The sequence below is a fragment of the Piliocolobus tephrosceles genome, chromosome 8 (assembly GCF_002776525.5).
Source record: "Piliocolobus tephrosceles isolate RC106 chromosome 8, ASM277652v3, whole genome shotgun sequence".
Taxonomy (NCBI): Eukaryota; Metazoa; Chordata; class Mammalia; order Primates; family Cercopithecidae; genus Piliocolobus; species Piliocolobus tephrosceles.
Genome location: NC_045441.1, coordinates 94,886,254 through 95,030,432, shown reverse-complemented (window position 1 = coordinate 95,030,432; position 144,179 = coordinate 94,886,254). Strand labels below are relative to the sequence as shown.

Below are 144,179 nucleotides of genomic sequence, written 5' to 3'. Positions count from 1 at the left end.
CCTATATTATGTTAGTAGATTCCTACCAATTTTTCAAAGCACAGCTAAGATAATATCTCCCCTGTGAGACTGGCACCAACATTTCTTCCATTTCCCAGAAAGAACCAGTCCCTCCCTCCATTTTTGCTTAAATGGTAACTCAGAATTAGCAGTGTTTATTTATACAGCACTTAACACCAACAATCATTTCCTTGTTTGTTTTCTCCTGTTGGGATGGAGCATACAAAGGTCTTATTCTGCAGCATATTCTTTGTGTTTAGTTTTGGCCCAACTAATTTCTGTTTTGTGCTTGGCCTGACCTCCTTTGTAGAGTCTATGCTTTTCTCATTTGGGACATCTTTCCCTTTTTTGAAAGAGATTGAACCTACAATTTGGCTTCTTGACTCTGTCAATTACATGGCTAATTTATTCATTTTCCACTCTTGTTGCTCTTCTTGCTTCTTAGCACACATTTATTTTAGATGGTAACTTTTTTTTTGAGACAGGGTCTTGTTGTGTTGCCCAAGCTGGAGTGCACTGGTGTTGCAGCTCACTGCAGCCCCGGCCTTCTGGGCTTAAGCAGTCTTCCCACCTCAGCCTCCTTGAGTAGCTAGGACTACAGGCATATGCCACCATGCCTGGCTAATTTTTTTATTTTTTATTTTTTTGTAGAGATGGGTTTCATTTTGTTGCCCAGGCTGTTCTCAAATTCCTGGGCTCAGGCAACCCACCCACTTCAGCCTCCCAAAGTGCTGGGATTACAAGTGTGAGCCACCACGCCTGGCCTGATGGTGGTGCCTCTTGGCTTTCTTTAGTTTGGAAGTTGAGGAAGAGATGGTTAGTTGACTCTTACACTCCCTCCTTTGTATGACAATAGAAACCCCAATTTTCAGTGAGCACATGATGACCCAAGGAAAAGACTGCTTTTCTCAGCAACTCCTCCAAATGAGTATGACCCTATAACCAATTTATTGCCAATGATAGATGTGTGTCAATGCCCTCCACCCAAAAACCACAGGACTATGCTAGTGGTTGAATAAGGTGGGTTTACTGCTTGTTGTTATAAGAGAGAACACACACCATGGGGAAGTATGGGTGTCTCAGTAAAGAGGGTATTAGAAAGGCTTTAAATAAGATTTGCCTTGCTTTAGATTTTAGGAAGGGCTGAAGGAACCAGAGCTTTACTCTGGATTGGATGCCATCAGGAAGCAAAGGCAATTCTATGATTGGGTATGTTAAAACATTTGATATGAAATGAAACATAGTTAGAGCTATAATTGGCAACAAACCATATTAGGCAAAACAGGGAGATATTTGGTCACTTTGCAGTTTGGACAATGTTCATGTTTGTGTCTGTATTCAGGTATAATTATGGTATAGTTTTGTGTTTATATTGATCCATCATGATCACAGAATGGCTTTGTCAAATGTTGGTATTCTTTGCAGTTGCATATATTTAATAGCAAAACACCAAGTTTTATTGTGACTGCTCGGGCAGCTCTTAGATGTCAGGTGCTGTTTTTCGCATTCGTTTTTTGAGACAGGGTCTCGCTCTGTCACCCAGGCTGGAGTGCAGTGGCATACTCACAGCTCACTGCAGCCTCGACCTCCTGGGCTCAGGTGATCCTCATACTTCAGCCTCCCCAGTAGCTGGGACTACAGGTATGTGCCACTATACCCAGCTAATTTTTGTATTTTTTGTAGAGACAAGGTTTCCCTATGTTACCCAGGCTGGCCTTGAACTCCTGGGTTCAAGTGATCTGCTCACCTTGGCCTCCCAAAGTGCTGGGGTGAGCATGGTGAGCCACCGTGCCTGGCCATGCTTTTCTCTTTCTTACAGGTAAGCAAAGTATGGCAGTTCATGGAAACCTTCTTTATAAGACAGCTGATGGGTCCTTTGCCCCGATTATTCTTTTTTTCCTTCAGACAGACTGGAATGTGGTTGTGATGACTGGAGTAGTCCAGTTGAAACATGACGTGACCTTGGGAATGGAAGCTACAAGAGTCCTGGGCCACCTCAGCTCTAGACTAAGCCATTGTTATTTCGGCTTTTTTACTCACAGCTGAAGCTATTCCTGACTGATACAAGGATCTAGTGGTAAGTTCTTTTTTCAGTTGGTTTAAGGTTGGTTTCATATCTTTAAGCTGGATAGATTGTCAGATAACTGACTTAAGTGTCAGAACTAATTACCTTTGTACAAATGGAAGGACATCATAAATCTGTATCATTGTAAGTTAAAATACTATGACTTGATGATGACTATTTGCTGAGATACTGTGACTTTTCTAATATGTAATGATAATAACAGTAATGCCACTTATATTCTCCATGGCTGTTGAGATTAACACTTTTGGCCCTAGTACATTGATTTAGGTTTTAAAACATGACACTAAAAAGACTAAAAAAATTAATTTAATTAATAAGTTTAAACATGAGAAAAAACAAACTAGTTAAATTTACTCAATTTGATCAAAATGTCCGTTTTAAATCTGCTATATCCCTTGATAGTTTTCTGTTACCTGAAGATATTTTCAAATTGTCTATTTTTTTAATTACAGACATACATAGTTGTTTCATAGTCTGTGGATCTGTTTCTAATATCTGCTATTTCCTTTGAATCTTGCTTACAGGACCAGATTTCCTTACGTGCCTCAATATCTTTGTGCATTGCTCATTGTACTTGAAAATTTGTTTTATTTTTATTTTGTGGGGGTTAGGCTCCATTCTACAAAACAGAATGAAAAGGCCAAGAGGGGCAAACTACCTGAGGTCAGAAGTTTGAGACTAGCCTGGCCAACATGGTGAAACCCCATCTCTACTAAAAGTACAAAAATTAGCCAGGCATGGTGGCGGGTGCCTGTAATCCCAGCTACTCGGGAGGCTGAGGCAGGAGAATCACTTGAACCCAGGAGGCGGAGGTTGCAGTGAACAGAGATCACACCACTGCACTCCAGCCTGGGCGACAAAAGCAAGACTCCATCTCAAACAAAAAACCAAAAACAAAAAACCAACCCCTGCCGGGCACAGTGGCTCACACCTGTAATCCCAGCACTTTGGGGGACTGAGGCGGGCAGACCACGAGGTCAGAAGATCGAGACCATCCTGGCTAACATGGTGAAACCCCATCACTACTAAAAATACAAAAAATTAGCCGGGTGTGGTGGCACCTGCCAGCTACTCAGCAGGCTGAGGCAGAATTGCTTGAACACCGGAGTTGGAGGTTACAGTGAGCTGGATCACACCACTGCACTCTAGTCTGGGTGACAGCGCAAGACTCCATCTAAAAACAAAGCAAAACAAAAGAAAAACCAGAATGAACGCTCCCTAAAAAAATTATTTAAAGTAATAATTTGAGGCCAAGGATAAAGGTATCTTCCTCTAGAGAGGATTTCTGTTTATCTCTGGTAGGGCCTAAGGCTACTGCCAATTGGAGATCATCTTAATTCAAGTTCAAGGCCTGAGATTCCACAAAATTATCCATTTGATGTAAACCTAACTGGTGTACTGAGCAGTGGTTTATCTCTGGTTTACTTTGCCCAAAAAGGGTATTTTTTTGAATCTCAGTTTACTGTGTGAGTCTAAATTGCCGATTAAAGTGCCTGCTCTGTTCGCCAGGCACTTTGATTTCTCTGTCCCTGGTCCCACAAGGCTATCAAAATGATAGTTCAAATTTTACTAGGGATCAGCACATGCCTTTAGCAAATGGCTTCTGTCCTCACCAACTTCTCTAAGTTCCAGTTTTCCCAGGTCTTCAATGTTTTTAAACTACTTCTTTATATTTTTTCCAGCATTTCTAATTACTTTTAGTAGGAAGATTGGTTCAGATAACTTGGCCTACCATTATCAGTCAAAATATTTACTTTATGATACTAAACCTCACTATTTTTTTTTGCTTATTTGTTTTTTCTAAATTTTCTGCAAGTACATACATGTATTACTTTTTGAATAAGAAAATAATCAAGTTATTATAAAAGCTATAATGCTAGCAGGGTGTGGTGGGGCATGCTTACAGTCCTACCTATTGGGGAGAATGGCTTGAGCCAGGAGGTTGAGACTGCAGTGAGGCCATGATCAGGCCACTGAATTCCAGGCTTCCTGCCACACAGTGAGACCCTGTATCAAAAAAAAAAAAAAAAAAAAAGGAGCAAAAATACTGTAAATACTCTTAGTCCATTTTATTAACAAATGCCGTTTTGACCCCATTGATGGAAAAAATATTACTTCCTTATCATTGGTACTGTTTGTCATACTATGTGTATAAGTATATACTTATCATTAGAACTATTTGCCAGTGTGAACAGACAACCTACAAAATGGTAGAAAATATTTACAAACTATGCATCCAACAAAGGCCTGATATCCAGAATCTACAAGGAACTTAAATCAACAAGCAAAAACCAAACAACCCCAGCCAGGAGCAGTGGCTCAGGGCTGTAATCCTAGCACTTTGGGAGGCGGAGGCGGGCGAATCACGAGGTCAGGAGATTGAGACCCCTGGCTAACATGGTGAAACCCGGACTCTACTAAAAATACAAAAAATTATCCGGGCGTGGTGGCAGGCTCCTATAGTCGCAGTTACTCGGGAGGCTGAGGCAGAAAGGCGTGAACCTGGGAGGCGGAGCTTGCAATTAGCCGAGATTGCGCCACTGCACTCCAGCCTGGGAGACAGAGCTAGACTCCGTTTCAAAAAAAAAAAAAAAAAAAACCTGTTGATGGGTGCAGCACACCAACATGGCACAGATATACGTATGTAACAAACCTGCATGTTATGCACATGTACCCTAGAACTTAAAGTATAATAAAAAAAAAAAGAAAAGAAAACCTGACTTATTATAGATTCTGCAAAAGTAGCAGCATTGTGCAGACCAAGAGTTGGAAAACGTTTTCTGTAAAAAGCAAGATAGTAAATAAACATTCTAGGCTTTGTGGACCAAAAAAAAAAAAAAAAAAAAAAAACCTTTAAAAAATGATCAAAGGACATGAACAGAGACTTCTCAAAAGAATACACACATGTGGCCAACAAGCATATGAAAAACACTCAGTATCACTAGTTAATAGAGAAATGCAAATCAAAATCAAAACCATGGTGAGATATCATCTCGCACCAGTCAAAATGGCTATTTTTAAAAAGTAAAAAAATAACATGTTGGTGAGGTTGTTAAGAAAAGAGAATGCTTATACACTGCTAGTGGGAATGTAAATTAGTTCTGCCACTGTGGAAAATAGTTTGGAGATTTCTCAAAGAACTTAAAACAGAACCACCATTCAAACCAGCAATCTCATTACTGGGTATATACCCAAAGGAATATAAATTATTCTACCATAAAGACACATTCCCTATCTCAAAAAACAAACAAACAAAAAAGACACTCACATATACTTTGCAGCAATTTTCACAATAGCAAAGACATGGAATCAACCTATGTCCATCAACAGTGGACTGGATTTAAAAAATGTGGTACATATACACCAAGGAATACTACGGAGCCATAAAAAAAATGAAATCATGTTCTTTGCCGCATGGATGCAATTGGAGGCCATTGTCCTAAACAAATAAATGCAGGAACAGAAAACCAACCCCAAATGTTCTAACTTTTAAGTGGGAGTTAACAATGAGTACACATGGCCACAAAGAGGGGAAAAACAAGGCACTGGGTTTTACTTGAGGGTGAAGGATGGGAGGAGGGTGAGAAGTGAAAAACTATCAGGTACTATGCTCACCACGTGGGTTATGAAATCATTTGTACCCTAAACCCCAGTGACACACAATTTACCCATGTAACAAACCTGCATGTGTACCCCCTGCATCTGAAAGAAAAGTTTGAAGAAAAAAAATTTACTCTTACATTGTAAGTCTTGGAATATTTCATTTACTTATATTTATTGCTTTCTGTGCTTGTATTTTAGAGGTAAAGCTTCTTTCGTTATATAGAAAATGCCCATTTTTTTGTGAAATTTTTTTCTTGTCTCTAATGAATTCATAGATATGAAAAAAAGAACTATTGTTTGACATCACATAGTAGCTTATGTTATTATCTTTTTCATGAATGTGCCTTATTTCCTCTATTCAGTATTAAATGCCTGAAGGAAATCATGTCTTATACATCTTTGCATTCTCCATAGTATCCCACTCAATATTGTTAGGTTAATCGTGTTTTCAAAGTTTTGTGAAACTTTTTGACAATTATTTGAAGCATAAAACCAGTTTAGCAAGCATTGTAAAAAATAGAACACACTAATATGTATGGAATAACAGGAAGACATTGCCAACCTGTATGTACAAACCATGTACATATAGGTTTTCCTTCCTATATGTACTCTACGTTTTGAGTGTGCTAGATACTTTACAGATTGCAGAGCTGATTTTCGGGAAGTTAAGATTATTCAATGCCTGAGTATTCAATTTGAAGACTACGTATGTCTTTTAGACATTATATTTCCCATTCATACCTCCAGTGAATGTCAACTGGGAAAATGAGAGGAAACTCAAGTCAGCTGATGGAGGCTTCCTATTAATAGCTCTGTAGAAAAGTATGGTAGGGAGTTTGAAATTATTATTGAAGATGAAAATGAGGAAATACCCATAGATTGATTAGCTGTACCTGAGACGTGTTTATTTAAACATGTACATTCTAATGATAGTATTTTTATTCAGAGAGACCTTTGATAAAAGAGAGCCTAGATGAGACAACAAAGTAATTTTTATATCCGGTGACCATACACTCCTGATTTTTCATAACAGTTCCCATTTTAAATATTATGTCTGTTATTAATGCCCAACATGTCCTACCATGTATCCTGATTTATGACATAAATATGTCACAATATTTATAGGAACATTTAAGACACTTTTGAAAAGTCTCCTGGTGAACTTCATCCAGGTACTTCCAAGAGACATTAAGTGGACTTCAGCAATTGATCCACAATCCTTCCTAAGAAATTTTGCAACTTCATGTCAATGTATAGAATAAAACCTCCTGTGCTCTCTATTTGGGGTTAATGGAACCACCATTCATTCAGTAGGAAACTGAGAATCATGAGTCCTCCCTCTCAGCCTCTTCACCCAGTAAGTCGCTTATTATGGATTGAATGTATTCCCCTCAAAATTCATATGCTGAAGCTCCAACCCCCATTGTGATGGTATTAGGAGGTGGGGCCTTTCGCAAGAAATTAGGTTTAGATGAAGTCATGAGGGTGGAGGCCCCATGATAGGATTAGTGCCCTTATAGGAAGAGGAAGGGAAACCAGAGCTCCGTCTCTCTCGTTAAGGATACAGTAAGAAGGTGGCCATCTACAAGCCAGGAAGAAAGTCCTCACCAAGAATTGAATCTTCTTGTACCTTGATCTTGGACTTTCCAGCCTCCAGAATAATGAGAAATAAATATCTGTGTTTAAGCCACCCAGTCTATGGTATTTTGTTATAGCAGCCCGAGCTAAGACATTTCTATATCTTGTATCATCCCTTCCCAATTGGCCTCACCATTTATCCTCCACAGTAAGCCAGAATGGTCTCTGAAAGAGCAAATACATTCGTGTTATCTCTGCCTTAAGATGGTCTTCCGTGACTTCCCATTGCTGCAGCAGCGGGAGTAAGCTCAAATGTCTGCAGGGATAGCTAGGTAATCTAAATATGGAGGGGTGAGCCTGAGGAGACAGAAGACTAGAGAATGTATGTCTTTTTAAAGACATTCAAATTCAAGAAAAAAAACCGACACCAAACAAAAAATATTTGTGGGCAAGATTCCTCCTGTGGGGTGACAGTTTCAGTTATTTTAACTTGTTAGCATGGTAGAACAAGTATCTTCATTATCTGGCTCCTATAAACATACTTCATCCCCTCCAATTATTCTCAACTGTGTGCTGCTCTCCGAAATTGCCAAGCATTTTTGCCCATGCCACTTCGTCTGTCCAGAATGTCCTACTGGTGAATTTCTACTCATCCTTGAAGGCTTCTTACTTCTGAGAAGTTTTCTTTGATATACCTAAGCTGAGATTAGTATTTGTCTTCTGCATTCCAGAACACATATTCATATGCTGTTTAGATATACAACTTATGTCACTGCTGTAATTAGCTTTTATGTCTGTTTCATCTAAACACCACATGCATAGCTCATGGTGAGTGTTGCATTCATCTTGGTGTCCCCAGCATTTTACATAGTACCTACGCACAGGCACTTGGAAAACGTGCTGGATAGACAGATGGCCTGCTTAACTAAATGAAATGATTGATCCAAACAGTATTTTAGAAGAAGTGCAGTTCTCAACATTTCAAGTATATGGAGTAGGTCCACCCGCCAACAAAGTGTTGCCAAGTGGAAGCCACTGTCAGAAATGTATTAATGACAGACAAGTCTTAGGTACGATTGGCGTACTCATTTATGTGAACAAATGAAGCCAAAGGAAAGCACCCTTAGACCAACCTTCTTCCCTCCCCAGCCACATGGAAAGAACTTGCATGCTAATGGTCAAAAGTTGGAGCTGGGAGTCAGAGATTCCCAGTAGAATTTCAGCATTACCATCTAAAAACAGTGAAATTTCAGGCACGTTACTTAATCTCTCTAAATCTGATCATCTTGTTTATAAAATAAGCATGATAATAGTACTTACTTCACAGGTTATTATAAGGATTAAATAAGAGAAAATATGTAAAGCATTTGGTATAGTATCTGGCACACAGTAAGCAGTCAACACATATTGATAATTCTGGTAGGATAGTATTTTGAGATATTCACATTTTTTTCTCCCTTCATTTTCCCCTTTCTTTCTACGTCTCACAAAATTCAAAGAGCTAGCCATTTGTTCACTGTCTCAGGGGAGACATTACAATATGGTAGAAAGAAGACAGGCTTGTAAGTTTTCTGCCTTTTATTTCTGAAAGTCCTGGAGAGGTTGAGAAGATTCAAGTACAAAGCATCATGGCCAAAAATGAGGAGAATTTCCCCAAGACAAAAACAAAATATCCACAGGCTAAAGATGAAGAACAGGAGGTCGACAAATAGGTCCGTATTTCTAGGAAAAGAGGAAAGTTAGGCTTTGCTTCCTGAGCAGAGACTGGTGGAAAGGTGCAAGCCCAGTGAAGGAATAGCTACATGGTATGTTGGAGCAAACAGGGACAGAAGCAACCTCACAAGAATTTCCATACTCAAGTGCCTCATGAAACAGCAGGATTCCTGTTCTTCTGGGGTACTATGTAAGCAAAAGACAATGTTTAGACCTAATGGAGCCATGCTTTATTAGTTATATATTCTGTATAACAAATTATCACTTGGAAACTTAGTTAAAACAACAAACATCTCACATACTTTCTGTGGGTAGGGAATTCAGGAGCTTCTTAGCTAGGTTGTTCTGGCTCAGAGTCTCTCATGAGGTTGTAGTCAAAATATCAGCCCCGGCTGCAGTCATATGAAGGCTTGACTGGGGCTCGGGAACCCACTTCTAAGATGGCGCATTCACGTGGCTGGCAAGTTGGTGCCGGCTCTTGGTAAGAGGCTTCATTTTCTCATAGGAATCCTTGAGTATCCTCATGAAAGGTAGCTAGGTTCACCCACTGAGAGATATCCAAGAGAACAAGTCAGCCATCACCATGTCTTTTCGGATCTAGTGTCACAAGTCACACACCATCACTTCCCTGAATTTTTTTTTTTTTTTTGAGACGGAGTCTCCCTCTGTCGCCCAGGCCGGAGTGCAGTGGCCGGATCTCAGCTCACTGCAAGCTCCGCCTCCCGGGTTTAGGCCATTCTCCTGCCTCAGCCTCCTGAGTAGCTGGGACTACAGGCGCCCACCACCTCGCCCGGCTAGTTTTTTGTATTTTTTAGTAGAGACGGGATTTCACCTGTTAGCCAGGATGGTCTCGATCTCCTGACCTCGTGATCCGCCCGTCTCGGCCTCACAAAGTGCTGGGATTACAGGCTTGAGCCACCACGCCCAGCCACTTCCCTGAATTTTATCACAAAGACCAACATTGGTATGACATGGCAGGAGACAACACAAGGGCGTGAATATCAGGAGGTAAGAATCATTGGGGGCTATCTTGGAAGACACCACACATGACAAATGGGGTGGCAATTGTCTCAGTTGTACTGCTTAATTAGCTGAACAAGATGCCATAATAATACCTGACAACTTGGCCATGTGTAAGGGACCAGAACCTAGAATAACTAGAGGAGGAGAGAAGGCATAAAGGATTGCTCTTTTTTTGTCAGTCTGGTGGGATTATAGGCACAAAACAGAATCTAAACAATTAGAGAAAGTAATGTATTGTTTATTGCACATTTCAGTTTATGAATAATGGTAGCAATTATCATTATTTTAATAAATGAAGGAGTAACTGTATTTTTGCATCATTTTTCCCAAGTGGTTCAGGGTGACTCCAGTTCCACTAGGTCAGTAATTCTCAATCTTGCAAATATAGTAGAATCAACTGAGAATAGCTTCTGATTTAATTGATTTGGAGCAGGGCCATGGAGCTTCCGATTTAACTAATTTGGAGCAGGGCCTGGGCATCAGTATTTTTTTAAGCCCCATGGGTGATTCTAATATGTAACCAAGATTGAGATCCAATGCCTTATACAAATTCAAGACCTTCTTGCTACTTCAAATATCTATGATTCTATCAGGAGCTCGCCATATAGGAAGCTAGCTAATTCTCCCTACAACTGCCTGGGATTGTTTTCTTCATAAACACTAGAAACACTTGTCAGTAACATTCTACTTGAGAGAGCGGAGCAAAAGCTAAACTTTGCGAAAAACAGACAAATAAAACAGAACCAAGGGCATCTCAGTTGGCATTGTATTCTCTAACATAAAGCAACTCTGCCTTTTGTCCCTATCATGTTCAGCAACTAGTCAACACTTAAGCCTTGTGCATCAACTATAATCTCATAATCTCTCTCTCTTTCTGTCTCATACAGACACACCTCCATGCCTCCCCCTCTTTTATTGTATTCTTACTTGACTTCTCTAAGGTATCTGACACTTAAAATATATTTATTTCCCTGGACTTACAAGACCTATCTCTAGTTCTTTCCCTACTTGTCTGACAACTTCTTATTGTCTTTTGCTAGCTTCTCTTTCTCTGCCTGCCTCTTACATGATTGTGTTCCCTAAGATTCTGTTCCTTATTCTCTTTTGATCCCATTCTATATTGTTTTCCATGGGCAAAACTCACTCCCAGCAGTTCCATCTACTATCTATTTACTGAAACTCCCAGATCTTTATTTTCCAGTCCATACTTTTCTTGTGTTCCAGACCTGCATTTGTAGCTTCCCGTTAATTAAGTTACCTCAAACCCTGAATGCTCCTTCAGGTTCTCCACGCCACCTCTTGACCTGTTTCTCCTCCTCTAATTCATATCTTATTGAATAGCACAATACTTCTTATTTTTTAACCTGATGGTTTTATCTGCTTTGTTTTCCCCCCAGCTTTATAGAGATATAATTGACAAAAATTGTATATATTCAAAGTGTACAATGTGATGTTTTGATGTATGTATACATTGTGAAATGATTTCCACAATCAAGCTAATTAACATATCCACATAAATATATGGAGAGATCTACTCTCTTAGCAGGCACCATGCTTCTAATCATTTAAGGTAGAAACCAGGAATCACCCAGAACAGAGGCTGCAATGTCTGCTTATTGACTAAACTTGTTTTTATTTGGTCCAGGAAGTGCTTTAAAAAACTTCAGGCCAACATTTAAGATTTGGAAGATTTCACAGAAGAATACAGATTTAGGCTTCTCTTTAAAAAACAGAAGATGATGAGGCAACACTACACTACACCCTGCCTGCATGGAACAACTGGCTAGAGATGAGTAGCAGATGAGCTCCTGGTTCATGTAGTCTTCATAGTGACCACAAAGGATGCTGAAGCTCCTTTCATTCATTTGTATACGTTTGCCTGGCTCTTGAATATATCTGAGAATGTGACTTCTCTCCTTACTCATACCTCTCACCATACCTCCCTCTACAATTGGTTAGGAAGCCCTACAGATTCTAGCACTTCTCTAATCTGTCTTCCTCCTCTTCATCTTGATTGCAACATTCTTAGTTCAGGATCTTGACTTTGCTTATATGCAGTATGTAACAGTCTACCTCTAGCTCCATCACTAATCCGTTGCTGATAAACCAGTAAAATGAAGTGATGTTATTATCCTGCCTGAAGGCCTTCACTGGTTCTTTACTACCTACACGATAAAGTTCAAATTCCTCTAGTACATGGTACCAGGCCATCCATGCCCTGACCCCTGCCCACCACTCCAGCCTTATCTCACTTCACTCCCACAGTAGGTAGTCTATACTTTACCCCTGCCAAACAATCCTGCTAACCAGGTGGATTATTTCAAACCTCCGAATCATGTTGCTCTATATGCCTTAAAAAAATATCTTAATGCTACCTACCACCCACTTGGCCCACACAACCACCATCTTAACTTCAGATATTCGGTTCAAGTGGTACTTTCTCTTTAAAGACTTTTCTACCTCATTCCCAATCCCATAGGTAAAATGACCATTACACTCCCACATCCATTCCCCCACCACCCTCGTCCCCTGTAAGACTGCTATCCTGGCGACTATAACATATTATTGTATCTACTTGTTACTTGTTTGTATTCCTATTAGAATGCAAATTCCTTAAAAGCAGTGGCTATCCCTTATATATCCTTATATTTCTAGATCCATGTTTAGTGCATAAAGCTGCTTAATAAATATTGCCTGAATGAATTAAGGATTACTTCAAATGATTACTTGCAAGTCATTTGTTGTCTTAAGTAGGTTGATCATTTTTCTGTAATCATGTTTATACTATATCACTGATCTGCTTTTACTCAGGGATTACACAAGGGTAAATATTTTAGCTCAGTTCAAGCAAATTAACTCAATTTTTGAAACGGTAGGAGTTCAAATCAGTGACATATATTTGTATTAACAATGTTTCCCCAGTTTTATTCTTAAGAAAGATATTATATATTGCCCCTAATACCTGGGGGTAATATGATTGATAAATAATGTTATAATTTAGGCTATTATACCATTTGTAGGAGACATATCAGTGTGACTTATGGGTATGGCTTATAAATAACACTGGGTTAGAGCTATCAATTCTCTTAATGAAGAAAAGAATACAACAGAAATTGGCCAGGTACAATGGCTCATGCCTGTAATCCCAGCACTTTGGGAGGCTGAGGCGGGTGAACTGCCTGAGGTCAGGAGTTTGAGACCAGCCTGGCCAACATGCTGAAACCCCGTCTCTAGTAAAAATACAAAACTTAGCAGGGCATGGTAGCAGGTGCCTGTAATCCTAGCTAATCAAGAGGCTGAAGCAGGAGAATCGCTAACCTGGGAAGCAGAAGTTGCAGTGAGCCAAGATCGTGCCATTGCACTCCAGCCTGGGCGACAGAACGAGACTTCTTCGTAAAAAAAAGAAAAAAGAAAAAAGAAAAAAAAATATATATATATATAGAAAGAGAGAGAGAGAAAGAGAAAAAATATATAGAGAGAGAGAGAAAGAGAAAAAAATATATATATATATAGAGAGAGAGAACCTAATATGTACTGTTTTAAACTCTGGGGATGCTGCTGCCTTTCTAAACAGACTGAAGGGATGAGGGAAGTCAGTACAATATAGCAGGCTGGAAAACATGAAAGGGAGCCCAGGGCCGATTATGTAGCATGTCAAAACAAATGTCATTTTGCTGAGGAATTAGACAATTTTTTTTTCACCAGTACCAACCCATATGTGGCGGCCCTGCCCATAAAGTTTAAATTTTAGTGTTTCTGTAGGGGTGAGGTAAAGGGCAGGTCAGCAGGCAACCAAAAAATAAGTAGTTGTCCAGGGATCAGTGAGTCCCCTAAGAAAAATAAGACAGGGAAGAGATATGAGGAGTACTGGGGGACAGAGGTACAATTTTAAATTGGGTGATAAGGTAAAGCCTCACTGAGCAGGTGGCATTTAAGCAAAAAGCCAAAGGAGGGGAGGAAATGAGCATGTGGATACCTAATGGAAGAGCATTCCACAGAGAAAACAAACAGCAAATGCAGACAGAGGTCCGGGGTGAGCATATGCATGGAAAAGCAGGCAAGCCAGTGGTTAGTGGGCAGAGCAAGGGAGTGGAGAGCAGAATAGCAAACAGTAGATTCAATTACAGAGGAAATCTAGGGAAAGAAAGGGGCTGGGTCAGAACATGTAGGGCAGTGTTTCTCTAGTCTAACAGATTCAGTGCTCCTTTTATATAATAAATATTTTATACTTTTCCTTTCATATGCTAAAATTAAATTTATGGATATTATAACTATGTACAAAACTAACTTCAAAATAACTAATATAATGCCAAACCTGTAATATAAATGAGAAATGCATGAAAGCAACTTATAATAATATATATTTTAATATGCAAATGTGCAGACATGAACACCATAAAAGATATAATGAAATAGGTGTTTACACCTTTATGTAGAATCACATAAATGTGCTAGCTACAAATGCAGACTGATAGAGGAATGTTAACTTCTTGTCTTGAATGCCATGAATAGTGAAGCTGATGCTGTCTCTGACATGTTTTTCCAGAATAGCAAACCTCTGATAAAATTCTGAACAAAGGACCATTTTCCCTCAACTTACATCACAGTAACATTTCTGGAAAATCAAGTGTACATTAAAACTATGCTAAAAATATTTTTTGTTTTTATATATATGGAATTAGTTTCTAGGCTCTGATATTTATAAACAGATTTTTCACCTTCAAGAATATCCAAAGGGCTATTCAAAAGCCATGCAGAAGGCACATGAGAGAACTTTTTGTGGTGATGGGAATGTTTTATGCCTCGATTATTGTGGTGGTTACACCGATATATAAATGTGTCAGACATCAAATTGTACACTTAAAATGGGTACATTTTGCTGTATATAAAGCATACCTCAAAAATGGATTTTTTTTTTTTTTTTTTTGAGACAGTTTCACTCTTGTTGCCCAGGTTGGAATGCAATGGTGCAATCTCGACTCGCTGCAACCTCCACCTCTCGGGTTTAAGTGATTCTCCTGCCTCAGCCTCCCCGAGTAGCTGGGACTACAGGCACGTGCCACCATGCCCGTTTAATTTTTTTTTTGTATTTTTAGTAGGGGCGAGGTTTCGCCATGTTGGCCAGGCTTGTCTCGAACTCTTGACCTCAGGTGATCCGCCCGCCTTGGCCTCCCAAAGTACTGGGATTACAGGCATGAGCCACCACGCCTGGCCAAAAATGGATTTTTAAAAAACTCATACAGGAGGATGAGGGACAATTCTTCACAGTGAGGGAATATGTATAATGGTCTAGCAGCCCAGACCCCCACATACTCAATGCTACCACTTAATTATGGTACAACCAAAAATACTTCCACAAATTTCCAAAACATACCCTAGCAATACCACTTCTACTGAGAATATTGCATGCCATCTCTTAGTGAGATGGGAAGCCAACTGGAGGGTTCTGAGCTTAAAAGGAGTGCTTTAGCCCTTTAAGGCAGAGGCAGGCAAGGGCTGATGCAGAGACCAATCAGAAGGCTATCATGAAAGGCAGGTGAGAGATGATATTGGCTTGGACAAAGGCAGTTGCAGTAGTCATCATGAGACATATCAGAAAAGAACTTCAGAGGTTTCAAGTCCCAAAAGACATGTTGGAAACAGAAAGAGTTCAAAAAATGTTTATTAGATTACAAGAAGTAAATAGCAGTAATTTTCAAAATTCTCAACAATCCTCACATAACACTACTTCATTATTCAATGAAATTAAAAAAACACTTTGGGATTCTAGCTGTGTCATTTTACATCTAAATATAATGAAGCATTATTTTCCAGCAAAATGAGATTCAACAAAAATATCCTTTTGAAAAATATTACCAGGCCAGGCGCGGTGGCTCAAGCCTGTAATCCCAGCACTTTGGGAGGCCGAGACGGGCGGATCACGAGGTCAGGAGATCGAGACCATCCTGACTAACACGGTGAAACCCCGTCTCTACTAAAAATACAAAAAAATTAGCCGGGCGAGGTGGCCGGCGCCTGTGGTCCCAGCTACTCGGGAGGCTGAGGCAGGAGAATGGCTGAACCCGGGAGGCGGAGGTTACAGTGAGCTGAGATCCAGCCACTGCACTCCAGCCTGGGCGACAGAGCAAGACTCCGTCTCAAAAAAAAAAAAAAAGAAAAAAGAAAAAAAAATTACCATAGGCTGGGCGTGGTGGCTCACGCCTGTAATCCGAGCACTTTGGGAGGCCAAGGTGGGTGGATCACCTGAGGTCAGGAGTTCAAGACCAGCCTGGCCAACATGGTGAAACCCCATCTCTACTGAAAATACAAGAATTAGCCAAGCATGGTGGTGAGTGCTTGTAATCCCAGCTACTTGGGAGGCTGAGGCAGGAGAATCACTTTAACCCTGGAGGTGGAGGTTGCAGTGAGCTGAGATCGCGCCACTGCACTTCAGCTTGGGTGACAATAGTGAAATTCCGTCTCAAAAAATAAAATAAAATAAAAATTAAAATTAAAAGTTACCATGGAAAAATATACTTTCCACACTAAAATTCAAACTTAATAAGCAGGGCTGCAACGTAGGAAGGTTCTGGTGAAATACTTTATCTTGGCTATTTCTGTGATAATTTAGCTCTTGCAATACCTTGAGTTCAGTGTAATGATATCAGTTCATCATTTGAGTTTTTCAAAATGTAGACGTTCAGAAAATTATGTTGGATTTGTTTTAAGACTAGAACCTTTTACGTTGAATATTTTTAAGCTCTGAGATGGCAGATAATCTCTTCCAATTTGTCCTGTTCTCTTAAAATTGGAGGATAGTTAATTGAGGGTTCCAGTTAGTTAACCTCAGGTGAACTAAAGTTCTATGTTTCGTGCTTCAAATCTTTCCTTTAAAAATGTCTAAAGTATTTATGTATGAATAAAATGATTTCTGAGGTTTGCTTTAAAATAATCCAGCTGGGAGAAAGTGGAAAGGATTTAGATGAAACCAGACTGACACTGTATCGATAATTATCAAAGGGTGTTAATTTTACGATTCTCTTTACTTTTACACATTTGATATTTTCCACAATAAAAAGTGTTGTTTTGTTGTTGTTATTGTTGTTGTTGTTGAGACAGGGTCTCACTCTGTTGCCCAGGCTGGTGTGCAGTGGCGTGATCAAGGCTCACCACAGCCTCAACCTCCCCAGGCTCACGCGATCCTCCTACCTCAGCCTCCCAAGTAGCTGGGCTATGGGCGCATGCCACCAAGCCCAGCTAATTTTTTGTAGAGATGGGGTTTCACCATGTTGCCCAGGCTGGTCTCAAACTCCTAGACTCAAGCGATCCGCATACCTCAGACTCCCAAAGTGCTGAAATTACAGGCATGAGCCACCATGCCTGGTCTTCACATTCTTTAAAAGTTTTTTGTTTTGTTTTGTTTTATAGTTAGTGTATTTTACTTTAGTTATTTTGTTCACCACAAATATATGTAGAAATTGTGGCCAGGCACAGTGGCTCACACTTATAATCCCAGCACTTTGGGAGGCCGAGGCAGTTGGATTGCTTGAGTCTAGGAGTTCGAGGCCAGCCTGGGCAACATGATGAAACCCTGTCTCTACAAAAATACACAAAAAATTAGCTGGGCTTGGTGGCATGTGCCTATAGTCTCAACTACTTGGGAGGCTGAGACTGGAGGATAGCCTGAGTTTGGGAGGTTGAGGCTGAAGTGAGCCAAGATCGCATTACTGCACTCCAGCCTGGGTGGCAGAGTGTGACCCTGTCTCAAAAAAAAAAAAAAAAAGTAAATGCAAAGTCTGAGATTTAGTATTTTTTTGAGTAACTACTATGTACCAGACTTTTACTATGAACTTGGGAGAGATTTATTAGCTACAAGGATAGATCTCTACATTAAGGAGCTCACAACCTAGATATATAAACAAACCATTATAAGGCAATGTAAGGGCTAAAATATTGTGTTAAATATATGAAGTGTTACAGGAGCAAAGAAAGACAGAAATAGGCAAAGGGCTGTGTAGACATTCCTCCAAAGATATACAAATAGCCAAGAAGCACATCAAAAGATGTTCAATATCATTAATCATTAGGAAAATGCATATCAAAATCATAATGAGGTACCACTTCGCATCCAGTAGGATGGCTAAAAAATTTTTAAAGGAAAATAACAAGTGTTGGCAAGGATGAGAATAAATTAGAACCCTTGTACAATTTCTGGTGAGAATGTAAAATGCAGCTTCTGTAGAAAACAGTTTGGTTCTCTACAGAAAACCATGATCATAGGAACACTATTCACAACTCCCCAAAAGTGAACAGTGCCCAAAAGTCCATTGATGGATGAAAGGATAAACAAAATGTAGTATATACATATAATGCAATATTATTCAGCTTTAAAAAGGCAGAAAATCCTTTCATAAGCTATAACATGGATGAAACTTCAAGACATTACACTAAATGAAATTAGTCACAAAAAGACAAATAAGTGTGAGTCCACCTATATGAGGTATCTAAAATAGTTATATTTATAGAAACAAAGTAGAATGGTAGTTACTGGGAGCTAAAAGGAGAGGGAAATCGAAGAACATTGTTTAATGAGTATAAATGTTCAGTTTTGCAAGATGAAAAGGTTCCAGAGATCTGTTGCACAACAATGCAAATATATTTAACCCTAATGAACACTTAGAAATGGTTAAGATAGTAAATTTTGTCATGTGATTTTACCAGAATTTTTTAAAGGCAAGATACTACTTAACATAAGGTTATACATGCACTGGAACAATAAAAATTCTAAATACAAGATAATGGTTATTTCTGGGGAGAGAAGGGAAGAACTCTATAGGCATCTCAACTCTATCCATACTGTTTTCTTACTGAACATCTGAGGCAAATATGCAAATATTAAGATTTGAAACAAAACATTATGCAAGTGAAAGAAGCCAGACACAAGAGGTCACATACTATTATATATGATTCCATTTATATGAAATATACAGAAAAGGTAAATGCATATAGACAGAATGCAGATTGGTGATTGCCAGGATGTTAGGCGGAGGGAGTAGGGAGTAACTGTTTACTGGGAATAACGCTTTCTTTTGGGGACATGAAAATGTCTTAGAACTAGATAGATGTGGTAGTTGTACAATATTGTGAATGTACTAAATGGCACTAAATTGTTAACTTTAAAATGGTTAATTACATCTTATATAAATTTCACTTCAATTAAAAAAAAGTAAGGAAAGCGAGAATTTCAAGGAGGAATGGTATTCACTGAAAAGGGTCAAATGCTGCACAAGGGTTAAGAAGGATGTACACTAAGAGGTCATGAGATTTGGCAAGTAGGAGGTCCTTTAGGAGAAATGTGCCAGTAGTCAGACTGTTGTGGATTGCATGAGATGGGCAGCAGTTTGTGGGAGTCCTCAGCATTTTGTAGGATAAGGAGAGTCACTGAAGGGAAAAAGACTGACGATAAAGGAGAGGACATATTTGTACAGCAAGAGTAGGAAGAGACATAAAAGGGTAGAGAGGGTCAACAGAATCCTAATAGTGGAGAGAAACGAGTAAGTTATAGGGATAAATTTGTGATTTTCCAATTTCACTTGGAAAGGAGAAAATGAGTTAAAACTTGATAACTCTTATTTTTTCTAAGAATGAAGAAGCAGGGTGTAGGGCTTGAAGAGAGTGATAAAGCCATGGGAGCTGACCAAAAATGGATAAAAGGGCTGTCTGAGCAGCTTTGAGGGCTTTAGTGGAAATCATAAATATCTCCCTCACACACACAAACCCACAATTAAAAAGTTCAACTGTTAAAGGCATGGCATGATTAATAGTATGTCTCACAAATTGCTCATTAAAAATAAAACCATTGCTTAGACTCAGCTGTATGACACATGATACTGGATTTGTGAAATATTATGAATATACTTAAAAATAGTATTCATGTAACACATAACAGAAAGATCACTCAGTGAGAACTATGGAAAGAGAGCAAATTGGAATCTACTGAAGAAATATTAAATACCAAACATTCAGCTAGAAAAAGAAATGAAAAATCTCTAGGAGACAACTTACTACTGAAGAAAAATATAAGTAAATATTTCACCAGAATTTTGAAATAATTGAATTATTTAAAAATTGACAAGGAAAGGTCAGTTAATGATTGCCTTGATAAATTACACAGCTAATTTCTTTTTTTTTTTTTTTTGAGATGGAGTCTCGCTCCGTCACCCAGGCTGGAGTGCAGTGGCCGATCTCGGCTCACTGCAAGCTCCGCCTCCCAGGTTCACACCATTCTCCTGCCTCAGCCTCCCGAGTAGCTGGGACTACAGGCGCCCACCACTACGCCAGACTAATTTTTTTTTGTATTTTTAGTAGAGACGGGGTTTCACCGTATTAGCCAGGATGGTCTCGATCTCCTGACCTCATGATCCGCCCGTCTCAGCTTCCCAAAGTGCTGGGATTACTGGCGTGAGCCACTGCGCCCGGCCTACATAGTTAATTTCTTTGGGAAAAGAAAAAAGGATATACCCTAAAGTTTAAAATAAACTATTTTAAAAGTATACTTTTAAAAAGCAACTGGTAGAGCATATTAAATGGATATTTAAAATAATTTTAAAACCATAAAATGCTTTGCTAATTGAAAACTGAGATTAATCACAACTAGCTATTAACAGTGAATACCTTTTAACAAATTTTCAACTACTGAGCCAGGTGCAGTGGCTCATGCCTGTAATCCCAGCACTTTGGGAGGCCAAGGCAGACAGATTGCTTGAGCTCAGGAGTTTGAAACCAGCCTGGGCAACATGGTGAAACTCTCTACAAAAAATACAAAAATTAGCTGGGTGTGGTGGCGTGCACCTTTGGTCTTGGCTACTTGGGAGGCTGAGGTAGGTGGATCAGTTGAGTCCCAGAAGTCAAGGTTGCAGTGAGCCATGACTGTGCCACTGCATTTCAACCTGGGTGACAGAGTGAGAGACCCTGTCTTAAAACAAAAAAAAACTAGGCCGGGCCCGGTGGCTCAAGCCTGTAATCCCAGCACTTTGGGAGGCCGAGATGGGCGGATCACGAGGTCAAGAGATCGAGACCATCCTGGCTAACACGATGAAACCCCGTCTCTACTAAAAAATACAAAAAACTAGCCAGGCGAGGTGGCGGGCACCTGTAGTCCCAGCTACTTGGGAGGCTGAGGCAGGAGAATGGCGTAAACCCGGGAGGCGGAGCTTGCAGTGAGCTGAGAGCAGGCCACTGCGCTCCAGCCTGGGTGACAGAGTGAGACTCCGTCTCAAAAAAAAACAAAAACAAACAAACAAACAAAAAAAAACAAAGTTTCAACTACTGAATGAACGTGAATATGACTAAAAAATGGGCCTCTTGAAATATGATATTCACTGACACGGTAAGGTAACCATCAAATGATGAAATATAATATGCACATTAGGTGCCTTGTAGAATTCTATGCGCATTAGAAGATTTTTGCATAATATTGTAGTGAATCTTGGAAATGAAATTTCCCTCTATAGATTTTAGTTTAGACTTGTATAGCTGCTAACAACACCAATTATTTGTTTGACTATAGGCTAAGTAACAGAGTTGAAAGAAATCTCTTCTTTCTAGCTGGCAACACAGAAACATGAAGTGCAAGATTTTCACAGAATAGTATATATGATAAAAATATAAAATCATATTGGAACTTTAAATACAATTTTTTAACTGCAGTACAATGTATCTAACATAAAATTTATCATTTTAACCATTTTTAAGTGTATAGCTCAGTAACATTAAGTACATTCACATTGTTGTGCAACTATCACCACTAACCATTTTTTTTATCATCTCAAACTATATATTTTATTTATTTATATTGTGGTGAAAAACACTTAGATTTGCCATCTTAACCATTTTTACGTGTATAGTTTACTAGTGTTAAGTATACCTGTATTCAGATTGTTGTGAACAGATCTCCAGAACGTTTTTATCTTGCAAATCTGAAAATCTATACCCATTAAACTCCCCTTTTCCCTTCTGCCCCCAACGCCTGGTAACTGCCATTCTATTTTGTTTCTATGAATTTAACTACTTTAGATACCTCAAATAAGTGGAAGCACATTTTTTTAATCTAAAATATTAGCGGTCACTGAAGAAAAGGGATTTTTGCTTGTTTTGTTTTGCTGGCAGTTTGGCTTCACCCCAATCAATAAAGTGAATGAATTTTATATGGCACAATTATATTTCATAAGCCTTGTTAATGATCCATTCCTGAATACAGAAACCAAATGTCATCATGTTGAAAAACCACTAATTAGATGGTCAGATAGTATTTGACTTTGAAGTTATTTATAAAATTTTAATTTTTCTTTGAATGTTAAATGAAACAGCACAAGAAGTATGAGATAGAAAGGTTAGAGAACAGGGTGGATTTAATGACTGTATTCTCTTGCAGTTAGCATTAATTATTACTGTATGTAGCCTTTGTTGTGTAACACTCTTAAGTTTTCATTGAGTGGAGAATTACCTGGGTTTTAGTTCTAGTTCTGCCATCTATGTGATCTTGGGCAAATAATTTAATTTTTTAAAGTTATGCATTATTATCCTTACTAGTTTTCTAATGCATAAAGAATATAGGGTCGGGTGCAGTGACTCATGCCTGTAATCCCAACACTTTGGGAGGCTGAGGTGGGTGGATCACCTAAGGTCAGGAGTTAGAGACCAGCCTGGCCAACATGCTGAAACCCCATCTCTACAAAAAAAAAAAAAAAAAAATTAGCCAGGCGTGGCGGTGCACACCTGTAATCCCAGCTACTCAGGAGGCTGAGGCTGGAGAATCACTTGAACCCCAGAGGTGGAGGTTGCAGTAAGCCAAGATTGTATCACTGCACTCCAGCCTGGGGACAAAGACAGACTCCTTCTCAAACAAAAAAAGAAGAATACAATAATACCTGACCTACCCACTTAAGGGTAGAATCATAAGGATAAACAGGATGTGATATATGAAAAAGCTCTGAAATATTAAGCTTTGAAATATATATTAAATATTAGAGAAATTTCATCCCTTCCAAACTTCTCTCCATTTTTATGTGTCTTTCTTCTGAAAATTTTATGTTAACGTAGGAAACTAAAAAGTTATGCTCCCTTACTGCCAGTTTCCTATTTATTAGATGACACATTTCAACAAAAAACTTAGATTAAAAAATGGTCAACATTTGCTGGGACTATGGCTAGGAAGAAGGAATAAAAAGGATACCAGGATAAACAAGAATTTCCCTAGCTTCTCATTCACTCTTTCATAACCTCCCACCCAAAAGTCCATCTTAAATACAGTTTCAGAGTATGGAGAGGACTGAAGAATGTAGAATGAAATGACAGGTTAATATTAGAAGTGCCACTGTGGGAGACTCTCAGGAATGGTTTCAACCTTCACCTGCAGTTTCACTTAAATCACACCAGGTATAGAATCATTGTGACTCAGGGGTTTATGCAACAATCAGGAAACTCAGGACCTGTAAGCTTTGGCTATGTGTCTGACATTTGTTTTCCACAAGTGAGCTAATCATGTTCACTCACTGTGCTTCATTTAGCTATAAAATGCTGTGAAAGCCAGAACAAAGGTAGCTTTTATGAGTATAGATGTGAAAACACCCCAAAAATTAAAATTTCCACACATTTAAAGCATTAATTTTACCTGAGCTAAGGGGAAAAAAAGGTACTATGAACATTAGACAAGTAGATCATCCTGAAACCTCTTTTGGATTATTAGTTTTAAATTCCTTCCCACTCAGACCTTCACAAAAGTAGTAAGAAGAGAGATTTTTTTAAAAAAATGAAATTTAGCTTTCTTCTCATTCCTCCTGTATTTACCCAGAGTGATGTAGCTGGTGAGTAGGAAAAGGGCCTAAAGAGATGAGGTAGGAGGTAAAAAAGCACAAAACCCAGAAATCATTAACTGTCTTTAACCAGTTCTTATTTTGAGTTTTGTTTTTCTTTTCTTTTTGAGACAGTCTTGCTTTGTTGCCCAGGGTGGAATGCAGTGGCATCAGAGCTCACTGCAGCCTCAACCTCCCAGGTTCAAGCAATCCTCCCACCTCAGCCTCCTGAGTAGCTGGGACTACAGGTATGCACCACCATGCCTGGGTAATTTTTAAATTTTTTTTGTAGAGATTGGGTCTCACTGTGTTGCCCAGGTTGTTCTCAAACTCCTGGGCTCAAGCAATTCTCCTGTCTTAGCCTCCCACAGTGCTGGGATTGCAAGTGTGAGCCATCGCGCCTGGCCTATTTTGTGTTTTCTATGAGTAAGTATATAGTACACCACTGCGGAAACATTATCTCATTAAGCCAGCACCAAGTGGCTTTCCTAGAAGAGGAAACTGATGCTTAGACAGGTTAAGCGACTTACCCTGAACAAGAAATGCAACAGGTTTTTAACCTTCATTTCTCTGACCTCAGAACTCATGCTCTTTATTACGGCCCTATTGTGTTTCAAGAAAAGCAAAATTTACTTATGGAATAAATGTCAACTGAACTTCTCCTGAAAGTTTATCGGAAGTCGGATTACTCTGGAGATTCTCCCCAACTCCCCCATGGCCATATGGGTTATGTTGTGACATACTGACATATTGCTGCATGTCTGCTTAATGTTCTTTTCTTTCCTTTAATTTTTCTTTTTTTAATTTTACAGATATGGGGTTTCGCCATGTTGGCCAGGCTGGTCTCGAACTCCCGGCCTCAAGTGATCCGCCTGCCTCGGCCTCCGGAAGTGTTGGGCTTACAGGTGTCAGCCACTAAGTGCGTCCCAATGTTCTTGTCTTAATCAGATTCTTTATACTTTCTACTCTCTCTCAAAGCTTCAGATCACTAATTCTACTCCATGGCATACATTCGTCTTCTGCCCTTGCTGCATAATGACTGACACTAGGTTTCCAAATTCAGATTCCTAAGAGTGAGATCTGATTGGCCCAGACCATCTTCTTATACCAGGACATAGGTTGCTGGCCAGTCTCTATGGACTGATTAACTTCTCAAGTGCCCAAACACTTAGCTGTGACGGAGAATAGACAGAGCAGTAAATTTCCCTGAGACTATAGTGTAGGTGGGTGAGCTTTCTAAAGCTGGACCTACCATGTGCCATTTTAAATAATCTCCCAAACAAGATCTGCCTCCTTCCACCCAGCTTTTTTTCCTAAGATAGGGTCTTGCTCTGTTGCCCAAGCTAGAGTGCAGTGGTACAATCATGGCTCACTGCAGCTTGGAACTCCTGGGCTTAAGCAATCCTCCTGCCTCAGCCTCCTGAATAGCTGGGACTATAGGTGCATCCCATCACATCTGGCTAATTATTTTATTTTGTAGTGACAGGGTCTCCCTATGTTGCCCAGTCTGGTCTTGAACTCCCAGGCTCAAGTAATCCTCCAGCCTTGGCCTCTTGAAAGTGCTGGGATTACAGGTGAGAGCCACTGCACCCAGTCTCCTTTTCCTTTGACTTGCCTGTTTCTATTAAAGATATTGCCATTCTTCCCACAATCTGGGGTTGAAATTCTAAAAGAATTTTAAAATTCAATAGACTTAATTTTGTTAGAAAAGTAATGCATGCACATGGTAAAATATTCATAATATAAATCAGTATACAGGTTGGAAATTGTCTCCTTTCTACCAAAGATTCTCAAGATCCTCCTAGAGGCAACCATAGCTAACAATTTTTAAAGTATTCTTCAGAAAAAGTCTATATATGTTCAATTTAAATTATTCTCATTTAAATATTATATAACTGGAAGAATACTATAAACACAATGTGTGCCTTGCTTTTCTCATTTACAATAAGCATATCTTTGGTCCTAGTCCATGTTAGCATATATAGATTTTTCCTTCTTTTTTTTAATGGCTTCATAGAACTTCATTGCATGTATGTAATTTTGTTTTTTAATCTCCCTCTGTCACCCAGGCTGAAATGTAGTGGTGCGATCATGGGTCACTGCAGCCTTGACCTCCTGGGCTCAAGTGATCCTCCCACCCCAACCTCCCAAGCAGCTGGGACTACAGGCACATGCCACCATGGCTGGCTAATTTTTCATTTTTGTAGAGATGAGGTCTCACTATGTTGCCCAGGCTGGTCTTAAACTCCTGGGCTCAAGGTGGTCCTCCTGCCTCAACCTCCCAAAGTGTTGAGTTTACAGGTGTGAGCCACAGTGTTGGGACTTCAACCTTCTTTCCTGTTCTGTAAATCAGTCACCCCCCAGTTCTATGAGTTCTTTAAAGTCTCTCTCACCTCCATCTGTGTCTTTGTATTTTGCACTTGTTACTTTTTTTTTTTTTGACATAGTGTCTCGCTCTGATGCCCAGGCTGGAGTGCAGTGGCACAATCTATGCTCACTGCAACCTCTGCCTCCTAGGTTCAAGTGATTCTCCTGCCTCAGCCTCCCAAGGAGCTGGGATTACAAGCACCCGTCACCATACCCGGGTAATTTTCGTATTTTTAGTAGAGACGAGGTTTCACCATGTTGACCAGGCTGGTCTCGAACTCCTGACCTCAAGTGATCTGCCTGCCTCGGCCTCCCAAAGTGTTGGGATTGCAGGCGTGAACCAGGGCACCCAGCCTGCACGTCTTACTTTTTTTTTTTTTTTTTTTTTGAGACGGAGTCTTGCTCTGTCACCCAGGCTGGAGTGCAGTGGCACCATCGGCTCACTGCAAGCTCCACCTCCTGGGTTCACACCATTCTCCTGCCTCAGCCTTGTGAGTAGCTGGGACTACAGACACCGGCCACCAAGCCTGGCTTTTTTTTTTGCTTTTTTTTTTTTTTTAAGCAGAGACGGGGTTCCACCGTGTTAGCCAGGATGGTTTCGATCTCCTGACCTCGTGATCTGCCCGCCTTGGCCTCCCAAAGTGCTGGGATTACAGGCGTGAGCCACCACACCTGGCCACTGCTTACTTTTATTTTTGTTGCTTCATGTATTGGCTCCTAATATCTCTCATTCCCTTCTCTCTCATTCACAATTTATCAAAACAAGTACCAGATTACTATTTTCCTCATTTCCATAATTTTGCTTCTATCCTCAGAAACCTCTTGTGGCTCCCATGCCTACAGTATCAACATTCTCCAGAGCCTAGTCTACTTTGGAGCTTTCACATCTATACAAACGTTCTACTTCAAACTTCTGCTTTGCCATCTTCATGCATATCACTTCTCTTGCCTGGGCGTGCTACTTCCTGTTCAAACCTAATTTAACTTACCCTTCAAGGTCTACCTCTGTGACCACCTCATGCTGACAGCCGGGTCCACAATTCTCTCTCCTGGGAACTGTTAAACCACTCATTATCTGTATCACTCTTTCACATTTATTAACTTAAAGTAACGAAGAGTTTATTGTTTTTCCTGTCTCCTGAACTAAGATGTTCATTCCTTAGGAGTAGGAGCCGTCTCTGAGACATTTTTGTATCTGACACACACAGCATAAACCCTCATATGTTGATATGTTAAAGAGCCATATGTAGATTGAAACAAGACCTAAATGTATTAAAAAGAAAAAAAGCCACTTTGAGAAGCCGGGGCGGGTGGATCACGAGGTCAGGAGATAGAGATCATCCTGGCTAACACGGTGAAACCCTGTCTCTTGTAAAAATACAAAAAAATTAGTCGAGCATAGTGGCGGGCGCCTGTAGTGCCAGCTATTCGGGAGGCTGAGGCAGGAGAATGGCGCGGAACCCGGGAGGCGGAGCTTGCAGTGAGCTGAGATTGCGCCACTGCACTCCAGCCTGGGCGACAGAGCGAGACTGCTAAGCCTTTCCAAAGAACTGAAATCCTGGCTGGGCTTGGTGGCTCACGCCTGTAATCCCAGCACTTCGGGAGGCCGAGGCGGGTTAATCATTTGAGGTCAGGGGTTCAAGACCAGCCTGGCCAACGTGGTGAAATCCCATCTCTACTAAAAATTCAAAAAAATTACCCGGGCGTGGTGGCAGGCGACTGTAATCCCAGCTACTGGGAGGCTGAGGCAGGAGAATCGCTTGAACCCAGGAGGCGGAGGTTGCAGTGAGCCGAGATCGCACCTCTACACTCCAGCCTGGGCGACTAAGTGAGACTCCTCCCAAAAAAAAAAAAAAAAGAATTGAAATCCTTGGAATCCTTGGAGATAGTTTATACAAATTTTCCCAAACGTAGCAGTAGATGCCAAAGGTAGCCGCTGAGAACTGAATAAACTCTCAAGTGTTGCAAGAAAGAGAGAGAAGCTTGCCAGTAAGAGGAAACATGTTTAAAAAGACTAAAAACACCAGCCAAAATGGGACTCAATACCTTAAACAAGTAACACTTCTTACCCAACACTATACCACACGGTAGTAGACTGTTACACAATTTGTCCAGCATATTATCTTTACCGATCACTGTCTGGTTGGTACATTGTTTTGAATCATCAAAAGCGGAGGCACTCCTGATCATCTTTCCATTTCTCTGCCTATAGTCGAATTTCTCTCCCATTTCTGAGGGGAAACGGCCATCTACAGTGAGCATGATCAAGCCCTGATTCTGGCATTTCCTCACACCCCGTGAAACTGAGTCTCAGTATCTGGTTAAAGTAAAATACTGCAGGCCCTTTTTCAAATAAAGTTTACCTTAGAAATTAAACTATTCCTCTAAGTGAATTTTTGAAATACAGAGCACAACTGTATCTCTTTGCATGCACACACGTACATAAATGCATAGAAAAAATTTGGAAGGGCATAACTTGAAGTGCATTTTTTTTCCTTTTCTTTTTTTTTTGGAGACGGAGTTTCGCTCTTGTTGGCCAAGCTGGAGTGCAATGGTGCGATCTCGTTCAATGCAACCTCCCCCTCCCGGGTTCAAGCGATTCTCCTGCCTCAGCCTCCCGACTAGCTGGGATTACAGGCATGCGTCACCACACCCGGCTAATTTTTTGTATTTTTAGTAAAAACGGGGTTTCAGCATGTTGGCCAGGCTGGTCTGAAACTCTTGACCTCAGGTGATCCGCCCGCCTCGGCCTCCCAGTGTTGGGATTACAGGCGTGAGCCATCGCGCCTCGCTTTCCCCTCCCCTCTCTCCCCGAGACGGAGTCTCGCTCTTTCACCCAGGCTACAGTGTGGTGGCACGATCTCGGCTCACTGCAACTTCCACCTCCCAGGTTCAAGCGATTCTCCTGCCTCAGCCTCTGGAGTACCTAGGACTGCAAGCGTGCACCACCACACCCGGCTTTGTATTTTTAGTAGAGACAGAGTTTCACCATATCCGCCAGGCTGGTCTGGAGCTCCTGACCTCAAGTGATCCGCCCACCTCGGCCTCCCAAAGTGCTAGGATTACAGGCGTGAGCCACTGCGCCCTGTCTGACGTGCATATTTCTGGGGTGGATATATTAGTTGGATTATTTTAAGAGAAATATTTTCCTTTTTTTGAAGAAGTAAATAAACTGTATCCTGTTACACCTATTTTCTTTCTTTCTTTTTTTTTTTTTTTTTGAGACAGGGCCTCACTCCCGTCGCCCAGGCTGGTGTGCAGTGGTGTGATCACAGCACACTGTAACCTCCGCCTTCCGGGTTCAGGTGATCTTCCCATCTCGGCCTCCCAAAGTGATGGAATTACATGCATGAGCCACCGCGCACGGCCTACACCTGTTTTCTTCTATGAGTTTTTCACTAAATTCCATAGTGCTCCTAACTTTCATCTAAGAAAGTATTCTACCACTGATATTTCCTATTATAACCAAATTCCCTGCTCTGTACAAAAACGTCTGTGGGTATAAATGACCAAAGTCAGTTCACGGATCAAATCCTTCAGTTCTGTCACACTGTGAGAGGCCACTGTTGCGAAAGTAAAATAACTTGTGTTCCAGTTAGGGCTCTGCTAAGAATACTCTGGGGGATGTCAGGAAGTCGCTTTATTTGTAAAATGATGAGTTAGACCAGAATAAATTCTCTGATAGAAGTTTACAAAGATGAGTAAAGATTTATAGGCCAGGTGCGGTAGCTCACGCCTAAAATCCCAACACTTTCGGAAGTTGAGGGGGTGAGGATCCCTACTGCACAGGAATTTGAGATCAGCCTGGGCAACCTAGTGAGACCCCTTCTCTACCAAAACTAAACAAATAAATAATAAATTTTTAAAATGTATTAGCTGGGCTTGGTGACGTACTGAGGTAGGAGGATCCCTTGAGCCCAGGTGTTCAAGGCTGCAGCGAGCCGTGATCATAGCACTGCACTATGGGCGATAGAGCAAGACCTTAGCTCTGGAAAAAAAAAAAAAAAAAAGATTTATAAAGTCCATTCCATTGAGGAAAGTCTTTTATTCAGTTGTGAACTGCTGCGAACCTAAAGACAGGAAGGCAAATTTCCTTCAGTTCGGCAAACACGAAGATCCCACATCCGCGTCGTCTGGGAAGAAGGCACTCCGAACCTCAGGCGCTCACTCGCCAGGTTTAAGAGGATGCGCAAATAATAAAAGTCCTCTCACCCAGGAAGCGTTTCGCTTCCCTTAGCTGAGCCACGATCCAAGGTGCCAAAGCCTAATTGCTATCCACTCTCACCAATCCGTTACCAAAATGAGCATCTACCTGCTGCGAACGTGGCGGTGACACTACTACAGTTCCCAGCCTGCCTCCAGCCCGCCCTCGCCCTCCCCCCACTCCTGGACTCCACAGGCCGTGACCTGTAGGCCCAGTCCACGGCTGGCGGCTGTGCGGGACTCCTGAAAACTGCTTCTCTTCCCTAGTAGGCAGTGAGACCGCAAATTCCAGCAGAATCCTACTCGGACACACTACGGCTTGCCCCGCTCAGAGTCGCATTCCCTCCTTCGCAGGAACCAACTCTCCTCCCAACGCTACTCCGACCTCTGAGCTCCCTGAACGGGACCACGCCCCGGAAGTGGAGTCAGTCCTCCAGGCAGCCCGCTGAAGTGCCTTCCAGCCACTCCAAGCGGGGCTAGGGCCGGCAGGGCGGGCTTGGGGGCGTGGTCGGGAGGCGGGCGGGGACGGATCAGCAGGCGCGGCCCTTGGGGCGGAGCCGCGGCGCGAGGCCGCGCATCTGGGTGGCGGCGGGGACGCGCCCGTGGGGAGAGGCGGCTGCGGCTGCTGGCGGGGGGTGGGGGGGAAGGAAGAACCGGGAAGGGGGGTAGGGCGAGCGGAGAGCTAGCTGTGTTCCTGAGGCGGCGGCGGCGGCGGCGGCGTCTCCGACGGAGGAGGAGGGCGGGGAAGGAGGATGGAGCAAGCTGGGGGTTGGGGTTGGCGCTAGCCGCAGCGGCTCGCCTGGTACTGTGGGAGAGCGGCGGCTGCTCCTGGAAGTTGTGGTGTCGGGAGCCCAGCCGGTGCCGCCGCAGCCGCCGCCTAGGGCGGTGGGGAGGAGGAGGGAGCCGCGGGGCTTGGCGGGGGTCGGGAGGGAGGGACGTGCTGGGGAAACGAGCTGGGGAAGACGGAGCGGGCTCTGCGCCGGGCGGGCGGGGGGGGGGGGGGCCAGCGACCGCAGCCGGGGGGACGCGGGAGGATGGAGCAAGTGGAGATCCTGAGGAAATTCATCCAGAGGGTCCAGGCCATGAAGAGTCCTGACCACAATGGGGAGGACAACTTCGCTCGGGACTTCATGGTGAGTCTCTCCCCTCGCTGTCGCCTTGTCTCGCCGGCGCCGGAGCCCATCGCCGCCTCTCCGGGCCGGGCCGCCAGTGCTTTGTGTACCTCTGTGAGGAAGGGGCGGAGGGGGCGCGCACCAGCCCGGTGGGCCGGGTGATCTTGGAAGCCGGCGGGAATCGAGAGCGCCTCCCGCTGTGGCCTCCTTTCTTCTCCCGTGTTCGCGACCCCCGCGCGGGCGCCCGGGACGCGAAGGGAGCGGCCGAGCCTGCAGCCTGCACCGCGGCTCGCGACCACCTATTGTTTACCCGGCCGGGATCCGGAGGCTAGTGAGGTGCAGGCCGGGGGGTGCTCGCGTTTCCACATCTCCCCGCCCAGTCCGCTCCTCCCAGGAGGGTCGAGGCAGAGTATCTGGCTGTGGCCGGGAGGAGTGCAGATCGTGGCTGACAGAGGAACGGGGGGATTGAGGTTGGCACTAACTCCTGGGATCCCTTTGCTTTAGCTGGTCTCAAAGCGGGCAAGGTAGGACTTCTGCCGTTTCTGGGGTCGCAATCATGATCTCCAACGCTTGGGAAGGGATTGTCCATAAGGAATCTCATGGGTTTACCTAATTTCCATTTACCCGCGTCCCGCTTCTCCTCTCCTGAGACCCAGGTTTAAGGTGATCTTGGGGTCCGGTTCAGGGGATAAGTGTGGGTGGGGGGATTATCCTGAAGGAAACCGACTTCGGACTCCCCAGGGGATATTGCCGAAGGCGGAGGGGATGTGACTATCACTTCCTATCCGGGGGGGGGGGGGGGAACTTGGGAACAATAGTCCTGGTGGGGCGGAGGCGTCGCTACGGACCGAAGCCCTGAACTGGGAGATAACCTTCCCAGCGCCCCCCCCCCCCCCCCCCCCCCCCCCCCCGCCCCCGCCACCCCCCACTTTCCGCCTTCTGCTTGTGCAAGCAGGCTTGAGAGGAGGTGAAGGTTAAAAGTCTTGTTCATGAAACTGCTCTAGATACACTATTGCTCTAGTTCACTATGAGGGGGTCAGATCCGAAGGCGTGGGACCAGAAGTCGACTTCCTACGTTACCCACCCCCCCCAACCCCCGCCCCTTTTATTTTTTTGCTGGACAATGTTCCCTCTAGGGTTGTTTCCCGGCTTAGGAGGCGGTGGTTGCGGCTGCGGCTCCTACGGATATTGCGCAAGACTGGGGCGTTGGAAACCCTGTAGGTCTGGGGAATGGAAAAGGAAGTGGGACTTTGGGAAGTGGTTGCTCCTTAGTCTTGGCGGGGGTTGGGAAGGGGAAATCAGCTAGGGAAAATTTTTATCCTGGGTAAGGTACACCTCCAAGAATAATCACCTAACTCTGAAACCTGATTATGAAAAGGATACACAGTTAATATCTGTAAAATGAATGGGCAGCAGACATTGGCTAGTTTTTATTTTTTATTTAAAAAGTACAGTAGTTTTTATGGTGGAGGTGATATGACTTAGTATTGAATACTTTTTCACGTTTTAAAGAGACCGGTCCAGTAAAACTTTAGCGTTAAATTTTTAACAGCTTATAAAATAGGTCTTTGACCTTACACAATATTATACTAGTATCGTTGAACTTTGTGATTCCCGCCTCCCCAGACCAATAATAGAGGATGGAAGTAAAGTTTTCTCAGTATCTTTTGAAGATTGAAAATATAAGTTAAATAATCTAACTTATTCCTTATTAAAAATAAAAGTATTGCTTATATTTAAACATTTGCTCTTGATATTTAGCCTATGTATTTTTGAAAAATTACTTTTTGATCTGAAAGAGTTAAGGAAAAGAGGGCATTTTCCCTTTTTACTATTGAACTTTTATTGTCTTAGTATCTTTTGAGCAATTTACAGCAATTGGATGCAGTCCCCTTTTTACTGCTTTCTAGCAAAAATAGAAGAAAATACTTTGAATATTTAAGGCGTTTAAAACTAGCTTTTTTTTTTTTTTTTTTGAGACGAGTCTTGCTCTGCGCTCTGTAGCCCAGGCTGGAGTGCAGTGGTGCAGTCTCAGCTCACTGCAACCTCTGCCTCCCAGAGTCAAAGATTCTCCTGCTTCAGCCTCCCAAGTAGCTGGGACTACAGGCGCAAGCTACCGCACCCAGCTAATTTTTGTATTTTTAGTAGAGATGTGGTTTTGCCATATTTGCAGGCTGGTCTTGAACTCCTCATCTCAAATGATTCACTTGCCTTGGCCTCCCAAAGTGCTGGGATTACAGGCGTGAGCCACTATGCCGGGCCTAAAACTAGTTTTTTATCATCTTATTTTGGTTATGGAAGAAGAGATGGTGTGGTCCCTGGTCATTTCTTGTTTGCATGCTAGTCACCTTGTGGTCCCTAGGCGTATACTGGCAGGAAGGAGCATTTTGTTTGGTGATGCGGGCCATCAGGACAGGTGCCCAGCCTCTGAACTCCTGTACTGGAGAAGTAGCCTTAGGGTTCATGCTTTGGGGATGAGTCAGGGATTCCTATTGGAGAGTTCATTTTTCTTTCTTTTTTTTTTTTTTTCCAGATGGAGTCTTGCTTTGTCGCCCAGGTTGGAGTGCAGTGGTGCAATCTCCGCTCACTGCAACCTCCACCTCCCGGGTTCAAGCGATTCTCCTGCCTCAGCCTCCTGAGTAGCTGGGATTACAGGCGCATGCCACCACGCCTGGCTAATTTTTGTATTTTTAGTAGAAATGGGGTTTCATGGTATTGGCCAGACTGGTCTTGAACTTTGATCTGACTGACTTTGTGATCTGCCCGCCTCAGTCTCCCAAAGTGCTAGGATTACAGGCGTGCGCCACCAAGAGTTCATTTCTCAAAGACTAAGTGAGTTTCCTTTTTCTTCCATGATACCTAGGTATAGCTAGGTGATTCTACACTGGAGATTTGATGACTAAGGCTATTCTTTTATAGGGCTTGGTTTTTTTTTTTTTTTTTTATTTCCTGACTTGATAAGCAATAGCTATAATTAAGGCAGCCGGTAGTTGCTGTTGCTTTTTCCCCTGACTGGAAGGCTGGAGAGGAACTATGTTCCCCTGGCATGGAAAGAGAAAAAAAAGATTAGCTTATAGATTCTAATTATTATTCTTAAATTCTGATGTTGATTAAAAATGCATTTTAAAATCTTAACATTTTATGACTAAGCCTTAGAGTTAATGTAGCTGATATAACTCTGTTCCATTATAAAATAATGTTTATTACAAATTTGGAAATTAATAGAATAATAATAATTCCTTACACTTAGACCACAGTTCAAATGAATACTCCACTTGCCTGACTCTGGTGACATTGCTCTTTTTGCTCTATCCAGCTGTCCTATAGTCCTATCATTTAAAGGCTACGTCTGTTAATGTTTTGTTTTGTTTTGTTGTTTTGTTCTGTTTTTGAGATGGGGTCTCACTCTGTCACCCAGGCTGAAGTGTATGGTTGCGATCCTGGCTCACTGCAGCGTCAGCCTCCCTGGGATCCCACCTCAACCTCCAGAATAGCTGGGACTACAGGCCTGCCCCACCAAGCCCTGCTGATTTTTGTATTTTTTGTAGAGACAGGATTTCCTCATGTTGCCCAGGCTGGTTTCTAATTCCTGCCTCAGCCTCAAAGTGCTGGGGTTACAGGTGTGAGCCACCGTAGCTGGCCTACTACTTGGTGACTATTTTATATCTTAATTCCGTTTCTTTGTGGTTGAGTATTTAGGTCATTCTACTTTCTGCTGTTACATATAATAATTCTGTGATTAAAATTTTTGCTGAAACTTTTACATTTTTCACTGTTGCATAAGATAGCTTCCCGGGAGTACTAGGTAGAAGTATACAAACATTTAATACATGTTCATAAACTTGAAAAAGTTTTGTCAGTTTATACAACTGTCAGTAATGTATGAGTGTTCATATTATAATTTTCTTGATCTTTATTTGATGGTTGAAAACTGGTCTTGTTTTAACTTGAATTTCTTGATTACTATTAAGGATAGAAATTTTCCACCTGTCATTAACTATTCTATGAGTGTCTGTTACTGGCCTTGGTTGTGCCCCATACTGTTAAAGAGGAGACAACTAAGGTACCCAGACTGTATACAACTTTGTTTCCTAGATGGTTATTTGCATGTTGAAAACATGCTAATTTGCTAATAAATTAGCAAATAGCTAATTTGTGGCTGATCCAGAATTTGATCTCAATTATCTCTACTTTTAGTATTTACAAACTGAGAGATAAATGTATAAAGTAGAGTGGTGCACATTCATGTTTCACAGGCCTAGGTTTTACTCCACGCAGACTCCATCTGATGACTGGGGGTTGGGGAGGTGGTCCTGGACCATACTTTGAGAACCAGTGAGCTAATACATGGTAAATGATAAAGGTGATGCTAGGAAAGTTACATAGAGGTCTTTTTGTGAAGGATCTTATATCTATGCTATACTTAGATTTTATTCTACAGACCAATAATAGCAATTCTGGACAGTCTGCATTGTAACTCCTAGAATCATGCAGAAAGTAGGGAGGTGTTAAGAAAATAGACATGCTGGCCCACTCCAGTGTCATTCCCCCACCCTCACCTTCTCCAGCCTGCTCCTTGAGTTGTACTCTGAACCTTCACTTACTCAGATAGGTTCTGGTAGAAAAGGTGAGAATCATTAGTCTGGACTTCTGGAGCACTGCTGAGTCTTTTAAGAAAGGTGAACAATCATTTGTGTTTTACAAAGTTGAGTCTGATGGCAGTATGAAGAGTGGCATTTTGGAAGCTGTCGAAATATAAGAAGTGAGATGTGAGGGCCTGAAGTGAACTGAGATGGGGAAATAGAGTATACAACACATCTGATAAGAATTAAGAAAGGAGTTTCAATGATTCATTAGATGGGGGTATAAAGAAGAAAAGAGTATAGTATTATGACTCGCAAAATGTCTAGCTTGGTATCTGTCACCCAAGGTAGAGAATACCATTTGGTAGAATAAGGAGTGAGGGAGGAGAAACAAGTAGAGGAAACCAAACAACATTGTAGGAGGAAGTTTCAGGGGAGAAGAGGATACATTTAATTTTCAACATGTGAAAACTGCGTGTTGCCTCTGAGACATCCAGTAGAAATGTAGAGCTTAAGATTTCTGACAGGATGGAGTTAAAGATGTAGGCATCATCATATAAGCATGTAGGAGATAGTTGACATCATGGGAGTGAATGAGCTTATTCCAGCAAACTTATAGAGTGACCACCTTTAGGTTGAAGAACATCAGTCTTAAAAGAACAGCCAAAAGAAGGATATACTAGCGATTGTTCCTGAAAAGGAGTGTTCAAGGAGGAGGGAGGAGAACCAGAGATGTCAGAAAAGCCAGGGAGAGTTTCAAGAAAGGAGTTATTACCGGAGTCAAATAATGCTGGGAGGACCGGTAAGGTGAGGTTAAGAAAGTACCCATTCCATTTGGCACGTAGGAGTGCTTTGGTGACTAGAAAAAGCAGTTTGGGATGGGGTACGGGAAGAAGCCAGATAATAGGGTGAAGGGTGGATTTAGCGTCTTTCCATTTTTTTTTTAACATTTTGAAAGTAGAGGGTAGGAGCTAGAGGAAGACTGGTTGAAGGAGAGTGTGCCCCTCCCACTGCCTTTTTTTTTTAAGAGAGAACTAGAGAATATTTTTCATACTGTTTCTTGTCTATGTGTATATCCTCTTTTGCCTGGAAAGATATTATGTTGCAGTCTTGATAAATATAAAAATTTTCATTGTTTGTTTATTCAGTGTTGTGGCTTGCAGGTTTAAAAAAATTAATAACAGCTTTATTGAGATATAAGTACCTACCATAAGATTTACTCATTTAAAGTATATGATTCACTAGTTTTTTATTACATTGATGAAATTATGCAACAGTCACCACAATCAATTTTAGGACATTTTCTTCGCTTTCTGTACCCATTAGCAGTCACTCCCTGCTTTCCCACAAGCCCCAAGCAATCACAAATCTACCTTCTGTTTCCATAGATTTAAGTATTCTGGACATTTTATATAAATGGAATCATACAATATGTGGTGTTTCGTGACTGACTCCACCTAACATTATTTCAGGTTTCATCCACGTTATAGTATTGATCAGTAGTACTTTTGGCCTTTTTATGGCTGAATAATATTCTATTGTATAGATACCACATTTTGTTTATCCATTCATCGTATTGATGGGTATTTGAATTCTTTCCACTTTTTGACTAATGTGAATAATGCTACTGTGAACATTTGTGTACAAGTTTCTGTATGGACACATTTTCAGTTCTCTTGGGTATATATCTAAGTGTGGAATTGCTCAGTCATGTGATAACACTATGTTTAACATTTTGAGGAACTGCCAGACTGTTATCCAAAGCTGCTGCACATTTTACATTCAGTTAGGAGTATACGAAGGTTCCAGTTTCTCTACATCTTCACCGATATTGCTGCTGTCTTTCTGATTATAGGTATCCTACTGGGTGTGAACTGGTATCTTCTTGTGGTTAGCTTGTAAGATTTTGTGTGTCGTAATTTGTCTTTCAAAACTAGAGTGAAATATTTTCCAGTCCTTGCATTTGAGCTAATCTTAGTGCTTACCCAGTGCCACTGGTTTAGTAATATGGTTTTCTTATCCATCCTTCGATGAGTATTCATCTAAACATATTTATATCTTAACTAACTTCAGAAGTGGAAGTGAACTTTTAAGTAACTCTCCAGACATGGTTCACTGAGACAGTAAACTAAAAATTTAAGCGTTCTCAAGAATTTTACTGTATTTACTTTCAATATTTGACATTTAACTTGGAAAAAGGATTTTTAAAGGATGAAATTGAAAGTAAGACATTAACATTTAGATGGATGTAGGTTTTTTGTTCATATGTTAAATACTTCTGTGTTTCTATAGCACTCAGTTTGTTAGATTCATAAACATTTACATTTCTGTCTTCCCCAGACTGAAAACCTCCCAGGCTAGAGAATGGGACTTAATTATCCCCGTATCCCCATTGCTTAATATAGTGCTTGGCATTTAATAGGCACTAATGTCCATTGCGTGTGCAGACATTGTAGACAAGCTTAATGCTGTAAGACAGATTTATTCTTCAGGTGAATTCTTCAGTGGTCCAAAGGTTTGTCTTTTAGATGGCCATGAGAACTGCTTCTTCCCCTCCTACACAGATATATTCACGTAACTCTAGTTGTATTTTCAGTATCCACTGAAAAAGAAAATACAACAGCTACCTTGAATTCAAATATTTTAAATAAATACGATTTTATTAGCTGCACTTTCTTAAGGTAACTTCTGTACTTGTGCATCCCACACCCCATGGATAATATTTTGTTGATATTGTCTTAGAGTATTAATAAAATGTCTTCTTTTAAACTTTTGGCTTTGGACTTAATAAAATCAAGATATCATGTCATCAGTATCTCTTCAAAAATAGTGAATTTGTGGACATTTAGAGAGTGATTACAAGTGATATCTATTGTTCTCTACTTGCCTCTAGTTTCTTTCCTCATCCAGTTCATTCAATATATCATATTCACTTTCCTAAAATACCACTTTCAAGTGGCGGCATCTGTAGGCTAATGAAAACCATACTGGTTGTACAATCAAGAGATGTGGGCTGCACTGGAAGCATGGTTTAATTTTTATTATAAAAAATATAAGTTAAAAAACTTATTGCTCTCTTTTATGACCATTACAATTATTGGAAATTTTAAATGTGTATTTTGAAAGTCAATTCAAAACATCTGATCCAAGTGCTGCTTCTACATCACCTGGAAGCTTCACCCAATTTTGTAACTTTAGTCCTAGTTGAGAATCACAGGTCTATAGGATAAAGTCTGTACTTCTTAGCCTGGCATTCCAGAACCTTCTTAATATAATGTCACATTACCTTTCCAGTGTTAAACTCCTATACTCTGTGGTATGTATCCTCTCTTCCCTTTGAAGTAAGCTCTTCCTGGTCCTTGAATGTAGGACCAGCTTCATTTCATTCCTGGTCCTTGAATGTAGGTCCATTTAGTAGGACCAGCTCTTCCTGGTCCTACTAAATGAATGAAATCTTGCTTATCTATGGTTGTACTGTTGAGCATACTTTTTCCCTCAGAAAGCTTCCCTTTTATTTATTTATTTTATGTATTTTTTTTGAGACAAAGTCTTGCTCTGTTGCCAGGCTAGAGTGCAGTGGCACGATCTCAGCTCACTGCAACCTCCGCCTCCTGGGTTCAAGCAGTTCTCCTGCCTCAGTCTCCATGTAACTGGCATTACAGGCGCCTGCCACCACACCCAGCTAATTTTTGTTTTTTTTAGTAGACATGGGGTTTCACCATGTTGGCCAGGATGGTCTCCCCTTTTATTTTATAAACCAGTACTTGGAAGATGAAAAAGCTAAAAATTTTAAATGACTTCACCATGTTCACCAAAAACTTGGAAGCAAAAATGTGATTAATTCTCACTTTCTAGAATAAAAATTTAGTACAATTTATCTTAAAGCACCTTTTCTCCTTTGTAAAATTTGATCTTTAATACCATAAGAAAAAAAGCCTTTCATTAGAGTTGAAAACTTGATAAGGTAAATCGGGCGATATGCAATTTCTAAACCCCTAGTCTTTTCCAAATATGAGTTGAACTCCTCTTCCAGCATTTTATATTTCTTGTAGTATTTAAGTTTTTTTAGATTCATGCAATCAGACCTTGACAATTATCTCTTTCCTTCTGAAATCACACAAAAATCTTCTTTCCATTTGTACAATATTGTAGGGTCTGTGGCTGGCGTATGGCAGATAGAAGAAGCAAACAGTAGTTGCTTCCTAAAAGTTTTTTTCGGAGAAAGTGGAATGTGGACTGTATTAGTCCATTTTCACACTGCTATGAAGACCTGCCCAAGACTGGGTAATTTATAAAGGAAAGAGGTTTAATTGACTCACAGTTGAGCATGGCTGGGGAGGCCTAAGGAAACTTACAATTGTGGTGGAAGGCGAAGGGGAAGCAAGGCACCTTCTTCACGAGATGACAGGAAGGAGAATGAACGTGGGAGGAACTACCAAACATTTATAAAACCATCAGATCTCGTGAGAACTCACTATCAGGAGAACAGCATGGGGGATTATAATTACACAGGAATTATAATTCAAGATGACATTTGGTGGGTACACAAAGGCTAGTCATATTGTGGACCACATTAATCTCAGAGGCTTTGGGAAGTGTACTAACATCTACATTTCCTGTAATAATTTTTTTTATATCTAATCGGCATTTAAAAAGCGATTCTAATAACATTTGAGTGACTGCCCTGATAGGCTCTGAAGGAACACAAAGACTTGTCTCTGTCATCCATCCATGGTCTCTATCATTTATCCATTCATACAGAGGGTATTTATGGAGATACCAGAGTGCCCACTATGCCCTAGGTACTGTGTTTTTGAATTGGCAGTTGAAAATATGGCAGTCAGTCTCTTCAGGAAGTTTACTAACTGAAGAGACTTGTGAGAAGCAGCAGGACTTTTCCTGGGGGCAGTGGATGGGCTTCAGGGGAATCTTTGAACCCTTTTAAATTATATGTAATACTTTTTGTGTGTAAGCCCATTTTAGGGGGAAGAAAGTTCATAGCTCTTAGTTTCTCAAGGGGTTTGGGTCCCAAAAGCCTTAGAACCTATAGACTAGTGGGAAGATAAGGAGTTTAGGAGCTATACAGTCAGTAATTTCTATCCTGGCCCTGCTGTGATTCTGAGCAGATTATCTAGAGAAGTTGGGGCTGTAATACATACCTGGAAAGAACAAGATAATATATGTAAAGTTTCTAACGTAGTACATAGAAGGTAGTTGAAGGAATTTGAGATGACATATTGCTCCAATGGAAGTATATTCGGAATTTAAACTAGAGAGACAGGAAAGCCTAAATTTGCCTGAATAGATCATGGACAATTTCCACAAAGATGAGCTGGTTTTTGAAGGAATAGTTTGTCAGGTGAACTAGGTGAATAAAAGGTAATAACACTTTCACAGACTTGGAGATTAACAGAGATAGAACTGTGAGTTTTAGATGGGAAGAATAGGGTCAGTGTGTCTAAAATAAGCAAATCTAATGTACCCAAATAATAGGATTTCCAAAGGAATATCAGCTTAAATGCTATTATGAAATTGGCCTGTGTTTCTGAGTGTTTTGATGAGGAGTGTTTTGATGTTCCATTATTATGGCATAGTTGTTTGCTCTTATAGTAGGACCTTTTAAAAATCGAGTCCCTGTCACATGGTAAATGTTCTTAAATCTAGTAATTTTACTTTATCTCAGGTATATAAAGTAGTACTCTCTCTGTTTACACAGTTCTTAGATGACTAGATTAGTGTTTTTCATTGACATCTATCAGATATGTTAAAAGTGCCCTGTAGAAAGAAATTACGTTTAAAAAGCCTTCAGGACTAAGGCAGCTTTTTTATAATGGTGGGTCTCTTGCTTAGTTTGGATTCCTCAGCGAATTGAGCTTTCTGTAAGATGACTCTGAAGAGATTTTGAGACTATGCATCTGTGACCAGAACCAACGTGAGAAAGGAAAAGAGTTCTAGGTCACATGCTACAAAACCATGAAGAATAGCTTTTCTAGACACCTTCTTCCCCATTGTGTATGTTGGTTTTACTCCTGAAGTCATAAACTCTTTAGTGTTATAAGGAACATAAAAACTGTTTAGAAATTAAGGAGCTTATTACAGGTCTTGCCATAGAAAGGTGGCAGAACTGGGTTAGACCCAAGTTAGGAAAGCAGATACTTTTTCTATGATATGATGCTGCTTAGGCCAACATTTTCAGTCTTACGGAAGAAGTCAATAAAGCCCTGCCCCCCAAAGGAGAGCATAAATATCCTCAAAATTACCACAAAAGTTTTCTGTTAGTATAGATTTTTGGTTGCAGCCTACTCTCAAAGTAGCTTAAGTGAAGAAAGAATTTATTGCAATGGAATACTGCCCTTGAGCAGGTTGAAGCATCAGAACCAAGAAATAGAGAGCCTGGGTGACTCCTCTCTCCATGCCAGCTGCTGTGTCTTTCTATGGTTTTCTAGTTTCTATGTCTCTGGGGCTGCTTGGATACTTCTCTTTGCTTCTCTGTACACCTGTTTTACTCTTCTCTTACCTCTCTCTGCATTTTGACTTTCACTGTTTTGGCCTGCATGTGCTGAATAAAGGCATCCCTTATGGTAATCTAACCTGTCTCATTCACTTTTATCTCAGATTATGGGAAGAGCTCAGAATGACTAGAGTTGCTACATCTTGTTTTCAATTTCCGGAAGAAAATAACCAGCTTGCCAGTGAGATGGGTGTTGTATGAGGTGGTGCGCTTATTCATATGTGTATGGAAGGAAGGAACTTTTTTTAGAGAAGGGAAGGGATGGCTTGATAACTAGGCAGGCAGCCCAAAGAGTGTCTAGTAGAGAATCCCTGAAGCAAAATTGAAAAAAAAAAAATTACTATTTTAAGGTTTCAGCTCCATATGAACTCCACCCACCTTTCAGAGAAGGAAAAAGAAGCACAAAGAGTCCTTGTGACTTGAGAGAACCATTTGTTGGCTCTGGCAGAGCATTATTTCACATTTACAGTTAGACATTAAACATCAGGCAAAATTTTAAGGTTTCTGTGTAGCAAACTAAAATTAAGATTATCTATAATCTGCTTATTTATGGTACCTAATATTTAAATTATAATTTTTCAACATTAAAATATGGAACCTTCTTGCAAGGAAATCCTGTTTTAAAGTTTGGGGTTTTGTTTTTTTGTTTTTGTGTGTGTTTTTTTGTTTTGTTTTTTAAGAGATAGGGTCCTGCTTTGTCGCACAGGCTGGTGTGCAGTGGTGTAATCATAGCTCACTGCAGCCCTGACTTCCTGGGCTCAAGTGATCCACTCGCCTCCCTCCTGAGTCGCTAGGAATACAGGCATATGCCACCCTGCCCTACTAATTTTTTTACTTTTTTGTAGAGATGAGGTCTTACTGTGTTGCCTCGGCTGGTCTCAGACGCCTGGCCTAAAGTGATCCTTCCATCTTGACTCCCAAAGTGCTGGGATTATAGGTGTGAGCCACTGCGCCTGGCCCTAAAGATCATTTTTATCAAAGTAGTCACTATGATTTACTCCGTGATCATATGTCAGAAATATATCACTATCTGAAAACTTAACATATTTTCTTCACAGTAGATTTTGCATTATTAACATTAACCTAACTATAGTTCTTTTAGTTCGTGAATCATCTAAAATTTATGTGTTAACTATATTCATTGTGTTTGCCTGTCTATTAGCATGCCTGTCTTTGCGCCTGTGTGTCTGCCTGCCTGCCTTTGTGCCCCCCTTTGAAATTCTATTTGCCTAGTCAACTTTCTCTACCTACTCTGTCAGTTGGTTGTCTATGCCCAAGATTTATTAATGTGTGTTAATAATGGATAGCAGAAATAGACTGGAAGGTACTTTGTAGTTTAGAAATGTCCTGTAACTTACACCTAGTTGTTTGTAATTCATCTAATATAGTAAATAGATTCTACAAGGGGACTTCAAAAAGCTCATGGAAAAATGGAATTAAGTAAATAAATGTTATTTATAAATAAATTTGTAAATAGATTAAAATTAAAAATATAAAGTTTATTTCTCAACATAAACTCCATCACTTTACTTTTATAAGTGATGCTACAGCAGCCATTTTGTTTAGCCCTAATAACTGAGGGTCCTAGAAATGTAACCATTTCAAAGCAGTTTTTTTTTACATTATTAACTGAAGAGTAATGAGTGCCCTTTAAAGATTTTTTTGAGATTGGGAAACAAAAAGAAGGCAGAAGGAGCCAAATCAGGACTGTAAGGTGGATGCCTAATGGTTTCCCATCTGAACTCTCACAAAATTGCCCTTGTTTGATGAGAGGAATGAGCAAGAGGCATTTTTGTGGGTAGAAAAGGACTCTGTGGTGACACTTTCTCGGATGTTTTTCTGCTAAAGCTTTGGCTGACTTTTTCGAAACACTCTTATAATGAGCAGATGTTATCTTTCCTTGGTCCTTCAGAAAATTAACATGCATAATGCCTTAAGCATCCCCAGAAACTGTTGCCATAAGCTTTGCTCTTGACTGGTCCACTTTTGCCTTGACTGGACCACTGCTACCTCTTGGTAGTCATTGCTTTGATTGAGTTTGTCTTCAGGATCATACCGGTAAAGCTATGTTTCATTTCCTGTTACAGTCCTTTTAAGAAATGCTTCAGGATCTTGATCCCACTTATTTATTTATTTATTTATTATTTTTCATTTTGTTTTTGAGACAGAGTCTCGCTTTGTCACCCAGGCTGGAGTGCAGTGGCACGATCTCTGCTCGCTGCAGTCTCCACGTCCCGGGTTCAAGCGATTCTCCAGCCTCAGCCTCCCAAGTAGCTGGGATTACAGGTGTGCACCACCACACCCAGCTAATATTTGTATTTTTAGTAGACACGGTTTCGCCATGTTGTCCAGGCTGGTCTTGTACTCCTGACCTCAGGTGATCCACCTGCCTCGGCCTCCCAACGTGCTGAGATTACAGGCGTGTTTAAAATTTCCATTGAAAGCTCTGCTCTTGTCTGTAGCTATCTGGGTGCTATGGTTTTGGCACCAATGGAGTGGAAAGTTTGTTCAGCTTTAATTTTTCAGTCAGAATTGTGTAAGCTGAACAACTTAAGATGTCTGTGGTGTTGGCTATTGTTTATGCTGTTAATTGCAGGTTCTCTTCAGTTAGGGCACGTGACAAGATGAATTTTTTCTCAAAAATCAGTGTGGATGGTCTGCTGCTACAGGTTTCATCTTCAGCATCACCTTGTTCTTTCTTTAAAAGAGGCATCCATTTGTAAACTGCTGATATTTGGGGCATTGTCCCCATAAACTTTGCTTCACCATTCTTCCATCCAAGCTTTACCATAAATTTGATGTTTTGTTCTTGCTTCAGTTTTTTAGCAGAATTCATGTTGCTCTGATAGGGGTTCTTTTCAAACTGATAACTTATAGTTCTTAGTGCTTCAAATGAGACCCTGTTCATCAGACAGGTTGTAAGAAGTTAGTATGAGTTTATTTTGGTGCAAAAAAAATTGAAATCCATGCATAGTTTTTTTCATGGTACATATTTTCCATGAACTTTTTGAAGACCCCTTGTATGAATGCCAAGGAGAAACGTAGGGTGGGTGGAATATTAGTAATAGGATTTTGCAACTGAAATAATTAAACATGTTCAAATATTTACCTCCACACCCATTCCCTGACATTATTAGATGGTGCACAAAAGTAAAAAGTCTAGTTTTAAAAATTACTTTATAATTTAGATAGAAGATTATTAAAATTTATTTTTAAGAAACAGAGTCTGTCTCTGTTGCCCAAGCTTGAGTGCAGTGGCACAATCACAGCTCATTGTAGCCTCAAACTCCTGGGCTCAACGGATCCACCTGCCTTAGCCTCCTAAGTAGATAGGACCACAGGCATGAGCCACTGCTCCCTGGTAGATTACTTTTAAACTTTTTTTTTTTTTCAAAAATGCAACTTAAACTAAAAGTACAGGATTAATATTTAACCAGTACATTTAATTTCTTGTCATTGCTTTATTATATGCTGTTTTTGTATTGTTTACAAGGTCTCAGCATCATATGTATATTTTCAAATATGTTCTAAAATGACCTCATCATTTATTTCTCTAGTATAGAGGTTTTATTATTTTTTTAAATAGGATATAGATTGGATTAGATCTATGAATTATTATTTTGCCTTTAAAACAGGTTATAGATAAGAGAGGGAAAGGTAATTTGGTGATACTCCTGGGCAGGAGTCTTAATTATTTAAAGAGGGTGTGAACGAAGGAATGTACAAAAGTAAAAATAGGCAGGGAAGAAAAGACCTGATGGAAGTAACATATCTTTGTCATATGTTTGATTTTAGGAATTTGAGTGTCTAGGATTATAGTGGACAGTCCAATGATATGGGTTACAACAGTTATATATGTATTAGACCTGGCCATTACTTACTGTGTGATGTTGAGTACATGATTTGAACCACTCTCAGTCTTAGCTTCTTTATCTTTAAAACAGAAGTAGTTTGTAATGTTTGAATTAGTAAGAATAAAGGACACAGTGTCAGATGTTGTTCTAAATAAATGATAGGAAGGAAGCATTATTAGGGCATTAAGTGAGAAGTTAAATAAATGGGAGGGGAAAAAGGCAATACCTTGCTCTTTTTCTCTTTTGGACCTTTTTGGTGACAGACAAAAAGAATGTGTATAGTATATTTAATTATCTGAAAATACAGAGTTGAGCATCCCTAATCTAAAGTTTGAAATGCCCCTACGTCCAAAATTTTTTGAGTGCCATTATGGTCTGAGAGCAGACATTATATATGATTGCTGTTTTAAATTTGTTGAGATGTATTTTATTGCCCAGAATTTGGTCTGTCTTGGTGAATGTTTCATGTAAACTTGAGAAGAATATGTATTCTGTGATTGTTGTCTTACATAGTCTGTAGACGTGCATTATATATCCAGTTGATTGATGGTGCTGTTAAGTTCAACTGTGTCCTTACTCATTTCCTGCTTGCTTCATCTGCCCATTTCTGATAGAGGAGTATGGAAGTCTTCAACTATAATAGTGGATTTGGATATTTCTCCTTGGAGTTCTATCAATTTTGCCTCACATTTTTATGCACAGTTGTTAGATCCATACAGATTAAGGATTATAATGTCTTCTTGGAGAATTGACCCCTTTATCATGATGTAAAGCCACCCTATCCCTGGTCACTTTACTTGCCATGAAATTTGCTTTATCTGAAATTAATAACTAGTCTCACTTCATTTTTGTGTTAGCTGATATATTTTTTTCCATCCATTTGCTTTTAATCTATGTGTGTTTGTATATTTAAAGTGGATCTCTTGTAGACAACATATACTTAGGTCTTGGTTTTTAATCCACTCTGACAATCTTTTAATTGGTACATTTAGACCATTGACGTTCAGAGTGATTACTGATAGCATTGGATTAATGTCTACCATATTTGCTATTATTTTCTGTTGCCCTTGTTCTTTGTTCTATTTTTTTTTTGTCTTCTACTCTTCTTCTGCCTTTTGTAGTTTTAATTCAAAATATCATATGACTGTCCTTTCTTAGCATGTCAGTTTTACTTCTTTTTTGTTGTTGTTTTGTTGTTCTTTTCAAAAGAGACAAGGTGTCACTTAGTTGCTTAGGCTGGAGTGCAGTGGCATGTCATAGCTCACTGTAACCTCAAACTTCCGGCTTACGTGATGCTCCTGCCTCAGCCTACTGAGTAGCTAGGACTACCAAGTGTATGCCACCAACCCTCAAGTAATGTTTTTTATTTTTTATAGAGAGAAGGTCTTACCATGTTGCCCAGGCTGTCAAAACTCCTGGCCTCAAGCAGTCCTCCTGCCTTGGCTTCCCAAAGTTTTGGGATTATAGGCATGAGCCACAGTGCCCAGCTGGGTGTTTTTATTTTTTTAAATGGTTGCTCTGGCATTTGCAGTGTATGTTTCCAGCAAATCCAAGTCCACTTTCAGATAACACTGTACCACTTTATGGATGGTAAGATTACTTATAATGACAAAATAACCCTAATTCTATCCCTTGTATCATTGCTGGCATTATCTCACTTACAAATAAATATAGACACACAAGCATACGTAACCAAATACATGTTTGCTGCTATTTTGAATAAACAGTCATCAGATCAATTAATAAGAAAAATAAAAGTTTTAATTTTACTTTCATTTATTCTTTCTCTCATTTCTTCTTCCTTTCTTTATGTAAATATGAATTCCAGACTAGCATAATTTTTCTTCTCTCTAAAAAATTTATTTTAACATTTCTCACAAGGTAGGTCTGTGGCAACAAATTCCCACCCATCTCAGCCTCCCAAAACATTAGGACTACAGGCATGAACCACCCACCTCAGCCTCCCAAAACATTAGGACTAAGGCTTGCCTAGCCTTAATTTTTGTTTGTTGAGAAAGTTTTTATTTCTCTTTGGTTTTTGAAGGATAATTTTGCAGGGTTCAGGATTCTAAGTTGGTGGGATTTTTTCTTCTTAATAAGATACTTTGTCACTGTCTTCTTGCTTGCCTAGTTTCTGAAACACAGTCAGATGTAATTCTTATTATACTTGCTTCCCTGTAGGTAAGATGATTTTTCTTCCTCTGGCTTTTTAAACGATTTTGTGTTTATCTTTGATTTTTTGTAGTTTGAAAATGATATGCCTACATACAGTTTTTCTGGCATTTATTCTGATCAGTGTTCTCTGAGCTGCTTGGATCTGTGGTTTGGTTTCTGACATTAATTTGGGGAAGTTTTCAATCATTATTTCAAATATTTCTTCTGTTCCCTTCTTTTCTTTCTGTTATTAGCCTTATGCATATTTACATCTTTTGTAGTTGTCCCCACAGTTCTTGCATATTCTGTTCTGTTGTTTCAGTTTTTTTCTAGTCTTTTTAGTCTGCTTTTTAGTTTTGGAAGCTTTTATTGAGATATCCTCAAGTTCAGAGATTCTTTCCTCAGCCATGTCCAGTCTACTAATAAGCCCACCAACGACATTCTTTATTTTTGTTACAGTTTTAAAAAAAATCTCTAGTGTTTCTTTTTGGTTATTTCTTTGAATTTCTGTCTCTTTGCTTATATTGATTGCCCATCTATTCTTGCATACTATTTACTTTATCCATTAGAGTTCTTAGGATATTAATCATAGGGTGTTTTTTGTTTCTTTGTTTGAGACTGGGTTTTGCTTTGTCTCCCAGACTGGAGTGCAGAGATGCAATCATAGCTAACTGCAACCTCCGCCTCCTGGGCTCAAGCAGTCCTCCCACCTCAGCCCTCCCCAGTAGCTGGGACCACAGGCATGTGTCAACATGCCTGGCTAATTTTTCGTATTTTTTTGTATATACGGGGTTTTGTCACGTTGCCCAGGCTGGTCTCGAACTTCTGGGCTGGAGACCTGCCTACCTCTGCCTCCCAAAGTGCTGGGATTACAGGCATGAGCCACCCAGAGCCAAGGTCTCAGTCTTTTAGAGAGCTTGTTTATAGATTTTGAACTATATCCTGTTTCTCAGCACCTCACCCCCAGGGTGGCTTCAATGACCTATAGTTGGGTATTTCCCTTACCTGATGTAAATAAGGCTCTACTAAAACCCCAGCAGGTTAGGCTCAGGTTAAATCATTTCTCCGTAGGGCAGACCTTGTTAAGAAGAATGGAATATTCCGCCGGGCGCGGTGGCTCACGCCTGTAATCCCAGCACTTTGGGAGGCCCAGGCTGGCGGATCACAAGGTCAAGAGATAGAGACCATCCTGGCCAACATGGTGAAACCCCGTCTCTAATAAAAATACAAAAAATTAGCTGGGCGTAGTGGCACGTGCCTGTAGTCCCAGCTACTTGGGAGGCTGAAGCAGGAGAATCGCTTGAACCCGGGAGGCGGAGGTTGCAGTGAGCCAAGACTGCGCCACTGCACTCCAGCCTGGTGACAGAGCAAGACTCCGTCTCAAAAATAAAAATTTAAAAAAGAATGGAATATTCTGGTGTGTTGCAAAATGGCTCCTCTTTCTCCTGCTGCTGGAAGCATGAGGGGATTTTTCTCTTGATATTTACTGTGAGAACCTGGTAGAGCTCCTGGAGGTAAAACAAAAATGTGGGGGGGCCCCCTCTGATTGGGTACACTTGGAGTTTTTGTTTGTTTGTTTGTTTAGAGCGGTCTCGCTGTTGTCCAGGCTAGAATGCAGCGGCACAACCTTGGCACACTTCAGCCTCAACCCCTGGCCTCATGTGATCCTCCCACCTCAGCCTCCCTGGTAGCTGGGACTACAGATGTAGCTACCACACCTAGCTATTTTTAAATTTTTTGTAGAGGTGGGATCTCACTGTGCTTGCCTAGGCTGGTCTCGAAGCCCTGGGCTCAAGAGGTCCTCTCGCTTCCATCTCCCAAAGTACTTGGATTACAAGTATGAGCCACTGCACCCAGCCTCCCCTGGAGATTTTAACCCTCATAGTGGTTCCCACTATGCCTCTAGCAATTCATCAGTTACAGTTCAGGTTTCTTATGGAGGTTTGTTGTGTGAGTGTTTCTGCTCTGATTACTTGTGATTCTCTGTATTCACCTTCTGTCTCTCCAGTTTGGGGGCAGCTGTTTGACCTGTGACTTCTCTTAAGGATCTGAGAAAAGTTGTTGATTTTTCAGTTTGTTTAGCTTTTTACTTATTCTTAAGATTGAGTGACAGATTTTTTTACATCGTTTTTTATTGTGATAAAATGTATTAATACAGAACATTTATCATTTAAGTGTACAGTTATGTGGCATTAGGTATATTCACACTGTGCAATTAGGAATCTTAAAAGGGAAAAGTCACATACTGTTAGAAGGGTCATACAAGGCTTTATAGAAAGGATTTTTAAGATGAGCTTCTATATATCAATTAAAAGAACATTTCAGTAGAAACATGAGACTATGGTATGATAATTACCAGAAGAAAAATGCAATTAAGTGCTGAACACAGGAAAAAAATCATCAACCTCGCCAATAATCAGAAAAATTGAAGTTAATCGTTGTTAACTGTTGGGGGAGTAGCTACCAAATTTGATGAAAACTCAAAAATTGATAATAATTCAGAAATTGAGAGTAGCGACTGGGTGTGGTGGTTCATACCTGTAATTCTAGCACTTTGGGAGGCTGAGGCAGGCAGATCACCCTGAGCTCAGGAGTTTGAGACCAGTCTGGCCAACATGGCGAAACCCCATCTCTACTAAAAATATAAAAATTAGCTGGGCCTGGTGACGGGCCTGTAATCCCAGCTACTCGGGAGGCTGAGGCAGGAGAATCACTTGAACCTATGAGGTAGAGGTTGCAGTCAGCCGAGATCACGTCACTGCACTCCAGCCTGGGCAACAGAGCAAGACTCCCATTTCAAAAAAAAAAAAAGAAAGAAACTGAGAATAGCAAATATTGGTAAGGATATAGAAAACTAGTGTTTCTAGGTCCGTTAAGGGGAGGGTAAGCTGGTGAAGCCTATTTTGGAAGGCAGTTTGGCCACTTCTAGTAGAATTGATAAATGTATGTACTCTTTGACCCAGCATGTCAAGTTTAGGGATCTTTCCGTAAAAATACTTGCATATGTGCATAAAATAGTGTGTCCAAGTATGCAACAATTTTTGTGAAACAACGTAAAATAGCTATTAGTAAGAAGACTTTACAACGGGTTACCTAAAAGGAAACAGATGTGGAGGGGAGAAAGTTTTACTTTTTCATTTTATACCTGTATGCAGAAAAGAGTGACATAGCAGGCCTAAGACTACTATCCTTAGAAAGGCCTGCTTACAATGTTATCCCTTGGCTGGTGTCTGGGAACTTAGACTTTTGGGAGAATTTCCATTATCCCCTGATAAGAGTGGTTCACTGTGCCCAAATTGTACAATGTGGTTTATGGGCTGGGCCCAGTGGCTCAATCGTGTTGTCTCAGCCCTTTGGGAGGCTGAGGCAGGAGGATTCCTTGAGGCCAGCCTGGGCCACATAGTAAGACCTCGTCTCCACAAAATATTTTTTAAAATTAGCCAGATGTCATGGTGTGCACCTGTGTAGTCTTAGCTACTTGGGATGCTGAGGCGGGAAGATAACTTGAGTCCATTGGTTTGAAGTTGCAGTGAGCCATGATCATGCCACTGCACTCCAGCACGGGTGGCAGAACAAGACTCTGTCTCTGAAAAACAAAAATAAAAGATAATATGGTTTATGTTGAACATATATTTTTTTCTGGGAGCCTGGAATTTTGGTATATTGTTAGGCAGAGTGCCTGTGTAACCAGCCTCCAATAAAAGCCATGGGCACTTTATTTCTAATGCTCTTCCCTTGTGGACAACGTTTCACACATGTTGTCACAACTTATTTCTGCAGGAATTAAGAGGGTCCTCTGTAATTTCATTAGAAGAGGATTTTTGAAAGCATGTGCCTAGTTTCTTCTGGACTTTGCCTCTTGTGCCTTTCTCTTTGCTGCTTTCATTTTGTATCCTTTAGCTGTAATAAATCATAGCTCTGAGTATGGTGATATGTTGGATCACTTGATATGTTGAGTTTTTTACATGTATGTATTATCTGACCCCTTTATTGTGCCCATTTTCCCTTGATGGTGAAAGATTGACAGCTTTCCTTGGTAACATTGTAGGTGATATAATAAAGAAGTGAATCAAACAGTGTCTTTAGGTATGTTATTTAGGATGAGGAGATACTACTTTAGGTAAATTATTTTAAATTACACTTCAGTTTTTCATTACCTTCATGTCAATAGGATGGTAAACAACAGATGTTAAATTTCAAATAGGATTTTAAGTTTATGCTCTCTAATTTTATAAATTATATTACATAAACTTAATGAACTGAATGTGAAAATAGGGTGCCAATTCACTGACTGTGTGATGTTCTGAATGGGTTATCAATGCCTATTATGTCTAGCAGACTTGCCCTGCTTTATTGAATGTGTATTTGGAAGACACTAGGCTCTGTGGGGGAAGAAAAAGAAATAGATTATTGTCTCTGAGGCAGTGAATTATAATCTTGGGTGGTGGCAGCATTGATAGTGATGGGAGAAAATGTATAAACATGATAGGTATAAAAAGGCAGGAATGATAAGTACTATATGACTAAGACATGTTTTTGGAATATATGCTTCATTAGAGCAGGGATTTTGTCCTATTCACCTCTTTATCACTAGCACCTAAAACAGTCCCTGGATATAGGATAGGTTAGGTGAAGTTAATGTGAAGCCAGCCGTCATCATAAAAGTGATAATTGAGTCTGAAGAGGAAGCTCTTTTTATTATAAATATCTGAATCCAATGTGTCAGCAAACTTAAAAATATTTTTTGGGAATACCATAACAGTTAATTCATGAATAGGTCAGAGCTGTCCAATGTTATATGAATATTGTGTGACCTGGTAATCTGAGATACTTTAACGGCGCTTGCCTGTAGCTAGCTGTTCTTTTTGATACTGGATAGGACATTTAATTCTGTACAAACAACTACAGAGGGTTTCTTCCCCTTTAAAAATTTTTTTTTTAAATTGTGGTAAAATACATTAACATAAAACCTACCATTTTTTAAGTGTACAGTTAAATAGTGTTGAGTACATTCACATTGTTGTATAACCAATCTCTAGAACTCTTCTCATCTTGGAAAGCTAAAACTCTGTTCCCATGAAACCACCCTCTTTGTTCCAAATTCATTCTCCTCCTTCTTCCAACCCCTAGCACCATTCTATTACACTTTCTGTCTGTATGGATTTGAGAATTCTAGGTGCCTCATATAATTAGGATTATAAAATACTGTCTTTTTGTGACTGGTGTATTTCAGTTAGCATAATGTCCCCAAGGTTCATCCATGTTGTAGTATGCGTCCAAATCTTCCTTTTTAAAGGGTTGAATAATACTGCATTGTATGTATGTACTGGATTTTGTTTATCCATTTGCCCATTGCATGACACTTAGGGTTGCTTCCACCTTTTGGCTATTGTGAATGCTGCTGCTATGAACATGGTTGTACAAATATCTGTTCGAGACCCTGCTTTCCGTTCTTTGGGGTGTATACTCAAAAGTGGAATTGCTGAATCACATGGTAATTCTACTTTTACTTTTTGAGGAACCACCATACTGTTTCCTATAGTAATTGCACCATTTTACATTTCACAGCAGAGCACAAGGGTTCCAGTTTCTCCATATCCTTGCCAATACCTGTTATTCTGCCTTTTCTTTTTTCTAAATAGAGATGAAGTTTTGCTGTGTTGCCCAGACTGGTCTTGAACTGAAGTGGCACAAGTGATCCTCCTGCCTTGGCCTCCCAAAGTGCTTGGGTTATAGGTGTGAGGCACTGTGCCCAGCCTACTTTGGTTTTTTGATAGTAGCCATCACAATGATTCGAGTGGATTGCTAAGTCATATAGGAATGTAAAATTGTGTCTGTTTAATCATGTATATGAAATACTTAATAGGAACTGAAGCTATTAAGATTTTGATGCATGTTGGAGATTATTGGTGACTTGCTAAAAGTAATTTTAGTAGGGTAATAAAGGGAAAAAATGAAATTTTCAGAGGGTTCAGGAGTTAGTGGTTCACCAGGAAGTGTAGTTTCTCTTTAGAAAGTTTGGTCAGCTGACCACAGCATTGTGGCAGTCTCTGGCCTTGCAAAAAATAATATTTTCCATATAGTGGTAAATAATAATTGAGCTCTCTTAAACTACACAAGTGACTCTTCCTGTACTATATTTGTTTTTGCAGAGAGAAGTGTGAATTCTGAACCTCTGCTACTAATTTGGGAGTATTTGTTTTATTTTTGTAATTGGAGGTAAAAAAGAATTTATATAATTGTGGCTTAATATGTTAACACTGGAACTTAATATTCTCAATTTTACTGTATTTTTATTTTATTTTATTTTATTTCATTTCATTTATTGAGACAGAGTCTCACTCTGTTGCCCAGGCTGGAGTGCAGTGGTGCAATCTCGGCTCACTGCAACCCCTGCCTCCTGGGTTCAAGCGATTCTCCTCCCTCAGCCTCCCGAGTAGCTGGGATTACAGGTGCACGTCACCACACCCAGCTAATTTTGTGTTTTTAGTAGAGACGGGGTTTCACCACCATGGCCAAGCTGGTCTCAAACTCCTGACCTCAGGTGATCTGCCCACCTCGGCCCTAAAGTGCTGGGATTACAGGCGTAAGCCACTGCACCCGGCCTACTGTATGTTTTTATTATGTATTATGAGATCATGAGATTAGTGATGGATTGCTTTGTAATACTTTGGGAGTCTGAGTTTGGCAGAGTATGCCCCTATGAAGACTAAGTGGGACTATAGTGATTGTGTTTTCTTAAATCAGAGTCAGGTTGCATAACCAGATGAAGGAAGACATAGTCGGGAGTCATACTTTTAATATCTAGATTTTGGAGTTTTAGGCTAATTTACTGTAGGGACAAAGTATTTGAAATTGGGATTGGCAGAACATCAGTGGAACCAGCAATTGCTAAGTTAAATATATAGAGGGACATTAGATAACGGATGATGAGGAAATGGATAAAAGAAAGTGAGGGCCTTGTGAGTTAAAACAAAAACAATCAAACCTGGAACACTTTCCATTTATTGTATTGGATATCTTCATTTCAATAAAATTAATATATATGACAAAATTTTAATTTTACTGTCCTCCTAGTTCAAGTGGGGTTCTACTTTTATTTCCATAAAAATATACTTTCAGGATAGGGAAAGGGTAAACTTACATTATAAGTTTGTATTTTCTCACCAAGGGACAGGAGAGAAGAAAAAAAAAATCATTTGCTTATTGTCTAGGCTATGCAAAAGAAAAAGAACAGCCTTGTTTTTTTATTACATTTTTTTCATTTAGTTTATGATTTGCCATATTTATTATTTTAAAAATAAAGTCTGTAGTACAAGGTTTTATTTAAAAACATTCTCAAAATTAAAGACTATTGCTACACGCAGTCAGGGAAGATTATCTAGCTATATTGGAGAGATCTCCTTTGTAGTAGTTGATGGAACCTAGGAATTGAACCCCAGCTTCTCTGACTTAAAGCTGCCCTATTGTGAAGTAGAAATGAAGTGTAAGCAATATATTCTTAAGTATATTGGTCAATTTTGATTTACATAGAAGACCTAAACAGTTTATTTACTCTCTACTATTTGTTATGGGGTTATGCTGATAGTAGCTAGTACTAATAGAAGAAGATATGGTCTAAATCAGGGAATTCATGTTCTATCAGGGATGGCATATGTACATATCTAAATAATTGCTGTACACTGGGATATGTTCTAGATAAGAGGTATATATAAAGTAGCTAGAGATGAGGTATATATAAAGTAGATAGAGAGATGATGGGCCTGTATGCCAGTACTACTATCAGGAAAAATTTCATGAAGATGATTTCTGTATTGGGCTAGTAGAAAGCAGGGAGTTTGCTTAGCAGACAATTAGGGGAATAAGTAAAGCATCGATTTTGACATGAGCAAAGCACAGAATCATTTTATTACCCCAAGACTCATAAGACTGGCCCTGTTTACTTCAAAGTTACTTTCTTTATTATCAATCCTGAGTTAGCTTCAAATGAGGCATAGCCATGCATTTCTGAAAAAAAAATGGGAGAGAATTAGTCTGTTATACAGCAGTGGGTGAACAGTGAGCAAAGATAGGAAGGTGAATTTTGATAGGCAGAGTTGCATATTTTGCAACTAAAGGTAGACATTGCAGTTGTGTAGTTGAAAGACCCTTTGGTTATTTTAGCTGCTTATAACCATTATTGTTAGTGATGTGTGTTTTTTCTTTTTTTTGAGGTAGAGCTGTGTTGCCCATGCTGGAGTGCCGTGGTGCGATCTCGACTCACTGCAACCTCAGCCTCCTGAGTAGCTGGGACTACGGGCATACGCCACCAGGCTCGGCTAATTTTTGTATTTTTTAGTAGAGATTGGGTTTCACCATGTTGGCCAGGCTGGTCTTGAGCTCCTGACCTCAAGTGATCTGCCCACCTTGGCCTCCTAAAGTGCTGGAATTACGGGCGTTAGCCACTATGCCTGGCCCATATGCATATTTTTATATAAATGTGTTTGTAAAGTTAGAGAGAGAACAGTGATAATACAGTGTTACTTTGAGACAGTGTAGTGTTACTTTGGCTGAAGTTATACTCTGATTTTATTGTATGATGCTATTAATTTGTATTTGGAATTTTAAGAAATTTTGGTTGGGTTATCATGCACCTTGTAGGGTAAAATTAATACTATTAAGATGGTGTGGTTTTTCTGACTGAGGACAGTTAAAATTTTTAAATATAAAGTCAGATGAATTTATTTATTTAACAGTGGTTATTGAATGCGAACTATGTCCCAAACCTGCTACCTTTTAAAATTCAGATGAATTCTCCAGTAACTGCCTCAGAAATTTTCTGGAGCAATTAGGTAAAAGGAGTATGATTTTATGGGTTAAGTAGCTTTGATGTTTTGCCACAATATAACTCTTAAGCTTAAAGTAATTTCCATTTTTATTTACTATACAAGGTATAGTTTTAATATTTGTATATTCTTATGTGCATATTTACTAAAAGTTGTGTCTTATGAAACTCATACTGTGCTTTGTTGTTGTTGTTGTTGTTGTTGTTGTTGTTTTTGAGATGGAGTCTCATTCTGTCACCAGGCTGGAGTGCAGTGGCGTGATCTCAGCCCACTGCAACGTCGGCCTCCCTGGTTTAAGCGATTCTCCTACCTCAGCCTCCCGAGTAGCTTGGATTACAGGAACATGCCACCATGCCCAGCTAATTTTTGTATTTTTAGAAGAGATGGGGTTTCACCATGTTGGCCAGGATGGTCTCGAACTCCTGATCTCATGATCTACCGGCCTTGGCCTCCCAAAGTTCTGGGATTACAGGCATGAGCCACCGCACCCAGCTGAAACTCTACTGTGTTTGGGGCAGTGGTGTGTGGTCTAATAACAGAGCATGAGAGATCTTCAACTTTGATATTTAATTTCTATATATCACATCTTATTCCAAAAGGAATTTTAGTTAGCTTAATTTCCATTTTAGTGCTGTTTCTTTTTGTGTTAATTTATTGTTTTCTTAATTGTCCTGATTTAAAATCCAGCCAACAAATTAATTTAACACTTGTTTGTCCAAACGTATTTTCACTTCAAAGACTGTTCAGTGAATATGAAGAGAATTAGCTATATTTTTGCTAACAAGATTTGCTGATGGGGAGAAGAGCAAGATAAAAGAACAAATCAAGGATGAATGTTAGATTTTTGGCTTGAACTACTGTTGAATGGTGGTGCTATTTGAGCATGTTTGTGGTGCCCATTACACATCCAGTGGACAGGCCAATAGACAGCTCTTTGACTCTGGAGAGATTTAACAAACTTTAAACATTCTCAGGAGCTTAGATGAACAATGAATTGTTCCACCCTTTTAAGAACTTGAATCTTGACCCACAAATGGATATCTTAAAGTCACATTGCATGTGATTTTGGAAGCTTTTGAGAATCCATTTATCAATTTAGGATTGGGGAATACAAATTTAGTGTTTTAAGAAATAAAATAAAAACTGTTTAAAGCAAAGTGAATATTAAACTTGAATTTTGTTTGCATCAACAATTCTAAGTATTAAAAATGTTTCTCTGACGTGTCTGAGAAGGCTTAATAAATAATTCTTCAATTTGTAATGAGAGTTTTGCTTTGCATTAGCTATTGGTCTATAAAGTCCAATAAGGTAGTCTAATCTATGCCTTCAGTTTTATAGATTAGTGGACAAGACAGACAAGTACTGAAATACTTATGAAATACTTTTAAGTGACAATAGAACAATGTATTATGGACTCATTGCAGAGGGCTGAGGAGCAGTAAAGGAGGGAAGGTTCAAGAAAGCCTTCATAAAGGAAGTAACACTTTAACCAGAGCCCTGCTCACCAGTTAGAGCAAAAATTGTGCAACTTTGATGTTTAAGAAGTGGAGGGTTACTGCTAGTAGTAGTGGTGGTGAGTAATTCTGTATGACTGAAGCATCAAACTCTAATAAGAGCATTATAAAAAGAGGCTAGAAAATTGGACAGGCAGCATTCAACATATCTTATAATTAAACATTTGGTAGTTTATGTTAGAGGTGATAGACACATAGGAGAGTTTTTAAATGTGGGACTAAAATGGTCAGACTTGACTTACTAGAACAGTAATAAAGGAGTGCAGTTATTTTTGGAATTCATTTATGTGACTTTTTAAAGACCTCTGGGGTAGGCTGGCACAGTAGCTTATGACTGTAATCCCAGCACTTTGGAAGGCTAAGGTGGGCAGATTGCTTCGGTCCAGGAGTTTGAGACCAGGCTGGACAACATGGCGACACCCTGTCTCTACAAAAAATACAGTTAACCAGGTGTGGTGGTGCATGCCTGTAGTTCCAGCTACTCGCTAAGGGACGCTGAGGTGGAACAATCACCTGAGCCCAGGAGTTTAAGGCTGCAGTGAGCTGTGATTGCACCACTGCATTCCAGCCTGGGCAACAGAGTGAGACCCTATCTCAATAAAGATCTTTAGGGTAGACTTAATTGCAAATGTCTTTCTTAAAGGATTTGTTTGCTTAGCTTTTTTAAAAAAAGTCACACATGATAAAGGGTTGGTGGGTACTTAAAACTTAATACAGATACCATTTAGCTATATTTTTGCCCAGTTAATACAGTAAATGATTAAAAATTATTTCTTGCTTTAGGATTATATGAAATAATTATATTACATAATAAATTATTAGTGTTTAGTGCTATTCTCATACAGTCTATGAATAAGGTTTCTTAGTATGTTATATCATGTTTCTCAATAATACAGAATTTTCTTCTGTTTCTTTCCTAGTAATAGCTTCATCAGAGACAATATAATAGTGATCAGGAAGTTAAAATGAAATTGTGTAGATACTTTCTGTTTCCTAGAGTTTAAATGAACTTTGGTGCTACTTCTATTCAAGAACTATTTAGACATTAATGTTGATGTGTTTAAAAAAAAAAAAAGGCCGGGCGTGGTGGCTCACGCCTGTAATCTCAGCACTTTGGGAGGCCGAGGCAGGCAGATCACGAGGTCAGGAGATCGAGACCATCCTGGCGAACACGGTGAGACCCTATGTCTACTAAAAATACAAAAAAATTAGCCGGGCGTGGTGGCGGGCACCTATAGTCCCAGCTTCTGGGGAGTCTGAGGCAGGAGAATGGCGTGAACCCGGGAGGAGGCAGAGCTTGCAGCGAGCGGAGATCGCGCTAGGGCACTTCAGTCTGGGCGACAGAGCGAGACTCCGTCTCAAAAAAAAAAAAAAAAAAAACCTGCTCTAGGTCAAATCAGATCTTAATCTGGCAGTAATTTTGTACCCGCAGAGTTTATAGTTTAACAGGGTAATTTTCTTTATGTATTTATCATAAGAGTAAGAAATATAAGTGTTCTAAGAGTACATATAAAGGTAAAAGAATTCAGAGGGGAAGATTATGTCTGGATGAAGGGCATCAGAAACTGTAGGAGCTAGGGTTTAAAATTAAAAGATAAGTAAGATTTGGAGGTGTGCAAGTGGGGAGACCACCAAGAAGCAAAGAAAAAGCATACACAAAGACACAGAAAGAGGATTATCATGGGATTTTTTTTAAAAAAGGCAAATTATCAGGCAGTTACCACGTCAGACCTACTGAATCAGAAACTTTAGGGGTGAGGCCTAGCAATGTGGTCCTCCAGGTGATCCTGAAGCACACTCAAATTTGACAAACTGCTTTGCAATTTCAGGCAGATAAATTGACTGGAATATGCAACTCTTTCTAATCTTTGATCTAGGAAAGGTTTTAAAGAAATAAATCTGAAGTAACAACATTTAAATAGTTCCAGTAATTAGTTCAATAATAATAGTTAACATTTATTGAGCCATTTTATGTACCAGACCTTTTGCTGAGTGAAGGTTATTATCTCTGTTTTATAGATGAGATACAGAGAGGTTAAATATGTTGTCACACAGCTAAGAAAATACCAGATCCAGAATTTTAATTTATGTAGCTTACTATAAAGCTGACATTTTTTGGTGGGAAATAAGTTCCAACTTGAAGATACCTTTTTAAAGTACAAAACAAAGTTTTTACTTGCTTTACAGACCGCTTTTGTATCTCTGATGGGCATGAAAATTGCAAAGAACACTACTTTTATAGATTTTTGTTTTAATAGAGCATTCTCCGTTTTAAACTTTAATATAGAAAGCATTTTAAGAAATGGTGTGCTAGGCTTTAAGAAAACTGGATAAATGAAAATCCAAACTTAGATAAGTATTTGGACACAAAAATTCTCAAGGTTCATTGTCTGAGAAATGTAAAGTTATTTCACATAAAAGCTTTGTTTTGCACATTTCTCAATAACATAATTTGTCATGTAAAAGAAGAAAAGTTTGGAGTGGGCCGGGCATGGTGGCTCACACTTGTATTCCCCAGCACTTTGGGACGTTGAGGCAGGAGGATTGCTGGAGCTCAGGAGTTTGAGACCAGCCTCCGCAACATACATGGGGAGACCCCATCCTACAAAAAAAATAATAATAATTAGCTGGGCCTGGTGACATGAGCCTGTGGTTCCAGCTACTTTGGAGGCTGAGGCAGGAGGATCATTTGAACATGGGAGTTTGAAGCTGTGGTGAGCCATGATCATGCCACTGCATTTCAGTTTAGACAACAGAGTGAGACCCCGTCTGTGAATGAGTGAGTGAATGAATGAATGAATGAATGAATGAAAAAGAAAAGCTTAGAGTGATTGTACCAGGCATTCCTGAAGTACGTTCACATTTTATAATTAAACTCAACCACTCTTTGTACTTATATTTTTTCTCACCGACATTGACCTAAGATATGTTCCCTTTCCCTCTGTGTTTCTGCAACTATTTAAGTTGATATCCTTCTGTAAGTCAGATTCAAATATAATATTTTGAAATGCACTGACACTATAAATATCTAAAAATACATCTTTTCAGATACTTAATCTTTGAACAGAGAAAATACAAAAGTTTTAATTAAATATGCAAGATGTGTATATAAGTAACCATGAGGATCTTTGTTAATATGGAGTAGCAACATCATAAACAATCTTTTCTACTTTCCTTTTTTATTCACGTTCAAGTTTTTGAACAGGCAATACAGTCATACAATCCAAAAGCTATGAAAAGACATATAGTAATGTCCCATTCCCATCTGTTTCCCTTAGGTACCCATTTCCCTTCCTCATAGACACATCCTTTGTTAATAGTTTTTCTTCCAGAGATGATACATGCATATGTACAAGCAAATACAAATATGTTTTTATTTCTTTTTAACACCAATAGTAGTATTATTACATATATACATACTACACTGTATATATAATATAATGTACACTATTATGTTTCCTGCTTTTTACATTTATACTCAATATGTATTTTTCAGATATTGTCATCTCACTATATATAAAAAGCTAACTCATTTGTTTTTCAGCTCTCTCATATTTGATGGTATGAATAAAACATTTAGCCAGTCTTTTATTAAGAGGTTTCTTTGATCGTTTGTAGTTTTTTTGCTATTACTAACAGTGCTGCAGTGGTTGGTCGCGTGGCTCACACCTGTAATCTCAGCACTTTGGAAGACTGAGGCGGGTGGATCACCTAAGGTCAGGAATTCAAGACCAGCCTGGACAACATAGTGAAACCCTGTCTCTACTAAAAATACAAAAATTAGCTGGGCCTGGTGGCATGCATCTGTAATTCTAGCTACTCAGGAGGCTGAGGCAGAAGAATCGCTTGAACCCGGGGAGCAGAGGTTGCAGTGAGCCGAGATCGCACCACTGCACTCCAGCCTGGACAACAGAGCGAGATCCTGTCTCAAAACAAACAAACAAACAAACAAAGTGCTGTGGCATGTAACTTTGAAGATAAATCATTTCATGTGTGTCCCATTTTTATCTGGAGGACAAAGTTATAGAAATACACTTCTTGGATTGAGGGGTGCATTTGTAATTACCAAATTATCCTCCTTAGGGGTTTGTTGGGCTAATATGTTGTTTTCTACCAACATTGTATTGTAGTTCTGATTCCCCGTACTCTCATCAATAACCAATTTACCTTTTTCTTTTTCTTTTTTTTTTTTTTTTTTTTTTTTTTAGTTTTTATAGAGACAGGGTCTTGCATTGTCAAGCAGGCTGGTCTTGAACTCCTGGCTTCAAGCAGTCCTCCCACTTTGGCCTCCCAAAGTGCTAGGATTACAAGTGTGAGCCACCATGCTCAGCCCCCACTTACTTTTGAATACAGTTTTTCCTCTGACACGTATATATTTGGAGAACTCTGTTACCACAGGAAATCACAAGAAATAGCATCATAAATGTGGGGAATTTTACTTTGACATTGTGCCAGTGCAGAGTAAGATTCTAATAAATCTTCATCATAAAGAAAAAAATGTATACCTATTGTAGGTCTCTAGTATTGTGATGACAAAATTTAGTAGTTTTTCAAAGAAAAAGAAAAGGTTTATAGACAGTTTCAGTTCCTTAAATATCAGCATCACAAGTAGCAAAAATAAAGTAGAAAGTTAAATTTTACCAGACTTATTTTTCATTTTATTTGTATTTAATAATTTGTTGAATGGTAAAACCAGAATGCTTTCAATATGTCTTGAGGCCTGAAAGAAAGTTCCTTTGAAATTAAATTTCAGGAATGTAGTTGTGTAGAATTTAAACAATTCACAATACTGACTTTCAGTGCTTCTGAAAGCAGGAAGTGTATTACTGACACACAGAAATATTCCAGCCCAAAGAACATCCCTACTGCCATATGTGGTAAGAATTTGTCACTAACCCACAAACTACTTCTGTAATGCAGTGAATAAGCAGAATTGGTCTTTGTTGGACATTTCCAATTCAATATGAAAGAACTTTGTTTTGCAATGTCTTGTACGTAATTATTAGCTTATGCCTTGGGAGAAAGCCTGGCACATCATGGGTGCGTGCTCATGGTTTATTGAGAGAAGAAATAAAGAAACCTGTACATAATTCTTTTAGGCATGATTTTAGAACTTGGTTATTGTGACCCTTAGTTAAAAACACCGAAAATTCTCGAATATGTTAAAGACTGAGTTAAATATTCTGACTCAGCTTATTAATGATATCTTTAAATTATATTACTTTTATTCTGTTTTCCCTCTTTGCTGCTCGTGTGAAATAAATATGAATCTTATGTTTCCACTTATGCTATAAAAGAAATTATCCTTGGGGTTAATTATTAAGGGATGGGAAAATTAAGAGCTCAGAGACAGGAAAATGAGTTGTGAGGAATTGGGGTCACCAGATTTCATTAAAAATTTTAAAATATCACTGTTTCTCTAAACTTTAATTTTTATTTTTTGTATTTTAAGCGGTTAAGAAGATTGTCTACCAAATATAGAACAGAAAAGATATATCCCACAGCCACTGGAGAAAAAGAAGAAAATGTTAAAAAGAACAGATACAAGGACATACTGCCATGTAAGTTTCAAATGCCCTTGATAAAATACATAGAAATGCTAATTAGCCTTTTGTAACCTAACTAGTTTTATTCTTCCTGAGTTTCACCGTTAAGGAAGTAGTAATTAACCTGTCTTTCAAAGTACACGAAAAAGATATAATTTCTAATTTTGCTTTTTGTTTTTCCTTCTGATCCTAATTTTTGTTTAATTTTTTTCCTTTAAGTATCATAGTTGCTGTAATTCTAAATTACTTTTAAATACTGTAAATCCAAGTGAAAATATCTTTTGTGAAGTCTCTGTTCAAAGACGTTATGTCATTAAAATAATAAAGACAACTGAATACATTTTACAAAATGCTAACAATATTGATTTTTCATATATCTATTCACAAGAACCCTAAGTGATTGATTATGCATGAGAAAATGAAGCCTAGGATGACTCAAACATCTGTGTGTGTACTATTCTCAGCAATCTGAATATGTGTCTCTAAGTATATGTCTTAGATTGATTGCATTACATTCTAATATTTTATTTATTTATTTATTTATTTGTTTGTTTGTTTATTTATTTAGAGGTGGGGGTTCTCACTGTGTTCCGCAGGCTGGTCTCAAACTCCTGAGCTCGTGTGATCCTCCCACCTCAGCCTCCCAAAGTGTTGCAATTACAGGTGTGAGCCGCTGCGCCCTGTCTGTATTCTTAAAATAGCATAGTTTTCTGGCAAAATAACTTTAACTCTGAAAATATACTTAAAGTGTGCCATCACTTTATCCAATAAAAGCTATACGTCACACTTGCTATCTTTTAAAGCTGCCAGTCGTCTTTCTTTCTTCTCAAGTATTTTGAAATATCTACATTTCATTACGTCATTTCCTCAATTCTCATTCGGTCTTAAAGGTTTTTCTCTCTAAAGTGTCCTTAAAGTTCTTGGTGACTTTGTTTTTTTTTTTTTTGGTGACAAGAGTCTTGCTCTGTATCCCAGGCTGGAGTGCGGTGGTGGGATCTTGGCTCACTGCAACCTCCACCTCCCAGGTTCAAGCGATTCTTGTGCCTCAGCCTCCTGAGAGCTGGGACAGCTCTAATACAGGTGCCTGCCACCACACCCAGCTAATTTTTTGTATTTTAGTAGAGACAGGGTTTCCCCATGTTGCTCAGGATCCAGTGGCTTTTTAATTGCCAGATTTGTTTATTCTAAAAGGAAGGATATTGATTATTCAAGAATGTTGAACAATTTTGATGCCATTGATCAATCCCTATTTTTGAAATTTTCTTCTTCCATGATAACTCTTTTAAAACACCTCTTCCCTCTCATCTCTTTCCCTCTTTTCTCCACTAACTTCTTTGCCTCAATTTAATGCTTCATTCTTGTGTTGTTCTACATTATTATCAACTGTGGGATGTGTGGATAGCCTGTGTTGGCAGAATTAACAAGTGGCAACATAGCATAATGGTAAAGCGTTCTGATTCTGGAAGTTGAAATCCTGACTCCACCACTTGCTAGCTATATGACCCTGGACTGATCCTCTCTGTGCCTTGGTTTTGTCATCCTTAAAATGGAGGTTATAATAATACTTTTTAGGATTATCTGCACAATAGACAGGTTAATATTAAATGCTTAAAAGTGTACTTAGTGGCTGGGCATGGTGGCTCATGCCTATAATCCCAGCACTTTGGGAGGCCGAGATGGCTGGAGCACGAGGTCAGGAGTTCGAGACCAGCCTGACCAACATGGTAAAACCCCATCTCTACTAAAAATACAAAAATTAGCCAGATGTGGTGGAGCGTGCCTGTAATTCCAACTACTCAGGAGACTGAGACAGGAGAATTGCTTGAACCCAGGAGGCGGAGGTTGCTGTGAGTCGAGATTGCGCCGTTGCACTCTAGCCTGGGCAACAGAGTGAGACTCCATCTCAAAAAAAAAAAAAGGGGGGGTACCTAGCACATAGTAACCAGTCATTAAGCTTTTGCAAAATACAGTCCACTTTTCTTACCCGTTGTCTTAGTCTGTTCAGGCTGCTGTTAGAGAAATACCATGAACAGGGTCACTTATTAATAACAGACATTTGTTGGGATCTAATTAAACTAAAGAGCTTCTGCACAGCAAAAGAAACTACCATCAGAGTGAACAGGCAACCTACAGAATGGGAGAAAATTTTTGCAATCTACTCATCTGACAAAGGGCTAATATCCAGAATCTACAAAGAACTCAAACAAATATACAAGAAAAAAACAAACAACCCCTTCAAAAAGTGGGCAAAGGATATGAACAGACATTTCTCAAAAGAAGACATTCATACAGCCAACAGACACATGAAAAAATGCTCATCATCACTGGCCATCAGAGAAATGCAAATCAAAACCCAATGAGATACCATCTCACACCAGTTAGAATGGCAATCATTAAAAAATCAGGAAACAACAGGTGTTGGAGAGGATGTGGAGAAATAGGAACACTTTTACACTGTTGGTGGGATTGTAAACTAGTTCAACCATTATGGAAAACAGTATGGCGATTCCTCAAGGATCTAGAACTAGATGTACCATATGACCCAGCCATCCCACTACTGGGTATATACCCAAAGGATTATAAATTATGCTACTACAAAGACACATGCACACGTATGTTTATTGCGGCACTATTCACAATAGCAAAGACTTGGAATCAACCCAAATGTCCATCAGTGACAGACTGGATTAAGAAAATGTGGCACATATACACCATGGAATACTATGCAGCCATAAAAAAGGATGAGTTTGCGTCCTTTGTAGGGACATGGATGCAGCTGGAAACCATCATTCTTAGCAAACTATCACAAGAAGAGAAAACCAAACACCGCATGTTCTCACTCATAGGTGGGAACTGAACAATGAGCTCACTTGGACTCGGGAAGGGGAACATCACACACTGGGGCCTATCATGGGGAGGGGGGAGGGGGGAGGGATTGCATTGGGAGTTATACCTGATATAAATGATGAATTGATGGGTGCTGACGAGTTGATGGGTGCAGCACACCAACATGGCACATGTATACATATGTAACAAACCTGCACGTTATGCACATGTACCCTAGAACTTAAAGTATAAAAAAAAAAAAAAAAAAATAGACATTTGTATCTTAAAGTTCTAGAGACTGGGAAGTCTAAGATGAAGGCATCGGCAGATTTGCCGTCTGGTGAAGGGTCACTCTGGTTCATGCATAGTGCCTTCTCGGTGCACCTCACATGATGGAAGGGGCAAACAAGCTTCCTCGGGCCTCTTTATTTAGTAAAGGCTGGTAATCCCATTCACAAGGCATGACCTAATCGTCTCCTTAAAGGCCCTACCACTTAATACTGTTGCATTGGAATTTATGTTTTAACTTACGAATTTGGGACGGACACAGATATTCACACCATAGCACCAGTCTGCCTCAGAATAGGGGATGACGTGGCTTTCTGGATGCTTTATGTTAAGCAAGATAATCTTAAAGTGATCCCAGATTGCTCTGGAATTATTAACGCACACATTCAGAGAGCCTGTCCACTTTCTTTTTCTGTCATCTAGCTGTAGGTTTCTGTTTTCATATGCTGTTTCTTTTTTTGTTTTGTTTTTGTTTTTGAAACGGTGTCTTGCTCTGTCGCCCAAGCTGAGTGCAGTGGTGCGATCTCCGCTCACTACAACCTCTGCCTCCCAGGTTCAAGCTATTTTGCTGCCTCAGCCTCCCGAGTAGCTGGGATTACAGGCACCCGCCACCACACCCAGATAATTTTTGTATTTTTAATAGAGACAGGATTTCACCATGTTGGCCAGGCTGGTCTCCAACTCCTAACGTCAGGTCATCCGCCTCCCTTGGCATTTACTCATTTTACAGAAAGCTCTGAGGGTGTACTATATGCTGGGAATGCAGCAAAAAACAGACTGGCAAAATCCCTGCCCTTGTGGAGCTTATATGTTAGTCAAGGCGGTGGACAATACAAATTAACATATGTGGTCTGACATGTCATGGTAATTAGTGTTATTGAGAATATAGTTGGAATGAGGGATAGGGAGAAAGCAGAGAATAGAAGGGGAAGTTTACAGTTTGACTGGGGTAATGGGAAAGGTTAGTGGTGTACTGTTAAACTGGTCCTCTGAAAAATGAAAGTTCTGATTTGTATGGTTTGCTGATTTCTGTGATAAATGGATTATTTACCATAATCATCACAGCAGAACTCTGAGGTAAATACTGTTATGTGCCATTTTGCAAACAGGAAACTGAGACAAAGAGGTTAAAAAGCTTGTCTCACAGTTAAATAGTGTGGGGCAAGAATTTAAACCCAGGTCGTTTTAAAGCCTTCACTAGGGTGATTTTGCCCCTCAAAGGACACTTAGCAATGTCTGGAGAGATTTGGTTGTCACAACTAGGGTATGGGAGTGGACAGGCTGCTAATGGCATCTAACAGGTAGAGGCTAGGAATACTACTACACATCCTGCAATGCACAGGATGCAGCCCCCTTCCCCAAACAAAGACTTCTCCAAGCCAAAATGTGTGAGTGTCAACATTGGGAGACCTTGTCCAAGAGCTTGAGTTCTTAATCACTGTGCAATAATCAGAGTGACAGTGCCTTTTTTCCTTTAAGTTATCTCAGGTTTGATAAGTAGGTCTCCAGTAAATTTCTAGTTATTTTGATTTGGATTTTGTGTGTGTGTGTGTGTGTGTGTGTAAGACAGAATCTCACTTTGTGTGTGTGTGTGTGTGTGTGTAAGACAGAATCTCACTTTGTGTGTGTGTGTGTGTGTGTGTGTGTGTGTGTGTGTGTGTGTAAGACAGAATCTCACTTTGTCGCCCAGGTTGGAGTGCAGTGTGGGATCTCGGCCTACTGCAGCCTCTGCCTCCCAGGTTCAAGCAATTCTCGTGCCTCAGCCTCCCAAGTAGCTGGGATTACAGGTGCCCGCAACCATGCCCAGCTAAGTTTTTGTATTTTTAGTAGAGACGGGGTTTTACCATGTCAGGCAGACTGGTCTCAAACTCCTGACCTCAGGTAATTCACCCACTTCGGCCTCTCAAAGTACTAGGATTACAGGTGTGAGCCACTGCACCTGGCCTGGAAATTTATATTGGAAGTAATTGTACTGAGAGATATGTACTTATTTACTGTTAGATAACTATTTAATTCATTGCCTGGGTGCAGTGGCTCACGCATGGAATCCCAGCGCTTTAGGAGGCCAAGCTGGGCAGATTGTTTGAGCTCAAGAGTTCAAGACCAGCCTGGGCAACATAGCAAAACTCAGTCTACACACACACACATACATACACACACAGCTTTGTTGAGCATGATGGTGCACACCTGTGGTCCCAGCTACTCAGGATGCTGAATTTATCCATTTTAATTGCACAATTCAATGATTTTTTTTTTAAAGTAAATTCATAGAGTTTTGCAACAATTAATGCAATCTGGTTTTAAGATATTTCCATCACCCCCAAAAGATCTGAGTCTTCAGCCCTGGGCAACTGTTAATCAGCTTTCTGTCTGTATAGATTTTCCTTTTCTGTGAATTTAATATAAATGTAATCATACAATACAATCAATATATAGTCTTTTGTGACTAACTGTTTAACACATTTTTTTTTTTTTTTTTTTTTAGACAAAGTCTCATTCTGTCACCCAGGCTGGAGTGCAGTGGTACGTTCTTGGCTTACTGCAACCTCCGCCTCCCAGGTTCACATGATTCTTCTGCCTCAGCCTCCTGAGTAGCTGGGATTACAGGCGCACACCACCATGCCTGGCTAATTTTTTGTATTTTTAGTAGAGACAGAGTTTCACTATGTTGGCCAGACTGGTCCGGAACTCCTGACCTCGTGATCTGCCCCCCTCGGCCTCCCAAAGTGCTGGGATTACAGGCATGAACCACCGCGCCCAGCCTCTCGTTAACACATTTTAAAGATTCATTCATGATGTAGCATGCATCAATAGTTCAGTCCTTTTTGTTGTTGAATAATATTCCATCATATAGATGATGAACATATTGAATAATGCTGCTATGAACGTGTCATACAACTCTCTATGTGGACCTATGATTTTGTTTCTCTTGGATGGATAGCTAGCAAAACCATGGAGAGAAATAGTTGCTTTCTTTTTTTTATATTTAGATTATTTCTAAATGTGCTTAATAAGAGCACCAGTCTGGCCGGGCATGGTGGCTCACGTCTGTAATCCCACAACTGGTAGGCTGAAGCGGGCGGATCACTTGAGGTCAGGAGATCAAGACCAGCCTGGCCAATATGGTGAAACCCCGCCTCTACTAAAAATACAAAAATTAACCGGGCATGATGGCACATGCCTGTAGTCCCAGCTACTCAAGAGACTGAGGCAGGAGAATCACTTGAACCTGGAGGCAGAGGTTGCCAAGATGGTGCCAATGCACTCCAACCTGGGTGATGGAGCTAGACACCATCTCAGAAAAAAAAAAAAAAAGAGCACCAGTGAAGAATATTAAAACAGCCACCCAAGTTCTTTCTCTCTACTTCTAGTTCCCAGCACTTTGCCAGGTGTTAATGCTGGCCCAACATCACAGGTGCTGTGGCTTTCTCCCTAAGGTGTCACAGGAGCTAAGGGTGCTGCTTAACAAACTACAGAAGACGCAGGCAGGTAAAGGACACCCGGTCTGCTGTGGCAGAAAAGCCAGCTGGGAGGGCGGGGAGCAATCCTGAAAGTCCTGGATGACCCCACCATTGAACAGGGCTTGGTGTGTCATTGCTTCTAGGCCTTTTCAATGGACAGAACTGGGATGGATATCCACTCGTTTATTTGAAATCATGCATTTGTTCCATACTCCAATTCCAATCCACCCCTTCTTTGCTCTATAGTCAAGTGAGTGAGAACAGGTGGCTACATTTTCAGCCTTGTTGCTCACTGCTTCTTTCTTCCAGTAGTCCCTTGTTGCTTCACACTTCTTCAGTACATGTACTTATTTAGACCCAGAGCCTTGGCTTTGAAATCAGACAACCCCAGTTTCAAATGTGGCGCTGCCATCTCAGTTTTGTGATTTGGGCATACCTCTGTGCATAGCGATAATATCTTCTATCTCCATGAGTGTGTGGTGAGGATAAAATTATTTGCTTAGAGGAAACATTCATTCCATGGTAGCTATTTTTTATTAATTCTATATTTTTGAACCTGTTATGCTATCTATAATGCCCTATTTTGTTTTCTTTTTAATCAGTTTGCAAACTTCTCATTCCCTGAGACCCAGCTTGTCACAGCTCTGAAAACTGCTGATATCCTCAAGATGTTCCTTACTCCCTTTCCTTGCTATTACTTTACTATGGATATATGAACAACATTATTGTGCTTATTACACGCAATAAATATTTGTTGGATGAATGATACTAAAATTCACATTTAAAATGCCAAAAAATATCAAAATACACATGATATGCTGTGTAAGTAGCATAATGTTGATTTTAAAATCTAATATGCTGTGAATACATAATAGAAAGCAGTGACTACCAAATTTGCCTGTAGAATTTAAATGGGGAGTTTTAAAAAGGGTATTTCTGTGCCCCATTTTTAATTTACTGAATTAAACTTACTGCAAGACGTAGTACTCCAGAAATCTTGGATTTTAATTTGCTTTCCCCAGCTGTTGAATGATTGGGGTAGATGAAATAAGATTGGCAAAATGTTGATAATTATTGAAGCTGGGTAATGGATATACAAAGATTTGTTATACTGTTCTATTTTAGTGTATGCTTAAAATTTTCCATCTTAGAAAATTTTTTAAAAAAGGAAATTACCAGCCTGCATGTAGCCAGCCTGGCACCAGTCCTAACTATCATTTGGGAGTAACTGTTCTCATTTGGATTTAGGGTCACCTGAAACTTTACTAAGGACCCAGTGGTAAACCAACTATTGTATTCTGACTTTGAGATACTTTGAATAGAGGCTAATATGCCATGTGAATAATGGTAATTAACTGAGACCCCTTATTACTGGCAAACATGGTAAGAGGAAGCTTCCTGTAGTTATTCAGCCATCTTTATCCTAACCACTGAATATTCTATTCTCATTTTTCAGAAGCATAGCTTTTTTTTGTATGTGTATTTCCTATCCCAAATGGCATATAAAAAGGGGGATGGGACATGTAAGGTGGCATGAAATAAATGACAGAGCATTGACAAACTTGTTGTAAACATTCTGTTTCTTAGAATACAGTGAGGAGATGAATAATTGCACCAGAAGCAAGTATATCCTCCTTATATGTCTCTTCTGCAAATTTCTAAAGAATTTTTTTTAAGTAAATTTATCAATTAAATTAGCAGAACTGGGCCTTAGTGCTATGTATAAAATTTGAGCCAGTGAAAAATAAATTAGTGACTATTAGTTGTTCTTTAATACTTTGCTAAGTAGTTTATTCATGTCTGTTAAATTTCAGTGTTTCCTTTTGTATTTTAACTGCCTTTGATATTCATTCATTGATTAGAAGGTATTATAACGTGATAATAATAATGGCATTTTATATGTTATATGTTACAGTCCCTTCTAATCCAGAGACAAAGAATACTAGGCAATTCTACTTCTTTAGGATTTCATAATCTGAAAGCGTCTAACCTCAACTACTTACAAACTATAAAAGGGAAAGGCAGTAACTTTCCCTTTTGGTAACCAAGCAATACCATATTAACCAAGTGACCAAGGTTAACATCACAAGTACTGAAGCATATGTATATCATGTATCCCCTGATGTGTTGTACTGAGAAGGACACAACATCATTCAGTGGTATTACCAAAAATTTATAACTTCATTCCAGTCATTTAAAAAAAAATCAGAGAAACTTTTTTTAGGTTGAAGGAGACTAAGGAGAAGTAAAAATTATTATTATTATTATCTTGAGATGGAGTCACACTCTGTCATCCAGACTGGAGTGCAGTGGCGCGATCTCGGCTTACCACAACCTACCCTTCCTGGGTTCAAGCAATTCTCCCGCCTCAGCCTCCCGAGTAGCTGGGATTACAGGCATGTACCACGATGCCCTGCCAATTTTTTTTTTTTTTTTTGTATTTTTAGTAGAGATGGGGTATCGCCATGTTGGCCAGGCTGGTCTCAAACTCCTGACCTCAGGTGATCTGCCCACCTTGGCTGGGATTACAGTGTGAGCCACTATGCCTGGCCACTAAAAGTTAAATTTAATATGAGATCCTTGAAAGAGAAAAAAGATTTAAAAAACACTGATTTGTATAGTCTTCTTTAATTAATAGTTTTATAACTGTTGATTTTGTGGTATTATGATCATTGTCCTATGGTTATATAATATGTTACTATTAGAGGAAGCTCAGTGAGAGGTATATGGAAATTCTCTGTGCTATTTTTGCAGTTTTTCTATAAGTCTAAAATTAGTTCTAAATAAAAAGTTTTAAACATCAGCACAAACTGGAAAAAACTATTTGCACTTCCTGTGACAGAGGGCTGATTTTTTCTTTTTGCGTAGATTTCATCAAAATCAATGGGACAAAACAGACATGGAAAAATGGGCAAAGGATATAAACAAGCGGTTTATGGAAAAAGAAGTACACATAACCAGTAAATATATTAAAACATAGACAATCCTTTGCATAATTCAAGAAATGGAAATTAAATCAAGATCTTTTTACTTTTTGGTTTGTCAGTGACGAAAAGTTTGGTAATACCCAGTCACCCTTATTAAATAACCCTGTATAAATTGTTGAAGGCAAGTAGCAATTCCTCTGTTAGGAATTTACCCTACAGCAATGCTGGTAACAGCTATATGTACATTAGTGTTCACTGTAGTAATGTTTTTCATAGGAAAAAAAATGGCCCATCAGTAGAGTAGCTAAATAAAGAATGAAGCATTCACAGGATGGAATTCTCTGTTAAGCTAAAAAGAGTGAGATAGGCTAGTGCAAGCTGAGTGCAGTGGCTCACACCTATAATCCAAACACTGGGAGCCTGAAGCAGGAAGATCTCTAGCCCAGCAGTTCTCGGTTCTAATGAGCTATGATCGCACCGCTGTACTTCAGCCTGGGTGACAGAGCGAGACCTTGTCTCTGTGTTTTACCATAATAGTAAAAATTAATAAAGTAAATCTTTTTGTGCTTTGGGAAGAGTTCCAGGATATACTATAAACTGAAAAGTAATGATACAGAACAGCATGTATAGGATGCTTGCATTTGTTTAGTAGTTTTTCAAAGTATATAGCTATATGTGTAATAAGTACACTTGGAAGGGGAAAAAAAACTTTAATATAGTATCTTGATGGGAGAGAGCCCTGGAACTGAAGGGCAGGGGAGGCTTTTCATTTTATACTTTTCTTTAAGGTCTAATTTTTTAAAATTATAAACATATTCCTTAAAAAATAAATCAATAAAAATGTAAAAGAAAAATATACTTCATAAAATTTTTTTGTAAAGTTTTTTTACTCTAAGCTACATTACCTAATAATAACTATTATTAGCCAGAGCAGTGTTGAGCACTTTTTATATATAATCTCAATTCATTAATTTGTTAATAATTTACTTTTTATAGTTTCTTGTGAAATATGAAAGTTAGATTTTTTAATAAGAATTTTAGCATATGGGCTTCTGTATCACTGGTTAGTATTCATCAGCCACCTGGTATGTTTGTTAAAACCTGCAGAGGCTGAAATACCTAGACTCTGCCCTAGTAAATCAGGGATAATGTCCTGGAATTTGCATTTTAAAAGAGTTCCAGAGATGATTCCTATTGCAACTTTAATACACTGCTTTACGTCACTGGTGGTGGTGTTTTTTTTGCTGCTGTTGCTGTTTTGTTTTGTTTTGTTTTAAGACAGAGTCTCGCTCTGTTGCCCAGGCTGGAGTGCAATGGCGCAATCTTGGCTCACTGCAACTTCTACTTCCCGGCCAGGTTCAGGTGATTCTCCTGCCTTAGCCTCCAGAGTAGCTGGGATTACAGGTGCCCGCCAGGTGGTGGTTGTCTGAAAATTTATTTTATTTCCTTTCAGTGTAATGTTAGAAATTACCCTGCTGATACCTAGAGTCCATTTTCATCCGTTGTTTTTTAAAGTAAATGTTCTTAAGCTGTCTATTTAACCTTACTTATGCTTCATTAGAAAATACCTGTATGTCAGCCATACATATTTTATGTATTTTTTTCTTGCAGTTGATCACAGCCGAGTTAAATTGACGTTAAAGACTCCTTCACAAGATTCAGACTATATCAATGCAAATTTTATAAAGGTATGTACTAACTTCAAATGGTGTTTCTCTGCCATATTAATGTCTTTCTACATACTAGTTTTGTAAAACCTTTTTGAATTGCTCGGACGTGATACCAGCAGCAAAAGAAATAAAAATAAAACCACTGCCCTGGCACATCGTTTTTATATGCTTTCCTTCTAGCCTCCTTATTCATATAGATAAATAGTTTGTACTTAGTTTTGTTATAGCAGAGATAACATTTTCTTTTTTATTTCTTCTTTCCCATGGAAGTCTTACCCATTACTAAATTATTTTCTCAGTTATCCCTTTGGGTTTGTGTGCACAAATAAACATGATCATTCCCTGTTGTTGACCCATATAGGTTGTTTCCAGATTTTTAAAATAATAATATTGCAGTAAACATCTTTGTTCTTTTGAATAATTTCCTAGCATAAATTACTAGGGGTGGGATTACTGGATAATACTGATTTAAAATTCTACAACATAGCCTTAAATGTAAAACTTTTGACAGTTGTCACTATTTTGGGTGGCAACCCAAAATCCAAGATTAAATAGTCTCTTTTTTATAACCTTTGTTTGGATACCCTTTGATGAAAAGCAGTCGAATTCGTTTTGAGATGGAGCCTCGCTCTGTCGCCCAGGCTGGAGTGCAGTGGCTCTTTCTCGGCTCACTGCAAGCTCGCCTCCCTGGTTCCCGCCATTCTCCTGCCTCAGCCTCCCAAGTAGCTGGAACTACAGGCGCCCGCCACCACTCCCAGCTAATTTTTTGTATTTTTAGTAGAGATGGGGTTTCACTGTGTTAGCCAGGATGGTCTCGATCTCCTGACCTGTGATCAGCCCACCTCTGCCTGCCAACGTGCTAGGATTACAGGCATAAGCCACCGCATCCAGCATCAAGTTCTTTAGAGTTATCAATAGAGATAGATGCAAACTGCCACTTGATTCAGTTTAAATAAAAGGCTTTTTTTCCATCAGCTAATCTGTGTTTTTGAATCTTTCAAGTGATATGATAATGTAATTTTCAGTTATTTTATATATGGTGTCTATACATATTTTCATGTTTGTGTTGATAAAAATGTTAACTGATAAAAGTTTATGTAAGGCCAGGCACGGTGGCTCACGTCTATAATCCCAGCACTTTGGGAGACTAGGCGGGTGGATCACCTGAGGTCAGGAGCTCGAGACCAGCATGGCCAACATGGGGAAAACCAGTCTCTACTAAAAATGCAAAACTTAGCGGGTCGTGGTAGCACATGCCTGTAATCCTAGTTTCTCAGGAGACTGGGGCAGGAGAATCGCCTGAAGCCGGGAGGTGGATGTTGCAGTGAGCCGAGATCACACCACTACACTCCAGTCTGGGTGACGCAGCGAGACTCTGCCTCAAAAAAAAAAAAAAGTTTATGTGGTAAAATTAATATCTATGTCAATATTCAGCAGTCATGGTTTTAAACAAAAATTTCTTTTTTAAACAAAGTTAAAAACCAAAATTAATACCTGAAATAAAAACTAATAAATTGATAGTTTGCTATTTCAGATGTTGTCAGTGTTCATATTCTTTTATAAGGGTGTTTGTTAAAAGTTATAGTTTTTAATTACACTTAATGACACTGATTCATTGTATGAGTCAGTTATGTGCCAGTTTAGTCAGTGACCCTGTTTGGTATATTCTCATGTTCATTATTAAAAACGTGTATGGTAGATAAACTTCAGAGTTGAATAGATAATGGAAGGTAGCTATGGAAGAAACTAAGAAAGAACTCTTTACTAGTTTTAGTATTGTTTTAGAATCAGAGCATGCTCTGTATTTCTGCCACAGTTAGCTTTGTTAAGTAGGTATCAGGGCTTTTGTTTTTAATGCCTAGATAAGTAATAATTTTTAATTGGCATAAGGCAGTTCTTAAATACCTATTCTGTGCATCATATCCAGTAAACACACAAAAGTAATAGCAGTCATCAAAAGCTTAAGTGGATTGAATATATTTTGCCATGTTTCAGTATACTATGGAAGACACATTATTTAGAAATGGTTTGAGTTAAAACAACAGTATTACTAATACAATTTGAAACCTTTTATTTTGGATAATGAAATATTTTTGGTAATCAAAATAAATGTGAAATTTGCTTTTAACCATTTTTAGGGCGTCTATGGGCCAAAAGCATATGTAGCAACTCAAGGACCTTTAGCAAATACAGTAATAGATTTTTGGAGGATGATATGGGAATATAATGTTGTGGTAAGTAATTTACTTTTCACAATAAATTTTGAGAAATTCATATGTAATGATATAGGATGCTTTGCTGAATAAGGAATGAGGGGATTTTTTAAAAATCCATAATTATATTTACTTATTGCTGATGTTTACTAAAAAGATGGGTACATTTTTAGGATGTCTTATTAAATTTTTACAAACTAGGCTAAATATTTTAAGAAGAAGGTGTGATAACAATTTAAATTTTGTCCTAAGTAAGTAATGATACAACTATCAAACAACTTATAAAAATCAGAAAAGGATTAGTGCTCTAATAGGTCAGTAAAATAATTGATAGTACAGTTATACTCATTTAAGTCCCTCTTCTCAGAAAATATATATAAACACATAACTATAAATAAACTATAAATATACACTGTAAGAGAATTTCATCTGCCCCTGGAGTTCATTCATTGCCCTCTTATTCTTTTGGATGAAGGGAAATAATGTGTCCTTAGATTTGGAAGCAGAGAAATTAGTTAGAATACTGCAAAGAGCTACCCTATACTGCTCTGTAATACTCTTGAAACCTAACCATGTGCACTGATACTTTTCTTTGTGTGGATGTGGAAAATCAGTAATGTGGAACTTTCATTTTTGTCTTATGGCTTTTTAATGGAATTGTAGTGAGTCTAAAGCATTGACATCCTGTGGTCTTTGAAAGATTAATAAAAGGGGGGCACTTTTCCAGTTATTTGTATTTGCTGTACTTCACTTTAAAAACTAGATGTGCTTGGGGATTGACTGAGAAAGATCATGAAGAAACGTTCTGGATGATGGAAACATCCTGTGTCTTGATAAGATTTGTGTTGCACAGATGAGTGCATTTGTCCATACTTGGAGAACGTTCACTTTAGGATTTGTGCATCTCATTATATGTAAAATTTACCTCAAGGGAAAAATACTGGAAACAATATAAAAATTATATTCTAGATTGGCCGGGTGCTGTGGCTCATGCCTGTAATCCCAGCACTTTGGGAGGTCGAGGCGGGCGGATCATGAGGTGGAGATCGAGACCATCCTGGCTAACACAGTGAAACCCTGTCTCTACTAAAAATACAAAAAATTAGCTAGGTGTGGTGGCGGGCACCTGTAGTCCCAGCTACTCAGGAGGCTAAGGCAGGAGAATGGCGTGAACCCGGGAGGCGGAGCTTGCAGCGAGCTGACATCGCGCCACTGCACTCCAGCCTGGGTGACAGAGCGAGACCCTGTCTCAAAAAAAAAAAAAAATTATTGTGTTCTAGATAATAATATGCATGGTGAAGTATTTTTGGGGAAAGTATACTGATGTTCAAAACTTTGAAATGCATTTTTAAAACGATGGATTGATAGAGGGATAGTTATGTGATGAAACATGGTGAGATGTTAATGATAGAATATAGATGATGGCTATACAATGTTTACTGTAAAATTCTCTCAGCTATGCTGTGTGTTTGAAAGTTTACATTATAAAATGGGGAAAAACAGGTGTGATCACCTTTTAAAATTGTGTTAAATGCATTCAATATTTAAATAATTATAAATGTATTTTTAATTAATAGTGCTATTTATAATTAGGTAAATATCCTAAAAGTGGTATTTTAATATAATTTCAGAAGTCACAAAGTAAATCTGTAAGATTCACATAATTTAATTCAAACCAAAAAAATCATGTTAACTGGAACCAATTTAATTTGTTGCTATATAGTTAGCCTTTGTTTGGAAAGTCTAATTTTGATAATTTCTTTAACTTACACGTTTAATATTGAAACTACTTTTTTAGGCAAGCCAATTATACTTCTCAGGGTGCAAAATTCTTGAAATCTGTATTTTATTAAAAAGTAAAATTGTGTTTGATACATTCTTTATCTCACTCCCCACCATCACTTTTTAGATCATTGTAATGGCCTGCCGAGAATTTGAGATGGGAAGGGTATGTACAATCTATTCCTCTTATTATTTCATTTTTGGGGATAAATATTCTTGTTCTTTTATTATTATAGTCTGAACATAAGCAGTTAATGTAAATACTTCTTTTATATTGGGGTTCTGCTGTTGCTTTTTTTCATACAAGGGACAAAATAATCTCTCAAGCATATTGTTTTCTTTTATATTTTGTAAGTATATTTTATCACACACAGGCATACCTCAAAGATATTATAGGTTCAGTTCCAGACCACCACAATAAAGCAATTCAGACAAATTTTTTGTTTTTTTAGTACATATAAAAGTTACATTTATACTGTATTATAGTCTGTTAAATGTTCAGTAGCGTTATACCTGTAAAACACTTCATGCCTTAATTTTTTTTTTTCTAGACAGAGTCTTGCTCTGTGTTCAGTAGCATTATACCTGTAAAACACTTCATGCCTTAATTTTTTTTTTTTTTCTAGGCAGAGTCTTGCTCTGTTGCCCAGGCTGGAGTGCAGTGGTACGATCTTGGCTCACTGCAACCTCTGTCTCCCCGGTTCAAGTGATTCTCCTGCCTCAGCCTCCTGAGTAGCTGGGATTTTAGGCCTGTCCCACCACACCTGGCTAATTTTTGTAGTTTTAGTAGAGACGGGATTTCACCACATTGGCCAGGCCGGTCTCGAATTCCTAACCTCAGATGTTCTGCCGACCTCGGCCTCCCAAAGTGCTAGGATTACAGGTGTGAGCCACCGCGCCCGGCCTTCCATGCCTTAATTTAAAAATAATTTATTGCTAAAAAACATTAATGATCATCTGAGCCTTCAGCTAGTTGTAATCTTTATGCTGGTCAAGGGTTTTGTTGACGTCGATGACCGCTAACTCATCAAGGTGGCGTTTGCTGAAGGTTGGGGTAGCTGTGGCAATTTTTGGTAAAAGACAGGACCAGGAATGGTAGTTCACATTTGTAATCCCAGCACTTTGAGAGGCGGAGGTAGGAGGATCACTTGAGCCCAGAAGGTTGAGGCTGCAGTGAGCTATGATTATGCCACTGTACTCCAGCCTGGGCAGAGGGAGTCTCCACCTCTAAATACGTAAAATAAGAAAGCAGTGAAGTTTGCCACATTGATTGTCTCTTCCTTTCATGAAAGAATACTCTGTGGCGTGTCCTGCTGATTGATACCAACAGCAATTGCTGTTCTACCCACAGTGGAACTACTTTGAAAATTGGAGTCAGTCCTTTCAACCCCTTCCATGCTTTATCAACTAAGTTGATGTAATGTCCTAAATCCTTTGTTGTAATTTAAACAGTGTTCACAGCATCTTCACCAAAAGTATATTCCATCTCAAGAAAGTAGATTCCATCTCAAGAAACCACTTTCTTTTCTCATCCATAAGAGGCAACTCCTCATCCATTCCAGGTTTTATCATGAGATTGTGGCAATTCAGTTCCATCTTTAGGCTCCACTTCTAATTCTCTTGTTGTTTCCACCACATTTGCAGTTGCTTCCTCTACTGAAGTCTTGAACCCCTCAAAGTTATCATGAGGGTTGGAATTAACTTTTTCCAAACTCATGTTAATGTTGATATTTCGACCTCCCACGAATCATTAATGTAATTAATAGCATCTAGAATGCTGAATCCTTTCCAGAAGTTTTCAGTTCACTTTCCCTAGACCCATCAGAGTAATCATTATTTATGGCAGCTTTAGCTTTACAAAATATGTTTCTTAAATAATAAGACTTGAAACTCGAAATTACTCCTTGATCCATGGGCTCTAGAGTGGATGTTGTGTTAGCAGGCATGAAAACGTATTAATCTCCTTGTACATGTCCATCAGAGCTTTTGGGTGACCAGGTGCATTGTAAACAGAAATATTTTGAAAGGAATTTTTTTTTTTTCCAACCAGTAGTCCCCAGTAATGAGCTTAAAATATTCCTCAAGCCATGCAATAGGGATGGGCTGGGGGTGGGGTTGAAAAAACAAAAACAGATGTGCTGACATCCAGGCCTTATTCCATTTATAGAGCACAGACAGAGTACATTTAGCATGATTTTTAGAGCCCTTAGGATTTTCAGAATGGTAAATGAGCATTGGCTTCAACTTAATGTCAGTCACCAGCTGCATTAACCCCTAACAAGAGAGTCAGCCTGGTTTTTTTTGCCTAGCTTTGAAGCTAGGCATTGACTTATTTTCTCTAGCTCTGAAAGTCCTAGATGGCATCTTCTTCCAGTATAAGGCTGTTTCATCCATACTGAAAATATGTCATTTAGTATAGCTTGTTTCATCAGTGCTCTTAGCTCAGATCCTTGGGTAACTTGCTGCAGCTTCTACATCAGAATTTGGTGCTCCATCTTGCACTTTTATGTTATGGGGACAGCTTCTTTCCTTAAACTTCATGAACCAGCCTTTGCTAGCTTCTAACTTTCCTTCTGCAGCTTTCTCACGCCTTATAGAAATGAAGGAAGTTAGCTCCTTGCTCTGGATTAGGCTTTGGCTTGTAGAAATGTTGTAGCTAGTTTGATCTTTTAGACCACTAAAACTTTCTCCATGTAAGCAATAAGGCTGTTTGACCTATTTAATTGTTTGTGTGTTTCCTGGAGTAGTTCTTTTAATGTCCTTCAAGAGCTTTTCCTTTGCATTCTAAACTTGGCTGTTTAGTACAAGAGGCCTACCTTTCTGCCTATCTCAGTGTTCAACATGCCTTCTTCACTAAGCTTAATCATTTTTAGCTTTTTTATTTAAAGTGAAAAGTATGTGACCCTTTTCACTTGAACACTTTGAGGCCATTGTAGGGTTATTAGTTAGTCTAATTTCAATACTGTGTCTTAGGAAATGGGAAAGCCCAAGGAGAGGAAGAGAGAGGGTACAAAAGCTTGTCAATGGAACAGTGAGAACGCTCACAACATCTGTTGATGAAGTTTGCCATTTTATATGGGAGCAGTTTGTAGCACCCAAAAACAGAGTAGTAACTTCAGACATCACTGATAAGATTACAATAACAGATATCATCATAATGAAAAAGTTTTGAATACTGCAAGAGTTTCCAAAATGTGACGGACCTGAAGTGAGCATATGTTATCGACAAAATGATGCCAATATACTTGCTTGGTGCAGGGTTGCCACAAAACTTCAATTTGTAAAATATGCAGGATCTGAGAAACACAGGAAAATGAGGTATTCCTGTACTTAACAATAATTAATTCTGTATTGTTACTTAATAATCTTCAAATATTCAGTGGTGTTGTAGGTAGAATACCATCTGTGGACTGAAATAGAGAGGTATTTTTAAATAGGAATAAAATTGAACAAGTGAAAATACATTTTTAAAAATCCGGTTATTAATATATGGTTTGAATTTTTGTTCATTTGTTTGTTTGTTTTGAGATGGTGAGACAGAGTCCTGCTCTGTCAGTGAGGCTGGAGTGCAGTGGCACAATCTCGGCTCACTGCAACCTCCATCTCCCGGGTTCAGGCGGTTTTCCTGCGTCAGCCTCTTGAGTAGCTGGGACTACAGGCACCTACCACCGAGGCTCAGCTCATGTTTGTATTTTTAGTAGAGGTGGGATTTCACTGTGTTGGCCAGGCTGGTCTCAAACTCCTGACCTCAGGTGATCTGACTGCCTCTTCTCGCAAAGTGCTGGGATTACAAGCATGTAATCCCGTGTAATCCACCGCACCAGGCCTGAATATTTTGATGAGTCTGTTAATACCACAGTATGTTTTGTTTGTTTCCTATCTTCAAAGCTGAGAGAAGATAATTTCTTACCCTGATTTTCTAACATTGGTATTTTTATGCTATGTTGAAGTAAAATTTATTTCAAAACTGTTCTGGTGTCCTACAGCATCATATTCTGTCCTCACTGTAGGAAGTAATGACAGAGTTACAGATAATTTGTATTTAAATAAAACTTATAAAGTGTGGTCTTCTATAAATATGACATACAAATCAAACTTACAAATTACATAGTGATTTTATTCAAAGTTTTTTTATACTAATGTAATTAATATGGTTAAAATTATCTTTAATTTGTAAATATGTTAATTTTTTCCAGTAAGTAATATATTGCAAAAGATACATCTTTCAGTTATGTTGCATAAACAGTAGGGAAACCTTAATTTATTCCATTACTCCCAGCTGTTTCCTTTGTCAGTATTAAGTAATGTTGGACAGAAAGTGAATAAAATGAGAAAATATAAACACTGAGAAATTATTAAGTAATCAAGTTATCTAAGTGTTGTCAATATGTACGTTAATATTATTAATTATCTTAGAGAATTTAAATGTCACTCTCCTAATGTTTTAAGTTGCTGATAAGGTTTAGGTTGTATTTCTCTTTTCATTATATTAGTAAGTTCATAGTATATATCAAATTATTGATGAAAAATCAAGTAGGCCGGGCGCGGTGGCTCACGCCTATAATCCCAGCACTTTGGGAGGCCAAGGTGGGCGGATCACGAGGTCAGGAGATCGAGACCATGGTGAAACCCCGTCTCTACTAAAAACACAAAAAATTAACCGGGGCGGTGGCAGGCGCCTGTAGTCCCAGCTACTTGGGAGGCTGAGGCAGGAGAATGGTGTGAACCCAGGAGGCGGAGCTTGCAGTGAGCCGAGATTGTGCCACTGCACTCCAGCCTGGGTGACAGAGTAAGACTCAGTCTCATTAAAAAAAAAAAAAAAATCAAGTAGTATTGAGTACAAATTTTTTGAAGCTGAGGTTTTTGTGATTCACTGTGTCTTGTTAGTAATAGATTATGAGTGAGTTAGGACCTATGAAATTATTTGATAACCTTGACTTTGATCTTGACTTTGAATGTGACTTGGTAGAAAAAGCATAGATAAAAAAATCAGACAAACCTACGTTTTACAAACATTTTGACCATAGTGCAGTACAGTTCACTCTGAGCTTCAGTTTCCTCACGTTTGAAAGGAAATAATACCCACCTTGCAGTGTTAGAGATTATGTATATGTGATATTTAACACATAGTTTTTGATATCATTATTAGTTTTATACCAGGAATATAAGTAACAATATAATCTTACTACTGCTCATCTGAATGAGGGGCGTTGTTAGTCACACCACTTTCTATTCTTACCTAAATTAATCTCTTACAACTTGTTTTCGATCTGTTTCAAGGAATTAAAGTTTTGTCAGGTAAAAGATGAAAAAGAATTTTTTAAACTCTCAGAAAGAATTTAAGGTCCAAGTGTAGTGGCTCACGCCTGTAATCCTAGCTACTTGGGAGGCTAGGGTGGGAAAATTGCTTGAGTCCAGGAGTTTGAGACCAGCTTCGACAACATGGCAAGACCCCATCTCTCTCTTTTTTTTTTAATCTTTTGTGTGTGTGTGTGTGTGTGTGTGTGTGTGTGTGTGTGTGTGTGTGTGGTGAGAGACAGTCTTGCTCTGTCACCCAGGCTTGAGTGGAGTGGCGTGATCTCAGCTCTTTGCAACCTCCCTCTCCCAGGTTCAAACGATTCTCATGTTTCAGCCTCCTGAGTAGCTGGGATTAAAGGCATGTGCCACCATACCTGGCTAATTTTTTTATATTTTTGAGTAGAGACAAGGTTTTGCCATGTTGGCCAGTCTGGTCTTGAACTCCTTGCCTTAAGTGATCCATCCACGTTGGCCTCCCAAAGTGCTGGGATTATAGGCATAAGCCACTGCGCATGGCCTCCATCTATTAAAAAAAAAAAAAAAATAGCTGGGTGTGGTACCACACGCCTGTGGTCCCAGCTTCTCAGGAGGCTGAGGTGGGAAGATCACTTGAGCCCAGAAGGTAGAGGCTGCAGTGAGCCATGATTGTGCCCCTGCACACTCCAGCCTGGTTGACAAAGCAAGACCCTATCTAAAAAAAAGAATTTAATTTTATCATTTTTCTGTAAATGTCTCTTGGAAAATGAGATTTGGAAGTTACCTGTGTTTTTAAGCCTCTGAAATATTAGCTAACCCAACATACCAGACAGTTCTACTTTGTTTCCCTGTGAGCATTACTGTCAACTTATAGTTCATTCAGCTTATAGGTAATAGCTCCATTTGCTATATTTGAAACTGTGAGGATTTAATTAGGAATTCATTAACCAATGCTTTTCCCACTGCTGAAAAGGTTTATTTAAGCTAAATGGTCACTTGGAGACTTGGATTTTATTGGGCCTTGATACAAAATGCATCATTTCTTAACATCTGAATCATTCTATCTTCCATAAAGTTAGGCTTTTCATTCACTTACCTGATTTTCTGAAATGATGAGGTGTTTGATATTAGAAAGTGATGAAAATTTAGTATTCTTTTTCTATACCTGTTTAAAATAGGAAGGTAAGAGGAGAAATTATTTGACTACACTTTCTGTAATCTCAAATAAAATTGGATAGTTAAAATAATACATCATGTTTGTGTAGGGGTTTTACCATCTATGGTACATTTGAAATATACTCTTATTTAACAAACATGCAACAAGTCTGTAAGATAAGGATTATTATTCCTGTTTTTACAGATAAACTGAAGGTCAATAAAGAAGTAGAATTAGTACTTGCAAAATTCTTCTGATTCCAAGTAGAATACTCTTCATCACATATTTTACATTTAATGAGAATTCAGCCAGATATTTATAGAGATTGTCATGTTCCAAGCAATAAAACTTGCTTAGCAACCTTTATACCAAATGGACCTCCTCGTACCAGACACTTTTTTAAAATTACTTTTTCTTACCTAGAGGAGGATCTTTGGTTTACTCTGTAGAGCTGGCAGATAGCAATGAATAGTTATGCGCTTAAGTCAGTAAGGTTCTTATGACTATTCTTGGAGAAGACACAGTAGCCTATTTTTAAAAACAGTTGGGTAAGTCTAAGCTCTCTCAACTCCATGCCTACTAATGTGAGTTTTTCTGTTTTGGGGAAGTAGAAGTAAGCAGAACCCCAGGACACAAAATATTTATAACAGTTTAAGAAAAACTTATATGAATTACTTACTAATTTTTTTTTGGATGACAGAAAAAATGTGAGCGCTATTGGCCTTTGTATGGAGAAGACCCCATAACATTTGCACCATTTAAAATCTCTTGTGTAAGTATCCATTTTTATAAACACTTTTTTTCAGAAAATTGGCATGCTAAACTGATGACTAATTAAATTATAATATGGTATGAACCCAGGTTTATAGACGCCAAGGACTCACAAACCTATGCTTACATTTTAAAAAATTATTTGTTTATATACTGCTTTTAAATTTGGAAGCTTTTGGGATGACTTTTCATAAATGTTTATTTTCTTTGTATCTTACTGTATTAATTTTGTGTTAACATTTGTATATCAATTGATAGTAAGTGTTTACATGTAAATGAAGTAACTGTACTTTTAGTATTTGGAAATAGTGTATTCATTTCAAATTGATTAAATTGGAAAGACTTGATAACTGGAGTATAGTGTATCATATTTACCCTTCATATCTAATTGTGGTCTCAAAAATTGTTATAATTATGTATAAAGATAAGTTTAAGAACTACCATACTGAAAGTAAAGATTGGTCCTTTCTGGCAGATTATTTGGTATGAAACTTAAAATGTTTTCTTAATATGTAATGACCTCTGGAAGTGAATTAAATTCAAGCTCAAAAGCTAACACAGCAAAAATCTGAGAAAATGAATCAAAAAACAAAAACATTGAAGGAAATAAGAAGAGTAGGAAAAAGAAAGGCATGGACAGAAAGAAGGAAAATGTAAGTGAATTTTAAAATAGAAGCAATAGTTTTCTTTAGGTGCCATAAAAAGACTGTAATTCAACATAACATAAAAATTAATTAATTTAGGCCAGGCACGCTGGCTTATGCTTGTAATCCTACCGCTTTGAGAGGCCAAGGCGAGTGGATCACTTGAGGTCAGGAGTTCGAGACCAGCCTGGCAAACATGGCAAAACCCCTTTTCTACTAAAAATACAAACATTAGCTAGGCGTGGTGACGGGTGCCTGTAATCCCAGCTACTCAGGAGGCTGAGGCATGAGAGTTGCTTGAATCTGGGAGACGGAGGTTGCAGTGAGCTGAAATTGCACCACTGTTCTCCAGTCTGGGCGATAAGAATGAAACTCCATCTCAAAAAAAATAATAATAATAATTAATGAATTTGCCTATATCAGGGTTCTCCAGAGCTTCAGAACCAATAGAATAAGAGGGTGTGTGTGTGCATCTGTGTGCATGTGGATACATTTAAGGAGATTTATTATGAGGAATTGCCTCAGGCAGTTATGGAGGCTGGCAGGTCCAAGATCTGCAGGGTAGACTGGAGATCCTGGAGAGCCAGTGCTGCAGTTTCAGTCTGAATGCTAATAAGCTGGAGACCCAGGAGAGCTGATGTTCAGTTTTAGTTTGAAAAGTCTGTTGTAGAATCAGGATGAGCCAATGTTGCAGATGAAGGCAGCCTGCTGGAGAATTCTGTCTTGCTTCATGAAGCTGGTCCTTTTGTTGTATTCAGGCCTTCAACAGATTGGATGAGGCCCACAAACATTATGGAGGACAGTTTGCTTTACTCAAAGACTACCAATTTAAATGTTAATCTCCTCCAAAAACAGTCTCACAGAAATAACTAGAATAATGTTTGACCAAATATTCTGGGCACACTATGGCCCCGCCAAGTTGACAGATAAAATTAAGTATCACATTCCCTATTCAGAGTTTCTTGTTTTTGACTTTGTTTTCCATGATTAAATGAAATATGATTTCTGTGGTTTTACTTGTCATTGCTGAGTTCAAGAACTCCATAATTTTATGACTTAGTTATACTTATGACTGAATTCCTCTCATACATACCCAGAGTTTAGTGCTTTCTAGGTTGACATAAAAACGGACAGGACCGAATCTGTATTATGCTGTCTACTTTATAAATCAATGTTGTTTTTATAATAACTATAACTCACCATTGAACTTTTTAGATGTAATAGTCAATATTCTTAAGGTGCTGATCAGAATTAACTATTTGTGGGGTAAGTGTAAAAATTTTAGGCCAGGTGCAGTGGCTCACACCTGTCATCCCAGCACTTTGGGAGGCTAAGGTGGGAAGGATTGCTTGAGCCCAGGAGTTTGAGACAAGCCTGGGCAAAATAGTGAGACATTATTAACATTTTTAAAAATGTTAAAAATCCCACTGCATTTCATTTTATTAGGCTTGAATAATACCAAATACACACCATGCTGTCTACTTCAGTGAGGAAACACCAATACTCCTTGACCAATCCAGAAATAAATCTGAAATATTAGATTCCTCAACAGCATAGAAACCTAGTTCTGTGTAGTGTGGTTGTTTTGGACATTTGTAAATTTATTTTTAAAGTTTTATTTATTTGTATATGTCTTTTTGAGGCAGGATTTTGCCCTGTCACCCAGGTTGGAGTGCAGTGGTCTGATCATGGCCCACTGCAGCCTCCATCCCCCGGGCTCAAGTGATTCTCTCACCTCAGCTTTCTGAGTAGCCAGGGCTGCTGGCATGGGCCACTACTAATTTTTGTCTTTTTGTAGAGACGGGATCTCCCTGTGTTGCCCAGACTGGTCTTGAACTCCTGAGCTCAAGCAGTTTGCCCACCTTGGCCTCCCAAAGTACTAGGACTACAGGCCACCACACCTGGCCAAACATTTGTAAATTTAGATGTAATAAGATAACTATAATGAATATTGCAATTCAAGAGAAAATACAGTGCTTAACATTCAACAATAAACCAGCTTGAAATTTTTGAATATTTGGGAGTCAGGAATAGTAAACAATTTACAATAATGGATATGGGGAAGAATGCAATAGTTTTATAATGTAGAAAATGAATTGGTTCTTGGGGGATGGTTTTCCAATTAAACTAAAATATATATCTCTATAAACAGTTCTCAAAGAAAAAAAACACGGGAAAAGATTTATTAAAAAGAAAAAAGTAGATAACTTGAAAAGTCTCTAGATAAGTGATTTGGTTTGATTTTATTAGTAATGACTGGTTTAATTTGTCAGCATCAGGATTGATCCATGCTGAAGAAACATTTTCTTTGATGATTTAAAAGTGGAAGGTTATTTGTTTGTCTCATAATTGATTCAGACAACTCAGGATTTGTTATCATTGACTTAACTGCAAACAAAAATCAAATTTATAAATAGCATGTTGGTAAAAATATTCGTAGTAAGTCATTTGACTACTTGGCAGTCAGAGTTTGAGACTGAGAAATGACAGTCTTTTCTGGAGCTCTCTCGATGTGGGATGAGGACAAGGGTAAAGTGGTGGTGAAAGGGTGAAGACTGGTTAGCAGGAGCTCAATCATATGTTGCCACCACATGTAACCACTTAGACTGGATGTCAGCACACTACCCATGGCTCAGATCTAGCCCACTGCCTGTTTTGTAAATAAAGTTTTGTTACAACACATCTATGCCCATTAATTTATGAATTTTCTATCACAATAGCAAACTTGTGTAGACAAAGACTTTATGGCCCAAAAAGCCAAAAATATTTACTATCTGGTCCTTTACAGAAATATTGAAAAAGTTCAAATATTATTTGAAAAGTTCAAAGTAAGTTACTATGATTTTAAAAATTAAAACAGGTATAGTAGTATTATTTTTATTAATAAAACAACATACACCATTGTTCTTCATAATCCTTGTTCTAAACTATTTGTGGTTTTAACCAATAAGGCAAAAAGAATAATTTGCTTAGTGATAGACTGATGTAGATTAATACTTTGACTAAATCACAGCGAGAGACCTTTTAAAGTGGTTATGTTATCATCAACCACAATAATAATAATAATAATAATTTGGGGTGTTCTTCCCTTTTCTTTCTTCAGTTGCTATCCAGTTAATTGAAATTTGAATGTTAGGGAAAATCATGCGTTTTGGAAAGTAAACTGGTTGAAGATGGGATATGGTGGTTGGTACTGAGGAATGACATTCTATTTATATTTACATGATTCTGGGGGTGGTTACTACTTTGCAGATACTTTATTGGGTGACAGATGCTTAAGTAATTCATTTAGACACTTTAGGTATAAGTAAAACTTACAAAAGCAAATTGATGTTTTTTTCTTTACTGTCTATACAAGTTTTTTTAATGAACTTTTTTTTTTTTCGAGTTTCTTAGTGTAGTAAGTAACATGATTCCCAAATTCACTTTTCTTACATACTGTTTGGGTCTATCTGTTAAGAGACTATCTAATAGGAGACTTCGTTTTAAGGCTTTTTTGTTTGTTTGTTTGTTTGTTTTAGTGTTTTCATTTTTTGTTTTGAGACAGGGTCTCACTGTGTCACCCAGACTGGAGTGCAGCAACGTGATTGCAGCTCACTGTAGCCTTGGCCTCACTGCTGGGCTTGGTGATCCACCCACCTCAGCCTCCCAGGTGGCTGAGATCACAGGCCTATGCCTCAATGCCCAGCTAGTTTTTGTATTTTTTTTGTGGAGACAGGATTTTACCATGTTGTTCAGGCTGGTCTTGAACCCCTAGGCTAAAGCGATCCACCCACCTCAGCCTCCTAAACTACTGGTATTACAGTGTGAACTGCTGCCTAACTTTTTCAAGACTATTTTTTTTAGAGCAGTTTTAGGTTCACAGCAAAATTGAGAGGAAGGTACAGAGATTTCTTTTTTTTTTTTTTTTTTTTGAGACTGAGTCTTGCTCTGTCACCGGGGCTGGAGTGCAGTGGCCAGATCTTGGCTCACTGCAAGCTCTGCCTCCCGGGTTCATGCCATTCTCCTGCCTCAGCCTCCTGAGTAGCTGGGACTACAGGCGCCCACCACCTCACCCAGCTAGTTTTTTGTATTTTTTTTTAGTAGAGACGGGGTTTCGCCGGGTTAGCCAGGATGGTCTCGATCTGCTGACCTCGTGATCCGCCTGTCTCGGCCTCCCAAAGTGCTGGGATTACAGGCTTGAGCCACCGCACCCGGCCGAGATTTCTTATATACACCCTGTCCGCACACATGTAGCCCTCTTATTATCAACATTCCCTTCCAGAGCGATCTCTTTGTTACAATTCACAAACCTACACTGACAAGTCATTATCACTAAGAGTTCACAGTTTACATTAGGGTTCATTCTTGGTGTTACACATTCTGTGGGTTTGAAGAAATACATGGTGACGTGTTTCCACCACTGTCGTATCTTACAGAATAGTGTCATTACTCTAAACGTCCTGTGCTCCACCTATTCATTCATTCCTCTCACTCCCTTCCCAACCCTAGGTAATCATTATTTGTACTGTCTCCATAGTTTTACCTTTTCAAGAAGTCATATAGTTTGTTTTTGTTTGTTTGTTTGTTTTGAGACGGAGTCTCGCTCTGTCGCCCAGGCTGGAGTGCAGTGGCACTGTCTCAGCTCACTGTAACCTCTGCCTCCTGGGTTCAAGCAATTCTCTTGTCCCAACCTCCTGAGTAGCTGGGATTACAGGTGCATGCCACCACACACAGCTAAGTTTTGTATTTTCGTAGAGATAGGGTTTTACCATGTTGGCCAGGTTGATCTCAAACTCCTGACCTCAAGTGATCCCCCTGCCTCGGCCTCTCAAAATGCTGGAATTATAGGTAGGCATGAGCCACCGCGCCTGGCCCAGAAGTCATATAGTTTGAATCATACAGTATGTAGCCTTTTCAGATTGGCTTATTTCACTTAGTAATGTGCATTTAGGGTTCGTCCATGTCTTTTCATGGCTTACTAGCTTTTTTTTTCCTTTTGCCATTATTTTTAATTGACACATAGTATCTATACTTATTAATGGGGTACATGTGATTTTGGTACATGTATGTATAATTTAAAATGTGGAGTGAGCAAATCGGGATAATTAGCATGTTTATCACTTCAGACATTTACAAATTGATGACTTTTAGAGTTTTTAATTATCAAGTACATCTGGAATTTTAAAGGTTAATTTTATATTGTGGACTTTGACAGAAGTATTTTATTTGTTTTGATGTGTCTTTTTGTTTTAACGTTTTCACTGACTTACAAATGTTTCTCTTTATTTAGGAGGATGAACAAGCGAGAACAGACTACTTTATTAGGACACTCTTACTTGAATTTCAAAATGTAGGTATTTACCATTTATAGACTGTCTCTAAGAATAGTTTTCAGGCCAGGTACAGTGACTCATGCCTGTAATCCCAACACTTTGGGAGGCTGAAGTGGGAGGGTGACTTGAGTCTAGGGGTTCAAGACTAGCCTGGACAACATAGTGAGATCTTGTCTCTACAAAAAGAAAAAAGTCAGCCGGGCATGGTGGCATGTGCCCGTAGTCCCACTCACTCAGAAGGCTGAGCCCAGGAGGTTGAGGCTGCAGTGAGCCATGATTGTGTCACTGCACTCCAGCCTGGGCAACAGAGCAAGACTCTCAAAAATGGTTTTGAGAATAGAGAATAGTTTTCAAAGAGAAGATACAGAGAGGGAGGGGAGCATGGGCTGAAAAGCCACCTATTGGGTAGTATACCCACTCCCTGGGTAATAGGATCATTTGTATTCCAGACCTCAGTGTCATACAATATACCCATGTAACCTACACATGTACCCCTTTATCCAAAATAAAAGTTGAGGCCAGGTGTGGTGGCTCACGTGTGTAATCCCCAACACTTTGGGGCCCTGAGGCAGGTAGATCGCTTGAGGCCAGGAGTTCAAGACCAGCCTGGCCAACACGGTGAAGCCCCATCTCTACTAAAAAATACTAAAATTAGCTGGGCATGGTGGTGCACACCTATAATCCCAGTTACTCGGGAGGCAGGGGCACGAGAATTACTTGAGCCTGGGAGACAGAGGTTGTCATCAGCCGAGATGGCGCCACTGCACTCCAGCCTGGGCAACAGAGCAGGACTCTGTCTCAAAAAAATAAAATAAATTAAAAAAAATAAAATAAATAAGATTTTCTTAAAAATAGAAAATATAATACTTACTACCACCTAAATGTTTTATTTGGTAAAATGAGATTGCTAGAAAATTATTTTGCTTTATATCTGCAAAATATAAATAATATATATAATATATATTATTATTTTGCTTTATATCTGCTTTATAGTTTTTTTATAAGTAAAAAAAGTATCAGCAATTTTTATTTTTAAAGCGTGTGAAGCTAATTTTTATGTCTTTGCAAACTAATCAACTTTTAGCTACTAAAAAAAGCAAGCTATGTAAATAGTATACTATGTTATTTAACATAGTTAATGAAATTTGCTAATTTTTTAGTTTTGAAGATGAAAATGATAGTGTAATATTTAGTATCTTGACATTTATGCTTATCACATTACATAATAAAGTAATCTTAATTGCAACTCACCCTAAATTTATTAAATTTGGAATAGTTATGCCTTCTTTGCTTTGCTGCAAATATTTTTCCTCTATTTCAGTAAGCAGATTATTGCATTGTTTATATAATTATTACCCTGTTTTAGTAGTTTACAATTTGTTAAAGAAACGTCACTATCAAAGCTAAGTCTTCATTGAGTTATATATTGTTTTTAGTTGAGGCCCCCCACAGCGCCCCGACTTTTTTTTTTTTGGCAACAGGGTCTCACTATATATTGCCCAGGCTGTACTCAAACTCCTGAGCTCACGCAGTTTTCCCATCTCCGCCTTCCTAGTATCTGAGACTACAGGCATGAGACACCAAACCCAGCTAAATTTTTTATAGTTTATAGAGATGGAGTCTTGCCATGTTGCTCAGGCTGCTGTCAAATTCCTGGCCTCAAGTGATCTTCTTGCCTTTTGCGTTGACCACCCAGAGTGTTGGGATTACAGGTGTGAGCCACTGAATCTGGACTAGCTGCTAATTTTTTAATCTACAGTAATAATAATAAGTACCTTAATGAATTTCTGTAGTAGATCAGGCATCTCAATTCTTTTAACTGCATAATATCCAGATACTGTTATGTCCTTGCACATAGATGAAGATACAGAAGCTTTAAGAAGTTAAATAGCTTACCTGAAGTTATTTAGGAAATGGTAAAAGTAGAATTTGAGTATGGTTTGCTTAGATTTCGAGTATTGCTCAGTTTAATGTTCTATTAGTCTTCTGATTACAATGGATACTACTCTAACCTACTCTAACATGGTGCTTATGGTATATTGCTCATCCATTTAATAGTGTGGATTAGTTAAATAGTATATTATATATATAGTGTAAGGTTTAAAGTACATGCTCTGGAAGTAGAACTGCCTGGTTTAGAGCCCACATTTGTCACTTCTTATGAAAGTTTGGGCAAGTTATTTTATCTGTATATCTCAGTTATAAAATGAGGATGGTATTAATAGTACTTTCCTCATGGAAATTAAAGTGTTACATGTGAAGCCCTTAGATATTTGGCATGTGGTAAACAGTAAGTGTCAGCTATTATTTATTTGGGTCTTTTTTAAAAGTAGTGCTAAATGCCACGTAAATCTCTTAGAAATGGCAGTTTAAATGAGCTGTGCAGCTTTAAACTTTGTATTTTCATAATTGTTGACTTTCTGTTTTTCTTGAAGGAATCTCGTAGGCTGTATCAGTTTCATTATGTGAACTGGCCAGACCATGATGTTCCTTCATCATTTGATTCTATTCTGGACATGATAAGCTTAATGAGGAAATATCAAGAACATGAAGATGTTCCTATTTGTATTCATTGCAGGTACAAAAGAATGTCCCAAGTTTATAAATACAATATTTTTATTTAAGTTTGATGTTACACAAGGTTTTATTTCTGCATTAATATGATAGTAATCTTGAATTTCTCCTAGCCATGATATAATGTTTGGGACCTTGTAAATTGATATGGTCTCATTTGGTTGACAGACCGTTTAGAGTGTTGTTGCATTAAAACACAGAATCATCTATTTGAAAATAGTATTCACATGGTGGAAAGCTGTAGAACATACCCTTCTTAAGTCAATATAGTTGTATTTTCTTTTAATCAGTTTCCCTGAAACAATGACCAAGCAATTTTCATTCCTGATAAACATTGACATGAGATTTTTAAAAACAGGATATCACTCTGATGCCAAGTCTGGAGTGCAGTGGCACAGTCATAGCTTACTGTAAACTCGAACTCCTGGCCTGAGGTGATCCTTCTGCCTCAGCTTCCCAAGTAGGCATGTGCTACCACACTGAATTAATTTTTTTTTAACTAAAAAAAATTTTTTTGAAGAGACCAGGTCTTGCTCTGTTGCCCAGGCTGATCCGAACTGTCCTCAAGTGATTGTCCCGCTTTGCTCTCCCAGAGTCTTGGGCTTACAGGTGTGAGCCACTACACCTGGCAACATGACTTTCTTTTTTTAATGTATGTAAGATTTATATACATAGGTCTTATTGATCTAAGATATCATCAATTCTAAGACACACAATTATTAATGTATACTAATAGTAAAAAAATCACTGCCAATTATAAGGGGAAAATGTCATTTGTAAGAAACCATTGTTGGTAAGATACATACCAATCTCAGAGCTGTCACATTGAGTTTAAAAAGTGTGTTTTAGATTTGATGAAAAACTAAATGCTGTTTTTATTCTTGGGGAACATCAGTTTCCACGTTTGCACCACTGCCTATCATATCATGAAATTTTATAATTTATAGCTACTGAAAAATTTAAAGCAGGAAGCCAGCATTCTTAGAGTAAAATAATATGAACGACTGATACACATTTACCAGACATTTTTTATTAAGTTATGTTTTATAGTAGATTACTTCATTATAAGCATTACATAAAATTCAGTGATTTCTGACCTAGTTAAGCTATCTCTGAATGTGAAAGTACGAGTATAGGTGCACCTACTTTAAATTATGTGATAGAAATATTTTCATTTATTCAAATAATATTTGAAGTTCAGTTAGGTTTTGCAAAATTACTCATTTGGATGTGTTAAGAAATCATGTAAATTCTGCCTTTGACTTTGGGGGATTGAACATGAGATTTGTTTATTCTTGGGGGACAGTTTAGTTTTGTATTCTAGAAGGGGGGTTAATTGTATAATATGTTTTAGCTAAGAGAAATCAGTTTAAGATAACCAGCTTTTCTTAATCTAACATTTTGGCTTATTTCTGTCATCTGGTCATTCTCATGATACAAATAATACAAAGCTAAATACATAATACATAGGTAACACATTAATATGTAATACAAAGCTAAATATACATAATACGTGTGCACATATATGTATACATTATATATAATATATAAAACAAAGCTAAATTTGTGTTATGGATTTAGGAGTTTAATGGAAAATACCCCTTTAAAAGGAAAAGCACAAAACTGAATTAGTCAAGAAAATACTAAATGTTTGCAGTAAGTGTCATGGCCGGGTGTAGTGGCTCAGTGCTTTGGGAGGCCGAGGCAGGATGATTGCTTGAGCCCAGAAGCTTGAGGCTTTAGTAAGCAGCTATTGCTCTACTGCACTCCAGCCTGGGTGACATAGTAGACCCTATCTTTTTTAAAAAAAGAATATAGGTATCATTTTAATATGGGTGATACAGGATATTTTGAAACCCAATATTTGGAATTTCATTATATAGGTATAGGTTTCTACATAGTAGAAGCTACTTTTGAATCCTTAGGGAGTTTTTCTACTCTGAATATTTGGTTTACATTAGATTCTTCTAAAGGCCTTACAGTCATAGTACTTACTTCATAAGACAACTATCAATTTAGTCCTCTAAGGGACTTGTTATCTGCATTCACATTTGTTATAAAAAGGAAATGAGATTTTTCACACTTAGAGATTTATTTTTTATTATTTACATAATTAAAATATTTTTTCAGTGGAGTCAAAGCACCAAAGATAGTTTTCTTATTCACTTGGTTTGATTGTAATGCTTATAATTAATGAAGTAAAAGGGCTACTTTTTATTCATGGGCCAGGAAACTAACTTGCTGGTGGAGATGTGGGAATCAGTTAACAACTTGGTTCATTAAAACAATTTTTTTCTGTGGTTAGTTCAGTGGTTAGTTGACCATTTAATTGAGTAGAATTGACCAGTTAAAAATAAACAATATGTTTAATTATAGAATTAAAAGATAAAGAAATTACTTTCACTTGACTTCTTATAAGTTAGTTAAAATAATTTCCTGTTCAATCATAAATCCATTTACATAGGAAGGCTTTTCATCAAAAAATAAATTGACCGTTAAATATTTTTAGACAATGAAAACAATATGTTAACTGTAATGACTTAGAAAACACATCCATAAAAGCAAGAAAATTCTTTTGCTTTCCACTAGTTCCACTGGAGATATAACCATTATTAAAACTCGAGAATGTGTCCTTTCAGTATGTGTGTGTGTGTGTGTGTGTGTACATACACTATTGTTTTGTTTTGTTTGATGGAGTTTCGCTCTTGTTGCCCAGGCTGGAGTGCAATGGCACAATCTCGGCTCGCTGCAACCTCTGCCTCAACTATTTTAAACAACAATGTAAAAGCTCAGTGTCCACTTTATTTTTTGTTTTTAATTTACTTTAGTGGCCATCTTATTGTTAAATCTTTGAGCACATCTGCAATTATTAGGATAAATTTATTACTGGATAAATATCCAGAAGTGAGATTTCTTGGTCAAGGATATGAACTTTTAAAATATTTTAATGAGTATTTTTTAATGTGTTATCCAGAAAATTGATGCCACTTAATTCTACCGCTGGCAGTATGTGAGAGTACCTATTTCCCTATACCTTTCCCAATACTGGGTGTTCTCTTTTCGTTTTTATTTTTTTTATTTTATTTTATTTTATTTTATTTTATTTTATTTTTGAGATGGAGTCTTGCATTGTCATCCTGGCTGGAGTGCAGTGGCGCGATCTCAGCTCACTGCAACCTCCTCCTCCCGAGTTCATGTGATTCTCCTGCCTCAGCCTCCTGAGTACTGGGATTACAGGCACACACCACCACACCCGGCTAATTTTTGGTATTTTTAGTAGAGACAGGGTTTCACTATGTTGGCCAGACTGGTGTTGAACTCCTGACCTCATGATCCGCCCGCCTCCGCCTCCCAAAGTGCTGGGATTACAGGTGTGAGCCTCCGTACTCGGCCTTTGTTTGCTTTTTAAATGCCTGTGTGACAGACAAGGGTTTTGGTGGGGTTTGTTTGTTTGTTTGTTTTTGAGACGGAGTCTTGCACTATCGCCCAGGCTGGAGTGCAGTGATGCAATCTTGGCTCACTGCAGTCTTGGCTCACTGCAACCTCTGCCGCCCGGGTTCAAGCAAATCTCCTGCCTCAGCTTCCCGAGTAGCTGGGATTACAAGCATGCACTACCACGCCCGGTTAATTTTGTATTTTTAGTAGAGTTGGGGTTTCTCCGTGTTGGTCAGGCTGATCTTGAACTCCTGACCTCAGGTGATCCACCAGCCTCGGCCTCCCAAAGTGCTGGGATTACAGGCATGAACCATTTTGCCCAGCCTTATCTTTTAATAATTACACAAATTCTTTATATATTGAGGACATTAACTTTTAGTCATGTTGTAAGTACCATGGTTTTTCCTGTCTTCTGCCTGTTTGACATACATAAGTTTCATTTTGTCATGTCAGATTTTTGAATGGTTTTTGTCCATTGAGATATTATACATAGAAAGTCTTTCCCTAACACAATAGTGTATATATTTTGCATATATTTTTAGTACTTTCATAGATTTAGTTTTTAACATTTATTATTGGATAAATATCCAATATATTTATATCCTATATATATATATTTTTTTATCCACCTGGAATTTTTTTACAGTTAAGCTATGTGATCAGAAATTAATTTTTTGCTCTTCATTGATACCTAACTTTTCCTTTGCCACTTATTGAATGGTCTAATCTCCTCTGGAGAATTCACTGTTATGTAAGAAATGTTACGTGTACTCAGATCTGTTCCTGAACTTTCTGTGGTGTTTCATTGATCTGGTTATCTGTATCTTTATATTATACTTTTAACTATCAAATTTTAGATATATATAATTTATCTCAGTAACTCAACTAAAATTCTGTAAATGTTTTGATGCACAGAATTCACAAGTATCAACAACTGAAAATTAACATAATTCATGATGTTTATTATTAAGAGGTTTTAAAAATCATTTTAGGTTGCTTATAGTGTACTTTTATCAGGAATTTTAGGTTACGCGTTTAACAAACCACTGATAGGTATACATTTCCAAATATGCATTAAAATGCTACACAACTTTGTGGGGTTTTTTTGCCAAAAATTATTCTGGTGATGTCAGTAACATCTTATAATTACTCAGTGATTTTCAGTTCTCAGATGCATAAGCCTTTCTCTAGTTGAGAAGCAGTTACTTTAAAATACTTTTGTCATGTGTTTCTTTCTTTTTTTTTTTTTGAGACGGAGTCTTGCTCTGTCGCCCAAGCTGGAGTGCAATGGCATGATCTCAGCTCACTGCAGCCCCCACCTCCCAGGTTCAAGTGATTCTCCTGCCTCAGCCTCCCAAGTAGCTGGGATTACAGGCGCCTTGCCACCACTCCCGGCTAATTTTTTTTGTATTTTCAGTAGAGACAGGATTTCACCACGTTGGCTAGGCTTGTCTCGAACACCTGACCTCAGGTGATCCGGCCTCCGAGTGTGTTGGGATTACAGGCGTGAGCCACTGAACCCAGCCTGTCATGTTTTAAAATAAAAAAAACCTATGATATGTTACTGTACATTCCCCAGCTTCCATTAGTTTTTTGGGATATGAGAGCGTATCATTGTCTTATTCTTTTAATGAAATCACTGCTGTTGCTCAATCCATTTTCTAGGGCTTATAGCATTCTTCACCTTTCCTACACATTCTATAGATTGAAATGATGTACCATTTCCTCCTGTACTCTAAAACAAGAGCCATCTTTTTTTTTTTTGAGTTGGAGTTTTGCTGTTGCTGCCCAGGCTGGAGTGCAATGGCACGATCTTGGGTCACTGCAAACTCCACTTCCCCAGTTTAAGTGATTCTCCTGCCTCAGCCTCCCGAGTAGCTGGGATTACATGTGTCCGCCACCACACCCAGCTAATTATGTGTTTTTAGTAGAGACAGAGTTTCACCATGTTGGCCAGGGTGGTCTAACTCCTGACCTCAAGTGATCCACCGGCCTCAGCCTCCCAAAGTCCTGAGATTACAGGTGTGAGCCACTGCACCCAGCCACAAGAACCATCTTGAACATAGAATAAATATGTCTCTCTGTAAGACGTTGTTAGCTAGTCACGTTTTCTGATGCAGCATTGGACTTCCAGAGTGACGACTTAGTAGCTATTCTGTGAGTCACTTACTCTTGGAAGTTCCGTAAATTAATCTTTGTTTTTCTTTTTGAGATGGAGTCACACTCTGTTACCCAGGCTGGAGTGCATTTGTGCCATCATGGCTCACTGCAGCCTCAACCTCCCAGGCTTAAGCAATCCTTCTGCCTTGGCCTCCCAAATGCTGGGACAACAGGCATGAACCACTGCGCCCAACCTCTTAAATGAAATGTTTAAAAGATAGACAATAGGCCCTCCTTATTCAAGACTTCACTGTCCTCAGTTTCACTTACTCATAGGTCAAAAATATCAAATGGAAAATTTCAGAAGTAAGCAATTTGTAAGTTTTCAATGCTGTACCATTCTGAGAAGCATAGGGAAGTATGTCCTGCTTGAGAGATAAATCATCCCGTGGTCCAGTGTGTACACACTGTAGACTGTACCAGCCCATTAGTCACATAGTAGATACTGCAGTTATCAGATGGACATGTCAGTGCTTATGTTCATATAACCCTTATTTTACTTATAATGGCCCAAACCTCAAGAGTAGTGAGGTAGTGAGTAGTGGTAGATTGTTATAATTGTTCTAATGTATTATTAGTTATTGTTGTTAATCTCTTGTTGTGCCTGATTTATAAATTAAACTTTATCATAAAGTACGTATAGGAAAAATCATAGTGTGGCTGGGCGCGGTGGCTCAAGCCTGTAATCTCAGCACTTTGGGAGGCTGAGACGGGCGAATCACGAGGTCAGGAGATCGAGACCATCCTGGCTAACCCGGTGAAACCCCGTCTCTACTAAAAAATACAAAAAACTAGCTGGGCGAGGTGGCGGGCACCTGTAATCCCAGCTACTCAGGAGGCTGAGGCAGGAGAATGGCGTAAACCTGGGAGGCGGAGCTTGCAGTGAGCCGAGATCCGGCCACTGCACTCCAGCCCGGGTGACAGAGCGAGACTCTGTCTCAAAAAAAAAAAAAAATCATAGTGTGTATGTATATGTATTCTATGTTACCAGTGTTGCCGTGAACACACTGTAAGTTGTATTTTGTTTACTAAGTAGAATTTTGTCAAATTTCTTTTTGTTTCTGAATGTTAACATGTCCATCCACATTTATTTTATAGTTGTTTTATCACAAAAATCAATTTTTTTTTCAAATTTTATATCCTTAGTGCAGGCTGTGGAAGAACAGGTGCCATTTGTGCCATAGATTATACGTGGAATTTACTAAAAGCTGGGGTAAGAATACTTTTTTGTAGCATTATGTCCAATTTATCTATTACGATTTTCAAACTTAATTATTAATTGTAGTAAATTATAGTGCGTATTTTATTATACATGTTATTTTTTCCAAAGTAGTTTTATTAAGTAAGAAATAAAGGCAGTGAAGGCCGGGCATGGTGGTTTATGCCTGTAATCCCAGCACTTTGGGAGGCCAAGGCAGGAGGATCAGTTGAGCCCAGCAGCTCGAGACCAGCCTGGGCAACATAGGGAGACCTCCATCTCTAAAAATAATTTAAAAATAAAAATGATTTAAAAAAAATAAAGATAGAGAAAAGGTATAATTGCTGCATACTGCCTTGATGTGATGCATTGGTCAACAGTGTCAGAGTGTCCTAGGTGAGTGAGTACTTGCATTAGGATATGAACTGTTACTGACCTTTCCAATGCTGAATTTTCATTGCCTATTTTTCTTCCTTTTTTTTTTTTTTTTTTTTAAGATGGAGTTTCACTCTTACTGCCCAGACTGGAGTGCAGTGGCGTGATCTCAGCTCACTGCAACCTCCGCCTCCTGGGTTGAAGCGATTCTCCTGCTTCAGCCTCCCTAGTAGCTGGGATTACAGGTGCCTGCCATTACACCCATCTAATGTCTTATATTTTTGATACAGAGTTTCACCGTTTTGGCCAGGCTGGTCTCAAACTCCTGACCTTAGGTGATCCACTCACCTCAGCCTTTCAAAGTGCTGGGATTACAGGTGTGAGCAACCGTGCCCGGCCCATTGCCTTTTATATTTATTCTAGGTATAAGTGTATTTCATTCAGTACGTATTTATGCCTTCTGGAGACATTATGGTATTGTAGTATGTGAATACTGACTTTAGCCAAACTGCCCAGATTATAATTCTGGCTTTCTCATTTACTAGCTGTGGGATCTTGGTCAAAATACTAATCCCATACTGTCTCTATTTCTTCATCAGAAAATAGGGGTCATAGTAGTAATGCATAAGAATTAACTTTTGTGAAGTTCTTCAGAACTATGTGTGGTACATAGTAAGTACTCAGTTTATTGTTAGTGTTGATTACTGTTGCTGTTGTGATTATTGTTCTTACTACTGCTTTTTCCAAGAAATAGTGTTTGATACTGTGGTGATACAGAGATAAATGAGATACAGCGTTCATGATAGATTTGAAAAACAAGTCTCTTCGTTATGCATACATTTGATTATTTTGCTGGTTCCATAATGTGTTCACTTCTAGAGAGACGCCTTTAATCCTTCATAGCTTTATAGTTTCCATGAATTGTTCATCTTTGTCTTGTACAAAGAAGAATTAATAAAATGTTTCTTTTTTCTTTTTCTTCCTTCTTCCCCTTATTTCTCTTTTTTCCCTGCTATCTCTTCATTTTTTATTGTTGCAAGGAAACACTTCCATGTTAAACAGTTCCTTAAAAAGCCCTCTGGGGTTAAATATTTTTCCCTCAAAAACTATAATCATCTAATTCTCAAATGAAAATGCTTAAGTGAACAAAATTTAACTGGAATTCTATCGCATTTTAACATAAAAGTCAAAGATTAAAATTGGAATGGGAAGGGACACGTAAATGCATGCTAGCAAACAAAACAAATATCTGGTCATTTTAAAAGTTGTATATTTTGGCCAGGTGCCATGGCTCATGCCATAATCCCTGCACTTTCAGAGGCCGAGGTGGGTGGATCACCTGAGGTCAGGAGTTCGAGACCAGCCTGGCCAACATGGTGAAACCCCATCTCTACTAAAAATACAGAAATTAGCCAGGCATAGTAGCCAGTGCCTGTAATCCCAGTTACTTGGCAGGCTGAGGCAGGAGAATTGCTTGAACCTGGGAGGCAGAGGTTGCAGTGAGTTGAGATTGCGCCACTGCAGCCTGGGTGACAGAGCAAGACTCTGTCTCAAAAAATGAAATAAAAATTGTATATTTTGAACATAGTTCTCTCTTCTTTTTTTTTTTTTTTGAGATGGAGTCTCCCTCTGTCGCCCAGGCTGGAGTGCAGTGGTGTGATCTTGGCTCACTGCAACCTCTAACTCTCAGGTTCAAGTTTTTCTCCTGCCTTAGTCTCCCGAGTAGCTGGGATTACATGCATTCGGCACCATGCCTGGCTAATTTTTGTATTTTTAGTAGAGATGGGGTTTCACCATGTTTCAGGCTTGTCTCAAACTCCTGACCTCAGGTGATCTGCCTGTCTTGGCCTCTTAAAGTGCTGGAATTACAGGCATGAGCCACCGCACCCGGCCTAGGTTAAGTCTTCATGTAAAAATCTTATGATGTATATAAGAACTTCCAAGCAGCAAACCTGGAAACCATTTTTAACCCTTCCATCTTAACCACTCCAAAATATTCTTGTTGATAACAGTTCTGATGTTTCTGCTTCTGTAAACCACCAGTTTCTCACTCTTTTAGACTGTCCTCATTGCTGATACAAAAATTGTGTGAATATCGCATCTTCTCGTGTCAACGTTGCCCATTGCAGTAGTCCCAAGTCCATATGCACAAAAGAACTGTTTAGGTTGTTTCATAATCAGTTCCCCAAGATGGAGCCAAAGGATCTATATTTTTACCTAGGTCTTTTAGTTGGTCCTTATATAGCCAGTCCAGGAGATACTGGCCTATAGAATAAATTCAGTCTCTTTTTTATGTTCACAGTCTGATCCCAAATGTCCTTTTTTTCTGTCCCCCTTTGAGTACTTTCTCCTTCCTTTAGTCTTAGGCTTTATTTACATCAAACTTCTCAATTCCCAACATAGATTATACATTCAGTCTGCTGTGCTTATGTATATTTCCTTCACTTTTTATGGGATAACCTTCTTTTGATATCCAGCTATGTTGTAACTCCGCACACTCATCAGTTAGCCACAGCCTCTTTATTCCCTGTATACTGCAGTCGTACTTTGGCTGGATATACCTGTCTCCCCAGCTTGAATGCTGAGGGTCAAGACCATGCACAGTGTCTGAGATACATTAAGTGGTGTTCAATAAATGTTTGCAGTAAACCAGCAGGTATTTAAGTTTTATGTGATAAGCTGGAGAATATTTTACTATTTTCTGAATAGGTGTACAAAGTTTATATATTAAATTTTCTGTTTTAGAAAATACCAGAGGAATTTAATGTCTTTAATTTAATACAAGAAATGAGAACACAAAGGCATTCTGCAGTACAAACAAAGGTATAGTTGTTTCCCTTTATAAACTGCTATTTTATAAATGCTTCCTTCTTTTTTAAAATGTTTTTTTCTTTTTGTTTTTTAATCATTTTTCTCCCTCGTAGGAGCAATATGAGCTTGTTCATAGAGCTATTGCCCAACTGTTTGAAAAACAGCTACAACTGTATGAAATTCATGGAGCTCAGAAAATTGCTGATGGAGTGGTAGGTGTTATTGGCCTATTCATTTTAGGAAACTTTTACTTTTTGTTAAGATGTAATATTTAGCTTTATTTTTTGTCATCTTGTGTTTTGTCTCAGGACACTTAACATTTTTACTTAAACTCATTTCCTTCTTATTTGTATCTCTATTATGATGGCTGTTTAATGACTCCAGTATAAGATAAATTATGTTCTAAATGAAATAAAGTTATGAAAGATTTCATGTCAAAAATCATATAATTCATTAACATTTTACTTTTTTTAAAAAATTGCATTGCTCTCTTTACTCTTCCCTTCCACCCCCACCTAAGTTATTCTGTGTTGATTCTACTTGGATTTTATTTTGTATAAAGTGTTTTCGTTATTTGTGTATATGCTTTTCTTTTCTTTTTTTTTGAGATGGAGTTTCACTCTTGTTGCCCAGGCTGGAGTGCAATGGCATGATCTCGGCTCACTGCAACCTCCAACTCCCAGGTTCAAATGATTCTCCTGCCTCCGCCTCCTGAGTAGCCGGGATTACAGGCGCGCGCCACCATGCCCAGCTAATTTTTGTATTTTTACTGGAGATGGGGTTTCGCCATGTTGACCAGGCTGGTCTTGATCTCCAGACCTCAGGTGATCTGCCCGCCTTGACCTCCCAATGTGCTGGGATTACAGGCATGAGCCAACATTCCTTGCCTTGTGTATATGCTTTTCAGTTAAGCAGAATTAAAAAGAGCCACAGTTAACTCCCTTTTGTTGTGTTGTAATTCAGTGTTATTTTAGCCTTATAGCATCTTACTGGATATTCAACTTCTAGACCTGACAAAAATACTGTATTCTCTTAGTGTTCTCTTTTCTGCCTTTGTTTTCTAACCAACTGTCTTATTTCCCTTCTATATATCACCACCTTGTCCCTGAAGGTGCTGAGCTTTTTTTTTTTGTCTTGTAGAATTTTACATCTTTATCATTGAGTCTATGATAACTATTACATTGTTAAACCGAGTATGAGAAAATAAATTGCAAAATTTATAACCTTCATTTTCCTTTTCTCCCTTTAAGTGGTTTTGTCAGTTCCCAGAATATTTGTTTGAACTTCCTTGGTTTTCCAAATAAGAGATTTATTACCAAATGCTGATCTCAGTTTGTTAAGATAATCTAATATTGGTCCATGAGTTTTAGGAAATATGCATTTATTTTATTAGCCAAGTGACAATTTCAGGTTTTTAAGTTTTATGTGACTTCATTATTATTCCTTCATTAACATAGGAATTATTGTTCAAGGAAACCTCCTACAATGCCTTTGGCTTAATTAAATCCTGTTATGACATGTTTTGAATCTAGCCAAATATTTTATAATGTAGAATCTAATGTGTTTTTTGTTTGTTTTGATTGTTTTTTGTTTTTTTTTTTTTGTGACGAAGTCTCACTCTGTCACTGAGGCTGGAGTGCAGTGGTGCAATCTCTGCTAACAGCAACCTCTGCCTCCTGGGTTCAAGCGATTCTCCTGCCTCAGCCTCCTGAATAGCTAGGATTACAGGCATGTATCGCCACGCCCAGCTAATTTTTGTATTTTTAGTAGAGATTGGGTTTTGCCATGTTGGCCAGGCTGGTGTCAAACTCCTGACCTCAGGTGATCCACCTGCCTCAGCCTCCCAAAGTGCTAGGATTATAGATGTCAGCCACTGCGCCCAGCCTTTTATACTATTTTGTATAATTTAATCTAAGTTGAGATACTTAATATTTCAAAAAACTGAGTAGGCTATAAACACTTTTCTTTAATTTTGGGGGTTTTGGTTGTTGTTGTTGTTGTCGTTGTTTTTGAGATGGAGTCTCACTCTATTGCCCAGGATGGAGTGCAGTAGTGTAGTCTCGGCTCACTGCAACTCTGCCTCCCGGGTTCATGTGATTTTCCTGCCTCAACCTCCCAAGTAGCTGAGATTACAGGCGCCCACCACCATGCTCGGCTGATTTTTGTGTTTTTAGTAGTGACGGGGTTTCAACATGTTGGCCAGGCTGGTCTTGAACGCCTGACCTCAAGTGATCCACCCACCTCAGCCTCCCAAAGTGCTGGGATTGCAGGCGTGAGCCACTGTACCCAGCATCTTTAAACTTTAATTGAAAAAGTATTTGTTTTATTCCGTGAATTCGAGATTAATTTCAAAGCTAAAGTTTTTGTATCTGGAAATACAGGTTTTTAGGCTGGGTGCGGTGGCTCATGCCTGGAACCCCAGCACTTTGGGAGGCCAAAGCAGGCCAGGATCACCTGAGACCAGCCTGGCCAACATGGCAAAACCCCATCTCTACCAAAAATACAAAAAAGATTAGCTTCCCAGACTGACGGGTACACCACCTTGCTGAGTTTATTTTTTTATAGAGACGAGATTTGACTATGTTGCCCAGCCTGGTCTCAAACCCTCAGACTCAAACAATCCATCCACCTTAGCCTCCCAAAGTGCAGGAATTATAGGAGAAAGTTCTTTTATTGCAGTATTCAGTATTTAGGTTTTATTTTGTTTTGTTTTGTTTGAGACAAGGTCTTACTGTTTTGCCCAGGCCAGAGTGCAGTGGAACAATCACAGCTCACTGCGCCCTCAACCTCCCGGGCTCAAGCTTTCCTCCTACCTCAGCTTCCCAAGTAACTGAGACTACAGGCACGTACCATCACACCTAGCTAATTTTTTAAAAAAATTTTTTGTAGAGATGTTGTCTCACTATGTGCCACGGTGGTCTCGAGCTCATGGTCTCGAGCTCCTGGGCTCAAACAATCCTCCTCACACCTTAACCTCCCAAAGCACTGAGATTACAGGCATGAGCCATTGTGCCCAGCCATTTTTTTTTTTTTTTTAAAGCTTTTATCTATATTTAAATAATCTCCAGAAAATATGTGATAAATATTGCATCACCTTTTCTTCTTTTTCTCATTAGATCCAAGTCTGATCTTTGTAAGGTTTTATTCCATTAAATCAATCCTTTTTTAATACCCTGAAATCTATACTAGGATTATAATTCTATCATAGGCTCTTTCTGTCTAACAGGTCAGAGCTTTACAGGAATATAACAAGAAAGTCATACTTTGTAGGAGATGAGATGAAATAATACACATTGTAGATAAAGTAGTTATTTCAAAGTAGTTACTTCAAACCTACTTTCTTACTCATTGCATGGTACGTAGTAGACATAAACTAAATGTTTGAGAGAAATATCTCCATAGATGAATGGATAAATAGTAAAAAAAAAAAAACAGATAGAAGATGAATTATCATTCCAGATAACTTTTTAATACTTTCCTCTTAAGAAATCATGTTTTCTGTCAACTTGTAAATATAGGTGACTCTTTCTATAGGATGGCTGTCTATGGTTACAGGCCATAAATCTTAAAGAAAATGTGGAATCTGAAAAATTGAGAAAAATCATCTTAGAACTGTGTGGTGGAATAAAATGACTTGTAAGGTGTATTTACTATTTAGAAGCTATGCTGTGAGAAGTAAAAATAAGTCCCCACTTACTACTTTTCTGACAATTTAGTTAATAGGTAAAAGTTCTGTTTAAATGTTCTGTGTTCCAGAATTATTTTTGTAAAAATCTTAGTTTGATATACTAGTTGGTTATTTAAGACTTCAAAATATATAGTATTTTTTAGAGATATTTACAACTACAGTGACTTCCTGGAATGAAAGATCTAAAGAGAAAATTTATTCTGTAAGCCTGTATCATATTGCCTGAGGATTTAGAAGTACCTTAATAAGCAAACATCTGTTAAGTTGTGCATCGTGCCTTTTTATCTTGTATATAAAGGACACCATTGCAAGAATTGTTGGCCGGGTGCGGTGGCTCAAGCCTGTAATCCCAGCACTTTGGGAGGCCGAGACGGGCGGATCACTAGGTCAGGAGATCGAGACCATCCTGGCTGACACGGTGGAACCCTGTCTCTACTAAAAAACACAAAAAACTAGCCGGGCGAGTGGTAGGCACCTGTAGTCCCAGCTACTCGGGAGGCTGAGGCAGGAGAATGGCATAAAGCCAGAAGGCGGAGCTTGCAGTGAGCTGAGATCTGGCCACTGCACTCCAGCCTGGGCGACAGAGCCAGACTCCGTCTCAAAAAGAAAAAAAAAAAAAGAATTGTCAACACCAGTATTTCAATTCTAGAATGATTAAGTAATAGCAGTAGTAATTTGTGTTATGGTCCTTTTATTGTGTTTGTATAGTACATTTTAGATGTGATAATGAATTCTGGATTTTTTTTTCCCTAAAATATAATTTTTTTATTTTTAAAGCACACTGATTTATTATTTATTTTCTTCTGCAGCTGATAATATTCTTAAATATTAGATAATTTGTTTCTTAATGTTTTTGTAGCCTTTCATAAAGCTGCTATATGGAAAATAATAGTACACAAGATAACTTTACAAAGTTCTGTTTAAAACAAGAGAACACAGGCTAGAGGCTGTGGTTCATTTCATGCCTATAATCCCAGCTCTTTGGGATGCCAGGGCAGGAGAATTGCTTGAGACCAGGAGTTTGAGACCTGCCAGGGTGGCATAGCGAAACCCCATCTATACAAAACTTTTTTTTTTTTTTTTAATTACCTGGGTATGGTAGCATGTGCTTATAGTCCTAGCTACTTGGGAGACTGAGATAGAAGCATTGCTTGAGCCCAGGAGTTCAAGGCTGCAGAGGTTTGATTGTGCCACTGCATTAGATTAATTCCTAAAATTCTTTTCCATTTCAAAAGTTGGTGATTGCTTCAGCAAGTTGTATACATGACAAATGTGGACTCAAAAATTATAGATAATACAAGAGAGTCAGAAGATGTAGGTGTGTAGGAGACATTAACTAGGAAATCCAAGAAGAACATTGTGAAGTCCAGTGACCAGGAGGTTTTGTACATGCTGTTTAGTTACTGGCTCTTTGTTGAGTTGCAGTTCTGTGTTGCCACATTGATTCCTTTCATCAGAGGAAACTCAGTATGTTCTGAAAGCTAATCTCCCCGAGAAGTTCTCTTTTGGTTCTTCCTGTTAATGACTTCGTCATGCTCTTATTCACCCAGAATGAGGAATCTTTCATGAAACCTTTACTTTGTCACATGTAGTGTTTGCCTAAAATGTCCTTATTATGTCTTCTCTTTACCCTTCCACCTGTTTTCCTTCTTCCAATCCTCATTCTTTTTTTGTCAAAATCTTACCAATCCCTCAATGTCATTCTGCATTTTACCTTAAAATTGTCAACTTACTTTTTCTCAATTATCTTCTTAATATTTTCAACTATAACTTTTTTTTCTGATTTCATAGCTTCATAGTACTGATTATGCCACTTTGGGGCTGTTCGTATTACCCTTCTACTTTTTTTCTGGGGATTTTACCAGACTACATTTTGAAGTTAAAGATAATACTATGTCCTTCTTACATTTTAGTTTCCTCTGCATTGCTGACTTTGTTCAGTGCATTTCACATAGATGTCCACATTGCCTTACCTGCAGCTCCAAAATCCAAAGAAAACATAGTTTTATTTTTGTGAATTCAATATTAAACTCACTTGGCAACAAAATATTTCATTGACATGACATGAGTTTGTTTATGTGTGCTACAAAAAAAAAATGTCGTTTTGTAGGTTAGAAACAGTTAAAATAGAGTTTCATATGATTTGCCTTTAATTTTTATTTAACCTACTTCATGCATATTTTGGTACAAAATATCAAGTGTTACAGAATTATGGTTATATCATTAATGGAAATAATAAGCAGATGATCAATAATATGTTAGGGGTACCTTTTTTTTTTTTTTTTTGAGTCAGAGTCTTGCTCTATCGCCCATGCTGGAGTGCAGTGACACGATCTTGGCTTACTGCAACCTCTGCCTCCCGGGTTCAAGTGATTCTCCCGCCTCAGCCCCCCAAGTAGCTGGAATTACAGACGTGCACCACCACGCCCGGCTAATTTTTGTATTGTAGTAGAGACAGGTTTTCACCATGTTGGCCAAGGCTGGTCTCGAACTCTGGACCTCAAGTGATCCACCCATCTCAGCCTCCCAAAGTGCTGGGATTACAGGCGTGAGCCACCGTGCCCAGCCTAGAGGGTAGCTTTTTGATGCAGAGTCTTTAAATTCTGGTGGTACCTGAGGATCTGAAACTTTGGCGGCCAAAAGTCCTGATTTGCCTAAGGCATACCAGTTCACACTAGTTGTCTAGGTATAATAATGCTCCTTTTTCATTCTCAAAAGAGCCCTGATTTACACAATAAATTATATGGTCATCCTACCTATAGCCAGATATTTCTACACCAAATGCCTTGATTTTGGTGGGTGGCTTTAATTAAGGATGAATGCTGTAAGTCTTATGACGTAACTCTGTTGTTCTGGTCAGGAAGTGAGATGTATAGAACTTCTAATTCATCAGATTATATATAAGGAGATAGGGTGCACTTAAAATTGCTGGAAGTTGAGATCTCTAGTTTTTTAATTGGAAATAATTGAAATAACAGTTACAAAGCTGTCATGATGGACATAGCAGAAGTGCCTTTTAATTAAAAACAATGATAACAAAACAAAATGCAACTACAGTTTCAGAGTTCCTTAGTTGATAGTATATGTAAAGATGGCTGTTTTCTAAAATTATCTGGGATGTTGGCAAATTATCTGAGATGTCTTCTGGACATAACATACCCTAGAATTAAAATACCCTAGCTAGAATAAATATGAGATATGTTGATAGTGAAACTAATTCAAGGCAGTATTTTCATTTTACCGCTCCCCTATTCACAGTCCTAAACCTAAGGTTCTTATACCTGTATTGACTCTGAAACATCAATGTTGATGATGTTATTGGTCCTCATGACCAGCAAGAACCAAGGATGTTCCTGGGATGGGCTCTGCCTTTTTGAGGTCCATTTGGGTAGCCAGTGATATAGGAGCTAGATTCCCTAATGGATTAGGGCACTCCATATAGTGACAGTGAGAGTAAGGCAAGAAGTAGTTAAAATGAATCCTAGGACTACCAGTTTAAAAGTACTAGGTAGTAATGGGGAGTCATAAAAAGATACTCCATAAATGGTATAAGCCTTATTTGTTGGCTTTTTTTTTTCTCTCTGCATATATTAAGTTTCTAGTGGTAGTGATGGTGGGGCAGGGGGATACTACATTCTTTGATCCACATTATCTTGGGGAATCTGTTTTTTTACGGTAGCGTTTGAGATGTGTTGAAATGCTGCTGTACACCTTGATCCTCCCAGTAACTGTGATGTATTGTTTTTTTGATACAGTCTCTGCATTGAAGTCTGGTCCTTCAGGCTAAAATATAGAGCTAGAATATAAGACTTTTTTTTTTGAACTTGGCACAATTGGCATTGTGTTAAGGATTGAAAAGCACGGAAACAATTTAGTTGAAACATGAGGAGGAAAAATTATTTTTCTTTCAACCTTAGTGAAGTATTTTTTCCCTTGGCAGAATGAAATTAATACTGAAAACATGGTCAGCTCCATAGATCGTGAAAAACAAGATTCTCCTCCTCCAAAACCACCAAGGACCCGCAGGTATTGTATGTCTTTGAACATTTTCTTTAAAAGCATACTTGTTTTTACTCACTGTTAATTAAAATGACAAATTCTGAATATTTCTACATTACTTTTATAGTCATTATTTTGTTAGGATGTGGCATACATATGACAACTGATTTGTTACTGGTTTATTAAAAATTTGGTTTCATTTTGGATAAAATTTCAATAATATACTGTAGCAGAATGTGGAAACTACCATGAATTGACTATAGTTTATGTTTTGCTATGTGATATAGCTGAAATTTTAGTTATGTCTAAAGATTTCCATTTTTCTCCTGATGACTAAATGTGCTTGCCAAAAATTGCATGCATGTTGAAGAAGTGTGAAGATATTTAATAACATTACTAGCAAAGATGAGTTTATTTCTTTAATTTTTCTTGCTTTTCTACCAAGCTCATTTATAATAGTTAAAGTCATATATATTCCTATCTTTCCTTTCCTTCCCTTCTTGTTCAGGGTAGCTGCTAAGTCGGTAACATGGTAGTATGGAAAGAATACAGAGTTAGAAGAAGATAGTTTCAACTCCTTTTTAGCCATTTAGCTCTGGGATCTAGGATTAATTTATTTAATCCTGGGGAGAAGGAGTTAAGTATTGTCCTAAGGATGAATTAAAAAACTATTAGAATATTTTATAATGTCTTTCTTGCACATAGATCTGCCAAAACTTATTGACTTCCCATCAAAATAAAGTCTTTTATACAGGATACACCAATTGTTTCCGTCTTAAAACTTTGGTGAAAGTTGGGTCAAATGGCCAGGGTCATGTCTTAGCACTGAGTTGCTAATTCCAAGAGATCATTCTAATGAAATAATCCCTCTTAACAAAAGAAAAAACCTGCAGTTTCCCTCAGTAACTAAAGGTTTGGTTAGAATCCCTCCACACCACAGGAGCAATTTACTCTCATTTTCACCATGTAGGATTCTAACTGCCTGGGAAGGAAGCTGCTGAGTACAGAAAGAGGAAGTATACTCTGGTATAAAGAGGCTTTTTACATAAATAGGTCCCATTCCAAATTTTAACTTTCGCATTTGCTACTGAATGAACTTCAACGAGCCACTTCTCTGAAAATTCTTTACTTCATTGTAGTGAGAGATAGTACTAGTATTCTCCATTGTTAAGAATTAGTGATAATGTATATAAAGCATGTAGTTAAGTGTCGTGGTAGTTATAGTCTCTGGAATACCTTTGCATACTTCTCCGAGGAACCTCAGGAAGCCTGTATATAGATGAGGTTGGGTCTCAACATTTCAATGTTCAAGATGTTAACTACGTGCTAACAAAACTTTTAGTAGTTCTTTCCTGTTCGATTTCCACTTTGGTATCTACCAAAATTGGTTGGCATTTTAGCCATCTGTGGAAGGTAGCCAGTTTGAAACCTGTAAAATATTAGTTCTCTAACTTCTCTGTTCCACATAGGAGCCCTAGGATCTTAAAAGAAACTACTGGCCCTAAAAGAACATTTTTGCTGCCCTCTTAATTTGGTTTTTGAGATTGAGCCAATGTAGAGGTTTTCAAAGTCTGCACTGATATTTATGATTTGTATGTTCTTCTACCTCTAACTACATGTAGCAGCAGTCTCTTCTTAATTTTACAGGGAAAAAAAAAAGAGTAGAATACTTGAATTTAAAGCATTTTTCCTATACCTGTTCAAAAGTTTGACTTCTGTTACTCTCTAATAAACAAAAAGATAATGAAGAAAAAAGCAAATGAGTATTAAGAAACAATATTCAACTCAAGACAGATTTTTATTAGGTATACATTCCAGAAGTTCTTTGTGTGTGATTTTATATTACATGCATAGGTCACCTTTTTTCTTCTTCATGTAATGGAGTCAAATGCCAGAAGGTCATCGTGTTTGACAAAGAGAAGCTTGTGACTTCTAAATTGGGATGAGTTTTAGAACTATTGTAAATTGTTCCAACATAACTGAAAATAAAATCACAACATCGTAAGATTGATAAGTAAAATAGTGTATTTTGTTTTTCAGTGTGGCTACAGTAAACACATTAATTGTTTAAAGTACACGATGGGGCCAGGCATGGTGGCTCATGCCTGTAATCCCAGCACTTTGGGAGGCCAAGGCAGGGGGATCATGAGGTCAGAAGTTTAAGACCAGGCTGACCAATATGGTGAAACCCTGTCTCTACTAAAAATAGAAAAATTAGCCAGGCGTGGTCGCGTGCGCCTGTAGTCCCAGCTACTTGGGAGGCTGAGGCAGGAGAATTGCTTGAACCCAGGAGGCAAAGGTACCAGTGAGCCAAGTTCGCACCACTGCACTCCAGCCTGGGTGAGAAAGTGAGACTGTGTCTGAAAAATAAAAAAATAAAAATAAAGTACGTGTTGGCTGGGCATAGTGGCTTACGCCTGTAATCCCAACATTTTGGGAGGCTAAGGCGGGCAGATTGCTCAAGTCCCTATTTACGTATATATAAAATATGTGTTTTGTGTATATTTTATTTTTATTTATTTTTTTACTTTTTAAACATTTTTGTTAAAAATAAGACACATACACATTAGCCTAAGCATACACAAAGTCAGGATCATCAATATCACTGCCTTCTACCTTCACATCTTGTCCTGCTGGAAGGTTATCAGGGGCAGAAACACACATGGAGCTGTCATGCCCTATGATAACAATGCCCTCTTCTAGAATACCTCCTGAAGAACCTGCCTGAAGCTGTTTAACAGTTAACTAATTTTTTAACAATTAGAAGGAATACACTCAAAATTAACAACAAAAAGTAAGTATATAGCCAGGCGCGGTGGCTCACGCCTGTAATCCCAGCATTTTGGGAGGCCAAGGCAGGTAGATCACCTGAGGCTGGGAGTTCGAGATCAGCCTGGCCAACATGGTGAAACCCTGTCTCTACTAAAAATACAAAAATTAGCTGAGCCTCTTGGCAGGCACTTGTAGTCTCAGCTACTTGGGAGGCTGAGGCAAGAGAATTGCTTGAAGCCGGGAGGTGGAGGTTGCAGTGAGCCAAGATTGCGCCACTGGACTCCAGCCTGGGTGTGACAGAACAAGACTCCATCTCAAAAAAAAAGTACATAAGCCAGTAACTGTTTTCTTTATTATTATTATCAAGAATTATGTCCTGTACGTAATTGTATGTGCTATACTTTTATATGACTGACAGCACAATAGGTTTGTTTATACCAGCATCACAACAGACATGTGAATAATGCATTTTGCTACAAATTCATGGGAATTTTTCAGCTTCATTATAACTTTGTGGGGTCACCATGGTATGTGTGGCCCATCATTGACTGAAACATCACGTGACTGCACATGTCTTCCAGTAATTTTTTTTTTTTTGAGACGAAGTCTCTCTCTATCGCCCAGGCTGGAGTGCAGTGGCCAGATCTCAGCTCACTGCAAGCTCCGCCTCCCGGGTTCACGCCATTCTCCTGCCTCAGCCTCCTGAGTAGCTGGGACTACAGGCGCCCGCCACCTCGCCTGGCTAGCTTTTTGTATTTTTTTTTAGCAGAGATGGGGTTTCACCGTGTTAGCCAGGATGGTCTCGATCTCCTGACCTCGTGATCCACCCGTCTCGGCCTCCCAAAGTGCTGGAATTATAGGCTTGAGCCACCACGCCCAGCCCCAGTCATTTTTAATATTCCAATTCTTTTTGTTTTGTTTTCAGACAGAGCCTTGCTCTGTTGCCCAGACTAGAGGGCAGTGGTGTGATTATGGCTCACTGCAGCCTCGACCTCAGTTGAACCTCCCACCCTAGACTCCCGACTAGCTGGAACTACAGACACACGCCACCATGCCTGACTAATTTCTGTATTTTTTTTTTTTTTTGGCCTCCAAAAGTGCTGGGATTGCAGGTGTGAGCCACCATGCCCTGCCAGTATTCCAATTCTTCCAGTTCTTAAAACTGAACAGAACTAGGAATGATTGGGCATTTGATAGAAGCCTCTAATATGAAAAACAGAAGAAATGGAGACAATACAGAGTAAAATGAAAAAGATGGGGGAGAAAAGAAACAACAGTCCACTTCTCTCAGTCATTGGGAAATGCTGCAACCATGAAATAAGACCTGTGGGTAATAAGTAAGAAGCTCTTAGAAATTAAGAATATAGTCCAGGCGTGGTGGCTCACGCCTGTAATCCCAGCCCTTTGGGAGGCTGAGGTAGGCAGATCACAAGGTCAGGAATTCGAGACCAGCCTGGCCAATAGGGTGAAACCCCTGTCTCTACTAAAAAAAAAAAAAAAAGAAAGAAAGTTAGGTGGGTGTGGTGGTGTGTGCCTGTAGTCCCAGCTACTCAGGAGGCTGAGGCAGGAGAATTGCTTGTGGAAGTTATAGTGAATCAAGATCATGCCACCACTCTCCAGCCTGGGCAACAGAATGAGACTCTTGTCTCAAAAAAAAAAAAGAAAGAAAGAAATTAAAAATACTATAAATTTAAAAATTAAGCAGAATTTTGGGAAATAGTCAAGGAACTATTTCAAGAAAATGAATAGATAAAGAGAAAGTAGGAGAGAAAAGATAAGGAAATTAGAAAGCAAAACTAGAAGATCTGTCGCTGAACTAATAGTAGTCTAAAAGGAGAGTTGGGAAGAAGAAATTAGCCGCAAAAAAAAATGTATTAGAATTAAAGGGCATAAATTTTTATATAGAGGGTATATACCCAAGTTTCAAATATAATGGATAAAAATAAAATTGTTAAAAAATAAATATTTTAAAGTAAGTATGTATTTTAGAGTAAGATAAAAATAATGCTGAAATTTGGAGTAAGATTTTTTCAATTAAAAACTTGGAAAATACTCGATTAACAAACCCATATATCATATTTGATATCTGTCAAGCTCTGTTCTAATTGTTGTTCAGATGTTAACTCATTTAATTCTCCAAACTACCCTGTGAAAAAGGCACTGTTGAGGATATATGGGGTTTGTTAATCAAGTAAATCTCTAAAATACTGGTCATGAGGCTGGGCATGGTGTTTCACACCTATAATCCCAGCATTTTGGGAGCCCAAGGAGGGTGGATCACTTGAGGTTAGAAGACCAGCCTGGCCAATGTGGCGAAACCCTGTCTCTGCCAAAAATACAAAAATTAGCCGGGCATCATGGCGCATGCCTGTAGTCCCAGCTACTCATGAGGCTGAGGCAGGAGATTCACTTGAACCTGGGAAGCGGAGGTTGCAGTAAGCTGAGATCGCACCACTGCACTTCAGCCTGGGAGACAGAATGAGACTCTGTCTCAATAAAAAATAAGTACATAAAATACTGATTATGGAAAAGTGGTCTCATGTACATGTCGGGAAAATAATACACCTCAATTTATATCAAAACTTTATTTCATCCTTTTAAAACTCATATTTTCTATTTGTATTATGATATGTTCTTAGGATAACCTATTGGTCTTTGTATATGCTTTATAAATTGTAGGAGGTGTCTGCAATTATTTTTTATTTTAGATTACAAAAATTTGATAGCTATTCTTTCAGATTAAGAACCTACTTGGAGGCCAGGTGCAGTGCCTCACACCTGTAATCCCAGCTCTTTGGGAGGACATGGCAGGTGAATTGCTTGAATTTAGGAGTTTGAGATCAGTCTGGGCAACAAGAACATGGCAAAATCACATCTCTACAAAGCATACAAAACTTAGCCAGGTGTGGTAGTGCACACCTGTAGTCGCTGCTACTTGGGAGGCTAAACTGGGAGGATGGCTTGAGCCCTGGAGGCAGAGGTTGTAGTGAGCCAAGATTGTGCAATTGTACTCCAGCCCAGGTGGCAGAGTGGGACTCTGTCTCAAAAAAAAATAAAGAAGAAGAATCTACTTGTAAAACTTTAACAGATATAGGAATATCTTATTAGAATATTGCTGTCGTTGTAGTATGGTTGATATTCTGGAGATATTCATTTATTTTCTCATGTCCTATTCTAGGAATATTGGAATGTGTCTAGAGAATCTGAACTTCACTGATAAAATTATTTATTTAATTTATTTATTTATTTTGAGACAGACTCTCACTCTGTCACCCAGGCTGGAGTGCAGTGGCGTGATCTCAGCTCACTGCAACCTCCACCTCCCGGATTCAAGTGATTTCTCCTGACTCAGCTTCCTGAGTAGCTGGGATTACAGGCGCACGCTACCATGCCTGGCTAATTTTTGTATTTTTAGTAGAGACGGGGTTTCACCATGTTGGTTAGGCTGGTCTCGAACTCCTGACCTTGTGATCCGCCCACGTTGGCCTCCCAAAGTGTTGGGATTACAGGCGTGAGCCACCATGTCCAGGCCACAGAGTCTCGTTTAAGGAAACCTGGTGTACCATGTGATTACTGCCAATTATCTGGTTGGATAATTAAAAGGTTGATCACCTGGGGAAAAAAAAAAAAAAGCAAAAACTCTGAGGTGAGATCCGGTGGCTCACCCCTGTAATCCCAGCACTTTGCGGGAGCCGAGGTAGGCAAATCACTTGAGGCCAGAAGTTCGAGACCAGCCTGGCCAACATGGCAAAACCCCGTCTCTACTAAAAATACAAAAATTAACCAGGTATAGTGGCATGTGCCTGTAGTCACAGCTACTCAAGAGGTTGAAGCACAAGAATTGCTTGAACCCAGGAGGTAGAGGTTCCAAGGAGCCAAGATGGTGCCACTGCACTCCAGCCTGGGTAACAGAACGAGACTCTATCTCAAAAGAAAAACAAAAACTTGAATATATAAGCCCTCAAGAAGTTTGCATCATATAAAGTTCTTAAAAAGCAACAAAGCCTGGGCAACATAGTAAACCCTATCTTTTTTTTTTTTTTTTTTTTTTTTTTTGAGACAGGCTCTCATTCTTTCACCCAGGCTAGAGTGCAGTGGCATGATCACAGCTCACTGCAGCCTTTACCTCCCTAAGCTCAGGTGATCCTCCTACCTCAGCCTTCCTAGTAGCTGGGACTATAAGCACACACTGCCATACCCAGTTAATTTTTTGTATTTGTTGAAGACACACGGTTTTGCCATATTGCCCAGGCTGATTGTGAACTCCAAGTAAGTCACAGTGCCCAGCCTTTCTCTCTCTCTCTCTTTTTTTTTTTTTTTTGAGACAGTCTTGCTCCATCGCCCAGACTGGAGTGCAGTGGCGCGATCTCAATTCCGTGCCATCTCCACGTCCCGGACTCAAGCAATTCTCCTGCCTCAGCCTCCCAAGTAGCTGGGACTACAGGTGTGTGCCACCACACCTGGCAAATTTTTGTATTATTAGTAGAGATGGAGTTTTACCACGTTGCTCAGGCTGGTCTCAAACTCCTGAGCTCAAGCAATCCACGCACCTTGGCCTCCCAAAGTGCTGGGATTACAGGCGTGAGCCACGGTGCCTGGCCCCCATTTCTTTAAGGAAAAAAATAAAGGCAACTAGAGGTTGTAACCCACCCAAACAAAAGAGCATACCCAGAAAGAGGAAGATGGGACCTGGGAAACAGGAGAATCTGAAACCAGAGAGAACATTAGCTCTGTGGTGGCTTAGGGAACCAGTAGTCCACACTGGAGCAGGAGGCCAAAAGTTACTAAGAAGGATGTCTGTGGTATTGATAGTTACTGTGTGTGTTTGTCATTATTGAGAGGAGGTATACCAATCTGCAAGAAAGTTAGAAGAAAAGCTGAGTAACTGATAGTGCATAGAGAGCTAAGGATCAGAAACCCAAGGCAGTCGTTAGGGGAAAACAAGACATTATAGAAGAAAAGGTATGAAATCATGGTGTCATAGATGTGAATAATATCTGCAGTCATATGACTGAGGTAACGAAAAATTACAATGTAACAGTATTGGAAAGATAGAGAAGGACACTTCCACAGTAGGAAGTCAGTAGAAAATGTGTGAAATAGAGATCAAGAAATAACTTTTGAAATAGTCTGAAATACAGAGGTAAATTTTAGAAGCAGCTGTAAAAAAAAAAAAAAATTCAAAGTGGATGCCTCTGGCTAACAGGAGGGCTACGGGGCAGAGACTATGTTTTTCATTAAAAGTCTTGCATTAAAAGTCTTTTTAAATAGTATATGTATTACCTTGATGAACATTAAATTTTCTTAGTCTGAAAAATTACAGTTTTCACAACCAGATTCTAATGGCTCTTAATATACTAGTCTTAGCTACATAATTCTCCTGTATCAACTTGTTTAACAGTCTTAAAATGCCCTTTTTAAATATTTGTTTTTCAGTTGCCTTGTTGAAGGGGATGCTAAAGAAGAAATACTGCAGCCACCGGAACCTCATCCAGTGCCACCCATCTTGACACCTTCGCCCCCTTCAGCTTTTCCAACAGTCACTACTGTGTGGCAGGACAATGATAGATACCACCCAAAGCCAGTGTTACATATGGTTTCATCAGAACAACATTCAGCAGACCTCAACAGAAACTATAGTAAACCAACAGAACTTCCAGGGAAAAATGAATCAACAATTGAACAGATAGATAAAAAATTGGAACGAAATTTAAGTTTCGAGATTAAGAAGGTCCCTCTCCAAGAGGGACCAAAAAGTTTTGATGGGAACACACTTTTAAATAGGGGACATGCAATTAAAATTAAATCTGCTTCACCTTGTACAACTGATAAAATCTCTAAGCCACAGGAATTAAGTTCAGATCTAAATGTCAGTGATACTTCTCAGAATTCTTGTGTGGACTGCAGTGTAACACAATCAAACAAAGTTTCAGTTACTCCATCAGAAGAATCCCAGAATTCAGACACACCTCCAAGGCCAGACCGCTTGCCTCTTGATGAGAAAGGACATGTAACGTGGTCATTTCAAGGACCTGAAAATGCCATACCCATACCTGATTTATCTAAAGGCAATTCCTCAGATATCCACTGTCAAACTATGAAAACTGTGAGTTTAACACCGAGTCCTTCAACACAAGTTGAAACCCCTGATGTTGTAGATCATGATAACACTTCACCACTCTTCAGAACACCCCTCAGTTTTACTAATCCACTTCACTCTGATGACTCGGACTCAGATGAAAGAAACTCTGATGGTGCTGTGACCCAGAATAAAACCAATATTTCAACAGCAAGTGCCACAGTTTCTGCTGCCACTAGTAATGAAAGCATTTCTACTAGGAAAGTATTGCCAATGTCCATTGCTAGACATAATATAGCAGGAACAATACATTCAGGTGCTGAAAAAGGTAATAATATAGTGTCAAATACTTAAATGTCTACTATGTGCCAGTCACTGTTTTAAGCACTTTAACTTTATTGATTTATTATGTTTTATTCCATACTATACCATAGAACCTATAGCAAAATCTCTCTTAGATACTAATTTTTTAAAATAAGCTTTTAATTTATTGTTAACAATTTGATCACATTATATTACTGGGTGTTTCTAAAATATTTTAGTAGTTATAACTGGATAATTTATTTTATTTTTCTTCTCTATTATAGATCTTACTGTTTTTGTATTGGTCAAAAATTTATCTGACTGAATAATTAGAAATAATTTAGGGAAGAATCACTTAAAATAACAGTGGCAAAAATACTGTAGAATGTCTTGGTTGGCCATATAATGTCACCCATGTTTCTCCTAAATATCTAGTAATCTTTTTACTGTTCCTTTAACTACAGATTACCTTTTTTTGTTTGTTTGTTTTTACTATCTTCACAAATGCTTCCAAATAGGGCTGTTTCCAACCCTGAGTTTAACCCAGGAACAATACTGCAAACTGCTCAATAGAATATGGGCAGTTTAATTCATTCAGTAGTGAGTGGGCTATGTGCATACCTAGTCATCAAAGCTATTATTTAAAGAATTACTTTTTTTTTAGCACTCTTAGCATTTCAAGATAATGCATGCACTCAATTCCCAAAGTGTATTATTGCTTCTTGAAAGTCCTCTTTGATCTGCTAAAAGTAATGATGGCTTCCATCTGAAACAGACCCTAAAGTTGAGAGTAAACATATAAATTTTAAAGCTATTTATTGATATATTATCAGTGGTCACTTACCTATCAGTGAACTTTGGTAGTGACACATACAGACTGCTATTTATAATGTGCAGGCAAAATAAGTACTGTGACCTTGAAATATATATATGTATATACATATATATATATATATTGAGACAGTCTTGCACTGTTGCTCAGGCTAGAGTGCAGTGGTGCGATCTCGGCTCACTGCAACCTCCACTTCCCCGGTTCAAGCGATTCTCCTGGTTCAAGCGATTCTCCTGCCTCAGCCTCCCAAGTAGCTGAGATTACATGTGCCTGCTACCATGCCCAGCAAATTTTTGTATTTTTTTGTAGAGTCAGGATTTCAAAATATTGGTCAGGATGGTCTCGATATCTTGACCTCATGATCCGCCCACATCAGCCTCCCAAAGTGCTGGAATTACAGGCATGAGTTACTGGCACCCTGCCTTGTTTTTATTTTTTTGAGACAGAGTCTCACTGTCACCCAGGCTGGAGTGCAGTGCGGTGATCTTGGCTCACTGCATAAAACCTCCGCCTCCTGGGCTCAAGCGATCTACCACCTCAACCTCTTCAGTAACTGGGATTACAGGTGTGCAGCAACACACACAGCTAATTTTTGTGTTTTTAGTAGAGACGGGGTTTCGTTATGTTTGCCAGGCTGATCTCAAACTCCTGGCCTCAAGTGATCTGCCCACCTAGGCCTCCCAAAGTGCTGGGATTTACAGACGTGAGCTACCACCCCTGGCCTTGAAAGATTATTTTCTATTTCTAACCCATTATACGCCACCCATACTGTAGTGCTTTTGTTTTCTCTGACTCACATATACTGTATTTTTTAACTTGAGAGTGTATTTGGTAGAATAGATGACAGTCTTTTTGAGATGGAGTTTTGCTCTTATTGCCCAGACTGAAGTGCAATGGCGCCATCTTGGCTCACTGCAACCTCTGTCTCCCAAGTTCAAGCGATTCTCCTGCCCCAGCCTCCCGAGTATCTGGGATTACAGGCATGTGCCACCACGCCCGGCTAATTTTTTGTATTTTTAGTAGAGACGGGGTTTCACCATGTTAGCCAGGATGGTCTCGATCTCCTGACCTCATAAAATCCACCCGCCTTAGCCTCCCAAATTGCTAGGATTACAGGCATGAGCCACCGTGCCTAGCCAGGTAACAGTCTTAAACTAGTTGCTTAAATTACAGATTTCTCTTTTCTTGATTCATCTTTGTTTTATTTGAAGGATCTTTAGAAGATCATAATTAGCATAATAGATATTACTTTACCAGTTTACCATAATTTTAAATTGCTAATGTCTTTTGTTCCTCAACTTCAGAATTTGAAATATAACTGCTTAGCTATAACTATATAAGAAAATACATAGATAAGAAATTTTCATTTTGGGCTTTTTTAGTATATCAAGCATGTGGTATATTGTACTTAGGAAGTTTTATTTTTGTTGTTTAAAAAAAAAAATTACTGGAAATAGAATTTGGTGAGGGCCAGAAAGATGCATGATATGATACGCTCATTAAAAGTTACTACTACAGGCCAGGCGCGGTGGCTCAAGCCTGTAATCCCAGCACTTTGGGAGGCCGAGACGGGCGGATCACGAGGTTAGGAGATCGAGACCATCCTGGCTAACACGGTGAAACCTCGTCTCTACTAAAAATACAAAAAAACTAGCCGGGCGAGGTGGCGGGCGCCTATAGTCCCAGCTACTCGGGAGGCTGAGGCAGGAGAATGGTGTAAACCTGGGAGGCAGAGCTTGCAGTGAGCTGAGACCCGGCCACTGCACTCCAGTGTGGGCGACAGAGCGAGACTCCGCCTCAAAAAAAAAAAAAAAAAAGAGTTACTACTACGTGACAAGTCTGTTGGTGGCTCATGCCTGTAAATCCCAGCACTTTGGGAGGCTGAGGCGGGAAATTCATCTGAGCCCAGGTGTTCATAACCAGTCTGGGTGACATAGTGACACCCAATCTCTACAAAAGATAAAAAACTAGCTGGGCGTGGTGGTGCACACTTGTGGTCCCAGCTACTCTGGAGGCTGAGGTAGGAATATCACTTGAGCCTAGGAGCTCAAGGCTGCAGTGAGCCATAATTGTATCACTGTACTCTGCTTGGGCAACAGAGGGAGACCCTGTCTCAAAAAAAAAAAAAGAAAAGAGTAGGATATAGCTAAAAGCAGCCTACTATGTGCCAGCTCATTTCTGTTTGTTTGGTTTTGTATTTCAAAGCAAAAATCACTATAAATATGATTTCTGGTTTCTTTTTACTCAACCTTAACTGTTATTGGTTTGATATTAACTGAAGATTCTCCTGTGTGTAAATGTTCTTTGTTGCAGCGTAACTACAAGTAGTCTTACTTTTAATGTGTTGCCAAATTTTTACCATATAGATTATTTACTTTATAAGATTGTTTATTTACCTTATAGATTATTATTTCCTTTGTAGATCATTATCTTATAGAACCATTGGCACCAGAATTAGAGTTTTGGGGGGATTTTTTGGTCCTAGAACTTGTTAGTGAATTACAGTCATACATTTCTTAATGGCAGGGATATGTTCTAAGAAAAATATGTCATTAGGCAATTTTGCCATTGTGTGAATGTCATAGAATGTATTTACACAAACCTAAATGGTATGGTATACTACGCATCTGGGCCATACAGCGTAGCCTCTTGCTCCTAGGCTATAAACGTGTATAACATATTACTGTACTGAACAGTTGTAACACAATGGTAAGTATTTGTGTATCTAAACATAGAAAAGGTACAGTAAAAATGTGGTATCGTAATCTTACAGGACCACTGTTGTTTACACCGTCTTGTTGATGAAAACGTCATTATGTAGTGCATGACTGTAATGGAATAATTTTGTATTGATACCTAAAAAATACTTCTGCATAAGTTACTGCCTGACAAAAATTCCTGGCTATCAATTCCAATTTCAGTCATGACTTAGGCCTCCTGAAAGATTTCTCAGATTCAACTACAGAAGGCCCCATACAGTGTATGATTTGCAAAAGCCTATGTAAAATATGCAGTATCTGGTTAGATAACCTCTAAAACAAAAGTTTTTAACAGGAAAGGCAATCCAGAGTTCCAGGGAGAAACATGCATTTGCAAAGCAAGGGCCACACTTAGAAAATATAAGTTTTTAAGGGTGAGAACTGTCATGAGAGAAAAACACAGAGTTTCTGAAAGATAACTGATAGAAAAAGGGCTGAACTGCCCTTTTTGTTTTGTTCATTTAATTTATGAAATGGTACCAGAATGCCAAGATTATGTGTCCCTTCCTTCCGACAGCCATCTCTTCACTGTGCGCTATTAGTAACAAGAGGGCGAGGAGACATATGGTGATAACTCAAACTACCACTACTGGATAAGGTAGATAGTTCTTTAGTGGCAAGAGAGAGTTCTGGTACTCTTTGTAGATGTATCAAGTATTGGACTGGAACTCTTCTTTCAGCAGGACCCAGAGGCTGTATTTTCTTGTGTCTCCAGCTAAATAAATGTAGGAGGGGCAAAAGCAATCATACTCACCTCATGTGTGTTGAAAATTGAAAAGACTTATGCATAGCCCATGAGGTGTGGTAAAATAGTAGAGTATCATGGCAAAACTGTGTTCATTTAAGAATGATGGGCAAGGCTCAAGACAAAATAGGACCATCACATTTCTTTTTCTTTATCCCACCCTCCCCAACCTGAGAGTTCACACACAGAATTGTATCCTCATATTTTCTTTCTGTGCTTCCAGTGAAAACTCAAAGATCAAATGCACTCATTTACCTTAAGCCATAGTAAAGCCAACCGATGAGGCTTACTTAATGCACTATTTTTCCCAAGAGCTAATTTTGTTTCTACTAGTGAAAAACCTGTATATAGCTTCAGTCAGCATTCTCAATGTGCCTCTGTACACAAAATCTTCAGCAATAAATAAATGAAGATTTTTTATAAAACTTTAATAGCTATATCTTTACCTGTTTTGGAAAAATAACTACTATTTCCAATGTTATTTCAGCTATTGCTGTTTAAAACATGACTGAGGTACACAGTTAAGTTTAAAATGAGTCTGACTTTAAAAGTGAATAGGACACATGTTACATAATATGGAAAAAATCATGAAAGGTGTTAAGCCGTTGAATCCTGTTTGGTAAACACTGGCTTAGGCGTTTCATAACGCAAATGACCAAAGCTTTCCTTTTTGGACACAAAGCATCAGTAAGATCAGTAGAGAAGTCACTTGCCAGCTGACTTCTCTACTGAAGATTCCCTTCAGGCTTGGAGAACTGAATGATGTCTGTAGAGTGGCAGGAAAGTCATGGGAGAGAGTCATTTTCTGTATGCAGTATCTTTGCTCAGTAAGCATCATAATTCTTCCTGATAATGAGTTGAGTGGAAATGGTTTCTTGCATTTTTTTTTTTTTTTGCATTTTTAAAAACTGATCTAGATACTTGTGACAGGAAATTTTAGAATGTCAAGAAAGCTCTCTGATTTTGTTTAGCTGACATGTTAATTTTTAATAATTTGCCTAAATTTTTATGTGTTTAATTTAGATGTTGATGTAAGTGAAGATTCACCTCCTCCCCTACCTGAAAGAACTCCTGAATCTTTTGTGTTAGCAAGTGAACATAGTGAGTGTCTCTTTTGCTTTTACATTTACTTCATATTCTACTAATAAGCTCTGAAAAACATGCCTGATTTTAATCTATGAGCTATTGTGCTGCATAATTAAGTTCAAAAACAAGTAAATTGATATTGACATGCTTTTAATTCTTTGAGAAATTCTTTTAAATGATTTTTTTACTTGTTAAGATTGATAGAAATTACTGCATTTATGTTAGATATCAGAATTCACTTAACTATAATTATAGGCTGGGCGCGGTGGTTCAAGCCTGTAATCCTGGCACTTTGGGAGGCCTAGGTGGGTGGATCACCTGAAGTCAGGAGTTCGAGACCAGCCTAGCCAACATGGTGAAACCCATCTCTACTAAAACTATAAAAATTAGCTGGACATGGTGGCCGACGCCTCTAATCTCAGCTACTTGAGAGACTGAGGCTGGAGAGAATGACTTGAACCCAGTAGACAGAGATTGCAGTGAGCCAAGATTGCGCCATTGTATTCCAGCCTGGGCGGAAAGCAAGACTCCGTCTCAAAAATTAAATAAGTAAATAAATACAATTATAAAGCCAGATGCAGTGACACATACCTGTAATCTCAGCACTTTGGGAGGCTGAGATGCACGATCACCTGAGATCAGGAGTTCGAGACGAGCCTGACTAACATGGAAAAACCCCGTCTCTACTAAAAATACAAAATTAGCCAGGTGTGGTGGCACATGCCTGTAATCCCAGGTACTTGGGAGGCTGAGGCAGGAGTATCACTTGAACCTGGGAGGCAGATATTACAGTGAACTGAGATCGTGCCATTGCACTCCAGCCTGGGCAACAAAAGTGAAACTCCATCTCAAAAAAATAAACAAATGCAATTGTAAGTGTATTTGCAGTCTGGTATATTTTCATTCATTAAAAGTAACACTTATTGGCTCATGCCTATAATCCTGCCACTTTGGGAGACTGAGGTGGGCGGATCACGAGGTCAGGAAATCAAGACCATCCTGGCTAACACAGTGAAACTCTGTCTCTACTAGAAATACATAAAATTAGCTGTGTATGGTGGCACGCACTTGTAGTTCTAGGTAGTCGGGAGGCTGAGGCAGGAGAATCGCTTGAACCCCAGAGGCAGAGGTTGCAGTGAGCCAAGATCATGGCATTGCACCCAGCCTGGGCAACAGCAAGACTCTGTCTCAAAAAAAAAAAAGTAGCACGCATTTATGAAGACATTAATTGCTTTCCTTAGGTTTAGGTCAGTAAACATTTCTGTTGGGTGGGCATCACTGGATTGGTGTTAACTGAAAGACACTTAAGACCCCTGGAGAAGACTGGGCACATTGGCTCACACCTGTAATCGCAGCACTTTGGGAGTTCAAGGTGTGAGGATTGCTTGAGCCTAAGAGTTTGAGACCAGCCTGGGCAGCATAGTGATACCTCCTCTCTACTAAAAATGAAAAAAGTATCCAGTTGTGGTGGTGGGCACCTGTAATTCCAGCTGCTTGGGAGGCTGAGGCAGGAGAACTGCTTGAACCCAGGAGGCAGAGGTTGCAGTGAGCTGAGACCAGTGAGCTGAGACCATGCCATTGCATTCCAGCCTGGGCAATAAGAGCAAAAGACTCCGTCTCAAAAAATAAATAAATAAAAGATTAGCCAGGCGTGGTGACATGTGCCTGTGGTCCTCGCTACTCAGGAGACTGAAGAAGGATTACTTGATCCCTGGAATTGGAGGCTGCAGTAAGCCATGATCGTGCCACTGTACTCCAGTTGGGTAACAGAGTGAGACCCCGTCAGGGGAAGGAAAAAAAAAAAGACCACTGGAGTATCAGAACTGGGAGAAAGTGATGATACCTTAAAACATTGATAATGTACTTCTCCCTATTAATCCTCTAAAAAAGAGTGCAGAAACAGCTTGATTATATTTAACAGTGTCTCATGCTCAGTGGAGGTGCTCACTAGTCTAAGTACATTTTACCAATATATTAATTTTGACTGATTTTTGTTTTGTTTCATTTCGTTTTATTTATTTATTTTTTATTTTTTAGACAGAGTCTCTGTCGTCCAGGCTGGAGTGCAGTGGCGCAGTCTCGGCTCACTGCAAGCTCCGCCTCCCAGGTTTGCGCCATTCTCCTGCCTCAGCCTCCTGAGTAGCTGGGACTACAGGTGCCCGCCACCACACCCGGCTAATTTTTTTGTATTTTTTTTAGTAGAGACAGGGTTTCACTGTGTTAGCCAGGATGGCCTCAATCTCCTGACCTCGTGATCCGCCTGTTTCAGCCTCCCAAAGTGCTGGGATTACAAGCGTGAGCCACCATGCCTGGCCTCGTTTTGTTTTATTTTGAGATGGAGTTCCACTCTGTCACTGAGGCTGGAGTGCAATGGCACGATCTGGGCTCAGGCTGTTCTCCTGCCTCAGACTCCTGAGCGGCTGTGATTAGAGGCATGTACCATCACTCCCAACTAAGGTTTTTTTTATTTTTTAGTAGAGATAGGGTCTCACCATGTTGGCCAGGCTGGTCTCGATCTCCTGACCTCAAGTGATCTGCCTGCCTCGGCCTCCCAAAGTGAATTTTGACTGATTTTAAGATAAATGTTGAAGAACTGGGCACAGTGGCTTATGCCTGTGATCCCAGCACTGTAGGAAGTCAAAGCAGGTGGATCTCTGTTCCATGTTGCCCTAGGAGTTTGAGACCAGCCTGGGCAACATGGCAAAACCCTGTCTGTATAAAATCAAAAATTAGCCAGGCAAGGTGATATGCACCTATAGTCCCAGCTACTCAAGAGGCTGAGATGGGAAGATTGCCTGGGAGGTTGAGGCTGCACTGAGCCGAGATCGCACCTGGTCAACAGAGTGAGACCCTGTCTCAACAACAACTAAAAAGAATGTTGAAAACAATGAAGCGGTATACTTCACTTGTCTAAGTCTGTCACATTATCTATAGATTAAGCAGTATACTTCACTTGTCACATTATCTACAGACTATAATAAACTCTGATGACTGAATTCATTTACTTAGGTTTTGAAGGAAGGAAACATAAAAGAATGTTCTCGAATTAATAGAAACTACAACTTTTTTTTTTTTTAGAAACTTCAGAAATATGCTTACCCAGAAACTACAAGATTTTTGTGGAAGTGATAGTTTCTAAAATCTTTAGGATCTGTTTTTTGTTTTACTTTAATGCAAAGAAATATCAAAAATTCAAGGTGTTAATAACGATAAGATTTCATTTTTCTCAGATACACCTATAAGATCGGAATGGAGTGAACTTCAAAGTCAGGAACGATCTGAACAAAAAAAGTCTGAAGTGAGTCCTTTTGGAATTGGAATGGTTATAGCTTAACATTTTTACTCTTTTGTTAACTAATCTTGCACTTGTTGAATAGCTGTCGTCTTAAGATCGTTAAATATAGTTTGTAATTTTTAATCAGCATTTCTTATGCTAAGATTTCAGATGAAAAGCACATATAAAAGGTAGGATCTGAAATTTTTTAAAAGGGTAACCTGATCTACATACAACTATCACTTTAAAGTGTTATTTTCTCAAGCTGTTTTTGAAATAAGTAAATTATGTCATGTTTCAAGTAATTTTGAAGGTATGAATGAAATAGGAGTTACTATTTTCAGGGTTCTAATTATTTCTTACATTTCTAGATGCTTTCCATTATAACACTAGGCACATAGTCACTTCTTTTGTTTTTTTCTGGCTACCTGGCATTTCTTTGACATTCGAGAAATGTTTTGGCAATTAAATATTTTGAGGGCGTGCCATGATGGCTCACTCCTGTAATCACAGCACCTTGGGAGGCCAAGCAGAAGGATCACTTGAGCCCAGGAGTTCAAGACCATCCTGGGCAACATTTGGAGACTTTATCTCTACAAAAATTTTAAAAATTAGCCAGGTGTGGTGGCACGTGTCTGTGGTCCCAGCGTTTTGGGAGGCTGAGATGGGAGGATTGCTTGGGCCCCAGAGGTCAAGACTGCAGTGAGCCATGATCGCTCCACTGCACTGCAGCCTGAGTGACAGAGTGAAACCCTGTCTCAACAACAACAAATTTGTCCATAGGAGATAGCATTTTTTATTAACATTAATACTTTTTTATATTTTCTCCCATACTTGAATATCTCTGGAATTGAGCTACATCTTATATTTGATTCTAAAACATGATGTATTTTAATTGACACATAAAATACAATAATGATATAATCAGTAATAGTGACTGGCAAAACACAGCTGTGTGTTCCTTCATGCAATAGCCCATGCTTTTCAGTGCTCATCCAGAAACATTTACTCCAAGTAGAAACAGTGTAACATTTAAAAATTTTAAGCCTAATTAAAAGCACAATTGTTTGCTTTTCCTCTGATGCTGAAAATGATAGGCCTTGATTTCTTGGGATATATATCCATAACAGACCCAGCTTTCTATTATTTGTATATAAAATGAATGTATCGTAATAGATATTAAATGTCTTCCTCCTAGGGCTTGATAACCTCTGAAAATGAGAAATGTGGTAAGTCGTTAGATTTTTTTTTTTTTTTTCCTTTTTACTATAGATTTTATAGATTAATTTCTACAAAATATCGTGCTTCATTGTTCATGCTATTTAGTTATTTCTGTATGTGAAAATGTCTAGGACAACTCTTCTAGAAGCTTAATATTGTACTATAATTCTTCCAAATTAATTATTACCACCAGATAGTAGTATTGATCTGGAAAATCATGGGTGCATTTACTATCAATAGTTACAGGCTAATGGGAAAGAGATTTTTAAAAATACTTTTCTGTTTTTTATTTTCTGTTTTTAAAAACACCTAGAAGTTAAATCCCAGCTTACATAAATGCCCCAAATCTACCCACATGATGGAATTGGCTTTGTAGAAACCTATTGTTTTAGAAATCTTCCTTTTAGTACTTTTTCGTTTATTTGCGAAGACCAATAAAATTATATAGCTCAAACCAGTGTTGCAATGCCTAGTTTGAATTTTTTTCTACCATATTCCTATTACTGTCATATCGTACTAAAATAGATAAAGTTATTATTAAAGTCAGTGACCATGTAAGTAACTCATCAAACATCCTAGCCTGTATAATGTCTTCAGTTCACCTGTTGCCTTTGCCCCTACCCTCCATTTCGCTTCAGCTCTTCTCTCAAGATTATATTCTGGATCTTGGCCTAATGGGTCTGTTCCATCTTATAAATGATATTACTTTCTATACCTTTTTATAAAGAAAATAGCAGGGCTGAACACAGTGGCTCACACCTGTAATCCTGGCACTTTGGGGAGGCCAGGGCAGGTGGATCACTTGAGATTAGGAGTTCGAGACCAGCCCGGCCAACATGAGTGAAACCCTATTTCTACTAAAAATACAAAAATTAGCCGGGCATGGTGGTGTGCACCTGTAATCCCAGCTGCTCCGGAGGCTGAGGCAGGAGAATCGCTTGAACCTGGGAGACGGAGGCTACAGTAAGCCAAGATTGTACCACTGCACTCCAGCCTAAGTGGCAGAGTGAAACTCCACCTCAAAAAGAAAATAGTGGAAGCTTTAGAGCCAGGCCAGCCTGGACTGGAATCCGTCTAACTCTTACGTGACCTTTACTTCACAGAGAAAATGGAGGCTGTTTAGTCTAGGATCATCATTTCCTCCTGGAACATTGCTCTGAATATCTCACCACCACTAGTCTCATATAAATGCCTCTCCTCTTTGTCTCCATTGCACGTTATGCATAATTTTATTTAAAAGCTTATCACACTGCTATAATAATTAATATATCTCTCTGTGTCTCCTACTAGACCAGGGTTTGGCATTGCACGGCCTATAGCCCTAATGTTTATTATGCCCTTGAGCTAAACAAATGGCTTTTATGTTTTTAAAGAGTTGTTTAAAAAGAAGAACAATGAAACTAACAAAACCAAAGAAGAATATGTGACAGTGATCTTACGTGACTTGCAAGACCTAAACTACTTATCTTCTAGTTTATTGTTCTCTAGCTTTATTTTCTTTAAGAAGTTTGTGGGGCCTGGTGTGGTGGCTCATGCCTGTAATCCCAACACTTTGGGAGGCCGAGGCAGGCAGTCACAAGATCAGGAGTTCGAGACCAGCCTAGCCAACATGACAAAACCGCATCTCTACTAAAAATACAAAAATGTGGCGAGCACCTGTAATCCCAGCTGCTCGGGAGGCTGAGGCAGGAAAATCACTTGAACCAGGAGGTGGAGGTTGCACTGAGCCGAGGTCGTGCCATTGCACTCTAGCCTGGGTGACAAGAGCAAAACTCCATCTCAAAAAAAAAAAAAAAAAAAAAAAAGGTCTGTGGGCTCCTTTCCAGACTGTAAGCATCTTGAGGATGGGGATTGTCTGTTATTTTACTTGTATTCCAAGTTTCCAGAAAGGTTCCTCATGGAGGTATGGGGTATGTTCAAGATTGTGAAAGAAGGAATGAATTATAGTAGTTAATTTCTTTTGTTACTAATGTTGAACATTGGTAATTAAAGAGTAAACTACAATCTAAACAACATAAAACTTTCAAAGTAGTTATTAGATCTGGCGTGGTGGCTCACACCTATAATCCCAGCACTTTGGGAGGCCAAGGCGGGCAATCACCTGAGGTCAGGAGTTTGAAACCAGCCTTGAGCAACATGGTTATACCCCATCTCTACTAAAAATAAAAAAGTAGCTGGGCATCATGGCATCCGCCTATAATCTCAGCTCCTAGGGAGACTGAGGCAGGAGAATCCCTTGAACCCAGGAGGTGGAGGTTGCAATGAGCTGAGATTGCGCCATTGCACTCCAACCTGGGCAACAAGAGGGAAACTCTGTCTAAAAAAAAAGTTGTGTTGTTATTTCAGGGTGGAAATATTTCATTAATTAACCTTTACTTTGTTGATTTCTTTTTTTTTCTTTTCTTGAGATGGAGTCTCGCTCTGTCGCCTCGGCTGGAATGCAGTGGCGCGATCTTGGCTCACTGCAAGCTCTGCCTCCCGGGTTCACGCCATTCTCCTGCCTCAACCTCCCGAGTAGCTGGGACTACAGTCGCCCACCACCACACTCAGCTAATTTTTTTGTATTTTTTTAGTAGGGATGGGGTTTCACCGTGTTAGTCAGGATGGTCTCAATCTCCTGACCTCGTGATCCACCCGCCTCGACCTCCCAAAGTGCTGGGATTACAGGTGTGAGTCACCGCTCCTGGACTGACCTTGTTGATTTCTATACAAAGGCATTTCAGTTGCAATTATTCCCTTAGAACATAGGCATATAGTATAGCTACCTTAAGGGAATGTAGTATGTCAAGACCTAGATTTGTGAAATAAGAATAATGAGAATCCTCATGTTGCAGAAGTACTCACTGCAGATTTCTGTGTGACTACAATAATACCTGACATGATTTTCTGTGCTCACTACACTTGTATTTATATTGATCTTGACCTGTAAAATTATGGTGCCCAGGAGAGAAAATTTTCTCTTTTCATGCTTGCCAACATTTAAAAAATTAAAGAGTTGTATATATATGATGCTGCAAAGCATGGTGATTAACAAAGGTTTTGTGTTGCTATTTAGATCATCCAGCGGGAGGTATTCACTATGAGATGTGTATAGAATGTCCACCTACTTTCAGTGACAAGAGAGAACAAACATCAGAAAGTCCAACAGAAGCCACAGATATTGGTAATTTGTTTAATAAATAATTTTTAGTAAGTAAGTAACACTGGCAAGAATGAGAAAAGCTCATTTGCCATTGTGAAGTGACACTTGCCAAGAATAAAATATATGATTTTCCAAAGTTGCTTGGACTAGTCATGAAATAAATGAAACACTTAATTCTATTTGACATTGAGATTAAAAACTAAAATAGAAAACTGCAGTATATTAAAAAAATCTTTTGTGTTGGACAGACTAAATTATCTTGGATGTTTTCCTTACATTGTGATAAAATTGGTTTTATTTTCAGCATAAGATTTTTAAAAGAAGCAATCATTTTCAGTCACCCCAGATAAATTTACAGTTGTTTTGCATTTACAGAGTTTTGTTTGGCTTAAATTCTAAATTCCCTTGTGGAAATTTCTTTGTTCCAGAAAATGAGAATGTCTGTGGACATGGTTTTTAGTAGTTTAAAAGTATTTCTGAACACTGACTAGTTATTATGGTGTTTTCACTGTAGGTTTTGGTAATCGATGTGGAAAACCCAAAGGACCAAGAGATCCACCTTCAGAATGGACATGATTCAGGGAGCTAAAAGACACTTTTAAGTTATACTGGAAAATTCAGGTGCCACTGAAAGCCAGATTTATAGTATTCCATCTTTAATATGTGGGACTAATAGCAGTGTAGATTGTTACCTTAATATTTTTTGCTGGGACCATCTACCTGCCTTATACTACACTTAGGAAAAAGTATTACATACGGTTTATTTTGAAACTTCACAAGTATTATTGCCTTAATATCTCTTAACCCTGTTACACGCTGCTTGTAGACATGTTAATATAGTAATACTTTTATGATATATTGAGTTTAAGGACTACTCTTTTTCTGTTTTATCATGTATGCATTATTTTGTATATGTACAGGGCAAGTAGGTATATAATTTGATAAAGTTGCAATCGAAATATTATTAACAGAAGATGTAAGAAATTTCTGCATGGTCTAAATCTTTGTGTACTTTATTTGTAAATTATTTGCCCTGGAGTTTTAGAAAATAGTTTCTGAATTTTAAACTTGCTGGATTCATGCAGCCAGCTTTGCAGGTTATCAGAGATCAAAGATTGTAATAATAATACATTTTGTAAATTGTAAGCAAAGTTATTTTTATATTATATACGGTCTAATTGTTCATCCTAATTGTTCTTGTTTTCATCTAGTCAGAGATTCAGTAAGTGCCTTGGAACAATATTGAATTCTCTTAGCTTGTGTGTGTTTCTTTAATATTTGAACTCAACTGGGATTAGAAGACTATCAAAATACATGTATGTTTCAGGATATTTGACCTGCCATTAAAAAAACAAACAATTTTACAGTGCCTACTTGTTACCTTGGCTTTTCATTTCTCATTCCTAGGAAATTGGACTTAACTATCAGCCTTCTTGCTGGCTCAGTCTTGGTATGAAATGAATGTGAATGGGGCTTAATCTCTTTTTTTTTTTTTCTTTTTTTAGACAGAGTATCACTCTGTCACCCAGGCTGGAGTACAGTGGTACCATCTCGGCTCACTGCAACCTCCACTTCCCGGGTTCAAGTGATTCTCCTGACTCAGCCTCCCAAGTAGCTGGGATTACAGGCACCCGCTACCACACCCAGCTAATTTTTGTATTTTCAGTAGAGATGGTTTCACTGTGTTGGCCAGGGTGGTCTCAAACTCCTGAACTCAGATGATCCGCCCAGCTTGGCCTCCCAAAGTGCTGGGATTACAGGCATGAGTCACCATGCAGGCCTAATCTCTTAATTAGGGAATAGCAAGTACCTTCTGCAAAAAACATGGCTGTGCCATTTCTAAATACTTACTGCCCCTAGGCATTCCTCATCCTTATCATTACTAGCCTACCAAAGTCCTAGTAGAAAGCCCAACAGAGGGGGCCAGATGGGGTGGCTCACGCCTGTTATTCCATCTCTTTGGGAGGCCAAGGCGGGGCAGATCACTTGAGGTCAGGAGTTCAAGACCAGCTTGGCCAACATGGTGAAACCCCATCTCTACTAAAATTACAAAAAAAGTAGCTGGGTGTGGTGGCACATACCTGGAATCTCAGCTACTAAAGAGGCTGAGGCAGGAGAATTGCTTGAACCTAGGAGATGGAGGTTGCAGTGAGCCGAGATTGCACCACGGCACTCTGGGCAACAGAGCAAGACTACATCTCAAAAAAAAAAAAAGAAAAAGAAAAAGAAAAGCAAACCAAGGGAATGTTGGGAATGAGAACTGGTTTCTTACCCCATGACTAGAACACAGATTCCATTCCTCAGTACTAAGTCTGAATTTTGACAACTGTAGATTGGAGTTGTTGGATGTCTGTATTTTCCCTCTGCATATAAAAGAATGAAGAAATTATGAAACTAAAGTAATGGAAAACCTTATATGAGTAGAAGGGGGATTATTGTGGAGGAGAAAGTAATACTACAATTTCATGTTAAATTTGTTTTAAAGCTAACTCATCTTCATGTATCCCGTAGATTTTTGTTTTTGTTTTTGTTTTTGAGACGGAACTTTGCTCTTGTTGCCCACGCTGGAGTACAATGGTGCGCTCTTGGCTCACTACAACCTCTGCCTCCTGGGTTCAAGCAATTCTCCTGCCTCAGCCTCCTTAGTAGCTGGGCTTCCAGGTGCCCACCACCAAGCCCAGCTAATTGTTTTTGTATTTTTAGTAGAGACGGTGTTTTGCCATGTTGGCCAGGCTGGTTTTGAACTCCTGACCGCAGGTGTACCCGCCTCAGCCTCTGAAAGTGCTGGGATTACAGGTGTGAGCCACCACGCCTGGCCAATCTGTTAGAATTTGAAAATTTTCTGTATGCTTTGATAATAAGGAAGTGGTAATACAGTGGATGCTTGACATTCTCAAGACACAGGCACTACTGTAATAGATCTTTTCCTAATACAATGTAAACTGAAATAAAAGCATAACTGAAAAAAATTTTAGCTCCTTCACACACTTGATGAGTTTTTGTAGAGTACTAAAATCATAAGGATTTTTGTGGTTGGGATGGGGTTTCTTGGAATACCCTCACTGAAGTATACATGTATTCAGAAGTAAGCAAAAATCATATTAATTGCCAGGTGCAGTGGCTCATGCCTGTAATCCCAGCACTTTGGGAGGCCAAGGTGGGCAGATCACCTGAGGTCAGGAGTTCGAGACCAGCCTCAACATGGAGAAACCCCGTCTCTACTAAAAATACAAAATTAGCTGGGCGTTGCATGCCTGTAATCCCAGCTACTTGGGAGGCTGAGGCAGGAGAATTGCTTGAACCTGGGAGGCGGAGGTTGCAGTGAGCCGAGATCGTGCCATTGCACTCCAGCGTAGGCAACAAGAATGAAACTCCATCTCAAAAAAAAAAATCCTATTAATATTCGTAAAGAATTTCACCTATGTGAGTGTGGCCACTGCCTAGGTCAAGCAGTAGAATAGTATCTGCAACTGAGAAGCCACCTCCTTAAGCTTATGAAATTTGTTCATTTTCATATGTGTAGCAGTTATTTGTTCTTTGTTTTTTGAGACAGGATCTCATTCTGTCACACAGGCTGCAGTTTAGTGGTGTGAGCTTACTGCAGCCTTGACCACCCAGACTCAAATGATCCTCCCACGTCAGCCTCCCAAGTAGCCGGGACTACAAGCACACACCACTTCGCCTGGTTAATTTTGTTTATTTTCTGTAGAAAATAAAAGCCTTACTATGGGCCGGGCGCGGTGACTCACGCCTGTAATCCCATCACTTTGGGAGGCCAAGGCGGGTGGATCTGAGGTCAGGAGATCCGAGACCATCGTGGCTAAAACGGTGAAACTCCGTCTCTACTAAAAATACCAAAAAATTAGCCGGACTTGGTGGCGGGCACCTGTAGTCCTGGCTACTTGGGAGGCTGAGGCCGGAGAATCGCTTGAACCTGGGAGGCGGAGCTTGCAGTGAACTGAGATCGCGCCACTGCACTCCAGCCTGGGCGACAGAGCAATACTCCATCTCAAAAAAAAAAAAAAAATTCTCACTGTGTTGCCCAGATTGGTCTTAAACTCCTGGCCTAAATGATTCTCCAGCCTCGGCCTCCCAAAGTGCTAGGATTCCAGATCAGAGCCACCATGTCAGCCATGCATGTATCTTTTGGCAAACACAGGTACATTTATCTGTTGGATATATATTAAGGAGTGGAATTTTGAGATCACAGAGTTTGCATGTTTATTTCAGCTTTAGTACGTACTGCTAGTTTAACCACCACCACTCCTGGCTAATTTTCTTTCTTCTTCCTTCAGTAGAGACGGGGTTTCACCATGTTGGCCAGGATGGTCTCCATCGCCTGACCTCGTGATTCGCCCACCTCTGCCTCCCAGAGTGCTGGGATTACAGGCGTGAGCCACTGTGCCCAGCCATTTTTTATTATTATTATTTTGAGACAGAGTCTCACTCCGTCACCCAGGCTGGAGTACAGTGGTGCAATCTCAGCTCACTGCAACCTCCACCTGCCGGGTTCAAGCGATTCTCCTGCCTCAGCCTGCTGAGTAGCTGGGACTACACAGGCACGCGCCACCACGCCTGGCTAATTTTTTTTTTTTTTTTTAATAGACACTGGGTTTCGCCATGTTGGCCAGGCTGGTCTGGAACTCCCATCTCAGGTGATCCGCCCACCTCGCTCTCCCAAAGTGTTGGGATTACAGGCATCAGCCACTGCGCCCGGCATTTTTTTTGTTCTGTTTTGTTTTGTATTTGTTTTTTTGAGACAGAGTTTCACTCTGTCACCCAGGCTGGAGTGCCATGGCACAATCTTGCCTCACTGCAACCTTTGGCTCCCAGATTTAAGCGATTCTTGTGTCTCAGCCTCCCGAGTAGCTGGAATTACAGGTATGCATACCACACCTGGCTACTTTTTGTAATTTTTTAGTAGAGACGGGATTTTGCCATGTTGGCCAGGCTTGTCTTGAACTCCTGGCCTCAAGCGATCTGCCCACCTCGGCTTCCCAAAGTGCTGGGATTACAGGTGTAGCCTGAATATAAGTATTTTATTAAATATGGTCCTGATCCCAGGTGTGATGGCTCATACCTGTAACCCCAACGCTTCGGGAGGCTGAGGCAGGATCACTTGAGGACAGGAGTTAAAGGTTGCAGTGAGCTATGATCACATCCCTGCACTCTAGCCTGCGCAAAATGAGACTCTATCCCCCCTTTTTTTTTTTAAGATGGAATCTCGCTCTGTCACCCAGGCTGGAGTGCAGTGGCACAATCTCAGCTCACTGCAACCTCTGCCTCCTGGGTTCAAGCAATTCGCTGCCTCAGCCTCCCAAGTCGCTGGGATTACAGGCGTCTGCCATCATGCCTGGCTAATTTTTTTGTATTTTTAGTAGAGACGGGGTTTCACCATCTTGGCCAGACTGGTCTTGAACTCCTGACCTTGTGATCCATCCCCCTCGGCTTCCCAAAGTACTGGGATTACAGGCATGAGCCACCGTGCCCTGCCTTTTTTTTTTTTTTTTTTTCTGTGAGACATGGTGTTACTCTTTCACCCAGGCTAGAGTACAGTGGCACAATCACAGCTCACTGCCTCCTTAACCTCCCAAGCTCAAGCAATCCTCCCACCTCAGACTCTTGAGTAGCTAGGACTACAGGTGCATGCCGCCGTGCATGACTAATTTTTGATTTTTTATAGAGATGGGGTCTTGCTATGTCACCCAGGCTGGTCTCCTGGATGCAGGTGATCCTCCTGCCCCGACTTCCCAAAGTAAAACTCCATCTGTAAAAGAAAAAGTATTGGCTACTCGTGATGGCTCATGCCTGTAATCCCAACACTTTGGGAGGCCGAGGCGGGCAGATCATGAGGTCAGGAGATCAAAACCATCCTGGCCAACATGGTGAAACCCCACGTCTACTAAAAATCCAAAAATTAGCTGGGTGTGATGGCACATGGCTGTAATCCCAGCTACTCTGGAGGCTGAGGCACAAGAATTGCTTGAACCAGGAGTCGGAGGTTACAGTGAGCCAAGATTGCACCACTGCACTCCAGCCTGGCAGACAGACAAACAAACAAATACATGTCTACTGAATCGACGTAAATCCAAGACCATAGTACATGTTGAGGTAGCTAGTCCATACCTGGTTTCGATTTATATTCCCAAAAGAAGTCTATTAATAGACTCCTATTAATAAGTCTTATTTTCAAACTTAATACCTCTTTACCTATTTAAAACACATAAATATACCCATGGAATAAAGCTTAATGTAGGTTGTTTACACTCTTGTCCCGCTCCTTCATAAGCAGAGTGGTTAAAAGCATCATGTACTGGCCAGGCGCGGTGGCTTAAGCCTGTAATCCCAGCACTTTGGGAGGCCAAGGCAGCTGGATCACGAGGTCAGGAGATCCAGACCATCCTGGTTAACACGGTGAAACCCCGTCTCTACTAAAAATACAAAAAATTAGCCAGGTGTGGTGGTGGGCACCTGTAGTCCCAGCTACTCGGGAGGCTGAGGCAGGAGAATGGCGTGAACCCAGAAGGCGGAGGTTGCAGTGAGCCTAGGTCATGCCACTGCATTCCAGCCTGGGTGACAGAGCAAAACTCTGTCTCAAAAAAAAAAAAAAAATCACCTACTAACATGAGTTATTTGCTGAGAATATACCCATAGTCTCCAAACTTTATATTTGATTTCTCTCTGTAAACATCTATACATGTTTTCTGAAAATTACATATTACATTTTTTGGCTAATGTGGCTCATTTTTGGCTAATTTGGCTCAGGCCTCTAATGCCAGCATTTTGGGATGCTAAGGCAGGAGGATTGCTTGAGCCCAGAAGTTAAGAGACTTCATCTCTACCAAAAATAAGAAAATAGGCCAGGTGCATTGGCTCACACCTGTAATCCCAGCACTTTGGGAGGCCTAGGCGGGTAGATCACTTGAGGTCGGGAGTTCAAGACCAGCCTGGCCAGCATGGTGAAATCTTGTCTTTACTAAAAATACAAAAATTAACTGGGCGAGGTGATACATACCTCTAATCCCAGCTACTCAGGAGGCTGAGGCGGGGAGAATCGCTTGAATCTGGGAGACAGAGGTTGCAGTGAACCGATTGTACCACTGCACTGCTGCCTAGGTGACAGAGTGAGACTATCTCAAAAAAAATAAAAGGCCGGGTGCCGTGGCTCACGCCTGTAATCCCAATACTTTAGGAGGCCAAGGCAGATGGATCACGAGGTCAGGAGATTGAGATCATCCTGGCTAACACGGTAAAAACCCATCTCTATTAAAAATATAAAAAGTTAGCAGGGTGTGGTGGCATGCGCCTGTGGTCCAAGCTACTTGGGAGGCTGAGGCAGGAGAATCGCTTGAATCTGGGAGGCAGAGGTTGCAGTGAGCTGAGATCAGGCCACTGCACTCCAGGCTGGGCGACAGAGCAAGACTCCATCTCAAAAAAAAGAAAGAAAATTAGGCAGTTGTGATGCTCACCTGTAGTCCCAGCTACTTGGGAGGCCAAAGCAGGAGGATTGCTTGAGCCTGGGAGTTCAAGGTTATAGTCAGCTATGATCCCACCACTGCACTCCAGCCTAGATGCCAGAGTGAGATCGAAAAGAAGAAAGAAAAGAGAAGCGAAGGAAAAAGAAAGAAGGGAGGGAGGAAAGGAAGGAAGGGGAAAGGAAAGGGAAAGGAAGAAATGAGAGACAGAAAGGAAAGAAAAAGGAAGAAAGGAGGGAAGGTAGAAAGGGATGGAAGGAGGGAGGAAAGGAAAGGAAAGGGAAAGAAAAAAATTTTCAGAGTTAAACTAAAAAGAGACAATTTTGTGCTTAATTTAAAGGGGAGTAATAAAATGAATTAATGCAATCTGAAGCTTTTGAGAGAGATTCCATTGAAGAATGACATTTCCATTATATTTAGCCTTAAAACGTTTTTTGATTATATTTTTGTTGATATACATTTGGTACTTTTTTTGAGACAGGGTCCCACTCTGTTACCCAGGCTGGAGTGGAGTAGCACCATCTCAGTTCTCTGCAACCTCCACCCCTCGGGGTCAAGCGATCCTCCCACCTCAGCCTCCCAGGTAGCTGGGACTACAGGCACGCACTAGCACGCCCAGCCAATTTTTGTATTTTTTGTAGAGATGGGGTTCCACTATATTGCCCAGGCTGGTTTCAAACTCCTGGACTCAAGCCATCTGGTGGCCTCAACCTCCCAAAGTGCTGGGATTACAGGCATGAACCACCGCAACCAGCCTATATTTGGTACTCTGTTGCAATCTATGGAATCATTCTGGTTTAATATTAAATACAAGACTAAATTAGCTCGTTTTTATGCTGATTTTAGTAAAGTTCTTGTTGCTTTTGGCCTTTTACAGCGGTATCTCCTAATTGCCTACTTTTAATGGCTATTCTAGGTATCAAAAATTCAGATTATATGAATAACTTTCTAAATAATAACATGTAAAATTAGTTTCAGTTTTTTACTACTTTATTCTCCAATTCTGGTTGTTCGTTACAGAGCCTTAAAGGCCAGAAATTCATGTTTTCATTCTGGCAAGTAGAGAACTGCAAAGGCTTTAACCCAGATTTTGGCATATTTCCACTCAATAAGCAGCCCTTGCATATTGTGCTAAACATGGAAAGTAGATCTAGTTTTGAACATAAACTGTATTTTTAACAGATTTGCTGCAACCTGTTCCCTTGTCTCCAAGGTGCATAATTCCTATAAAATATGCAAATGACCAATATTTAGATCGTAAATAATTTGACCAGTAAAAGCAGCAATGGTTGGGTAGTTCCAGGAGATGGGTCTCTCTTTTCTAAAGTACAAATCTCAGCTTTGTTGAATTAGTGGGGGAAGGGAATTCCAGAGATTCCAGTCATTTTACATTTTGTAGAGATAACGTGGCATAAGCGCT

The 144,179-nt window shown here is 39.3% G+C and overlaps 1 protein-coding gene across 2 annotated transcripts; it reads left to right on the top strand.

Moving 5' to 3' along the window:
- The first annotated feature begins 31,095 nt into the window (after positions 1–31,095).
- PTPN12 (protein tyrosine phosphatase non-receptor type 12) lies at positions 31,096–136,654 on the top strand. Of its 2 annotated transcripts, XM_023192519.3 has the most exons (18): positions 31,096–31,538; positions 64,411–64,519; positions 75,618–75,694; positions 77,815–77,910; positions 79,799–79,837; positions 86,802–86,873; positions 92,789–92,848; positions 95,267–95,409; positions 102,147–102,213; positions 105,319–105,396; positions 105,498–105,596; positions 113,013–113,098; positions 121,280–122,250; positions 127,585–127,662; positions 130,878–130,945; positions 132,120–132,150; positions 135,198–135,305; positions 135,799–136,654. In XM_023192519.3, the coding sequence occupies exons 1-18, from the start codon at positions 31,440–31,442 to the stop codon at positions 135,858–135,860; spliced, it is 2,343 nt and encodes a 780-aa protein (XP_023048287.2). In that variant the 5' UTR covers positions 31,096–31,439; the 3' UTR covers positions 135,861–136,654. The 2 variants fall into 2 exon arrangements, with proteins under 2 accessions (XP_023048287.2, XP_023048288.2); XM_023192520.2 differs by lacking the exon at positions 127,585–127,662.
- Positions 136,655–144,179: the final 7,525 nt, after the last annotated feature.

What these genes read in the sequence shown, in the direction of transcription:
- PTPN12 (XM_023192519.3), top strand. Translation starts at nt 31,440, where the DNA reads ATGGAGCAAGTGGAGATCCTGAGGAAATTCATCCAGAGGGTCCAGGCC. An exon ending in GGAATTTACTAAAAGCTGGG is followed by an intron (nt 102,214 to 105,318) that starts GTAAGAATACTT and finishes TTTCTGTTTTAG; the next exon opens with AAAATACCAGAGGAATTTAA. An exon ending in ATTCTGCAGTACAAACAAAG is followed by an intron (nt 105,397 to 105,497) that starts GTATAGTTGTTT and finishes TCTCCCTCGTAG; the next exon opens with GAGCAATATGAGCTTGTTCA.